This window comes from Papio anubis, chromosome 16 (genome assembly GCF_008728515.1).
Source record: "Papio anubis isolate 15944 chromosome 16, Panubis1.0, whole genome shotgun sequence".
In the NCBI taxonomy this organism is placed as follows: Eukaryota; Metazoa; Chordata; class Mammalia; order Primates; family Cercopithecidae; genus Papio; species Papio anubis.
In genome coordinates this window covers 61,610,146-61,730,979 of record NC_044991.1, presented here as the reverse complement: position 1 = coordinate 61,730,979, position 120,834 = coordinate 61,610,146, and the positions used below count along the sequence as shown (strand labels likewise).

At 45.1% G+C, this 120,834-nt stretch overlaps 2 protein-coding genes across 8 annotated transcripts; one reads left to right on the top strand and one right to left on the bottom strand.

The window, feature by feature from the left end:
- Positions 1-2,257: 2,257 nt before the first annotated feature.
- On the top strand, positions 2,258-112,679 carry PIGU (phosphatidylinositol glycan anchor biosynthesis class U). 4 transcript variants are annotated; one of them, XM_009216281.2, is made up of 12 exons: positions 2,258-2,582; positions 12,155-12,219; positions 24,428-24,487; positions 25,552-25,614; positions 33,425-33,534; positions 36,659-36,759; positions 55,352-55,449; positions 84,302-84,456; positions 87,629-87,772; positions 91,538-91,662; positions 97,970-98,112; positions 112,244-112,679. In XM_009216281.2, exons 1-12 carry the CDS (start codon positions 2,453-2,455, stop codon positions 112,355-112,357), a joined length of 1,308 nt encoding a protein of 435 aa, XP_009214545.2. In that variant the 5' UTR covers positions 2,258-2,452; the 3' UTR covers positions 112,358-112,679. The 4 variants fall into 4 exon arrangements, with proteins under 4 accessions (XP_009214545.2, XP_021776813.1, XP_021776812.1 ...); XM_021921121.2 differs by lacking the exon at positions 36,659-36,759 and adding an exon at positions 87,306-87,352 and having other exon boundaries at positions 2,311-2,582; XM_021921120.2 differs by lacking the exon at positions 55,352-55,449 and adding an exon at positions 87,306-87,352 and having other exon boundaries at positions 2,311-2,582.
- Positions 112,680-112,871: 192 nt separating this feature from the next.
- On the bottom strand, positions 112,872-115,157 carry MAP1LC3A (microtubule associated protein 1 light chain 3 alpha). Of its 4 annotated transcripts, none has more exons than XM_009216283.4 (5): positions 114,318-115,157; positions 113,932-113,987; positions 113,742-113,848; positions 113,303-113,472; positions 112,872-113,044 (listed from the first exon to the last, which is right to left on the bottom strand). In XM_009216283.4, the coding sequence occupies exons 1-4, from the start codon at positions 114,355-114,357 to the stop codon at positions 113,310-113,312; spliced, it is 366 nt and encodes a 121-aa protein (XP_009214547.1). In that variant the 5' UTR covers positions 114,358-115,157; the 3' UTR covers positions 112,872-113,044; positions 113,303-113,309. The 4 variants fall into 4 exon arrangements, with proteins under 4 accessions (XP_009214547.1, XP_009214546.1, XP_003904874.1 ...); XM_009216282.4 differs by having other exon boundaries at positions 114,297-114,526; XM_003904825.5 differs by having other exon boundaries at positions 112,872-113,472; positions 114,318-115,135.
- Positions 115,158-120,834: the final 5,677 nt, after the last annotated feature.

Below are 120,834 nucleotides of genomic sequence, written 5' to 3'. Positions count from 1 at the left end.
TGCTGCTTAATGCTTATTAATGGGCTCTCCAAACCCCAAACCCCTGATTTCTAGTGTTTGCTGATTCCTGTGGTGTAAACACTTGCATCAGGAGGGATTTTCAATCTATCAACCGGAGGAAACTGAACACCACCATTTGGGAAGAGAAAGATATAGTATTTGCCGTACTGATACAGTGGTGGTAAATAATCTCAAAAGCACATATAAAACAAAAGTGTGGTAAAAAAATTAGAAAGTGAAGTGTTGAATATGTATTCCCTTGTTTTCAATATAAGTTATTTAACTGTAGGTTTATATATGTTAATTTTCAAAAATGGTTGTGTTTAAAAGTGACTGGCAAAATTTCTAAGCCTTCTGGCCGGGCACAATAACACAAGCCTGTAATTCCAGCACTTTGGGAGGCCTAGGCAGGCGGATCGCCTGAAGTCGGGAGTTCGAGACCAGCCTGACCAACATGGAGAAACCCTATCTCTATTAAAATTACAAAAAATTAGCCAGGGGTGGTGGCGCTTGCCTGTAATCTCAGCTACTTGGGAGGCTGACGCAGGAGAATAGCTTGAACCTGGGAAGCGGAGGTTGCAGTGAGCTGAGATCGTGCCATTGCACTCTAACCTGGGCAACAAGAGTGAAACTCCGTTTCCAAAAAAAAAAAAAAGATTCTAAGCCTTCCTCAACCGTCCCTAGTGAGCCTACAATCAGCACCTTTTTCAGCACAGAAGGGTTAAGCGACTTGTTTTTTTTTCTTTTTTTTTTTTTTTTTTTTGAGACGGAGTCTTGCTCTGTGCCCCAGGCTGGAGTGCAGTGGCGCGATCTCGGCTCACTGCAAGCTCCGCCCCCCGGGGTTCACGCCATTCTCCTGCCTCAGCCTCCCAAGTAGCTGGGACTACAGGCGCCCACCACCTCGCCCGGCTAATTTTCTTGTATTTTTAGTAGAGACGGGGTTTCACCGTGTTAGCCAGGATGGTCTCGATCTCCTGACCTCGTGATCCGCCCGTCTCGGCCTCCCAAAGTGCTGGGATTACAGGCTTGAGCCACCGCGCCCGGCCGTGTTAAGCGACTTGTTGAAGGTTGCAGAGCTAATAAATCAGTCTACTACCCCCAAACGTATCTGTAGAACCTAACATAGTGCCTGGAAAATAGTTGGCATTTAACAAACAACTGCCAGGAAAAAAAAAAAAAATACACATTTAACACTCTTTAAAAACATAAAAAGTTACCAGCCTGGGCAACACGGCAAAACCCCGTCTCTACTAAGTAAAGTACAAAAACTTAGCCGAGCATGGTGGTGCATACCTGTGGTCCCAGCTACTCTGGAGCCTGGGAGGTCCAGGATGCAGTGAGCCGAGATTGAGCCACTGCACCCCAGCCTGGGCGACTGAGACCCTGTCTCAAAAGCAAAAAACCACCAAACATAAAAGATAAACATTTTGGGCCGGGCGCGGTGGCTCACGCCTGTAATCCCAGCATATTGGGAGGCCAAAACGGACAGATCATCTGAGGTCAGGAGTTCCAGACCAGCCTGGCCAACATGGTGAAACCCCACCTCTAGTAAAAATACAAAATAATAATAATAATAATAATAATAATAATAATAATAATAGGAAGAAGAAGAAGAAGTGGGGTTGGTGGTACATGCCTGTAGTCCCAGCTACTTGGGAGGCTGAGGAGGGAGGATCTCCTGAGCCCGAGAGGTCATGGCTGCAGTGAGCTGTGATCGTGGCACTCCAGCCTGACTGTCAGAGTGAGACCCTGTCTCTTAAAAAATAAAAAATAAAAAAAGAGAGAGAGAGGCCGGCGCGGTGGCTCACGCCTGTAATCCCAGCATTTTGGGAGGCCGAGGCGGGCAGATCCCCTGAGGTCAGGAGTTCGAGATCAGCCTGGCCAACATGATGAAACCCCATATCTACTCAAAAAAAAAAAAAAAAAAAAAAAAACTAGCCGCGCGTGGTGGTGGGCGCCTGTAATCCCAGCTATTTAGGAGGTGGAGGTTGCAGTGAGCCGAGATCACGCCACTGCACTCCAGCCTGGACAACAGAGCGAGACTCAGTCTCAAAAAAAATAAAAATAAAAATAAAAATTTTGGCATTGAAAACATACACGCAAGAGTGAAATTAACATCTGTTTAAAAGTCTCTCACAATCCCGGGAAGTCGACTACTTCCGCTTCTACTTTCAGCAGCGTTTCAGCCCCGCTACAGCGATGCCGTTTCACAACGCACCTGCGATCCGAGAAGGTTTCGCCCCACCCTCTGCACGCAGCTTGAGGCACCCGCTTTCCGTCGCTCCGGCCCGCCTCGCCGTAAGGCTTTCTGGGAGTTGTAGTCCCCACGTCTGGCCGCTCCGGCGGCAGCGGCGGCGCGCGGTCGCGCGCGGAACTACAGAGTGTGGCGCGCAGGTCGCGAGGCTTTTCCACCTCGCCTTCCCTCATCGCCCGCGCGCCCGCCCCAGTTATCATGGCGGCTCCCTTGGCCCTGGTGCTGGTGGTGGCTGTGACAGTGCGGGCGGCCTTGTTCCGCTCCAGTCTGGCCGAGTTCATTTCCGAGCGGGTGGAGGTGGTGTCCCCGCTGAGCTCTTGGAAGAGAGGTGAGGTCACTGGCTCGAGCAGAAGGTCAGGCCCCGCCTGCCCTCCCGCGGCCTCTGTGAATGGGAGGCGGGGGCAGTGACCGCCAGCGCGCGGTTCCTAGAGAACTGACCCTCTCGTGGGGTACTCGGGGAGGGCGGGGCCTGAGGGCGGGGCTGGTGAGGGGAGCGGGCGTGGAGATGGTGTCGTGAGGTTTGGGCCCTGGGGGCCGGACCACCTAGTGGTGGGGATCTGAGGGGGCGTGTCCCATTCAGTGCCCTGAGCCGACGGAGTGTGGTCTGTGGAAGGGTTGGAATAAGAGGAGGAGGTGCTTGTGCAGCGCGGTTTGCAGAAGAGTTTGGGATTTGGGGCGGGATCGCGAGGGGGTGCTCCCTGGGGTGAGAGGTGATGTGTGAGGGGGTCCGGGATGAGGGGACCAATTTTGCTTAAGCGAGGAGAGTGTGCATGTGCTTTAGACGTCTCTTCTCAGTCTGGGACTTGCAGGGCAGTTTTTGTTACTGTTCCTTACTAAGTTCCTCATCAAACATTGTTTTTTTTTTTTTTTTTTTTTTTTTTTTTTTTGAGACGGAGTCTCGCTCTGCCGCCCAGGCTGGAGTGCAGTGGCCTGATCTCAGCTCACTGCAAGCTCCGCCTCCCGGGTTCACGCCATTCTCCTGCCTCAGCCTCCCGAGTAGTTGGGACTACAGGCGCCCGCCACCGCGCCCGGCTATTTTTTTGTATTTTTTTTTTAGTAGAGACGGAGTTTCACCGTGTTAGCCAGGATGGTCTCGATCTCCTGACCTCGTGATCCGCCCGTCTCGGCCTCCCAAAGTGCTGGGATTACAGGCTTGAGCCACCGCGCCCGGCCCCAAACATTGTTTTATACTAACGCCTACAGCGAGAAACAGAAGTTGGGCTGAAATAACTGAACAGGCTAGTGAGGGAGACAAATCGTTATAATAATTTATGAAAAGTGTACTTTCTGTGTCCACCCAGTTCCTTCCTTAGTATTTTGACCCTGAATAAACTATCCCCTCTCTTTCCAGTTTTCCTAAGAATGTGGGATTTGAGCTGACTCTTGAAGGATGTAGGGTTTTGGAAGGGAGATTAGAGAAAAGGGTAGTTCCAGGTAGCAGAAAGTAAATGGGATGAAGAAACGTTCAAAGATGTGAAATGTCCAAAGTAGGGGAGTAATGGGGTGGAAGCTAGGTTTAGGCCAGAGTTTGATGAATTAAACAAAAAAAAATAAAATTTTATTTTAAACTGAAGTACAATATACATACAATACATATTAAGTGTAGAGTTCAATGAATTTTTACAAACTGTATTCACTCATGTAGCCAGCACCTACTTCAAGCAACAGTAGCAGCACCCCAGAAGTCCCCTTTGTGTCCTTTAAATGCTAAAGTTTTTTTTCGTTTTTGGTTTTGCTTTTTGTTTAGAGACAGGGTCTTGCTATGTCGCCCAGGCTGGTCTGGAACTCCTGGACTCAGGCAGTCTCACTTGGCCTCCCGGAGTGCTGAGATTTCAGGCGTGAGCAATGGCAGCTGGCCAAGGCTAAAGTTTTGATGTTATCCTATAGAAATGTTGGCATGGGGAATGGCATAATGAATGGGTGTTTTATGAATAGAGTTGAGGTTTCTAAAAAATGGTAACATTTTATATACCTTTTCTCATTTAGTCCTCACTTTTATTTCTATGTGATAGATGGTGTTATTTTCCCCCTTTTGCAGATGAGGGAACTGAAATTTAGAGAAGTTAATTTGCCCAGGTTTCCTACTTGGGGAATGGGAATAAAGATAGTAGTAATTCATGTCTGAGATTGTAAGACTTTGCATTTGTTACCTCTGCATATTATTTTTTTGTTGAACTAAATCGAAGCCATTTGGTTCCTGTTTTCTTCTGGGTAACTGAAGACCTGAGGCAGTATTAGGCCCTTCTTCCTCTACTCCCTATTAGGAGCATTTCTCATCTCATAATTACTTGTTTATATCCGGTTTTTCCACATTTTCTCTCTCTCTCTCTCTTTTTTTTTTTTTTTGAGACGGAGTTTCGCCCTTGTTGCCCTGGCTGGAGTGCAATGGCACGATCTCGGCTCACCATAACCTCTGCCTCCTGGGTTCAAGCGATTCTTCTGCCTCAGCCTCCTGGGCAGCTGGGATTACAGGCATGCACCACCATGCCCGGCTGATTTTGTATTTTTAGTAGAGATGGGGTTTCTCCGTGTTGGTCAGGCTGGTCTCGAACTCCCGACTTCAGGCGATCCGCCTACCTCTGCTTCCCAAAGTGCTGGGATTATAGGTGTGAGCTACCGCGCCCAGCCTCTCTCTCTCTCTCTCTCTCTTTTTTTTTTTTTTTTTTTTAAGAGACAGGGTCTCACTCTGACAGGCTGGAGTGCAGTGACCACGGCTCACTGCAGCCATGACCTCTTGGGCTCAGGAGATCCTCCCTCCTTAGCCTCCCAAGTAGCTGGTAGCTGGGACTACAGGCATGTACCACCAACCCCACTTATTACTGTTATTTTGTATTTTTTGAAGAGATGGGGTTTCACCTTGTTGCCTAGGCTGGTCTCAAACTCCTGGGCTTAAGTGATTCGCCCACCTTGGCCTCCCAAAGTGCTGGGATTATAGGCATAAGCTACCACACCTGGCCTTTTCCACTACCTTATGAGCTCCTTGAAGGACTCTGTTTTATTCATTCCTGAATTCTTTTATGTCTGGCATAGAGTAGGTGTGTAGTTACTGTTGAATAAATGGGGAAGAGAAGAAAGCATAGGATCTGGTTACTTACAGGAGGTTACTTACAGGATAGACAGGTGAAGGATTCAAAGATGAGACAATGTTGTTTGGTGATTAAGAGCACAGCGTCTGGAATGTCAGAAAAGGTTTGACTGTCTCTAGCTCTGCAAATTATAAGCTATATGAATTCTTTTTTTTTTTTTTTTTTTTTGAGACAGAATTTTGCTCTTGTTGCCGAGGCTAGAGTGCAATGGCACGATCTTGGCTCACTGCACCCTCCGCCTCCCAGGTTCAAGCGATTATCTTGTCTCAGCCTCCTGGGTAGCTGGGATTACAGGTGCTCACCACCATGCCCAGCTAATTTTTGTATTTTTAGTAGAGATGGGTTTCACCTTGTTGGCCAATCTGATCTTAAACTCCTGACCTCAGGTGAGCCGCCCGCCTTGGCCTCCCAAAGTGCTGGGATTACAGGTGTGAGCCACTACGCCCGGCTTTTTTTGTTGTTGTTTTTTTGAGATGGAGTCTTGGTCTCTTGCCCAGGCTGGAGTGTAGTGTGATCCTGGCTCACTGCAACCTCCGCATCCCAGGTTCAAGTGATTCTTCTGCCTCAGCCTCCCAAGTAGCTGGGACTACAGGCACGTGCCACCATGCCTGGCTAATTTTTGTGTTTTTAGTAGACACGGGGTTTCACCATATTGGCCAGGCTGGTCTCAATCTCCTGACCTCGTGATCCGCCCACCTTGGCCTCCCAAAGTGCTGGGATTACAGGCGTGAGCCACTGTGCCCGGCCAAGTTGTATGAATTCTAACATCAGTATTTCCATCTGTAAAATAGGAAATTATGTATCCCGTTCAATGAGATAATCCATGTTGAAGCTCAACACGATAATGAAAGCCAAAAAGGTGAATTCTAAGGTTTTGAGTTGAGATAATAGGAAAAATAGTGCTGACATGGGCTGAAATAGATGAATCAGAAAGGACATAGTAGTGTTTCATGTGTGTATAATGTGATAGTACAGTACTCACAGGTTTAGGTCTGGAGCTTGAGGCCAGTGTCAGGGCTAGAGAGAGAGAGAGAGAGAGATTTGTTAACCACTCATTATCTGGATCTGACTAAATCAGCATGATTATTTGTACCTTTTGGGAGGGAAGGTACAACATCTGTAAGCATTACTTTTCTTCAAAGTGTACCTTAAATGGGATATATATATATATATATATATATTTTTTTTTTGAGATGGGGTCTTGCCCTGTTGCCCAGGCTGGGGTGCAGTGGCATGATCTCGGCTCATGTTTTTTAAAGCAGCTGATTATATAAAGCCTAAAAGACAGGCATTTAAAAATAGTAAAGTAGGACCCCTTCTGGGGTCACTGCAACCTCCACCTCCCAGGTTCAAGCAATTCTCCTACCTCAACCTCCTGAGTAGCTGGGATTATAGGCGCCCACCACCACACCCGGCTAATTTTTTGTATTTTTAGTAGAGATGGGGTTTCACCACGTTGACCAGGCTGGTCTTGAACACTTGACCTCAGGTGATCCACCTGCCTGGGTCTCCCAAAGTGCTGGGATTACAGGCTTGAGCCACCACGCCCGGCCAACTTTTTAATATTGTAGTAAATAGTGGGGTTTTAAAAAATGTTTTTACCAGCCTGGGCAATACAGCAAGAGCCTGTTTCTACAACAAAAATTAAAAATTAGCTGGGTGTGGTGGCATGCACCTATAGTCCCAGTTACTCGGGAGGCTGGGGTGGGAGGATCACTTGAGCCTGGAAGGTTGAGGCTGCAATGAGCTATGATCACACCATTACACTCCAGCCCAGGCAACAGAGTGAGTCTCAAAAAAGAAAGACAAAAAATGTTTTACATGGTTTATGTAACCTGACCCTTTGCCCAGATCAGTTATCAATTAAGTAATGTGATGCCATACTTAATCATCAATTAGCAGAACCACACTCCAGGCATTTGCTAGAGAATACACTAACAAATCCACTGATATACAGTATCTAGCAAAAGCATATCTGAGATGAATTACGTTTTAGGCAATTGCCTAAAAGTTGTGCAGTCTGTCCTCTAGCTATGTACTCATAAATTTCCATCTGGATTAAACCAGACAAGTGGAGTGATGTGCCTGGACAGCCTCATACTGGTCCCCCGTAGAGTTGCTTTTTTACTGCTCTGTGGTAGGATGCCATTGGCTAAGAGTGACCTGATGAGTCATCTCCTTGGGTCTCCAGTAAAGCTGTTAGTGAAGGATTTAATAGCTGTTACACAGCAACCTCTTTATGCAGCTCCTTGAGGAGGTTTCCTTTTGGTTCCAGTATAAGGACCAGTTACAATGGTCTTGAGCAATATACTTTGTTTTATTTTATGGCCACCATGAATTATAAAATTGATTAGGTTTCCTTCTTTAGGGTAGTCCTATAAAGTTTAAAGTTGTAATTGCAGCCCACTCCTTACGAATATGTAGTGGTCTTTTTTCTTTTCTTTTCTCTCTGTTTTTGTAATTTGATACAGGGTTTCCCTCTGTCACCCAGACTGGAGTGCGGTAGCATGATCATGACTCGCTGCAGCTTTGACCTCCTGGGCTCAGTTGATCTTCCCACTTCAGCCTCCGAAGTAGCTGGGACCACAGGCACACATCACCATGCCCCAGCTAATTTTTGTTTTTTTGTAGAGACAAGGTCTCCTTATGTTGCCCAGGCTGATCTCGAACTCTTTGAACCCCTGCCTACCTATTTTTTAATAGGTAACTCAGTCACATGATTCAAAAATAGAAAGTAGCTGGGTGCAGTGGCGCATGCCTGTGGTCCCACCACTTTTGGAGGCCAAGGTGGGAAGACTGCTTGAGTCCAGGTGTTCAAGACCAGCCTGAGCAACATGGCAAGACACTGTCTCTACCAAAAAAAAATTTAGCTGGGTGTGGTGGCGTGGGCCTGTGTTCTCAGCTACTTGGGAGGCTGAGGTGGGATGATCGCTTGTACCCAGGAGGTTGAGGCTGCAGTAAACCTTGTTTGTACCCCTGTACTCCAGTCTGGATGACAGAGTGAGACCCTGTCTCCAAAACAAAAACAAAAACAAAAACTATTTCTTTTGAATAATTATAAAATAATACATCCTCATTGCTAAATATTTAGAAAAGGAAGATGAAAAAAAATCAAGCATCTTCTGTAATCATGTCACCTAGAAATGCCATTGTGAACATTTAAATATTTATTTTTCCAGGCATTTCTTATTGATTACATGTTCATTCTCTGTCTTTCAGATAATTAAATGAATGCTTATAAAAGTTTAAGATAAAACTCTACAAACCTATTAAAAACTATGCAATTTTGAGAAGCTGAGGCAGGCAGATCACTTGAGGTCAGGAGTTCGAGACTAGCCTGGTCAACATAGTAAAACACTGACTCCACTAAAAATATAAAAATTAACTGGTCTGGTGGCAGGCACCTGTAATCCTAGCTACTCAGTGGTTGAGTCAGGAGAATTGCTTGAACCCAGGAGGCAGAGGTTGCAGTGAGCCAAGATCACGCCACTGCACTCCAGCCTTGGTGACAGACTGAGACTCTCTCAAAAAAGAAAAAAAAAAAAAGCAAAGGGCTGGGCATGGTGGCTCACACCTGTAATTCCAGCACCACTGTAATTCCAGCACTTTGGGAGGCTGAGGCAGGAAGATTGCTTGAGCCCAGGAGTTTGAGACCAGCCCAAGTAACATGGCGAAACCCTGTCTCTACAAAAAATACAAAAATTAGCCAGGCATGGTGATGCACACCTGAAGTCCCAACTACTCGAGAGGCTGCGATGGGAGGATCTATTGAGCCTGAGAGGTCAAGGCTGCAGTGAGCCTGATCATGCCACTGTACTTCAACCTGGGCAATAGAGCCAGATCCTGTCTTGGAAAAACAGTTGGCGGGGGGCAAAGGACATGAACAGACACTTCTGAAAAGAAGACATACAAGTGGCCAACAAGCATATGAAAAAATGCTCAACATAATTAGTCATTAGAGAAATGCAAATCTAAAGCACAATGAGATACTATCTCTTTTTTTTTTTTGAGGCGGAGTCTCGCTCTGTCGCCTAGGCTGGAGTGCAGTGGCCGGATCTCAGCTCACTGCAAGCTCCGCCTCCCAGGTTCACGCCATTCTCCTGCCTCAGCCTCCCGAGTAGCTGGGACTACAGACGCCCGCCACCTCGCCCGGCTAGCTTTTTTTGTATTTTTTAGTAGAGATGGGGTTTCACTGTGTTAGCCAGGATGGTCTCGATCTCCTGACCTCGTGATCCACCCGTCTCCCAAAGTGCTGGGATTACAGGCTTGAGCCACCGCGCCCGGCCGAGATACTATCTCATACCAGTCAGAATGACCATTATTAAAAAGTCAAAAAATAATAGATGCTGGCAAGGCTGTGGAAAAAAGGAAACACTTATACACTGGTGGTGGGAATGTAAAGTAATTCAGCCACTGTGGAAAGCAGTTTGAAGGTTTCTCAAAGATCCTAAAACAGAACTGCCATTCGACCCGGCAATGCCATTACTAGGTATATACCTAAAGGAATAGAAATCATTCTACCCTAAAGATGCATGCATGTGTATGTTCATCACAGCAGTATTCACAATAGCAAAGACATGGAATTAACCTGAATGCCCATCAATGGTGGACTAGATAAAGAAAATGTGGTACATATACACCATGGAACACTATGCAGCATAAAAAAAGAAAGGAATGAGATCATGTCCTTTGAACCAACATGGATAGAGCTGGAGACATTATCCTAAGGAAATTAATGCAAGAACAGAAAACCAAATACAGCATATTCTCACTTATAAGTGGAAGCTGAACACTGAGTACACGTGGACACAAAGACAGTAACAGTAGATACCTGGGCCTACTTGAGGGTGGAGGGTGGGAGGAGGGTGAAGTGGAAAAGCTACCTATCAGGTACTGTGCTTATTACCTGGGCAATGAGATTATCTGCACTCCAAACCTCTATGACATGCAGTTTACCCGTGTAACAAACATGGACATGTACCCCCTCAACCCCCAAAAAATTTGAAAAGGAAAATAAATAAAAACCAAGAGAAATTGCTAAAATAGTCATTTGTAAAAAAATCACCAAAAAAACCTCTTATATTTTACATGCTGTGTTTTGACTTACTTTTCATTTAAGAATATTTTATGGACTGCTTTTCTTCAGTAAATATAGATCTCTAATATACTTTTGAATTTTAACTCTTAATTTTGAAATAATTTTAGATTTTCAAAAAAGTTGCAAGAATTGTAGATAGAGTTCCTGTTTACCTTTCATTCAGCTTCTAACGTTAACATTCTACATCACCATAGTGCAATGACCTAAACCAGAAAATTAACATTGATACGATGCTATTAACTAATTACAGGCCTTATTAGAATTTTATCACTTTGCCCCACTAATGTCCATTTCTAGTCCAATATCCAACCTGTGATTCCACTTTGCACTTAGTTGTTTTGTCGCCTTAGTCTCTTCTAATCTGGGATACTTCCTCAGACTTAACATTTAAAAAATTTTTAATTTAATTTTTGTTGGTACCTAGTAGGTATATATATTGGCTTAATATTTTTAAGAGTACTTGCCAGTTATTTTATGTCTCCATTTGGGTCTGCCTGATGTTTTCTCACAATTAGACTGAGGTTATGCTTTTTTTGTTTTTTTTTTTTTTTTGAGAAGGAGTGTCACTCCGTTGCCCAGGCTGGAGTGCAGTGGCACAATCTCGGCTCACTGCAACCTCCGCCTCCCAGGTTCAAGTGATTCTCCTGCCTCATCCTCCCAAGTAGCTGGGATTACAAGTGCATGCCACCATGCCTGGCTAATTTTTGTATTTTTAATGGAGACAGGATTTTGCCATGTTGGCCAGGCTGGTCTTGAACTGCTGACCTCACGTGATCCGCCTGCCTCAGTCTCCCAAAGTGCTGGGATTACAGGTGTGAGCCACCACCCATGTAAAATTATTTTTCCCCTTGCAAATATTCTATTTCTCATATTTTTGCCCACGAATTTTAGCATCCATTGATGATACTTGCCTTTTGTGATTATTACTATGCATGGAGTATGCCAAGTGGTGATTTTCTGTTTCATTGTTCTTTCTACATTTGATCCTTAGAATTCTCTGTAGAGAAAAGCTCTCCTTTCTCTTCCACTTATTTATTTATTATTTATAACATAGTATAATTTTAAGTATAAAGTATTCCATTATATAGAGATACATATTATATCATAATTCATTTAAATAAATCTTCATTAATGGGCATTCAGATTATTTCTAATTGTTCAGTACTCTGAGCACTGTAAGGAACATACCTTTTTGGACACTTGTCAAGTTATTTCCCTAGGATAAACTGCCCTAAGAAGTACCATATCTGGGTCAGAAGGCACACACTTAAAAAGCACCTATTGCCCTACTGAAAAGTTAATACAAATGTCACTCAAATGAGCAGCATATGAGAGTGACTGCCCATTTCCTCACACTATGGCAACATTTCTCACCAGCTTCTAATTTGTTATCTTATTGTGCTTTGGAATGGGGAAGATTATGCATAAATGAGACATTTTTGAGAGTGGGTGAGAGTTACAAAGAACTAGAAGGAAGCAGATAGTTTAACATAAACCTGTCTTATAATGAGTGCTGCCCACAATGCAAAAGGATGCTGTCCATGAAAGAGAGTTTCCCATCATTAGAAATGTTCAAGACTTAAAGCCACTTGCTGGAGATGAGGTAAAGGGGGTTAGATAAACTCAGTGAGGCCCTTTTTGGTTCTGGGGGTATCTAACAATTTGGTCTATAGCTGCCTGCTTAGTCTGAGTGAACTTGTATGTCTTATTTTTCAGTGGTTGAAGGCCTTTCACTGTTGGACTTGGGAGTATCTCCATATTCTGGAGCAGTATTTCATGAAGTAAGTGTTCTTATTTTCTTTTCTGGGTACCGAGAGTAGTTTACAGTCACAGATACCAAAGCCTAACCTCTGTTTTGTACAAACATTTAAAAAGATGTATTCTTGACAATCGTATTTAGAAACAGCCTGTTTTTAGATGTTCTCTGCATAAGAAACAGGTTTTGCAATTGGAATGGAAATGATCCAGATTAAGATTGTAACTGCAGATGAGGCTTCTGTAGAAGTTACCATTTGTAATGGCAAATAAGTTGCAAACAGTCCTTAGTCCACAAATAGGTTGTATGCTAATTAGCATGTAATTTGTTGTTTGGAATATGGTTTCCCATGAAAACTATGGCAGTAATGTTGTTTTCTTTTTTTTTTTTTTTTTGAGACGGAGTCTCACTTTGTCTCCCAGGCTGGAGTGCAGTGGTGCGATCTCGGCTCGCTGCAAGCTCTGCCTCCTGGGTTCGTGCCATTCTCCTACCTCAGCCTCCCAAGTAGCTGAGACTACAGGCACCCACCACCATGCCCAGCTAATTTTTTGTATTTTAGTAGAGAGCGGGGTTTCACCGTGTTTAGCTAGGATGGTCTCGATCTGCTGACCTTGTGATCCGCCCTCCTTAGCCTCCCAAAGTGCTGGGATTACAAGCGTGAGCCACCGTGCCTGGCAGTAATGTTGTTTTGTTAGAAAGCTCACAAAAGCTTACTTAACCCATAAAATTAGCTTTTTTTTTTTTGACAGGGTCTTACTCTGTCACCCAGGCTAGAGTGCAGTGACGATCACGGTTCACTGCAGTCTCGACCTCCTGGGCTCAAGCGATCCTCCTACTTGAGCCTCCTGAGTAGCAGGGACCACAAGTGTGCACCACCATGCTAATTTTAAATAAAATTAGCTCTTAAGAATAGTAAAAACAGGCCAGATGCAGTGGCTTACACCTCTAATCCCAGCACTTTGGGAGGCCGAAACAGGCAGATCACGAGGTCAGGAGTTCCAAGACCAGCTGGCAATGTAAAAAACCGGTTCTACTAAACATATAAAAGTCTGTTGGAGCCAAGTGCCTTTGGGGAGGCGTGGGATCCCGCGAGGTCGGGGAGATGAGACCATCCTGGCTAGCATGGTGAAACCCGTCTACTAAAAATGCAAAAGAATTGGCAGGGAGCCTTAGTCCCAGCGCTACCGGGGAGGCTGAGGCAGGAGAATGGCGTGAACCGGAGGCGGGCTTGCAGTGAGGCAGATGGCGCCCACAGCACTCCAGCCTGAGGCGTGAGCAAAACTCGTCTCAAAAAAGAAAAAGGAATAGTAAAAACACTCTTAATTAGGTCCAGATTATCTTGTTTACAGCAACAACTTCCTGTGGAACTGGTCGCTAATTTATATTTAGTTAAAGACATGTTTTGAAATGTGGTCTAACGTAGCTTCTTAGCAGCACCTTTGAATGTTCACCATTGACCTCAGGATAAAAGGGCGTAGAGGCATACCCTTGCCATTCTTTTTTTTTTTTTTTTTTTTTGAAGTTGAGTCTGGCTCTGTCGCTCAGGCTGGAGAGGGCGGTGGCGCGATCTCCGGCTCACTGCAAGCTCTACCCTCCAGGATTCCTGCCTCAACCTCCAGTAACTGAACCACGGTACTGCGTTATCTCCGGCTAATTTTTTTTGTAGTTTTAGTAGAGACGGGGTTTCACCGTGTTAGCCAGAATGGTCTCAATCTCCTGACGTCGTGATCCACCTGCATTGGCCTCCCAAGGTGCTGGGATTACAGGTGTGAGCCACCGTGCCTGGCTGCCCTTTCCATTCTTATTGGCCATATCATTTTAAAGAAGTTTTCTAATTTGACAGTGTACCTTCTAATTGTTTTTTAAAGACAGGGTCTTGCTCTGTCACCCAGGCTGGAATGTAGTGGCATGATCACGGCTCACTACAGCCTCAACCTCCTGGACTTAAGCAATCCTCTCACCTCAGCCTCCTGAGTAGCTGGGACTACAGATGTGCACCACCACAGCTGGCTAATTTTTAAAAATTTCTTTGTAGAGATGGGGTCTTGCTATGTTGCCCAGGCTGGTCTTGAACTCCTGCACTCAAGTCATCCTCCTGTCTTGGCCTCCGAAAGTGTTGGGATTACAGGCATGAGCCACTGTGCTTGGTCTTAATTTTTTTTTTTCTTTGAGACAGAGTCTCGTTCTGTCACCCAGGCTGGAGTGCAATGGTGCAATCTCGGCTCACTGCAACCTCCACCTCCCAGGTTCAAGCGACTCCTCTGCCTCAGCCTCCCGAGCAGCTGGGACCACAGGCACGCACCACCATGCCCAGCTAATTTTTGTATTTTTAGTAGAGACGGAGTTTCACCATATTGGCCAGGCTGGTCTCGAACTCCTGACCTTGTGATCTGCCTGCCTTGGCCTCCCAAAGTGCTGGGATTACAGGCGTGAGCCACCGCGCCCAGCTGGCCTTAATTTTTATAGTTATCTCTCTCATATGTACTTTGAGAACAGTTTTTTTTGTTTGTTTGTTTTTTGTTTCTTGGCTCTTCTATCTAATCTTTCAAAAGCATTCAACTTGGTCCTCATAGAAATAGCAACTGTCTTTTGCATTTCAATTTTTATCTCTGTGTTAATATCTAATCAAACTGCAATAACAAGAACTGGCAGAAACAGGTTAGGAACAACTTAAGAGACTTTTTAAAAAAAAAATTTTTTTTTTTTTGAGACAGAGTTTTATCCTTTTGCCTAGGTGGAGTGAAGTGGCTCCATCTCGGCTCATTGCAACCTCTGCAACCCCCCACCCCCCTACCCCACCCTGGATTCAAGTGATTCTCCTACCTCAGCATCCCAAGTAGCTGGAGTTATAGGCGTGTGCCACCATGCCCGGCTAATTTTTGTATTTTTAGTAGAGACAGGGTTTTGCCACCTTGGCCAGGTTGCTCTTGAACTCTTGACCTCAGGTGATCCACCTGCCTTGACCTCCCAAAGTGCTAGGATTACAGGCTTGAGCCACTGTGCCCGGCCAAGAGACTCTTAATAAGCACACAGGGCCAGGCGGCCGGGAGGCCGAGGCGGGCGGATCACAAGGTCGGGAGTTCAAGACCAGCCTGGCCAATATGGTAAAACCCCGTTTCTACTAAAAATACAAAAAATTAGCCAGGCGTGGTGGCAGGCGCCTGTAGTCCCAGCTATTCAGGAAGCTGAGGCAGGAGAATGGTGTGAACCTGGGAGGTGGAGCTTACAGTGAGCCGAGATCACGCCACTGCACTCCAGACTGGGCGACAGAGCGAGACTCCATCTCAAAAAAAAAAAAAAAAAAAAAGAAAGCTGTCTCTCATCACCTTAGTCTTCCAAAGAATCTTATGCTTATCCTTTTCCTGGCTCATGTCATACTCTTGACATTGCCTCTGTGTTTATTTTACTCATTATGATATATTGTCTTCATAACAGGTGCTGTCCCCTTCTTATCACTTATTCCTAGTGCCTACCTCTATCAGCATATGCATTACAATCCTTCCCTCCCTTCTCTCTTTCTTTTAGTAAAGATTTGTTAAATATTCACTAAGTGCCAGCTACTCTGCTAGGTATTAGGGATACAAAACAAGACACAGTCCCTGGTTTCATGGTGCTTATACTTCTGAGAGAAACAGACAATAAGTTAGTAAAAAAAGAAACAAATTTCAGAGCCAAGGGTATCACCAGGGATAAAATACATTTCATAGTGATAAAAAAAGATAGCGATCACAAATGTTTATGTACCAAATTACAGAGCTTCAAAATATATGAAGTAAAGACTGATAGAACTACAAGGAGAAATAGATCCACAATTACAGAGATTTCAATATACCTTTCTCAATGACTGGTAGTACAAGCAGACAGAAAATCAGCAAGTATATAAAAGACTTGAATAACAACCAACTTGGGCTGGACGTGGTGGCTCATGCCTGTAATCTTAGCACTTTGGGAGGCCAAGACGGGTGGATCACTTGAGGTCAGGAGTTTGAGACCAGCCTGACCAACATGATGAAACCCTGTCTCTGCTAAAAATACAAAAATTAGCTGGGTGTGGTGGTGTGCACCTGTAATCACAGCTACTTGGGAGGCTGAGGCAGGAGAATCGCTTGAACCTGGGAGGCGGAGGTTGCAGTGACCCGAGATAGTGCCACTGCGTTCCAGCCTGGGCAGCAAAGCTAGACTCCATCTCAAAAAAAAAAAAAAACAAAAACCCAACTTGACCTCGTTGTCATTTATAGAACACTCCATCCAACAAGAGCAAAACACATAATTCTTTCAAATGTACATGGAATATTTGCAAGATAGACCACATTCTGGTCTATAAAACAAGGTTCAATAAATTTAAAAGAATTCAAGTTAGACGAAATATATTCTGTGACCACAGTTGAAACAACTGAATTAAATAAGAAATAAAAGAAAGATATCTAGAGAATCCCCAAATATTTAGAAACCCAGTAACATATTCTTTTTTTTTTTTTTGAGACGGAATCTTGCTCTGTTGCCCAGGCTGGAGTGCAGTGGCGCAATCTCGGCTCACTGCAAGCTCCACCTACTGGGTTCACGCCATTCTCCTGCCTCAGCCTCCCGTGTAGCTGGGACTACAGGCACCCGCCACCGCACCCGGCTAATTTTTTGTAGTTTTAGTAGAGACGGGGTTTCACCATGTTAGCCAGGATGGTCTCGATCTCCTGACCTCATGATCCGCCCATCTCGGCCTCCCAAAGTGCTGGGATTATAGGCATGAGCCACTGCGCCTGGCCCCCCAGTAACATATTCTTTTGTTTTGTTTTGTTTTTTGAGACGGAATCTTGCTCTGTTGCCCAGGCTGGAGTGCAGTGGCCGGATCTCGGCTCACTGCAAGCTCTGCCTTCCGGGTTTATGCCATTCTCCTGCCTCAGCCTCCCGAGTAGGTGGGACTACAGGTGCCCGCCACCACGCCTGGCTAGTTTTTTGTATTTTTTAGTAGAGACGGGGTTTCACCGTGTTAGCCAGGATGGTCTCAATCTCCTGACCTCGTGATCCACCTGTCTCGGCCTCCCAAAGTGCTGGGATTACAGGCTTGAGCCACCGAGCCCGGCAACATATTCTTAATTAACCCATGGATCAAAGAAGAAATCAGAAAGGAAATTAGAAAGTATTTTGAAATGAATGAAAATGAAACACAACCCATCAAAATATGTGGGATGTCACTAAGTGGTTCTTAGGGAGAGATTTATAGCACCAAATGCTTATATTAGAAAAGAAGACCTCAAGTCAATGACCACAGCTTCTACCTTAAGAAACTAGGAAAAGATAAAATTATATTCAAAGTAAGCAGATTAAAAGAAATAGTAAAGATCTGAGTAGAAACAAAGGGTAGAAAACAAAACTAATAGTGAAAATCACTGAAACAAAGATGGTTCCTTGGGATGAGCATTAAAATTAATAAACTTGGGAATGATGGATATGTTCACTTTCTTGATTGTAATGGTTTTATGAATGTACACATAGGTCAAAATTTGTCAAATTGAGGCCAGGCACGGTGGCTCATGTCTGTAATCCTAGCACTTTGGGAGGACAAGGTGGGAGGATTGCTTGAGCCTAGGAGTTTAAGACAAGCCTGGGCAACATAGTGAGACTCTGTCTCTTCCCCCAGGAAAAAAAAAAAATAGCTGGTTGTGGTGGCATGTGCCTGTCGTTCTAGTTACTCAGGTCGCTGAGGTAGGAGGATCGCTTGATACTGGAAGGTCTAAGCTGCAGTGAGCCATGATTATACCTCTGCACCCCAGCCTGGGAAACAGAGTAAAACCATGACTCAAAAAACAAAAATAAAAACAAACCAAATCTGTGGGACTACAGATGCATGCTACCACTCCCAGCTAATTTTTTTTTTTTTCCATAGAGATGGGGGTCTCACTTTGTTGCCCAGGATGGTCTCAACCTCCTGGCCTCAAGTGATCCTCCCACCTCGGCCTCCTAAAGTGTTGTGATTGCAGGTGTGATCCACCGGAGCTGTCTGGAACCTGGATTTAAATGCGAATCTGACACCAGAGTCTTTGTTCTTTCTACCATGCTAACTTGTTCTCTCTAAAAAGCCTGTCAGTAACCTCTATAATGTTATCAGACACATTTGTGCATATGGTTTAGTGTTGGGAAGAGGTGCTCCTGAGTCATCAGCATGGGCTCACTAAAACCAAGTCATACACTTCCCTTCTGGTTCTGGTGGATTGGTGAATGGGTTTGCAGTAGCAGACCAACCTACCTTCCAAGAACAACTAGAAAAGCAGGATGACTATGAAAAAAAGAAAAAAACCACATCTGCTGGAAGGCATTGGAAAGTACCAAGATAGCCAGGACTCCAGGGAGTAAGATCCCAAAGGGGAAAGTACAAAAAGTAATATGAACAGTCTGAGCTGCTTTGTCCTTGAAGCATTTACCAATTTGTAAGTGACACAGGCAGAGAAGCAGAACAGAAATTGACTGGCTAGAGACCAAGAAGTTCAGCAGAGCTATTGGCAGTCTCAGGGTGCTGGGGAAATAAAAATTTGAGTGCAGGACCAGCCAAAATGGCAAGGCTTTGGTAAAGGGCTTGCCTTTAGGCTGGAACTTCTGAAGGACTACACTTTAGGAGTAAGGGTAGACCAATATAGACTAGTTTTACGAAGACCAAATCCAGCTTCAAATTAGCTCAATCCCTAAAGTGAAACAACTATATTGTAATTACCAGCTTAAAGAAATCTTTTCCAGAATAAAATACCCTCATCTGAGCTGCTGTAGTTTTTCATACACAATATCTGTCATTCAATAAAACATTACTAATCATTGACTGGGCATGGTGGCTCACACCTGTAATCCCAGTACTTTGGGAGGCCGAGGCTGGTGGATCACCTGAGGTCAGGAGTTCAAGACCAACCAGAGCAACGTAGTGAAACCCTGTCTCTACTAAAAGTACAAAAATTAGGCATGGTGGTGCATGCCTGTAATCCCAGCTACTTGGGAGGCTGAGGCAGGAGAATCACTTGAACCTGGGAGACAGGTTGCGGTGAGCTGAGTTCACGCCACTGCACTCCAGACTGGATGACAGAATGACTCCTTCTCAAAAAAAAAAAAGGAAAAACATTACCAAGCATAATAAGAGACAGAAAAAAAATAGACAATAAAAACAGATTTACAGGTGATTTAGATATTGAAGTTATCAAACTACTTGGACTTTAAAATAGCTGTGATCAGCCAGATGCAGTGGCTCACGCCTGTAATACCAGCACCTTTGGGAGGCCAAGGTGGGCAGATAACTTAAGGCCAGGAGTTCAAAACCAGTCTAGCCAACATGGTAAAACTCTGTTTCTACTAAAAATACAAAAATTAGTCAGACATGGTGGCATACGCCTGTAATCCTAGCTACTCAGGAGGCTGACGTGGGAGAATCACTTGAACCTGGGCGCTTGAACCTGGGAGGCGGAAGTTGCAGTGAGCCGAGATCGCGCCACTGCATTCCAACCTGGGTGACAGAGCAAGACTCCGTCTCAAAAAAAAAAAAAAAAAAAAAGAATGTATAGATGAATTTAGCAGCAGATTACACAAAGCTAAAGAGAAGATTAGTAATATGGAAGATAAAGTCTGTTGAAAATACCTAGATTGAAGCTTGAAGAGAAAAGGATAGAAAACAGAAGAAAAAAAAAAAAGTAAGAGATCTGAAACTCAGTAAAACAGCCCAACTTATACATCAGTGGAGTTCTAGAATGGGAGAAGAGACGGAATGGGGCAGAATCAGTATTTGAGGAGATTATGGGTGAAATTTTGTTCAAAATTTACTAAGATTTTTATTCAGAAAGCTCTACAAAACCAAGTAGGAGGAAGTCGAAGAAAAACATAGGTAATTTTGAACATAAGTTCAAAATAAAAATGCTCAGGCTGGGCACGGTGGCTCATGCCTGTAATCGTAGCACTTTGGGAGGCCAATCCAGGCAGATCACGAGGTCAGGAGTTTGAGACCATCCTGGCTAAGACAGTGAAACCCCATCTCTACTAAAAATACAAAAAATTAGCTGGGCGTGGTGGCACATGCCTGTAGTCCCAGCTACTCGGGAGGCTGAGAAAGGAGAATGGCGTGAACCTGGGAGGTGGAGGTTGCAGTGAGCTGAGATCGTGCCACTGCACTCCAGCCTGGGGATAGAGTGAGACTCCGTCTCTAAATCAATCAATCAATCAATCAGTCAATCAGTCACATCTTAGGTCAGGTGCAGTGGCTCATGCCTATAATCCTAAAACTTTGGGAGGCTGAGGCAGGCGGATTGCTTGAGCCCAGGAGTTCAAGACCAGCTTGGGCAACATGGTGAAACTCTGTCTCTACAAAAAATACAAAAATTATGTGGGTGTGGTGGCGCACATCTGTAGTCTCACCTACTCAGGAGGGTAAGGTAGGGGGGTCACCTGAGTCTGGGAGGTCAAGGCTTCAGTGAGTCATGATCATGCCACTGCACTCCTGCCTGGCCAACAGAGTGAGACTTTGTCTCAGAAAAAAAAAAAAAAAACCCAAAAACAAAAACAAAAAATTTTTCATATAAGGACACAGAAAGGTGGAAAGTAAAATGACAGAAAAAAACTGTATTATGCCAACAGCCCAAAGAGGCTGATGTAACTATACTATCAGATGAAGAATATTTTAAGACAAGAAACCTTACTAGAGATGAAGAGGATTATTTTATAATGATAAAAAGATCACTGCACCCAGAAGATATAGTAATTCTACATAGAACTGCATCTAAGAGAGAGGGTCAGGCCGGGCACGGTGGCTCAAGCCTGTAATCCCAGCACTTTGGGAGGCCGAGACGGGTGGATCACGAGGTCAGGAGATCGAGACCATCCTGGCTAACACGGTGAAACCCCGTCTCTACTAAAAAATACAAAAAACTAGCCAGGCGAGGTGGCGGGCGCCTGTAGTCCCAGCTACTCGGGAGGCTGAGGCAGGAGAATGGCGTAAACCTGGGAGGCGGAGCTTGCAGTGAGCTGAGATCCGGCCACTGCACTCCAGCCTGGGCGACAGAGCGAGACTCCATCTAAAAAATTTAAAAAATAAAAAAAAAAGAGACAGGGTCTCACTCTGTTGCCCAGGCTGGAATGCGGCGGCACAAACAGGCTCACTGCAGCCTCCACCTCTCTGGGCTCAAGCAATTCTCCCAACTCAGCCTCCCAAGAAGCTTGGATTACAGGTGCGTGCTAGCTCAGCCAGCTAATTTTTAAAATATTTTATAGAGGCACGGTTCCACTATGTTGTCCAGGCTGTTCTCAAATGCCTAGGCTTAGGTGATCCTCCCACCTTAGCCCCACAAAGTGCTGAGATTACAGGCATGAGCCACTGTGCCTGACTGGGTGATTTTTAACATCCCTCTTTCAGTCAGTGATAGAACAAACAGACCAAAAAAATTAATAAGGATATAGAAGATTTGAACAAATCATTAGCAAACTGAACCTACATGTCATATATAGAATGATGCAGCCATAGGTGTTAGTATGCATATTTGAATGTACCTGCAGTACTTATCAAAGTTGACCATATAATGGATCGTTAAGCAAGTCACAACACATTTTAAATGATTGCAATCATATAGTGTATTTTCTATTACCACAATAGAGTTAAGCCAGAAAGAAATTACAAAAATATAAAAAGAATGGGAGGCCAAGGCAGGTGGATCATGAGGTCAGGAGATCGAGACCAGCCTGGCCAACATAGTGAAACTCCATCTCTACTGAAAATACAAAAAAAGTTAGGCCGGGCGCAGTGGCTCACACCTGTAATCCCAGCACTTTGGGAGGCTGAGGCGGGTCAGGAGTTTGAGACCAGCCTGGCCAAGATGGTGAAACCCCGTCTCTACTAAAAATACAAAAATTAGCCAGGTGCGGTGGCACGCGGCTGTAATCCCAGCTACTTGGGAGGCTGGGGCAGGAGAATCACTTGAACCTGGGAGGTGGAGGTTGCAGTGAGCCGAGATTATGCCACTGCCCTCTAGCCTGGGCAACGGAGCAAGACTCCATCTCAAACAAACAAACAAACAAAAATGGCTGGGCACGATGGCTCACACCTGTAATCTCAGCACTATGGGAGGCTGAGGTGGGTGGATCCCCTGAGATCGGGAGTTCGAGACTAGCCTGACCAACATGGAGAAACCCTGTCTCTACTAAAAATACAAAATTTGGCAGGCGTGGTGGCTGAGGCAGGAGAATTGCTTGAACCCAGGAGGTGGAGGTTGCGGTGAGCTGAGATCGTGCCATTGCACTCCAACCTGAGCAACAACAGTGAAACCCCATCTCAAAATAAATATATAAATAATTTAAAAAATTAGCCAGGCGTGGTGACTGGCACCTGTAATCCTAGCTACTGGGGAGGCTGAGGCAGGAGAATCATTTGAACCGTGGAGGCAGAGGTTGCAACAAGCGAGATCATGCCACTGCACACCAGCCCTGGCAACAGTGCGAGACTCTGTCTCAAAAAAAAAAAAAGAAAAAAGAAAACTCCTAAGTATTTGGAAATTGAGCATGGTACATTTTAAAGTAGTCTCAAAGAAGAAATGTTACTGGCAATTAGAATATATTTTCAATTGAATGATATTGAAGAAAATGGCTGGGCGCAGTTGCTCCCACCTGTAATGCCAGCAGTTTGGGAGTCTGAGGCAGGTGGATCACTTGGGGTTAGGAGTTCCAGACCAGCCTGACCAACATGGTGAAACCCCGTCTCTACTAAAAATCCAAAAATTAGCTGGGCATGGTGGCAGGCGTCTGTAAGCCCAGCTACTTGGGAGGCTGAGGCAGGAGAATCACTTGAACCCAGGAGGCAGAGGTTGCAGTGAGCCAAGATCATGTCATTGCACTCCAGCCTGGGTGACAGAACAAGACTCCATCTCAAAAAAACCCAACATCAAAACTCGTGTGATGCAACTAAATCCGTACTCGTAGGAAAATGTATTGCCTTAAACAATAACAAATGAAATACTATGAACAATTTTGTCAGTAAGCTTGAAAATTTAGATGAAATGGACAAATTCCTAGAAAAACACAACTTACCTAAATTGACAAAGAAAAAACAGCAAATCTGAATGTTTTATCTGTGAAAGAAATTGAATCTATAATTTAAAGTCTTCTCTCAAAATCCAGGCAGAGATGGCTTCACAGTGAGTGCACTTTTCCAAATCTTTGAGGAAGAAATAACATTAGTCTTTTCTGAATTGTTCTCAAGAAAATAAATAAAAAATATTATACAAACTTATCAGAGAACAGAAGAAGCTCATTTTGTGAGTGAAATGAAGTCAGCAATCTTGTTCTGTTGTAGAATTCCCCTTGGCTATTATATATGTCTTAGAACTACAATTCACCTCTTACCTTTAGTATGTTGACTTTTTTTGTTTGAGACGGAGTCTTGCTCTGTCGCCCAGGCTGGAGGGCAGTGGCGTGACACCGGCTCACTGCAAGCTCTGCCTCCTGGATTCAGGCCATTCTCCTGCCTCAGCCTCCTGAGTAGCTGGGACTACAGGCACCCGCCACCATGCCCGGCTAATTTTTTTGTATTTTTAGTAGAGACGGGATTTCACCATGTTAGTTTCCATCTCCTGACTTCGTGATCTGCCCGCTTCGGCCTCCCAAAGTGCTGGGATTACAGGTGTGAGCCACCACGCCCGGCCAGTGCGTTGACTATTCTTTTTTTTTTTTTGAGACAGAGTCTCGCTCTGTCGCCCAGGCTGGAGTGCAGTGGCCGGATCTCAGCTCACTGCAAGCTCCGCCTCCTGGGTTCACGCCATTCTCCCGCCTCAGCCTCCCAAGTAGCTGGGACCACAGGCGCCCGCCACCTCGCCCGGCTAATTTTTTGTATTTTTTAGTAGAGACGGGGTTTCACCGTGTTAGCCAGCATGGTCTCGATCTCCTGACCTCGTGATCCGCCCGTCTCGGCCTCCCAAAGTGCTGGGATTACAGGTTTGAGCCACCGCGCCCGGCCGACTATTCTTTAATGGATATTTAACACATCAGACTTTATTTCCTTTACTCAATTCAACAGATAGTCCCAGCAGCACAAAATGGTCCAGTGATACGAAATTATTCTCCACCATATGCACACTGGCCAGCTGGCATAGAACAGTATTCCAGGAAGGAGAATACTGGCATAATAGTTTGCTGACATAATAGTTTTCTCCCCACTCCCTACTCTGGAAACTGGTAATAGTAAGGTTTAACTTATTTTTTTTACATGTCTGTTTTTTTTTCTGCAGACTCCATTGATAATATACCTCTTTCATTTCCTAATTGACTATGCTGAATTGGTGTTTATGGTAAGTAACCTTCCATATAAAATTGGTATGTATATATTTTTAAATTTTATGGTTTATTGTCTCTCTCTCTCTCTCTCTTTTTTTTTTTTTTCTTTTCTGAGATGCGGTCTCACTGTGTTGCCCAGGCTGGTCTTAAACTCCTGGACTTAAGTGGTCCTCCCATTTCAGCCTCTTCAGCTGCTGGGACTATGGGCACATGCCACAGTGCCCAGCTTGTCATCTTTTTTTTTTTAAGAAAAAAAAAAAATCTATCTTAGGAACACAGGAGTTTCTCAGAAAATAAAAGCAAAAATTTATGTCTTTACTTTGAATTCATGGAACTGTGGCAGTATTATGGAAGTGTGAGGAATAGTTTCTGATGTGTAACCAGTTCCAAATACTTACTCTTTTTAGAATTTGGTTTCTGGGCTATATATAGTCTTGCATTTTCTAGCTCCAAGATTCTGTGATCGGCTTTCATTGTGATGCCAGTGTGGAGGGCATTCTGAATTTCCTAAGCATTTTGCCAAGAGATTCTGTGAGTCATTATGGAAGAAGAGGACACAGGCTTGAGGCTTTCAGGGGCGAGAAGCTTCAGAATTGAGATGACAGGTCTATGTTTTGAGAGCATAGCAATGTGAAACTGTTGTCTGGCATTGAAAATTTGAGTCAAGAAATACCCAGGAAGCCCACTGAGGTCTTCCTTAGTAATTATAACGAATGCTATTTATTGAGGACCTATTGTGTATGCTAGGCACTTGACATACATCAGGCCTGCAAAGCAGTGGGTATTATTTCCATTTTACAAGAAGCGTAAGTAACTTGCAATTTTAGAGCAGATGTGGGCCACTAAACTGAAGTGAACCTAGATGGGTCCTGATCCTCAGGGATTTCTAGTTCACTCTCCCTGAATGGGCCGAGTAGCTAGGTAGTCAAAGTGAGGGTTGAAGTTCTGCCTGATTGTAACAGAGTCCAGTACTGGGTAGTCCATCACTATCTCAAAACTCCAAGCCCTGGTAGCACTCTAGTACTCTTACACTTACTAACTGTGTTCTGTTTCCTATTATTTGTCTTTCTTTTGACAGATAACTGATGCACTCACTGCCATTGCCCTGTATTTTGCAATCCAGGACTTCAATAAAGTTGTGGTAAGTAGTTTGTGGGTGGGACAACGCTGGTGGAATTTGGTAACCTTCTGGTCTTTGTTATTACAAAGAATCAAAGATCTTATACTTAAGGATCTGGCTGCTTTAAAGTGCTAGGAAGTGATGGTGAGAATTCTGGCCTGTTGAGCCAACCGTGGAATGATCAACCCCAAACCCACAAGACAGCTTTACTAACAGATAAAGAAGGGTCAGCTTCATCTAATCTATGTAGCTTATTTATTTATTTATTTATTTTTTTGAGACAGAGTCTCGCTGTGTCACCCAGGCTGGAGTGCAGTGGCCTTGATCTCAGCTCCTGCAAGCTCCATGGGGTTCAACCATTCTGCCATTCTCCTGCCTCAGCCTCAGTGGCTGGGACTGGCTCCAGCCACCCTCGCCCAGCTAGTTTTTTTGTATTTTTAGTAGAGGCAGGGGTTTCACCATCTGTAGGATGGTCTCGATCTCCTGACCTCGTGATCCACCATACTCTGACCTCCCAAGTGCTGGGATTACAGGCTTGAGCCACCTGGCCATCTATGTAGCTTCTTTTTTTTTTTTTTTTTTTTTTTTTGAGGCCAGGTCTGGCTCTGTCGCCGGGCTGGAGTGCAGTGGCCGGATCTCAGCTCACTGCAAGCTCCGCCCCCCGAGTTTACGCCATTCTCCTGCCTCAGCCTCCCGAGTAGCTGGGACTACAGGCGCCCGCCGCCTCGCCCGGCTAGTTTTTTGTATTTTTTTAGTAGAGACGGGGTTTCACCGTGTTCTCCAGGATGGTCTCGATCTCCTGACCTCGTGATCCGCCCGTCTCGGCCTCCCAAAGTGCTGGGATTACAGGCTTGAGCCACCGCGCCCGGCCTATGTAGCTTCTTAATAACTATTAATATCCACATACCTGTGCAAGTTCAGACTTCTGGAGTAGCGCTGAACAACAGTTATATTATCTGTCATTAATGAGGACCCTTAAAAATCTTCCAGTCCTTTCACCAGTCTTTTTTTTTTTTTTCTTGCAAAGGAAGAGAAATACAGCTTTTAAGTCACTGTTACGCCTATCTGAGGTAAAATTGGATTCTCTGTCATTTCTGTCTCCCTGCAGAAAGTAATCTTAATTGGAAAATTTAGCATGTATGAAATGCCTGAGATAAACTTCAGTCTTAATCCATATGTAACAGCCAAGGGGAATTGCATAGTGGGACCATTCTTCTTTTCCTGGGATCTGAGAAAGTTAACAGATTAATCTTCTGTACCACCCATGTAGTTTTATGGCTACAATACTCCTTGATTGGCTGGGAGCCACTGAGAGAGAAGATTTAGGCTGGGGTGAAATAAGGCTGCATCTCATTGGCATTGAATGTTTGTGGTTCATTTTAGCTTTTGTTACTAATAAAACCAGAAATAGCAGTCTGCTTTTCTGTGTCACTGGTCATCAGTGACAGTTGAAGCTGGTGAATTCTAGAATTTTAGACCTCAGAGAGATTTTCAAAAATATCTAGACTGAGGGTTCTTAACTTGGGGTTCATTTATAGCCTTAATGGGCCTATGAAACCATGGAAATGGTATGAAGAATTATATGTGTATGTGCGTATGTCATTGTTACTGAGAGTTCATAACTGTTATTAGTGTGCAGTCTTTGATTCTTCCTGTAAAATTAAGAACTATATTTTAGAGACTTAGTATCACCAAGACCAGGGAGTACATATCTTTTGTTTTGTTTTGTTTTGTTTTTTTTGGAGATGGAGTCTCGCTCTGTGGCCCAGGCTGGAGTGCAGTGGCCGGATCTCAGCTCACTGCAAGCTCCGCCTCCCGGGTTCACGCCATTCTCCTGCCTCAGCCTCCCGAGTAGCTAGGACTACAGGTGCCCGCCACCTCGCCCGGCTAGTTTTTTGTATTTTTTAGTAGAGACGGGGTTTCCCCGTGTTAGCCAGGATGGTCTCGATCTCCTGACCTCGTGATCCACCCATCTCGGCCTCCCAAAGTGCTGGGATTACAGGCTTGAGCCACCGTGCCCGGCCGGGAGTACATATCTTAAACTAATGGAGCATATCTTGAAAACTTTAGGGGCTGAGATGAAATGCTTTAATAGGATTCTCTTGAGGGCCATAGATGAAATAATTGGGCATGGGATTCATAAGCTGAGGAATTCAGAGATAAATTAGCAGTGACTTTCTTCTTCTCTGAGATAGGTTGGGTAGGGAGACAGTCTCTACCAATAATACAAAGATTAGCTGAATGTGATGGCGTGCACCTGTAATCCCAGCTACTTGGGAGGCTGAGGCATGAGAATCATTTGAACCAGGGAGGTGGAGATTGCAGTGAGCCAGGATCCCGCCGCTGTCTGTATCTCAAAAAAAATAAAAATAAAAAAAATAAAAGAGTAGGGAAAAAATAAACCGGTGTGTGTGCATATATATATATGTGAGATATGTATGTGTGTGTGCACGTATATATATGTGAGAGATATATATGTGTGTGTATGATATAGATACGAATATCTGAAGGAGGATTTGTAGCTTTCATCTAAGATCACAATTACCCAGATCTTAATAACCAAAATATAAAACAAAATGTTTTAATGGAAGTTGATTAGATGCTAATACCATATGTATTTTTTTTCCCTGCTCAGTTCTCATAAAAAAAACTTCCCACGCTCCCCAATTAAAACAGTTTTTTGCTGAAGACCAGCCTGGGCAACATAGTGGGACCCTGTCTCTACAAAAATTTTTTTTAAAAATTAGCCAGGAGTGGTGGTATGTGCCTGAGGTCCCAGCTACTCTGGAGGCTGAGACAGGAGGATGGCTTGAGCAAGGGAGGTCACAGCTGCAGTGAGCTGTGGTCGTGCCACTGCACTCCCGCCTGAGTGACAGAGTGAAACACTGTCTCAAAACAATTTTTAATGGTAGAGGTGGTTTATGAGGAAGCAATGAAACTAGGTTTCAGTTAATTGCCTAACAAAGTCAGGTTTCAATGTCAATAGGAGAGATGCCTTTAATTTAGAGCACCAATAATTTTAATTCATTTGTTATTTCTGAGTTTATTTGGAAATATATAGAGATTTTTGGGTTTTTTTCCTTGCATGATTTAAAGAGGGAGAGAGAAAGCCAAATGATCTTGTCAATACCCTGGTTTTTAGTGCACCAAGATATTCTGGTATCACCAAGACTGAAGTAAAATTTGGAGTGTTTTTGTTTTTCCACTTTTAGAGTTCAGACTATTAGAACATTAGGTTTCTTCATCAGAATAGGAGTTTTATGTGTTCTGTGTCAAAAATTAACTCATTCTAAATGGCAGATTTTGATGATACTAACATACTACTGTTGATTTAGATTGGATAGCAGCATGTCTTCCTCTAAATCTTCTCCCCTTTGTCAGAAGGGTTCATATCACATAGTCTGGGAAGTATTTAAATCTTGGTGGGATTTGAGTCTTTTTATCCTTGGTAATGAAACTGTGTCTACACACAGATGCATCCGGGAGAACTATAGGGCAGAGACGGGACTGCACCCCCACCTCCTCTCCAGCTGTTAGCCTGCGGGCTGAATGCCGATGGTGACCAGTTGGTTATCATGACATTTTACATCTATCTCACTTGACAAAAACAATGTTAGTCTAGTCTGTCCTTTGCTGAGATGATGCTTCTTGTTTGGAACTCAGAATTTGTGTTAAGAGAGCTGCAGGTGGTTTGATAATGGGTGATAAAAACCTGTGTCCCCTTAATATGCTTAGCCGGTTGTAAATTTGGAGGCTAGGCTCCTAAATTTGGAATGTGCTGAGGCTAACAGTTGGAGAGGAGTAGGGGCAGGGATGGAGTGTTTCCTCTCCCCCACCCCACCATAGTTTTGGGGAATGCAAATGAAAGTAGATGCAAGGCCGGGCGCGGTGGCTCAAGCCTGTAATCCCAGCACTTTGGGAGGCCGAGACGGGCGGATCACGAGGTCAGGAGATCGAGACCATCCTGGCTAGCACGGTGAAACCCCGTCTCTACTAAAAAATACAAAAAAAACTAGCCGGGCGAGGTGGCGGGCGCCTGTAGTCCCAGCTACTCGGAAGGCTGAGGCAGGAGAATGGCATAAACCTGGGAGGCGGAGCTTGCAGTGAGCTGAGATTCGGCCACTGCACTCCAGCCTGGGCGACAGAGCGAGACTCCGTCTCAAAAAAAAAAAAAAAAGAAAGTAGATGCAGCTTCAATGATTAGAAAAAGCCCTTTATAGCCGGGCGCTGTGGCTCACGCCTGTAATCCGAACACTTTGGGAGGCTGAGGCGGGCAGATCACAAGGTCAGGAGTTCAAGACCAACCTGACCAACATGGTGAAACCCCATCTCTACTAAAAGTACAAAAATTAGCCAGGTGTGGTGGCAGGTGCCTGTTAATCCCAGCTACTCAGGAGGCTGAGACAGGAAAATCGCTTGAACCTGGGAGGCGGAGGTTGCAGTGAGCTGAGATCCCAACACTGCACTCCAGCCTGGCGACAGAGCAAGACTTGTCTCCCAAGGGAAAAAAAAAGAAAATGCCCTTTATTTGAAATAGGGGAATTATGTCCTTGTAAAACCTACGTTTCAAGGGAAAAGGAAAGGGCTGTATAGAGGAGTGGGTGGAAAGAAAGGAAGACTTCACCCTGGATATTTTTTTAAATTAAAACATTTTAATTTTTTCATATAACATACATATGGAAAAGCATACCATCTGTCTACAAGCTGATTAGTGATCACAAAGGTAAGATATCCAGGTCACTACCCTTCACATCACTTTTAATCTCTCCTGTCATTGTTTTTAATCTTATCATTGTCAAGACTAATGAATGTATCTGGAAATATTGATCTTCAGATTTTAATGTGTACTCTAACTTCATTTTATATTTTATTGAGGGGTGTGCGTGTGTGTGTGTGCGCATGCACACGTGTGTATAATTTTAAAAATTTCCATTGATTTTAGCCACTTTCCTGTCTCTAGCTGGATGCAATAGGGATTTTTAAAAGGGATTTTGTCTACACTTAGGGGAGCTGATATTGGGCCTATGAGGAGAGCCGTAACAGTGCCTGTACTGGTGAAATTGAGGGAGACAAGAAAGCTGAGCATGTGGGGATTGTTGATCTCTGTGCCTTCCCACCTGGAGACTCCTTTCAGATCTTTCTGTTTTAAAGTATTTGAGAAGATTGTGGTTATAAGGAAGTACTTATCTTCCATTGCTGGCACAGTGTCACCTTTGCCCAGGATGTACACATCCCTGGTAGCTGCTTCGTTCTCTCAGTGCAGCCCTGCTGGCTGGCTTCCAGCCTGGGGAATGGGTCTGCATTCCCACCTGTCTCTCTGGTTGCCCCTGGATGAACTCCATTCCTTTCTCACAGCCTTCTTTGTGGATCTCACCCATTCCAGGTGGCCTTGTTTTTGCTGTAGAACTCTCGACCTCTTAGCTAGTGAGGCCTCCTTCCTGCTACCACGGCTGCAGCTGTCCTCACTAAGCACTTGATTGCTGAGCCAGCCCCCTTCTTTGTGATAAAAGCACCTTGGTTTGTATTTTGTCCTTTTAATTAAACAACCCCAGCTGTGAATGGCACCATAAATCTTACTGGTAATTCCCACCACTTAACTTGGACTCTGCCAACTGTGAGAAGAACAGAGATGATCAAAGGGAGGTTTTTGAAGTTTGTTTCAGGTTTTTAGATTAAGCCTTTACCTAAACCTATGCAAGAAATCTATTCCTGTGATGACTTCTTGATTTTCTTTTGAACTGAAAGATGGTCTTCTAAAAATATTTTTTGGTTAATTTTTTTTTTAATTTTGAAAGACCTAAGACATGCAAAAATAAATAAAGCGTAGTATATACTTTTGAACCTATTTTCAGGCTGAAAAAAATTTACTCCTACAGCTTTCTCTCTCTCATACTTTCATCTCCCTATTTCCCCTCCTACCCAGTACCACTGTTCTGAATCTAGTGGTTATCATCCACACACATAGCCTTGACTTTTACTATATATGTTACTAAATAACACATAGTATTATTTTATGTGCTTTTAACTTTGTGTAAATGGCACAATGCAGTATATATTCTAGTGCGATTTGCTTTTTACATCATTAAATTTTTATTTTATTTTTATTTAAAAAAAAATTTTTTTATTTTATTTTATTTTTTTTTATTTTTTTTATTTTTTGAGACGGAGTCTCGCTCTGTCGCCCAGGCTGGAGTGCAGTGGCCGGATCTCAGCTCACTGCAAGCTCCGCCTCCCGGGTTCACGCCATTCTCCGGCCTCAGCCTCCCGAGTAGCTGGGACTATAGGCGCCCGCCACTTCGCCCGGCTAATTTTTTGTGTTTTTTTAGTAGAGATGGGGTTTCACCGTGTTAGCCAGGATGGTCTCGATCTCCTGACCCCGTGATCCGCCCGTCTCGGCCTCCCAAAGTGCTGGGATTACAGGCTTGAGCCACCGCGCCCGGCCAAAAAAATTTTTTTTTTGATTTTTTTGTTTGTTTGTTTGTTTGTTTTGTTTTTGAGAAGGAGTCTCACTTTGTCTCCCAGGCTGGAGTGCGGTGGCGCGATCTCAGCTCACTGCAAGCTCCGCCTCCCGGGTTCATGCCATTCTCCTGCCTCAGCCTCTCAGTAGCTGGGACTACAGGCGCCCGCCACCACGCCCGGCTAATTTTTTGTATTTTTAGTAGAGACGGGGTTTCACCGTGTTAGCCAGGATGGTCTCGATCTCCTGACCTCGTGATCCGCCCGCCTCGGCCTCCCAAAGTGTTGGGATTACAGGCGTGAGCCACCTCGCCCAGCCACATCATTAAATTTTTAATCATTCATAGTTAAGCACTAGCTATCTTGGCTCCTCTTAAATACTCTGTTTTCTAATAGATGGCAGCATTGATTTTATATTGTCTAAATGACATTCTTTGATCATTAAATCAACAGGGCCACCAGTTTTGGGTTGAGAGGCTTTCTCATCTATATTCTGACCCATGTTTGCTTATAAGGTTGCCTACCTTTTTTTCATTCTGGAACACACCCATGAACTTGTTGGGACCCACCAGCGGAAGGCAAGAGCTTTCCACCCCCATCCCGCTCCCTATTAACTATCCAGCTGCCCACCCACACCCAGCTTTCCTCCTCTTGATCATCATGGCCATTCTACACCTCCTCCGTGGAAGTAAAACATAACCCAAGATACTGTGACATTTGGGATCATTCTACCTTGCTTGAAAATACTTCTTCTTGGATGGAACTTTGGAGTCTTTAGGCCACTGATGATAACTCTTCAAATGGCTAAGAACTTTGCTTTGCCAGCAAGTCATTCATTTGGCCATTCAACAGACATTTATTGTTTGTCCACTGTGCCAGGTGTTAGTCATACATGGTAAGCAAATAAACATGGTCCTTGCCCTCATGGAACTCTTAGTGTAGTGAGGGAGACAGACATTAGTCAATCATATAAATAAGTGAAAAAGTTATTAACTGTGAACAATGCTATGAAAAAACATATATAATAGGGGGATTTTACCTGGGTGTGGGGTGGTGAGGGAAAGTGTGCCTTCCTAAGGAAATGATGATTTAACTGAGATCTAAGGACCATGTGGGAGTTAACTAGGGAAAGAGAAGAATAAATTATTCCAGGTCAATGCAAAGGTCTGGGAACAGGAGGGACACAGCATGTTCATGGTGCTGGCACCCAGAAAGGGGAAGGGGAGGGGCAAGTGTGAGACGAGCCTGGGGAGGTAGGGCCAGACCAGGCAGGGCCATGTGGGCCATGGAAAGCACTTTTGTCTTCAGCATAAAAACAATGGGAAGTGAATTGTTTCCTGTGTTTTATCTTTTCCTTTTTTTTTTTTTTTTCTAGTTTAAAAAGCAGAAACTCCTCCTAGAACTGGACCAGTATGCCCCAGATGTGGCTGAACTCATCCGAACCCCTATGGAAATGCGTTACATCCCTCTGAAAGTGGCCCTGTTGTAAGTATTCCCTGACAAAACAAGGCTTAGTGCCAACAAATGCGAGGAAAATCTGATGAGACTTTCCCATGTCGTTTGTTGTATTTTTGGAGATTTGCAATCTTAGTCATCAAGTATTTGCTGTAGTTCTGTTGCACAACTGGGTTCTGTTGTTCTGGCCAGCAAAAGAGACAGAGCCATTCTGTCTCTCTTGGGACAAAGACTCACACAGGGCTGTGTACAATCAAACCCTTCACAAATGCTTTTTGACTCCGTGCTGATCTGGGTTCCAGCCTACTTATAACCAGTGTTTCTAAAGAAAAAGTTTTTCAATTGTGATGTATAGATTGAATAAAAGTTTGGTTTTTATTTGACTGCCATTTCAAGCAGCTCTTATGTTTCACGTACAGTATAGTTCCCCATTTGTAGCTCATAAAACTGAAGTGCCAAACAGATGCATTCCAGCTGGGTGACCCATGTGGAAGGCTGGAACTTATTGAGGCTCTGTGAAAGAATTCTCCAGGGAGTACCCAGTGCTACCGTTAAGTTGTACTCTTTTGGGTTATTCCCATTTATCTTCCTGAGATAGGCAAATGTGAATAATTATTATAATTATTCAATCCACTAACAGTCATTGAATATTAATAATATACCAGTTTCTAGGGATATACAGTAAACAAGACAAACAAGTTTCCTCGTGGAAAAACACGCCCTTAGAACTTCAGAATTAGAAGGGGCCTTGTGAGACTCGTTTACTCAACCTTCTGCCTTGTGTGTGGATTTCCTATTCCCTGTTAGATGTCTACGCAGCTGCTGCTTGAATGTCACCTGCTATTTAGAAATGGCTTTTTTTTCTTCCCACCAAATAGTTTTAGACTATCAGTTCTAATCTATGTATTTCAGAAATCTTGGTGGGATCTACCTTAATAGAACCAGAAATTTAGCAACTTTATGAATCCCTTATGGACTTATATGTGTCCTGGGGGTAGTTTTGTAATAGCAGCAGCTGTTTCTTTAAAGATTAAGTAACAAGCCTGTCTGTAATTGCTGAAAAAAACCACCAGCAATTTCTAGGCCTTTGGCTGTAGGACTGCTAATCTCACAGTCGTGGGAGGTATTGGATTTAAGGTCTTTATTTGTGAATAATAATCATCATCTCTTCCTGAGACACTGGCATGTTTCTTCCTATCTGATAACCAGAATTATGTAACTAGTCTATCTTTTCACTTTGTCTGCCAGGAAACTCAGAGCCGAATTTGAAGGTGATTACTATAGTGCTGTAGAATACCCATTTGGTGGTCCTTCCATTGCCTTTACTGTCTTGTTTTATTTATGTTTTCCTTGCTCTTGATTATTTACTCATTTATTTATTTTGAGATGGAGTCTCGCTCTGTTGCCCAGGCTGGAGTGCAGTGGCATAATCTCGGCTCACTGCAGCCTCCACCTCCCGGGTTCAAGCGATTCTCCTGCCTCAGCCTCGTGAGTAGCTGGGATTACAGGTACCCCCCACCACGCCTGGCTGTTTTTTGTACTTTTAGCAGAGATGGGCTTTCACCATGTTGACCAGGCTGGTCTTGAACTCCTGACCTCAAATGATCCACCCACCTCAGCCTCCCAAAGTGCTGGGATTACAGGCGTGAGTTATTGTGCCCAGCCGATTCTTTATTTCTATTTGTACTTTGCTATTATTTTTTATTATCTGTTCTTAGTTTTTTTGAGATGGAGTCTCACTCTGTCATTCAGGCTGGAGTACAGTGGTATAGTCACAGCTCACTGCAGCCTCCACCTCCTGGACTCAAGTGATTATCCAACTTCAGCCTCCCAAGTATCTGGGACTACAGGTGTGGTTTTTATGTATTTTTTTTTTAGTAGAGACAGTCTCACCATGTTGGCTAGGCTGGTCTCGAACTTGAGCTCAAGTGGTCCACCCACCTTGGCCTCCCAAAGTTCTGGGATTACAGGTGTGAGCCACCATGCCCAGCCTATTTTTTATTATCTGTTCTCTCTTTTTTTTTTTCTGAGACTGAGTTTCACTCTTGTTGCCCGGGCTGGAGTGTAATGGCTCCATCTCAGTTCACTGCAACCTCTGCCTCCTGGATTCAAGTGATTCTCTTGCCTCAGCCTCCCGAGTAGCTGGGATTACAGGCATGTGCCATCACGCCTGGCTAATTTTGTAGTTTTAGTAGAGACAGGGTTTCTCCATGTTGGTCAGGCTGGTCTCAAACTCCCGACCTCAGGTGCTCTGCCTGTGTTGACCTCCCAAAGTGCTGGGATTACAGGTATGAGCCACCGCGTCTGGCTTGTTCTCATTTTAGCTGCCTCAAATCCTTTGTGGAAGCAGGATAGAAATAAATACAAACAATTTGCTATGACTATCTAAGATTTCTGTACTCACAAGCATTTCGAATTCATTCTCTCAGTTCATTCCTTCCCACCTCAGGAAAACACTAGGTGTTTCAGCTTGACTCCTTCCTAGTGAGGGTCTAAATGTCCTTTGAAGTTCTGTGACGCCTGACTTGTTGAGCTCAGTAGATACTTACTCTGTCCTTGGGGTCTGGCTCAGTGGATTCTGCTTAACTGCCAAGAAGGCTGCGTCTAAGCTGCTTCAACTCTTGGATTGGCATGACCTGTGTCAGGGCTCAGGAACCTGACTGAGGAAAATGTACTTTCCTGGTTCTCAGAGGTAAATGGAGCTATTAAGATATGTGGCTCTGTGGGAATTGGTAGAATTTTATCATTTTTTGAAATCTAAAATAGTAAAAACATTTATAGAGCTAGAAAGACCTGATTTTGAATAGATTTATTTTATTAGTTTGTGAGAATTTGGGCAAGTCCTTTTACCACTGAGTCTCAGTTTCCTCATCTGCAAAACTGGAATGATGTTATTGCGAGTTACAGAATCTCTGTGATTAAATACAGCAGTTTTGTATGTACCCCACAGCACAGAATAGGCAGTCTGTGTTCAGTACCTTTTACTTACCAGCCCCAACCCCCACCCTATTCTCTTCTACTTGGGGGAACTCATTTCTAAGAAGCTGCCTTCCTTTGCATAAGCTTTTAGTAAATCTCTTGGAACTTGCTGGCTGTAATGGCGAGGGTTCCTTGGTCAGGATTACTAATGCCAAATATGTTTGTTCTTCCCCAGCTATCTCTTAAATCCTTACACGATTTTGTCTTGTGTTGCCAAGTCTACCTGTGCCATCAACAACACCCTCATTGCTTTCTTCATTTTGACTACGATAAAAGGTAAGGCCCTGAAGGGAGAGTACAAAGCTCGATCCCTGATTTATGCAAGACTTTGCAACACTTATGCTGTGGTTTTTTTTGTTTTTGTTTTTGTTTTTTAATGCAACACTTAAAAACATTTTTAAAAATTACACAAGTATTACAAGCTTATTTAGAAAATGTAGACAAGGCAGGAGAAAAAAAATTAAAACATCTTAAAAACTTAACTGCTCAGAGAGTCACTGTTAACATAGTTTTAAAAAAAAGTTCTAGGCCAGGTGTGGTGGCTCATACCTGTAATCTCAGCACTTTGGGAAGCTGAGGCAGGAAGATCATTTGTGCCCAGCCTGGGGAGCATAGCAAGACTTTGTCTCTGCAAAACATAACAAATTAGCCCGGCACAGTGGCATGTACCTGTAGTCCCAACTACTCAAGAGGCTGGGGCAGGAGGATTGCTTGAGCTTTCATGTTTGAGGCTGCAGTGAGCTGTGATCATGCCACTACACTCCAGCCTCGTTGACAGGGTGAGACCTTATCTCTTAAAAAAAATCTAAAAAGGTTCTAAAAGGCTTATGATTAGAATAGCAGCCTTCCTCTTTCTTCCTAACCCTAGTTCAGCTTCTTTGAAGCAACTGCTTTCTGGCTTTTGCTAGTATTCCATATTTCTAAATAAGACCTTATATTGTATTTCCTGAATTACAAATTTTAGACATTATTTATTGCACTCCCATCATGGACAGTAATAAAGATTTAGCTCTTTGGGGCCAAGTACGGTGGCTCACGCCTGTAATCCCAGCACTTGGAGGCCAAGGCAGGCGGATTGCCTGAGGTCGCGAGTGCGTTACCAGTCTGACCAACATGGTGAAACCCCGTCTCTACTAAAAATACAAAAAAAATTAGCTGGGCCTGGTGGTGTGTGCCTGTAATCCCAGCTACTCAGGAGGCCGAGGCAGGAGAATTGTTTGAGCCAGGCAGGTGGAGGGTGCAGTGAGCCGAGATCATGCCATTGCATTCCAGCCTGGGTGACAGAGCAAGACTCCATCAAAAAAAAAAAAATTAGCTCTTTGGTACCAATATCCCCTTTTATCCTTTGCCTGATTTTGCTATAGTAGTTACACCATAGTTTCTTGTTTGTTTGTTTTGTCTTGTTTTGTTTTTGAGACAGGGTCTCACTGTCACTCAGGCTGGAGTGCAGTGGCACAGTCATGGCTCACAGAAGCCTTGACCTCCCCAGCTCGGGTGATCCTCCCACTTCAGCCTCCTGAGTAGCTAGGACTACAAGCGCCCGCCATCATGCCTGGCTAATTTTTGTATTTTTTGTAGAGATGGGATTTTGCCATGTTGCCCAGGCTGCTGTCGAACTCCTGGACTTAAGCGATCCACCCTCCTTGGCCTCCTGAAGTGTCAGGATTACAGGCATGAACCACCGCACCTGGTCGACATCATAGTTTTTATTGAATCAATATCATCACCTATATTTTATGACACTGTATGTGTTATTCCACTGCTGGGCATAGTAGTAACTATGACTACTTTTTTCTTCCATGTACTACCTTTTATTTTTCCTGGGATTAGTAATTGTCTTTTATTGCTTGTTTGGTTTTTTGCTTAGTTTTTGGGTGCCAATCACTGTTTTTGTTCCCTAGTTGCTCCATTAGATCTGTCAAGTACCTAACAATGTTTTTTTTTTTTTCTTTTAACACTTAAACACATCAAATAGTTTATAGGTTTTATTGTTTTTCTGGAGATTTTTCTCACACATCTTTCATCCTACCCCAGTCTGTCCTGATTGTTCTCTCGGCCTGGTATAAAGCTGTCATACTGGCACTTACCTTCATAAATCTCCTGTTCTGTATCCCTCCTCTCCTGGATTCCTTCTCCTTTTTATTGATTTTTTTCTGTTTTTCTGAAGTACTTTCTCAGTAGTTGTCTAAGAAAGGGTGTATGAAGGCTGGGCACAGTGGCTCACACCTGTAATCCCAGCACTTTGGGAGGCCCAGGCAGGTAGATCACGAGGTCAGGAGTTTAAGACCAACCTGGCCAAGATTGTGAACTCTCATCTCTACTAAAAACACAAAAAATTAGCCAGGCGTGGTGGTGGGCATCTGTAATCCCAGCTACTTGGGAGGCTGAAGCAGAGAACTGCTTGAACCTGGGAGGCGGAGGTTGCAGTGAGCCAAAATCACGCTACTGCACTCCAGTCTGGGTGACAGAGTGAGACTCCGTCTCAAAAAAACAAAAAAAAAGGTTGTATGAGATATATATTTTGAGTCATTCCATGTCTAAAAAATATCTTTCTTCTGGTTTAGCACCAAATTAATAGTTGGGTAGGATTGAGAATTCTAGACTCGAATAACTTCTGCTTTAGAATTTTGAAAGCATTGCTTCATTGTCTTCTAGTATCTTGGTAGCTATTGAGCCGTTTTATGGTCATGGATATAACCCAGTTTTTTTTTTTCCTGAAATATTTAATATCTTCTGGCCAGGCACAGTGGCTCAAGCCTGTAATCCTAGCACTTTGGGAGGCTGAGGCAAGAGGATCTCTTAAGCCTAGGAGTTTAAAACCAGCCTGGGCAACATAGTAAGACCTCATCTTTACAAAAAATGAACAAAATTAGCTGGGTATGGTGACATGCGCCTGTAGTCCTAGCTACTTGGGTGGCTGAGGCAGGAGGGTCACTTGAGCCCATGAGGTTAAGACTACATTGAGCCAAGATAGTGACACTGCACTCTAGCCTGGGTGACAGAGCAAGACCCTGCCTCAAAAAAAGGAGAAGAAAAATTAAGCGTCTTCTTTTTATCCTGAATGTTTTGAAATTTTATGATGCTATGTCTGGACATGGATCTTTTTAAATTCATTATGTGGAGCACTTGGTAGGCCCTTTCAGTATGGAAACTAGTGTCTTTAATTCTAGAGGGTGTTCCTGAACAACTTTTCCAAATTCCACCTCTGTTTTCTCTATCCTCTTGTTTTGGATGTTTATTGGATGTTGGATTTTCTTGATTGATCAAGTATGCATATTTTATTTTCTATTGTTTTTCCCATCATTTTTACTTACTTTCTCTTACTTTTTCTGGGACCTTTCCTTGTTTTTATCTTCCAGCTCCTCTATTGACTTTTTAATTTTATTTATTACATTTTTCTACATTTACACCTGGTCTCTAGTTGTTTCTTTGAGGCATCCTATTTTTATTTTATCACCACAGTATCCTCTGTTATATCTCTGATTATACATACATCTTTTCAGTTTCTATTTGTTCCAAGCATAGTCTCTTTGTTTTCCTGGTATTTTTTTTTTAACTGTTTGTTTTGGGAGGATTTCTTCCATATGATTTTCTTATATGTATGGCAGTCCTGGCTATCTGTTTCTCTTTAAGAGTGAGACATGGCCTGGCACAATGACTCACACCTATAATCCCAGCATTTTGGGAGGCTGAGGTGGGAGGATTGCTTGAGGCCAGGAGTTCAAGACCAGCCTGGACAACATAGTGAGACCTCGTCTCTCCAAAAAAAAGAAATTAGTCTGGTGTGATGGTACTTGCCTATAGTCCCAGCTACTCAGGAGGCTGAGGCAGAAGGATCGCTCGAGCCTAGGAGTTTGAGGCTGCAGTGAGCTATGATTGTGCCACTATACTCCAGCTTGGGTGACAGCCATCTGTAAAAAAATAATAATAAAAATTTTTAAATGAGACACTAACATATTGACTGGAGAGTCCGTGAATGGGCAGGGATTGTTGGTGGATCATTTTCACTGTAGCGGGGATCAGGCAGTGGGCTGGCCTCTTTCTTTGGGTCAGGGGCATTTACAAATGTCATCATCTGCATGTTTTATTTTGCTTTGAAACTATTCAGTTTTCCCAAAGAGGAATCCTCTAAAGTCCTGTCTGGGGTGGCAGAGTTAGGGCTTTTTTGGGGGGTGGAGAGTGCATAAGACTAGCTGCTGGAGTTGTGAGAGCAGCAACAGGGAAGGTGGCTGGTTTCAGTCTGGAGACTTTATTTCACCTCATTGCTTTTCAGCCCACACCTCTCCTTAGCCCATTACTGTGCAAAGTAGTTCCTAGACTTGTGCCCTTTCTCCAGTTAGCTTTCTCCAGAACTGAGGTCTTCTGCGGGTAGAGTAGAAAGTTAGAGGGATGGGTTATGCGGCAATGGCCATTTGGCTGCACATGGTTGGGATAACACCTGTTGTTCTGAGTGGTCTGTATATAAACTTTCAACTTGATTTTTTTTCTCTATGCCTTACCCCCACCTCCCATAGCACCTGATGCACTCTAGTGCTGAATTTCTCAGTAGTTCTGTGGGGTGAGTTGGCTGATTTTTATTAGTAGTTCTCTTTGTAGGCCACTGTGCTGTAATTTCTTCCACATCACCAAGTGATTTATTCTTCTCTCACCTGCTTTATATTTTTTCACTATTGTATTAAAGTTGGTTTTGCTATAATCTCCTTTTATTTTCTTTGTGGTTTAATATGGTTTTAATCTTTTGTTTTCATTTTAGTGACATTGTTGACGGGAGAGATGATAAACACATGTGATCAATCTGTTATTTTTAACTAAAAGTTCCTCTGTAAGCATTTGGGTTATATATTTCCAGATTTTTCCTACATTTTTCCCTCCAGACTTTTAAATGTTGTATCAATTAGCTAGTACCACAAAAATGTTAATAAACCACTCCAGAATTCAGTAGCTTAAAACAACAACAAGTGTTTACTTAGCTCATCTGTAAGTCAGCAAGGAGTCAGCTGATCTAGGTTGGACATGGCTCGTCAGTTGGCTGGTTACATGGGCTTCATTTATGCATCAGTGACTGGCTGGAGTTGGCTAATCTAGGTTGGGCTCTGCTCCACATGGCTGTCATCCTCTTGGGCCAAGGGATAGACCTAGGTATGTTCTTTTCATAGCATTGGCAGAAGCACAATGGTGAGCAAGCCTAGTCACGCATGTGCTTTTTAAGTTCCTGGTTGCATCACATGTGCTGATATCCCATTGATCAAAACGTAACACATGGCCCGGTGTGGTGGCTCACACCTGTAATCCCAGCACTTTAGGAGGCTGAGGCGGGTGGATCATGAGGTCAGGGGTTCAAGACCAGCTTAGCCAAGATGGTGAAGCCTCGTCTCTACTAAAAATACAAAAATTAGCCAGGCATAGTGACAGGCACCTGTAATCCCAGCTACTCAGGAGGCTGAGGCAGGGATTGCTTGAACCCAGGAGGCGGAGGTTTCAGTGAGCCGGGACTGCGCCACTGCACTCCAGCCTGGGCAACAGAACGATAGTCCATCTCAAAAAAAAAAAAAAAAAAAAGTTACACGTGGCTGAGCCCAGGGGTGGAGATTTCCATCCTGTTCACAACAGGAAGGCACTGCAAAGTTGTATAGCGAAGGGCCTGGACATGGTGGGGCTGGGGAGAAATTGGGGCCAATAATACAACCTACTGCATATAACATATATCAATAAATGTCTAATTTATTTATTTGTTTTTTTTTTTGAGACAGTCTTGCTCTGTCTCCCAGGCTGGAGTGCAGTGGCATGATCTCAGTTCATTGTAACCTCTGCCTCCTGAGTTCAAGTGATTCTTGTGCCTCAGCCTCTCAAGTAGCTGGGATTACAGGCACACACCACCATGCCCGGCTAGTTTTTGTATTTTTAGCAGAGACAAGGTTTCACCATGTTGGTCAGGCTGGTCTCGAACTCCTGACCTCAAGTGATCCTCCTGCTTTGGCCTCCCAAAGTGGTGGGATTACAGGTGTGAGCCACTGCGCCCAGTTCTAGTCTATCATTTTTAATGGCTGCATATTCATTTTATGAATATAGAAATTCTTTAATCAATGTATATATCATTAAATATTTAGGTGATTTTCCAATTTTTAGCTGTTTAAATATTACAGTTAACTTTCTAATGTACAGCAATTTTTGCACTCATGTTTAGTTATTTTCTTATAATGTCCTAGAAATAGAAATATTTGCCACTTTTTAACAATTTCTGGAATGAATTTATTGATTTTTTTCCTTTTTGTGGATGATGGGGTCTCACTGTGTTGCCCAGGCTGGTCTCGAACTCCTGGGCTCAAGCTGCCCTCCCACCTCTACCTCCTTAAGTGCTGAGATTACAGGCGTGAGCCACCACACCCAGTTGGATTTCTGAAATTTATTGCCACATTTACACTCCCATAAAAGAGAGCGATGCAAGAGTCCTTTGTATTTATTTTTGGTTTTTTTTTTTTTTTTTTTGAGATGGAGTCTGGCTCTGTCGCCCGGGCTGGAGTGCAGTGGCGCAATCTCGGCTCACTGCAAGCTCCGCCTCCCGGGTTCCGTATTCTCCTGCCTCAGCCTCCCGGTAGCTGGGACTACAGAAGAGCCGTTACTGCACGCCCGGCTAGTTTTTTGTATTTTTTTTTGAGATGGAGGTCGCTCTATGCGCCAGACTGGAGTGCAGTGGCGGATCTCCAGCTCACTGCAAGCTCCGCCTCGGGTTTCGCCATTCTCCGCCCCTCAGCCTCCCGAGTAGCTGGGACTACAGAGGCGCCCGCCACCTCGCCCGGCTAGTTTTTGTATTTTTAGTAGAGGCGGGGGTTTCACCCGTGTGCCAGGATGGTCTCGATCTCCTGACCTGCGTGATCCGCAGTCTGGCCTCCCAAAGTGCTGGGATTACAGGCGAGCCACGGCGCCCGGCCTTTTTGTATTTTTAGTAGAGGCGGGGGTTTCACCGTGTTAACCAGGATAGTCTCGATCCTCCTCACCTCGTGATCCGCCCGTCTAAGCCTCCCCAAAGTGCTGGGATTACAGGCTTGAGCCACCCAGCCCGAGCCTGTACAGTATTGTTAAATGGTTAGGTATTAACAAGGGAAGTAAAAGGTAAAGTTTTACAGAACCTTTTACTTAGAGTTTGCTTACCTTTTCTGGGGTGGCACACGAGGATGCCTTAGGTCTTTATAAGAGATTGTTTCTCTTGGAATGCTTATGAGTGGTCTTTCTGTAGGCCTATTAGTTTAATTTATTATTGGGTTACTTAAAATGGTTTGATATTGCATAGCCTGAATTGTCTTGTTCTGAAGATTGTGGTCATTTTTGTCAGAAACAACTCTTAACAGTAAATACTCTGCTGTCTGTGAATACTCCCTGCCTCAATCCCTGTTTCCAGAGTGTCAGGTTCAGATAAGTTGTCATTTATCAAGGTGTCTGGTGTCCGTAAAAATAAAGAATATACGCAGCAGTCTGGCAGAAGGGACCAAGTACTGGCCTTTGGAAATGTCACCTTTAAAATAGCCGAGTGCAAAGATAGAGAAACTGAAGACATGCCCTCAGAAGGTGCATGTTTATTTGTTTCCCTAGGAGTCGCACATAAAAATGTAAAGTATACCGTTAAAAAAATATATTTTATGCCCTGTAAGTCAATGATAAGGTTTTTGTTTGGGGAAGAAAAACATGTAAGTTTTATGTATCTCTTTCACAGCCATGTTTTTTTTTTTTGTTTCACAGAGCAAAAAAATGTTTTATATCACTCTAGATTTTTGTTTAATGAATTTATAGACATTTTCATAATGTTATATACATAATTTTGTTTTACTTTTATCACTTATTAAAAAATTCAGACCTACAAATTGAAAAGTAAGTCTTTCATCACCCTGCCCCACCTCCACTTCAGTTCCTCTTGCGTATTTGTTATGAGGTTCCAGTCCTTCTCTTTTGTTGAACATTTGTTTTCCATTATATGCTACTGTAAATAACTCACCAACAACATTTCTAATCTGTTAAAATATTTGAAGAGTTCTATTTTAGCTAGGTCTCTGAACCACTCTGGCTCTTTGAGTGTTTTAGTAATCTCTGCTAACAGTATATATAATAAAGTTAGTTCAGTTATAAATTCTGCAAGTTATATTTCTACAGTTCACATTTTACTGCATATTAATAAAATTATTTAATAAAATTAATGTAGGAATAATTGTATTTTAAAAAAGAAAATATTTGTGAAAATTCACAAGAAAAGGAGTATAAATCACGGAAAATTATGGAAAAATATTCAACTCCATGGATAATTAATAAAGAAAAGCCAATTGAAATTTTAAAACTTTTGAACACTTTTTTTTTTGCCTTGGAAATTGGTAAAGATTTTAGAAGCTAATTCTCAGTTCTGGCAAAGGTTCTATCAAATAAGTATTTTCCCACATGGAAGTTGGCAGATAAATTTGTACAACCATGGGCAGTCTTAAAATGTTTGGAGTTTTTAAAAATTTTATTTATTTATTTTTCTAACACTATCCACCTGAGGATAAAATGTTTGTAGTTTTGATTTTTTATTCTACTTTTGAGAACCTATCCTAAACTAATGCAGAAATATAGACACAAAGCTTTATGGTGCAAAGTTATTAATTGCAGAATTATTTACAATCACTGGAAAAATTAGAAAATACTTTAGAGGGGAGTGGTTAGGTAAAATACGGTTTACCCATGTAGTAGGATATTATGCACATGATATTTAAATATAATTTTAAACTATGTGAAAATGTTTTTTTTTTTTTTTTTTTTTTTTTTGAGACAGAGTCTTGCTCTGTCGCCCAGGCTGGAGTGCAGTGGCGCGATCTCGGCTCACTGCAAGCTCCGCCTCCCGGGTTCACGCCATTCTCCTGCCTCAGCCTCCCGAGTAGCTGGGACTACAGGCGCCCACAACCGCGCCCGGCTAATTTTTTGTATTTTTAGTAGAGACGGGGTTTCACCGTGGTCTCGATCTCCTGACCTTGTGATCCGCCCGCCTCGGCCTCCCAAAGTGCTGGGATTACAGGCGTGAGCCACCGCGCCCGGCCGAAAATGTTTTTTTTTTAAACAATGTAAAATTTTATCTATCTATCTATATATCTATATATATATATTTTAATATAATTTTATTTTTTGGAGACAGGGTCTTACTTTGTCACCCAGGTCACCTAGGCTGAAGTGCAGTGGCACAGTCACAGCTCACGGTAATTTCACACTTCTACGCTCAAGTGATCTTCCCACCCCAGCCTCCCATGTAGCTGAGATGAGGGGCATGCACCACCATGCCTGGTTGATTTTTTTTTTCTTTCTTTTTTTTTCTTTTTTTTTTTTTTTGAGACAGAGTCTTGTTCTGTTGCCCAGGCTGGAGTGCAGTGGTGTAATCTCAGAATTTTTTATGTTTTTTGTAAAGACCAGATCTTACTCTGTTGTCCAGGTGGTCTTGAACTCTAGGCCTCAAGCAATCCACCTGCCTCAGCCTTCCAAAGTGCTGGGCTTACAGGTGTGAACACCCATGCCCAGCATTTTAATGAATCTCAACTATGTAAAAGCAACAAAAATAGTTAGAAAATAGATCCCAAAAGGATAATACGTGTTCCTGTAGAATAAGTTCATGGGTGAGTTTATTTCTTTTCATATAGATATTGATATAGTTTTTTTTTTTTTGAGATGGAGTTTCGCTCTTGTTGCCCAGGCTGGAGTGCAATGGCGCGATCCCGGCTCACCGCAACCTCTGCCTCCCGGGTTCAGGTGATTCACCTGCCTCAGTCTCCTGACTAGCTGAGATTATAGGCATGTACCACCACATCCAGCTAATTTTGTATTTTTAGTAGAGACAGGGTTTCTCCATGCTGGTCAGGCTGGTCTCGAACTCCCGACCTCAGGTTATCCACCCGCCTTGGCCTCCCAAAGTGCTGTGATTACAGGCGTGAGCCACCACGCCCAGCCTCATATGTTTTTTTCCAAATTTCTTCAGTGAGTACATAATTAAAAACTAAATTAAATTAACTTGATTGATAAGAAGATAGGGGCAGTGGAAGTAAACTTGGCAGTGCTCCCCAGACTTCCATGGAGCAGATACATCACAAAAGGGAGTGACCTTGTTTGCTCTGTCCCCTTGACTCTTGCTGCTTGCTTTCCCCTGGCTTCCTTTGTGGCAGCCCAGGGTTGCCTGGGACACTCTGAGAGACACAGGCCAGGACAAGGTCTGGGCCATTGTATTGTGATGTTCTTATTGGAGTGTTGGCTGGGAAACACAGATCTTTGGGCAGGGTTGATATTAGTTTAGTAGAGCAGCTTAAGTTTCACTTTGAAGGCTGTTGCTTGGGCAAAGTGTACTCTGCCTTTCAGTGAGCTAATTAAAAACTCCCTCACTGGGAAGTAGTCTTCATTAGGCTTTAAAAAGGAAAACAAACAAACAGATGCTAATAGGTGGTCCTGCCTTTTCACTGTTGGTGTTTGTCAACAGTGAGATATTCCCAACTAGAAATTCTTGAAATTTGCCACCTAAGCGTTCTTCCAGCTTTCCTTATGCCACCAAAAAAGGCCATGTGACAGGACTTGCTTGCCAAGGAGAAAGAAGGATCAATGCTATCAGAAGGTATTCAAGCATGGGCCGGGCGCGGTGGCTCAAGCCTGTAATCCCAGCACTTTGGGAGGCCGAGGCGGGTGGATCACGAGGTCAGGAGATCGAAACCATCCTGGCTAACATGGTGAAACCCCGTCTCTACTAAAAATACAAAAAACTAGCCGGGCGTGGTGGCGGGCGCCTGTAGTCCCAGCTACTCGGAGGCTGAGGCAGGAGAATGGCGTGAACCTGGGAGGCGGAGCTTGCAGTGAGCCGAGATCGCGCCACTGCACTCCAGCCTGGGGGACACAGCACAAGACACTGTGTCCAAAAAAAAAAAAAAAAAAAAAAAAGGTATTCAAGCATGATTAAGAGTCCAGGCTGCTCTCGTGTTAGACTGATCTGGTGGCTAATCCCAGCTCCACTGTTTCCTGGCTCTGTCACCTTGGGCAAGTCACTTAACAGTTCTAAGCCTCAGTTTCCTTATGTGTAGCATGGGGATGAAAGAGTGTCTGCCTTATAGAGTGAATGTAAAGAATGAATGGTATGGCAAATGGTATGGAGGCATGTAGTAACTGCTCAGGTGGTAGTGGTTGCTATTCTTAATAGTATCCTCCCTTTCAAAAGATCCTTCTGAGCTCTGACCATGTCACTGATCCAGTGAGCTCTGACCACATCACAGCACTCCAATCTGCACAACAGAGCGAGACTATGTCTGTAAAAAAAACTTAAAAAATAAAAGAGACCTCATGATTGTTAGCATCCTTATAGGCCTTATAGGGAGGCCTGGGAGGTTTCAATGAGGTTCTCTTCCTGGAGCCTAGCCTTAGAGGAACAATGGAAGAGTGATGATCCTGAGGCCTGGTGATCCCATCACTTCCAGTTGAGGTTCCTGTGGGCCAAAGCCCTGCCAATGGAAGGAGTCATAGAGGACTCAAGGACCCAGTTTTTGTCAGGTCAACCCAACTTCAAAGCCTGCTTATTCTAATTACCAGCTCTTTAGCCTTGAGCAAATCATGCAGCCTCAAGAGCCTCAATTTGATCCCAGAATATCTACCTTCTAGAGATAGCGGAGGAATAAATAAGAAATATAAAATGCTTAGCATGCTTCCTTAGCAGAATCCACTCAATAACTAGTTGCTCTGCCTATTGTTATTTTTATGGTGCAGACAGATTGAGATCAAGAGGGTGGCACAGTGATGCAGTCAGAACATGGAGTCTGAAGTAAAACCATTTGCTTTAAATCCTGTTGCTCTCATTCACTAGTTTCGTGACCCCAGGCAAATAACTTATCTGTCTTTCAGTTTCATTATCTGTAAAATGGGGACAGTAATTGTATCCACTGCATGGAATTATTGAAAGGACTAAATGACTTAAGGCAAGTAAAGTGCTTACAGTCATGGCTGGAACAGAGTAAGTGCTCAATAAATTATCATCGTTATCACTGATATGTACTCAGCTCTGAGAGAGGCTGCCTTGTTAAAAGAGCACACTTGGCAAGGAATGTAATACATTGGCCCTGCCCCCAGGAATGCCTCCTCCTCCTGGGCAGTCTCACTTGTTGCCCCAGACCCTGGTGCAGCTTCCTCTTCTGATAGTCCTGTGGGACCTGAGCCCTTTTGACTACATTCCAGTGTGTCTCTGCCTGTCTTGGTACAGGTCATCATCTGTGACCCAATCTCTTTGTTCTCTGATTACTCCACTTGAAGTCCCTGTCCTGAACCAGTCCCCATGGCCCCACCTCATTACATTCCTGCTCAGTCCTGTAGCTGTGCCGCCCACCCAGGCCCAGATCACTGTAAGGTGCAGTCCCTGGAGGCAAAGTATTCCCCAGGTCTTGCTGAGGCTTGTTTTGGCCCCCACCCTGACACAAATAGAGAGTTAGAAGACATAACATATTCAAAGCTAGATTGAGTAGGTAATGAAATTTCCTGATACTACAGCCAATGTACATACACATTTGACCAATTTACTCTAATATCCCTAGGATAAAGCTAAATATCAAGGTTTGTATAGAAAGCCTAGTGCCTGTGCATCTGGGCTGCCCTAGAAAATGGTAGATTATATCATTTTGGGGTAAAACTCTTAGTCTTCTTGGCACAGTTCCTTTTGGTTAGGCGAGCGTGATGCCCTAGCTCTTGCCCACATGAGGCTGCCATTGCAGACATGATTTCAGGTATCCTGTCTGGGCCTGTAGGTAGATGTTTTTGGATGACTGTGCAAGCTAAGCCTTCCGTGATCTGACTCCTACCTGCTTGCTGAGACTTTTTGGATTGTAACTTTTTAAATTTTTTTAGACGGAGTCTCACTCTGTTGCCCAGGCTGGAGTGCAGTGGCATGATCTCGGCTCACTGCGACCTCCACCTCCCAGGTTCAAGTGATTCTCCTGCCTCAGCCTCCTGAGTAGCTGGGACTACAGGCGCCCGCCACCATGCCCAGCTAATTTTTGTATTTTTAGTGGAGATGGTGTTTCACCATATTGGCCAGGCTGGTCTTGAACTCCTGACCTTATGATCCACCTGCCTCGGCCTCCAAAGTGCTGGGATTACAGGCGTGAGCCACCACACCCGGCTGGATTGTAACTTTTTATTGAAGTATGACATATATACAGAAAAATATATAACTCATTAGTGTACAGATACATGAATTTTCACAAAACGTTGAATAACCAGCACCCAGATTAAGAAACAGTGGTACTAGCATCCACGAACTCCTTTTGTGTTCTCTTTCCAGTCACTCCTCCCAGCTCTTGCCCTGTTTTGGCTATATTGAGCTAATTACAGTACCCACCCCCTACCCCAGCACACCGTTCTCTCTTGCCCTCCTGCCCGTGCACAGCCTTGGACTGCCTGGCCTCACCTACTCATTGTTCAAAACTCAGGTGTCAGCCTCCCTTGATGGGCTAGGTCTGCTTCCTTTGTACTTTCCTCCTCTATTTTGTAATTGTTTACTGGCAGCTGCCTGAGGATGGAGACTATCTGAGTCACCAGGTTTCCTGGCACCCAGCACACTCTTCGTATAGAGCAAACTCCAGAAATGTTTGCTTATTGCACAGTTTGTTTAAAATATTTGAAGTCACTTCTCACTTTCCTTGATCTTCTCTGACTCTGCCCCAAGCACATATCATTCCTCTTCTGCCTTCCTAACTCCTTTTTACCCCTTCTAGCTTTTTTCAAAACACATAGCACTTTCTGGGTCTCCTGCCTGCCTCCATACTCACCCTCACTTTTGCTCAGGCTGTGCGTATGCCCCGTCCACACCTGTCCCAGCATCCCACACCCAGATTTCCCACACACCAACCTACTGACTGTTGCAGCACCGTGTTTCTGCCCCCAGACTGCGGGCCTCAGCCATGCAATAGTTCACAGAGAGCATTCTCTGGGCCAGCTCCCTGCCGCAACAAACCTTCAATCGCTATTCTGCAGGCTCTGCTTTATTTGAGTCAGATTTATTTTGTGTTTTGCCCATGTTCATGACTGTGTATTACACTTCATAAGTTTTTCTTCCTCAAGAACATTGGTTTCCTTTAATATTCTTGTATTTTTAAAAAAGATTTCATATGTATTGCTGAATGATATTCATTCATTCATTTCTTCATTTGTTCATTTATCACATGTGCCAGGAACTGTGCTAGGTGCTGGAGAGCCAAAGTTAAGATAAATGTATTGCCCTTGAGAAACTCACAGAGAAGTGGGGAGAGAGAGAGAAACATATGCAGATTATTATAAGATAGCATTGGTATTGAATGAGATAGGCTTATTAACACAGGGATTAAGAGTGGGTACCGGAGTCAGCTATGTGGTTTTGGTCACATTACTGAAGCTTTCTGTTTCTGTGTCTTGGTTTCTTGACCTGTAAAATGGGTAGAATGTGTGGTTTTTATCTCAGTAAAGCTGTTATAAGGAGCAGGAATAGAGCTTTCACAGGGCTATTGTGATGTTTCCTGAGGACCTTTTTGAGTCAGAAACTGTTCTCGATGCAGAGGATACAGTACAGTGCCTGGCACCTAGGAAGTGATCCATAAATGTCAGCTATAATCACGGTTTACGTTACCACCTTTGCTTGGGCTCATAGACAAAGTGACCTTTCACCTGGCTATCGAAGGAATGGTTTCTACTAGAAAAAGGGCAGAGAAGGATGGCTTAGGCAGAAGGAATAGCCTAAGAACAGACACAGAAGAATGAAACAGCATGATGTTTTCAGAAATTGGGAATAGTCCAGTGTAGCTGGAGGACAGGGTGTGTGTGGAAGAGTGGTGAGAGGTGAAACTGGAGAAATGAGACCCAGTGGTGAAGGGTCTTGTTTGCTGTTGGAGTTTAGACTTAACCTGATAGATGAAATGGAACCATCAGAAGCCTTTAAAGACTGGCTTGCCACAATCTGAACTGCTTTAGAAGGCTCCTTTGGTGCTTCTGTGGATGGACTTGGTTGAGAGGCAATTGGGAGACCGCTAAGGAGGAGAGGGAAAGGCTGCTGGAGAGAAATGAGAGCAAGAACTGAAGGGACAAATTCTCCAGAGGTGGATCCACAGGGCTTGGTGACTGGTGGAGGAAAGAACATGGGAGCTGGAGGGTGAAGGGTTGCCAGGGTATCTGGCTAGTTGTTGATGCCGGTTACCGACAAAGAATAGCAGGAGGAACAGATTTTTCCTTCCCAAAGACTACTTCAGTCTATGGAAGGAAGACTGCTTCTTCCTGATCCTAGGAGAAAGTATTCTAAAACTCACAAGTCCATTCGACTAGGCTGTGAGCCTCTTCTTCTCTCTTGGGCCTTATAAACAGTCAGTTTCAGACAAGCAATTATTAACCTCAGGCAATTAGGGCAAGAGATGGCTGTGTTTATTTCACTCCTTGTGTCTCCTCGGGGAGAGAGAGGAGAAAGTCATGTGTTTGTTTTCACCATACTGTGCGAATGGATGGAGTTGGAGCATTAGCCTCCATCCTCTGGTAACAGACACATGGACCTCTTCTATTGCCTACTCCCAATCCATAGAGAACCATGTTAAGTTAAAAAGTTCTTTTCAGTGTTTTCCCTCTCTTGGCCAGTTTCCCACCAAAACATTCAGATTTTTGACCCAATGAAAGAATCAATCCCTAGCTCACTCTAGCTGTTGGGCTCCAGAACAGCACCTTTCCCACTACTGCCACCTCCCTATCCCAGAGTGACCTGGTTCTGAGTCTAAAGTCTGTGGCTCAGCAGATGTGTGCATGCCACTGCTGGTGTCACAACTTAGCTGAGCATGATCCTGTTCCTACACAGTCGTAATTATGAGTACCCTGGATACAGGACATCATGACTGTCACTGTCAATATGGCGAGACATCCCCCCTCTCCATAGAATTCTGTCCTGTTACTTCTAGCTTCTTTCTTTCTCTGCCTCCCTTCTACTTTCTGTCAGCTAGGGTTTTTCTAGCTGATGAGTTTCTTTGGTTTGAAGAATAAAGCACACAGAGTTCTTTTCTCTCCACTCCCTTGTCTGTGAAGTTGTCGTGTTTATAACCCTTTGTCTTCCAAGGTAGTTTTTAGATGTTTCAAGTATACAGACCACTTTGGTGGCAAAAGATCTCGTCAATTATCTCTTCCTGTTTGTCTCTAGAGCTGGATTAGCAGAGAGGTAAAACTCCTTGGACTGGAGTGACTGGTTCCTCCTTTTATGAAACACCATTAAGAGGATGTGTTATTTTTATTTTTTTATTGAAACAGGGACTTACTCTGTCACCCAGGCCGGAGTGCAATGGTTCAGTCTTAGCTTACTGTGGCCTTAACCTCTAGGGCTTAAATGATCCTACCACCTCAGCCTCCTAAGTAGTTGGGACCACAGGTGTGTGACACCGCAACCAGCTTATTTTTTTTATTTTTATTTTTGTAGAGATGGGGTTTCACTATGTTGCCCAAACTAGTCTCTAACTCCTGGGTTCAAGCAGTCCTCCCACCTTGGCCTTTCAAAGTGCTGGGATTACATGTGTGAACCACCATGCCCAGCCTGTTATTTTCAGTAAATAGTTGACCCCACACTAATGAAAGTGAGCATGGATATTGTCATTTTAGAAAACATCATTACAAGACACCTGTTGGGCTTTATACCTTGGACCATCAATTGCACCCTACTGATTTCTGGGCCACTTGGAAACTCCTGTTGTAAACTAGGGCTCTCTATCCTTAGTTTTAGAGTATCCTGTTGTCTTAAGGGAATAGCTATTTTTTCAAAGAAGTTAGCTTTTTTCTAATGATAAAAACAAAGCATGTTCATTTTAGAAAGTTTAGAAAATGCAGTGAAGCAAAAATGAAAAATTGTTCATAATTTCACTACCCAGAGATAACCACTATGAACTTTGTGGCCTTGGCTTTTAGTCTTCTATTTATTTACTTATTTTTGGTAGTCTGAGACTGGGCAATTTACGAAAGAAAGAGGTTTAATTGGACTCATAGTTCCACATGGCTGGGGAAGGTCTCACAATCGTGGCGGAGGGCAAAAAGCACTTCTTACATGGCGGTGGCAAGAGAGAATGAGGAAGAAGCAAAAGCGGAAACTTCTGATAAACCATTAGATCTTGGGAGACTCATTCACTATTACGAGAATAGCATGGGAAAGACCAGCTCCCATGATTCAATTACCTTTCCCTGGGTCCCTCCCATAACACATGGGAATTCTGGGAGATACAATTCAAGTTGAGATTTAGGTGGGGACACAGCCAAACCATATCATTCTGCCTCAGCCCCTCCAAATCTCATGTCCTTACATTTCAAAACCAATCATGCCCTCCCAACAGTCCCCCAAAGTCTTAACTCATTTCAGTGTTAGCCCAAAAGTCCACAGCTTAAAGTCTCATCTGACACAAGGCAAGTCCCTTCTGCCTATGAACCTGTAAAATCAAAAGCAAATTAGTTACTTCCTAGATACAATGGGGGTATAGGCATTGGGTAAATACAACCATTACAAATAGAAATTGGCCAAACCAAAGGGGCTACAGGCCTCATGCAAGTTGGAAATCCAGCAGGGCATGATCTTCTTTGACTTCATGTCTCACATCTGGGTCATGCTGATGTAAGAGGGGGCTTCCCACGGTCTTGGACAGCTCCACCCTGTGGCTTTGCAGGGTATAGCCTCCCTCTCAGCTGCTTTCACAAGCTGGTGTTGAGTGGCTGTGGCTTTTCCAGGCCCACAGTGCAAGCTGTTGGTGGATCTACCATTCTGGGATCTGGAGGACGGTGGCTGTTTTCTCAGCTCCACTAGGTGGTGCCCCAGTAGGGACACTGTGTGGGGGCTCCGACCTCACATTTCCCTTCCACACTGCCCTAGCAGAGGTTCTCCATGAGGGCCCCGCCCCTACTGCAAACTTTTGCCTGGGCACCCAGGCTGGAGTGCTGTGGCACAATCTTGGCTCACTGCAACCTCTGCCTCCCAGGTTCAAGCAATTCTCCTGCCTCAGCCTCCCGAGTAGCTGGGATTATAGGTGCCCACCACTACCCCTGGCTAATGTTTATTTTTAGTAGAGACGAGGTTTTACCATGTTGGCCAGGCTGGTCACGAACTCCTGGTCTTGATCTGCCTGCCTCGGCCTCACAAAGTGCTGGGATTACAGACTTGAGTTACTTTGCCTGCTGGCTTTTAGTCTTCTAAAAAATGTTTGTGCATGTTTTTTAATAAAAGAAATGATAATATATGTCTCTTTTATAAACTTCATTTAATAGGATATTATAAACACCTTTCTGTGTCATTGCATATTCTTAATAGCATCATGTTTAATGATTTCATAGTAGTCCATTTTACATAGGAAATGAGGACATTACTAATAAAATTAATATACTTTTGTTTGAAAAATAAAACATGAATTCTCATGAATGTAGCAGGTAAGGAAGGGCTGTTGTAAAGAGTGATAAGTGTTGCAACAGTCAAAGGGATGGGTTTCCAGCTCTGAATAACATAAGCAATAAGTGTAGGCTTAGTAAATTGGTACATTAGATAGGACATGGATGTTAATAGACTTGATCCTTTATACATCTTTGGGTTGAAATTTTGTAAAATCGTTCTAGGTCTCAAAATTTCACAAGATTTATGCCTGTAGTGTCTCAGGTTGCCAAAGGTAGATGGTTTTGACTTTCTTGGTTTTCTTTCATTGGAAATCAAGCCAAGAAGCTCTGACTGTGTGAATTTGCATAGCACCTTGTGTACCAGGAGGCACTTGGCAGGTGATTATTTGAGCAGTTATGGAAGGTTTTGTGTTGACAGGGACTCACTGAGTCTAATCATGATTGATGAGGCTGGATTATTCCATACATTTCTTTCTTTTTACAGGCAGTGCTTTCCTCAGTGCTATTTTTCTTGCCTTAGCGACATACCAGTCTCTGTACCCCCTTACCTTGTTTGTCCCAGGACTCCTCTATCTCCTCCAGGTAAGCGCTTGCTGGTCAGAAGCCAGCACCCAAGTGACATTTAATACATGGCCTGGTCCCTGCTCGGGGGAAGTAAGGGCATGGGTTAGTAAAGGCAGCAGGAAACTTGCTCCTAGTTGAAAATACAAACACATAGAAACTTGACTAACTGTAAACAAAGTAGACTTAGTGATCATTAAGTCCCAACTACAGTTGACCTCCCCATATCTGCAGGGGATATGTTCTAAAGCCCCTAACGGAGGCCTGAAACTGCATTTGGTACCGAACCCTACATATACTATGTTTTTTCTATCTAATAACTAAGATAACTACTAAGTGACTAACAGGCAGGGATACACTAGACAAAGGGGCGATTCATGTCTCGAGTGGGACAGAGCAGGACAGTGTGAGATTTCATCACACTACTCAGAATGGCATGCAATTTAAAACTTATGAATTGTTTGTTTCTGGAATTTTCCATTTTAGTACCGCAGTTGACAACAGGTAACTGAAACCATGGAGAGTGAAACCTCAGATAAGGGAGGCAATACTGTATGCATATCCTTGCGAATGTATAAGTGCATTTTATTTTAGATATTTGCAAATGCAACTATCTTGCATTTTTCTTTTCTCAACTAATGATCCCCTCTGAGCTCATTTCTTTAACTTTTCTTTGTAATAACACTTTGTAACATTCTTACAGGACTTAAATGGAGTATGTGCATCTGATATAATGCTTGGAACATTGTGGGTGATCAATAAACATTAATTGAAGAATACAAATAGCTGACATTTACTGAGAATGGATTACACGTCAGGCACCATGCTAAGCACTCTGTAGGCATCATCTCATTTTAACCTTATAAGAACTTTATGGAGTAGGTCATATTATTAGCCATGTATTAGTCTAGTATTAGCCATATTAGACACATGAATTGAAACTGGAATGTTGGGAGGTTAAGTCACTTAAGGTCACAGGACCAGCGAGTGACATTGCTGATATATGAACTGTGGCCATCTGATGCCAGAGCTTGCTCTCTAATCATCTTTTTCTACTCAAATGAGAATAGTACATGTTTCTTCAAGAGGAAGTAACTGCATGTAGGCCCCACATTGTCCAAATCTTTTCTTACAAGAGAAATGTTTCTTGAAAGTGTACAGGTGACAGTGCCAGGACTTAGACCCAGAAATGTCTGATTTCGGAGTCTTTCTTAATCTCAAGCACTGCTAAAGCTGAGTGTGTATTCCATTTATTGAAATAGGCCATATGCATGTTATTTTAAATGATTTCATAATATTGTGTTGATGCAGACAATGATTCATGGTTTGCTTGATCTTTTTCTTATTTGGGGAATTTGAGATATGTCTTTATTTATGTTTGAGATATGTCATTTATATTAATTGTCACTAATATAAATAATGTAGAATTTTTTTTTGTTTTTTTTTTTTTTGAGAGCTGGGCCTTGCTCTGTCACCCAGGCTGGAGTGCAGTGGCACAATCTCAGCTCACTGCAGCCTCCATCTCCCAGGCTCAATCAATCCTCTCACCTTAGCTGCCTGAGTAACTGGGACTACAGGCGTGTGCCACCACACCCAGCTAATTTTTTGTAGAGATGGGGTTTCGCCATGTTGCCCAGACTGGCCTTGAATTCCTGGGCTCAAGCAATCCACCCACACACCTTGGTCTCCCAAAGTGCTAGGTTTATAGGAATGAGCCACTTGACCCAGCCAGAAATTTGTTTTTATTTGTTTTCTCTTTCTTTTTCTTATTTTTGAGACAAGGGTCTCACTTTGTTGTCCAGGATGGGATGTGCAGTGCAGCAATCACGGTTCACTGCAGCCTCAACCTCCCGGCCTCAAGCAATCCTCTCACCCCACCCTCCCTAGTAACTGGGACTATGGGCATGCACCACCACACCCAGCTAATTTTTGTATTTTTTTGTAGAGATGGGGTTTTGCCATGTTGCCCAGGCTGGTCTCAAACTCCTGGGTTCAAGTGATCCTTCCCCCTTGGCCTCCCAAAGTGCTAGGATTACAGGTGTGAGCCACCGTGCCCAGCTTGAAATTATTTTCTTCAAGTATGTTCCTTTAGCTAAATCATTGGAACCAAGGCGAAAAGTTGTATTGTTCTTATTAGGCAATTATACCAGATTGTTCACCAGAAAGCCTGAACCAGTTTGCAGTGCCACCATCAGTATCTAAAGAGAAGTGGACCACTTGCCTCCCCATCTGCCAGCACTGACTTTTCAAGTTTGATTTATGATTGCCAGTTCAGTAGATGTGTCACCATACTGTGAAGTTATTTTGCTTTGATGTTCTCTCTGTATTCTTGCTGAGTTGAAGCATCTTTCCACATGACAATGTGCTGCTTGTATTTTCTTTTTTATTTCCTATTTATGGCTTATTCTTTAGAAAGTCTAAGCACTAAGAATATATATAGCCAGACTTTTTATACAACTATGTATCAGATAAATAATATAGTATATTTATTCATACACATGAATGGACCAGAAATTTAAAAATGGTTTCTGAGCTTGTCCAACCTGCAAAAAATGAATAAGTAAATAAAAGAAGATAAAAATGGTTTCTTAAGCCAATCTCTATGCACCACTTTATATAAAACAACTTCTGTTTAAAACTAAAGGAAATTTCCTCCTGACACTAGTGGACAGTACAACTGACTCATGAAGTCAAGCAGCTCCTCTACCAATATTGACTAAGTACCTATAATGTGCTAGATACTATGCCAGACTGCAGACATAAAGCAATTGAAGGATGCTGAGCAGGTGAGTGCTCCTGGAAGATTGTTTTGGCAGCAGCCTGTGGGGTAGATGGGAGTAGGAAGAACTGAAGTTGGGAAAGCTTAGAACATTGTACTAGATCAAGTCAGAGGGGTAAATTTGGGGCCCAAACCAGTGTCAGAGGAGATAGAGAGATGAGAGACTAGATGCAGGGGAATTCTAGGAGGTAGAATCAACTGTGCTTGGCAACTGTCTGTATATGGGGACAGGAGTGGAAGAGTTTGAGATGAACTTCAGGATCCCATTTATGCAGAAATTAAAACTCCATCTCCCACTATATTTGTATATATATTTTTATAAGTATATGAAGTAGCCTGGTGTATTAGTCCATTCTTATGCTGCTTTAAAGAACTGCCCGAGCCAGGCATGGTAGCTCACACCTGTAATCTCAGCACTTTGGGAGGCTGAGGCGAGTGTATCACTTGAGGTCAGGAGTTTGAGACCAGCCTGGCCAACATGACGAAACCTCATCTCTACTAAAACTACAAAAATTAGCCAGACATGGGGGAGCGTGCCTGTAATTCCAGCTACTTGGGAGGCTGAGGCAGGAACATTGCTTGAACCCGGGAGACAGAGGTTGCAGAGAGCCTAGATCACACCACTGTACTCCAGCCTGGGTGATGAAGTGACACTCTGTCTCAAAAAAAAAAAAAAAAGAAAAGAAAAAGAACTACCGAGACTTGGTTATTTATTTATTTATTTTTGCTGGTGGTACATGAAATACTTTTTTTTAATTTTTTTAAAAATTTTACTTTAAGTTCTAGAATACACGTGCTGAACATGCAGGTTTGTTACATAGGTATACATGTGCCATGGTGGTTTGCTGTACCAATCAACCCATCATCTAGGTTTTAAGCCCCACATGCATTAGGTATTTGTCCTAACGTTCTCCCTCCTTTTGTCCCCCACCCCGTGACAGGCCCTGGTGTATGATGTTTCCCTCCCTGTGTCCATGGGTTCCCATTGTTCAACTCCCACTTATGAGTGAGAACATGTGGTGTTTGGTTTTCAGTTCCTAGGTTAGTTTGCTAAGGATGATGGTTTCCAGCTTCATCCATGTCCCTGCAAAGGACGTGAACTCTTTTTTATGGCTGCATAATATTCCATGGTGTATATATGCCACATTTTCTTTATCCAGTCTATCATTGCTGGGCATTTGCATTTGTTCCAAGTCTTTGCTATTGTAAGTAGTGCTGTAATAAACATACGTGTGCTTGTGTTTTATAGTAGAATGCTTTATAATCCTTTGGGTATATACCCAGTAATGGGATTGCTGGGTCAAATGGTATTTCTGGTTCTAGATCCTTGAGGAATCACCACACTTCCACGATGGTTGAACTAATTTACACTCCCACCAACAGTATAAAAGCATTCCTATTTCTCTGCATCCTTGCCAGCATCTGTTTTTTCCAGACTTTTTAATGATTGCCATTCTAACTGGTATGAGATGGTATCTCATTGTGGTTTTGATTTGCATTTCTCTAATGACTAGTAATGATGAGCTTTTTTCATGTTTCTTGGCCACATAAATGTCTTCTTTTGAGAAGTGTCTGTTCATATCCTTTGCCCACTTTTTGATTTTTTTTTTTTTTTTTTTTTTTTTCCTGAGACGGAGTTTTCCTGTGTCACCCAGGCTGGAGTGCAGTGGCATGATCTCGGCTCACTGCAACCTCCGCCTCCCGGGTTCGAGCGATTCTCCTGCCTCAGTCTCCCAAGTAGCTGGGACTGCAGGCACGTGCCACCATGCCTGGTTACTTTTTTGTATTTTTAGTAGAGACGGGGTTTCACCATGTTAGCCAGGATGGTCTCAATCTCCTGACCTCATGGTCTGCCCACCTCAGCCTCCCAAAGTGCTGGGATTATAGGCATGAACCACTGCGCCTGGCCTGTTTTTTTCTTGTAAATTTGTTTAAGTTCCTTGTAGATTCTGGATATTAGACTTTTGTCAGATGGATAGATTGTAAAAATTTTCTCCCATTCTGTAGGTTGCCTGTTCACTCTGATGATAGTTTCTTTTCTTTTTTTTTTTTTTTTTTTTTGAGACAGAGTCTCACTCTGTTGCCCAGGCTAGAGTACAGTGGATCCCGGCTCACTGCAAGCTCTGCCTCCTGGGTTCACATCATTCTCCTGCCTCACCTTCCGGAGTAGCTGGGACTACAGGCGCCCGCCACCACGCCCAGTTAATGTTTTGTATTTTTAGTCGAGACGGGGTTTCACCTTGTTAGCCAGGCTGGTCTCGATCTCCTGACCTCGTGATCCGTCTGCCTCGGCCTCCCAAAGTGCTGGGATTACAGGTGTGAGCTACCGCTCCCGGCCATGATAGTTTCTTTTGCTGAGCAGGAGCTCTTTAGTTTAATTAGATCCCATTTGTCAATTCTGGCTTTTGTTGCAATTGCTTTTGGTGTTTTAGTCATGAAGTCTTTGCCCATGCCTGTGTCCTGAATGGTACTGCCTAGGTTTTCTCCTACGGTTTTTGTGGTTTTAGGTTTTACGTTTCAGTCTTTAATCCATCTTGAGTTAATTTTTGTATAAGGTGTAAGGAAGAAGTCCAGTTTCTGTTTTCTGCATATGACTAGCCAGTTTCCCCAGCACCATTTATTAAATAGGGAATCCTTTCCCCATTGTTTGTTTTTGTCAGGTTTGTCAAAGATCAGATGGTTGTAGATGTATGATGTTACTTCTGAGGCCTCTGTTCTGTTCCATTGGTCTATATATCTGTTTTGGAACCAGTACTATGCTGTTTTGAGTACTGTAGCCTTGCAGTGTAGTTTGAAGTCTGGTAGCATGTTGCCTCCAGCTTTGTTCTTTTTGCTTAGGATTGTCTTGGCTATACGGACTCTTTTGGGGTTCCATATGAAATTTAAAGTAGTTTTTTCTAGTTCTGTGAAGAAAGTCAATGGTAGCTTGATGGGACTAGCATTGAATCTACAAATTACTTTGGGCAGTATGACCATTTTCATAATATTGATTCTTCCTATCCATGAGCAAGGAATTTTTTTCCATTTGTTTTGTCCTCTCTTATTTCCTTGAGCAGTGGTTTGTAGTTCTCAAAGAGGTCCTTCACATCACTTGTAAGTTGTATTCTTAGGTATTTTATTCTCATTGTAGCAATTGTGAATGGACGTTCACTCATGATTTGGCTCTCTGCTTGTCTATAATTGGTGTATAAGAATGCTTGTGATTTTTGCACATTGATTTTGTATCCTGAGACTTTGCTGAACTTGTTTATCAGCTTGAGGAGTTTTTGGGCTGAGACGATGGGGTTTTCTAAATATACAATCATGTCATCTGCAAACAGAGACAATTAGACTTCCTCTTTTCCTGTCTGAATACCCTTTATTTCTTTCTCTTGCCTGATTGCTCTGGCCAGAACTAATGCTATGTTGAATAGGAGTGGTAAGAGAGGGCATCCTTGTCTTGTACCAGTTTTCAAAGGGAATGTTTCCAGTTTTTGCCCATTCAGTATGATATTGAGACTTGGTCATTTATAAAGGAAAGAGGTTTAATTGACTCACAGTTCCACATGACTGGGGAGGCCTCAGGAAACTTACAATTATAGTGGAAGGGGAAGCAAACATGTCCGCCTTCACATGATGGCAGGAAGGAGAGGTGCCAAGCAAAGAGGGAAAAGACCCTTATAAAACCATCAGATCCTATCAGGAGAAGAGCAGCATGGGGGTAACCATCTCCATGATTCAGTTACCTCCCACCAGGTCCATTCCATGACATGAGGGGACTATGGGAACAACAATTCAAGATGAGATTTGAATGGGGACACAGCCAAATTGTATCACCTGGGCCTTGTGGGTCATAGTCGGGTATTTTAAAATCAGTGTAGTCACATCCAGGAAACAAAACCACCTGTTTAAATATGAAGGAGGGGTCAGGCATGGTGGCTCACGTCTATAATCCCAGCACTTTGGGAGACCAAGGTGGGTGGATCACCTGAGGTTAGGAGTTCAAGACAAGCCTGGCCAACATAGCAAAACCCCGTCTCTACTAAAAATACAGAAATTAGCTGGGCATGGTGACTGGTGCCTGCAATCCCAGCTACTCGGGAGGCTGAGGCAAGAGAATTGCTTGAATGCAGAAGGCGGAGGTTGCAGTGAGCTGAGATTGCGCCACTGCACTCCAGCTTGAGTGACAGAGTGAGACTCTGTCTCAAAAAAAAAAAAAAAAAAAAGTGAAAAAAAATGTGAACATGGAAACAGAAGAGGAAATATTCTTTTTTGTTTTGTAACAGGGTCTTACTCTGTCACCCAGGTTGGAGTGCAGTGCCGTGAACATGGCTCACTGCAGCCTAGACCTCCTGGGTTCAGGCAGTCCCCTTGCCTCAGCCTCCTGAGTAGCTGGGACCACAGGCATGTGCCACCATGGCTGGCTTATTTTTTGGTTTGTTTGTTTGTTTTTAGAGACGGGGTCTCACTTTGTTGCCCGGGCTGGTCTTGAATTTCTGAGCTAAAGCAGTCCTCTTGCCTCAGCCTCCCAAAGTGCTAGGATTACAGGCACGAGCCACCACAACCAGCCTCAAATTATTCTTTAGGGCTGAGTTTCTGCCAGACTACTAAATGGATCCTTTGAAGTTGAGTTTCACAGGGATCCATAGGCTCCAAGGAGAGAAGCTAGAACAAATGGTTGATTGGTACAAGAAGCTTAGTATAAGGTAGTTCTGTGACAGAATGAGATGTCCTAAGTGAGGTGAGTTCCCTGTGAATCATGGTGTTTAGGCCACAGGCTGAATGGCCACTTGTTGGGGAGTTGTAGCAAAGCTGTGAGTACCAGAGTGAGTGGCTGGACCCTGATCGGCTTCAGAATGCTTTCTACTTCTGAATCAAAATGGATTTGATATCCTCTTTGAGCTGACACATCTGCTCTTGACATTCTCTTTTTCTCCAAGTTTTTTTCGAGCCCTACGTAGGCATAGACCTCTAGGAAAGGTGGTGTAATGTAGTATGTAAGGGCACAGCTTGACTGGGACATCTTGTTATGACAGAAAGCAAAGTAGTCCTCAAAGTCTAACAGGACTAAGTCAGAAAAACACTGGTACCAGCTGTAAGGGGCTTATACCACCCCAATTTGGGAATTTCTGAGCATCAAAAGAATGACAACCAGTAATTATAAAACACTGGATAAAAATCCATGTGTTTGGCTGGGCACGGTGGCTCACGCCTATATTCCCAGCACTTTGGGAGGCCAAGGCAGGCGGATCACTTGAAGTCAGTAGGTCAGACCAGCCTGGACAACATGGTGAAACTCCTTCTCTACTGAAAATACAAAATGAGCCAGGCATGGTGGTGGGTGCCTGTAATCCCAGCTACTCAGGAGGCTGAGGCACGAGAATCGCTTAAACCCAGGAGGCAGAGGTTGCAGTGAGCCGAGATCGCACCACTGCACTCCAGCCTGGGCCACAGTGCAAGACTCTTGTCTCAAAAAAAAAAAACCAAAAAAAATTCATGTGTCCATAGTGGTGCTCACTAAAAGGGCAAGAAGAGAAAAAAATATATAGACCATCATCAGATGTGGCTATTTTACCAGTTTCTCACTCTGAAAGTAAATAATTAAAAGCAAAGAACTGAGCAATTACTCTGCCTTTTAAAAAGGAACCATAGCTGGGTGCAGTGGCTCGTAGTGGGTGCAGTGTTGGGAGTCCCAGCACTTTGGGAGGCTGAGGCAGGAGGATCACTTGATCCCAGGAGTTTAAGACCAGTCTGGGTACAACCCAGAAGCACAACTCTGTGCAGTCCCGTGGCACAGACTCTGCACAACTCTGTGCAGTCCCACAGCAATGTCTAGGGGGGTACTTATGACCCCTGGAGCTGCAGAAGGTGTTTGTTACATTGTGCTCTTTTAGCTTTGCCATCCTCTGATGGCTTAAGCATTCCACATCTCAGTATGACAGCCCTCTGTATCCCAACCTCTTGTTTGGCGTCCAGGAAGTATCAGGTTGCACAAATCAATTGGAGATGGTAAATGCAGGGGATTTTATTGCTGATGAAAGTAGCTGTCAATGGGATGGAGATCTGGAAAGGGGATTCAGTGGGAAGGTGGTCTTCCCCTGAGTTCGGTCATTCCTGGCTGAACCCTTCTCTAAGGTCCCACCATCAAGGCATCCCTCTGAAATCAAGCTGCTTCTCTCCAACATCTGGCTGCTACTTCTCTCTCCTTCTCTGCCACTCCGCTGCCAGTGGAGCCTGGGGTTTTTATGAGTACAGGATGGGGGGCAGGGCAGGCCAGGGTGGTTTTTGAAAAGGCAACAGGGATGTGAAGTTCTCCCTTTAGGTCAGGGGTCCAGGCTTGAGGGTGGGGCCCTCACCAGGAACTGCCTTTTTCTACCCAGTATTTCCCTGCCTCCTGTCTGTATCACATGGATGCTAAAATCACTGGGTGAATGGTTTTTAGAGAACAGTGTATTTGCATTTGCATTGTGTCAAAACATTATTGCCTAGTCCCCACCCTCTAGATTCTTTGCTAATAGCAAAGGGAAAATACATATTTATGGCCGGGCATGGTGGCTCATGCCTATAATCGCAACACTTTCGGAGGCTGAGGCGGGTGGATCACGAGGTCAGGAGTTCAAAACCAGCCTGGTCAAGGTGGTGAAACCCTGTCTCTACTAATAATACAAAAATTAGCCGGGCTTGGTGGCGGGTGCCTGTAATCCCAGCTACTCAGGAGGCTGAGGCAGAGAATTGCTTGAACCCGGGAGGCGAAGGTTGCAGTGAGCTGAGATCATACCACTGCACTGCAGCCTGGGTGACAGAGCGAGACTCTGTCTCAAAAACAAAACAAAACAAATAGACAAACAAAAATCTTTACGAAGGCATATTCTGGTAGTCACCACCTTAGCTAAGTAATCCAACTCTTATCACTTACAGTGGAACAACTTGATATGATATACTGCTTGGCATCATGCACTATAAAGTACACATTATCAACTCTGAAGTATTCTTACCCAAAAAGTTACCCTTAATGAAGCCTTAAGATCTGACTTTTGGTTTTTAGGAAATAAAAGAGCAGAGAAACGAGTTAAATGACACCACAAGGAAGCAGTAAGACAAACCAGAATGTACTATGGTGTTTTAAGAAAGCTGGTCTGAGTCTGTTCAAAATGTCAATGTCATGAAAAAGAAAAAGTGGAGAAACCGTTCTGGACTAAAGAGACACAATAACTGAATGGAATAAGAGAGTCTTGATTGGATTTTGGGTTAAAAAAAAACAACTATAAAGGATGTTTTGGGGGACAACTAGAAAATTTTGAAGATAGATTAGATTCTAGATTATGTTAGGGAATTTTTTTTTTTTTTTTTTGAGATGGAGTCTCACACTGTCGCCTAGGCTGGAGTGCAGTGGCACGATCTCGGCTCACTGCAGCCTCCGCCTCCCGGGTTCAAGCAGTTCTCCTGCCTCAGCCTCCCAAGTAACTGGTACTGCAGGCACCCGCCACCACACCTGGCTAATTTTTTGCATTTTTAGTAGAGACGGAGTTTCACCATGTTAGCCAGGATGGTCTTGATCTCCTGACCTTGTGATCTGCCTGCCTCAGCCTCCCAAAGTGCTGAGATTACAGGCGTGAGCCACCACGCCGGCCGGGAATTGTTAATTACCTGGATGTGATGATAGTATTATGGTATGTAGGAGAATGTCCTTATTTTGGGCAACTGCATACAGAAGTGTTTTGGGGAGAAGTGTCATGATGTGTTCAACTTTTACATGGTTCAGCAAAAATATATGCATGGAGAAAGATAAAATAAGGCAAGGTATTAATGTTTAATCTAGACAGATATATGGTTGCTTATTGTATTCTTCCAACTTTTCTGCATGTTTGAAAAAATTTATAATAAAAAAGAGGGAAATAGAGTACAGACTCTGATGTCTTGGTTTGGGCACTTATTAACTCTGTGACCCCGAGCAAATGACTATTTAACTTCTCTCTGCCTCTGCAGGGATAATATAATAGTCCCTACTGCAAAGGATTAATACACGTCAAGTGGGCCGGGTGCGGTGGCTCAAGCCTGTAATCCCAGCACTTTGGGAGGCCGAGACGGGCGGATCACGAGGTCAGGAGATCAAGACCATCCTGGCTAACACAGTGAAACCCCGTCTCTACTAAAAAATACAAAAAACTAGCCGGGCGAGGTGGCGGGTGCCTGTAGTCCCAGCTACTCGGGAGGCTGAGGCAGGAGAATGGCGTAAACCCGGGAGGCAGAGCTTGCAGTGAGCTGAGATCCGGCCACTGCACTCCAGCCTGGGCGACAGAGCGAGACTCCGTCTCAAAAAAAAAAAAAAAAAATGTCAAGTGTTTAGAACAGAGTCTGATAAGGGCTCAGTAGGTATTAGCTATGATTATTAGTATTCAAATGTTCATGAAAGGACATGATCACCAGTATGTGGGGCGATGAGGGGAAAAGAAAATAGTTCATCTTTTGAAGTCAGAGGAACTGTAAAAGTTAGTTTGTACTTACTCCTTTGACACTATAAACGTTCCTCCATTCTGCTGATGAAATTTCTAGAGAGTCCTGGTATCTGATCGGTGCCAGAGGTGAAACTATTCTTCCTTTCCTTCATGAGACACAAGATCAAAGGAAGGAGAGGCTGCATCTGGCTCCCTGGTGAGTCACTTATGAGAATGGTAGTTTGAGCCCATCTTGTTCCCTCTGGCAACTCAACTCTTCCTCTGACCTTGGCTTAGAGCCTAGTTTCCAAATCAGAGAGAGGTTTAAAATGTTATGATTTGATAGCATGCGGAAAAAAATAGAGAGCCCTAACATGCTCAGGGGCAGGAGCCTCCAGTGAAGGAAAGCTGAGTGCATAGTACCGAGAAGCTAAAGCTGTATGGCTTCGAGGGAGACCAGGGGAGGCTTACTGAGATGCTCATGGCGCAGTCTGGGAAGATTCTAGTTCCCGCCTTCCTTTTGCTTGGGATTCCTGGAGCCTTGGATTCCCTTGGATGGTTTGAGGCCTTTATTTTCTTTCAAAGACAATAGCAGACACTAGGGGAAATTACCCTGTGAGTGCTCTTTTGGTTTTGCTTTAAATCCAATCTGACCGTTTCTTATCTTTGAACTAAAAACGTTAATCCTGTGATTTTTTTTTATCCTTTCTAGAGCTTGTGTCAGGTCATGTGATGGTAGCTTACATCAGAGGAGCCAAACTCAGTTAGTTATTTCTTTTTTTTTTTTTTTGAGATGGAGTCTCGCTCTGTGTCACCCAGGCTGGAGTGCAGTGGCGCGATCTCCGCTCACTGCAAGCTCCGCCTCCCAGGTTCACGCCATTCTCCTGCCTCAGCCTCCGAGTAGCTGGGACTACAGGCGCCCGCAACCACGCCCGGCTAGTTTTTTGTATTTTTAGTAGAGACGGGGTTTCACCATGTTAGCCAGGATGGTCTCGATCTCCTGACCTCGTGATCCACCCGCCTCGGCCTCCCAAAGTGCTGGGATTACAGGCTTGAGCCACCGCGCCCGGCCCAGTTAGTTATTTCTTGATAACAGGTCCTTCCCCAAGCCTTCTCTGGGGCCATATTTAGAGTTTTCACACCTTATTTTTTCTTCCTCCAGTCACTTTCTGTTATTTCTGCTTTGTCCAGTTGGGTGCTAGGGCGGAGGTGGCAGTGCCATTAGCTTTGCTTCTTTTTGGAACGGGTAAAAATGAAGGTAAGAGCTTGATCAAGCATTTTCAATAAAGTTTTCTACCAGTTTTGTTGCCTCTAATATATCTGTCATGCAAAGTATATCTCCTGGATCTCTTCTTGTGATTCCAAGAACTTAGATGTAAAAACTTTGTTAGGTTAACTCCCTTTAAGAGTTTATTCGGATAACTGGCTTTTTCCCTTTCACACCATGTCTGAGAAAGGAAATGGTTTCTGTACAGAAAATGCTTTTCTCCCTAGTGCTGTAGAGACTTGGGGAGAGGAAGATAATATAGTTGGGCTTTTTCTGAAGCAGTCTGAGAATTCTTTATTTCCCTAAATATTTTTTATGTGTTAGCAACAATGTGACTTCCGGGATCCTGTAACTGCGAGTCGACGTTTTCAGGTTGAGGGTGCACGTAACCCTTGGGTCACATCTGGCCCACAGATGTGGTTCATTTGACCCTGGTGTTTGACTTTTTTGAAATTAGTAGTCAGCATTTTAAAAATTCATGTGGAAATTTTGTATTTCTGGCTCCTTTTGAGGAATTGTAAGATCTGTCCCCTTTAGGCGGAGCATACCCTGTTCAGATTGCCACAGTACCTGTTTCATTTCTCTCACCTTCACTTGTTTGCTACCTGCCTGGTCCCCTGTAGGGGTGGTGTGTGTGTGTGTCCACTAAAAGGTCTAGAAACAATGACCAACCCAGTATGAATGAACATTCTTAGTGCCCAAATTATGATCTTGAAATACCATTTACCCATTTAGAGAAACTGGAGTTTCTTAGGGAAATGGCTAATTCTAGGTTTTAGGGCAGGAAATGTATAGGATGATCCTAGAATATTGTGATAACAGATAACATGAAAGTTTATCAAAGTCTACTGGAGTCATCTTGAAAGGACTTAGGATCTAACTTGAAGAGGCTCCCACTGACCAAAGAGGGATAATTTGAGTTTCAACAGGGTAAGACTTGCAATAGATTAAAACTCATAAATACATTTAAATCCAGGCATTCATAATGTTACTAAAAAGGAAACCTACTTGGCTAAATTAGGAGAATTGATAAGAAATCAGTTCATTGTATTGAAAACTAAAAAAATAAGTATTGGCCGGGCGCGGTGGCTCAAGCCTGTAATCCCAGCACTTTGGGAGGCCGAGACGGGCGGATCACAAGGTCAGGAGATCGAGACCATCCTGGCTAACATGGTGAAACCCCGTCTCTACTAAAAATACAAAAAACTAGCCGGGCGAGGTGGCGGGCGCCTGTAGTCCCAGCTACTCGGGAGGCTGAGGCAGGAGAATGGCGTAAACCCGGGAGGCGGAGCTTGCAGTGAGCTGAGATCCGGCCACTGCACTCCAGCCTGGGCAACAGAGCGAGACTCCGTCTCAAAAAAAAAAAAAAAAATAAGTATTTGTCCTGCCTTTCCTGTACCACTAGATAACCATATAGTAGGTGACAGAAATATATCTGCATAAAATTATTCCAACTTACAAATAATAACAAAATGATAGGATAGCATCATTTTACAACCTGTTATGGTCTAGGTACTGAGCATCAATAACTACTAACATCAGAAACAAACAAAACCGAGCCTCCTGACAAAAGAACATTACCCACCACCAAGTTTTGCCAAAAGGATGAAATCCAAAATCGATCAAGCCTCTGGATATAGCTGCAATTTGCAAGAAATACTGAAAACCAGGTATATAATTAGAAAATCCGTATTATGAGATGTTATATGGGTTAAATGTTCCAGATTCTGTAACATATGAATTGTAAGAAGAAAAAAAAAAGATATGGGCAGGAGTAGGCTGGAGTGGAGGAGCTATGAATTCAGAGACTTAACAATTGTATCAAAAATTTTAAAGCAGGCAAGACCTAAACTATAGAAAGGGACGCACATGTAAGTGAAAAACTGTGAAGAAATGCAAGGAAGTGATTATTAAAGCCAGCGTAGTGGTTACTTTGGAGGGAGGAGGGGATTGTGGTCGGATCAGGAAACATGGGGGAACTTGGCGAATGCCTGAAAAGTTCTTTCTATTGACCTGGGTAGTGGTTACAAGGATGTTCACCTTATAATCATTCACTAAGCTTTATATTTGTTCTATGTGATTTCCTGCATTTTGTGTTTGTAATAAAATGGTTTTAAAAATTGATAGATTTTTTTTAGGGCATCATTCTTCCAACCCTTCTACTTATATACATACATACATTTTATTTTTTTGTTGTTTTTTAAGATCGAGCCTTGCTCTGTTGCCCAGGCTGGAGTGCAGTGGCACAATCTCAGCTTACTGCAACCTCCACCTCCCAGGTTAAAGCGATTTTCCTGCCTTAGTTTCCCGAGTAGCTGGAATTACAGGCACCTGCCACCACGCCTGGCTAACTTTGGTATTTTTAGTAGAGACAGGATTTCACTATGTTGGCCAGGCTGGTCTCAAACTCCTGACCTCAAGTGATCTGCCCGCCTTGGCCTCCCAAAGTGCTAGGATTACAGATGTGAGCCACCACACTCGGCCATACATATATTTTATTTCATTTCATTTCATTTCATTTTTCATTTCATTTCATTTCATTTTTCATTTCATTTCATTTCGTTTCATTTCGTTTCATTTCATGACGGAGTCTTGCTCTGCTGCCCAGGCTGGAGTGCAATGGCACAATCTTGACTCCTGCAACCTCTGCCTCCCAGGTTCAAGTAGTTCTCCCACCTGAGCCTCCCGAGTAGCTGGGATTACAGGCACCCACCACCACACCCGGCTAATTTTTGTATTTTTAGTAGAGACAGGGTTTCACCATGTTGTCCAGACTGGTCTTAAATTCCTGACCTCAGGTGACCTGCCCGCCTTGGCCTTCCAAAGTGCTGGGATTATAGGCGTGAGCCACTGCTCCCAGCCCATACATACATTTTACATACTTAGGTTTTAAGTCAGCATTTGCTGTGGAGCAAAAGAGGTAAGATGAAAGCTCACCTGTTCACTGGGAAATTTGCAGTGTGAACCTTGTCAAAGCCAAATAAAATACAGAGACAAATCTCTAATGTTTTATTTGGGAAGCAAGAATTGCAATTTGAGGCATACACACAGACTGGGTAGCCTTTGGTATGGCCAAAGAACAAACAGAAGGTTAGGAGTTTTATTAGAAAAAGAAATAGTATATATTGCTTTGAAAGAAAGCTCATTGACCCTAGTCAAGTTTTTGGGAGCTGGAAATCTCTGATTGGTGAGTGACAGTGGTAGGTCAAAGTAGTCTTAGAGTCACAGCAGGCCGTTTCAGCAGCTGGGCTTGTGGAAAATCTAATTGTTGGAGCAGGTGCTGTGTGCCCTGAGTGCTCTTTCCCCTGGCCCTGATTTAGTTGGACATGGCAAGAATGACCCAATTTATACAATCCACTTTTACAACCTCGAGATTAAGTTTGGCTGTAGTATTTATAAATAACAAGCCATCAGAGGATTGCTGGAGTTTCTTTTTTAGGAATTTGAGGTGTGTCTCACTGTGTAACTGGAGTAGTCCTGCAAGATTAAGTGCAAGTTCAGTTTTTATAAATAAATGCAGTACATACTTCAAATTACTTTATCGTTTTAGGGCCCTGTTCCCCAGAGCAAACCTTGACCCCAAGACCATGTCTTCAAAACAGAATTATACATAAAATTTATTGCACATCTTGTAATCACAAGTTTGCCAAGAAAAAAAAATCATTTTCCAGTCTAACATTGACAGCACTTTAGGTTGAATAAAACACTGAGAAAAATGATAGCCAACAGAAACTTGGGGGCCACTAATGGGATTTGCAAAGAGTGAAACCTCATCTCCTGAGTGTTTAGGGCTCGCCTAAGAGAACTGCTTTTTTTTTTTTTTTTTTTGAGACAGAGTTTTACTCTTGTTGCCCAGGCTGGAGTGCAATGGCATCATCTTGGCTCACTGCAACCTCCGCCTCCTGGGTTCAAGCAATTTTCCTGCCTCAGCCTCCCGAGTAGCTGGGATTATAGGCATGTGCCACCACGCCCAGCTAATTTTGTATTTTTAGTAGAGACGGCATTTCTCCATGTTTGTCAGGCTGGTCTCAAACTCCCAACCTCAGGTGATCTACCCGCCTCAGCCTCCCAAAGTGTTGGGATTATAGGTGTGAGCCACCGCGCCTGGCCGAGAACTGCTTTTAACAGCCCACTTGATTCAATTCTTCATGGCCTTGTTGTTTATTCCCTGGCACACTTCTTTTTAAATATCAGTAGGGCGGAATGAGAAGATAAAACAATATTTTTACTTGTGAGGGCATTTTTTTTCTCTCCTGGGCTGTTTTCTTCCTCTTTTTTCTTCCTCCCTTCTTCTTTGCTAAATGGCAGTCTTTTTCAGAAGGAAGATCAGATGATCAAGGAATTAACTGAGAACCTAAATACCTTCTTCATTGAATTTGTCTATAGATGCCTTCTCTTTGTTGAATTCTTTTCTCTTTTCTTTCTCTTCTTTTCTCTCCTCTTCTCTTCTCTCTTTTCTCTTCTCTTTTTTCTTTTTTTGAGACAGAATCTCTCTCTGTCACCCAGGCTGGAGTGCAATGGCATGATCTCGGCTCACTGCAACCTCTACCTCCCAGGTTCAAGCATCTCTCCTGCCTCAGCCTCCTGAATAGCTAGGATTACAGATGCCTACCACCAACTCCAGCTAATTTTTGTATTTTTAGTAGAGACAGGGTTTTGCCATGTTGGCCAGGCTGGTCTCAAACTTCTGACCTCAAGTGATCTGCCCACCTCAGCCTCCCAAAGTGCTGGAATTACAGGCCTGAGCCACCACATCCAGTCTTGAACTATTTTCCATCCCCAGAAATTCATCATTCTCTTAAAACTTCTTTCTAGTTCAGTGGTATCAGTAGAACTTTTTGTGACCATGGAAATTTTCTGTGTCTATATTGTCAATGCAGAAGACACAAGCCACATGTGGCCATCAGGCACTTAAAATGTGCTAGTGGGACTGAGGAACTGAATTTTTAATTTTAGTTAATTTATCCTTTAGATTAGAATAGCCACATTTGGCTAGGGGACAGTACAGTTGCAAGGAGAAGTCAGAGTAGAGCTATGTAGATAAAGCTTAGAGAGGGGACCATGATGTTGATCAGATTCCTCTCACCTAAGATCTGTTAACAGTAATGCCGTCTCCAGCTTAAAACTCTTCGCCGACTTCCATCATCCTTAAAGTCTTTATTATGGAGTTATGATGTCTGTAATTTGTTTAAAAATACTTCTTCATGGACCATCTGATAGTATATATTTGCTAGTTAGTTTCAGCCTCAACTTCAGGGGGATGTGAAGTACATTAATGAAGCATCCACACTCCATGATGGTCACCTAACTTTACATCTGCAAGGGTGCACTCTCCAGGGGCTGCCATCAGTGCAGCACTCTCTATAGTTTGATCAACACCTTTACTAATTAGCATAGTGACTGTCAGAAGCAGCTTGGATTTTTTTTTTTTTTTTTTTTTTTTGAGATGGGGGGCTCACTCTGTTGCCCAGGCTGGAGTGTAATGGTGCAGTCTCAGCTCACTGCAAGCTCCGCCTCCCAGGTTTAAGCAATCCTCCTGTGTCGGCCTCCCGAGTAGCTGGGACTACAGGCATGTGCCACCATGTCTTGCTAATTTTTGTGTTTTTTGTAGAGACAGGGTTTTGCCGTGTTGTCCAGGCTGGTCTCAAACTCCTGAACTCAAGTGATCTACCTACCTTGGCCTCCCAAAGTGCTGGGATTATGGGCATGGCCCACTGCACCTGGCCAATTTTTACTGGTGAGATTAGTGTCTTACTAATTAACAAAATAAGTATTAGAAGTAGGCGCTCACTGGTGAAACTGAAGTAGTCAAAAGCAGAATTGGGTCGGATGTGGTGGTTTATGAGCAACAGAGCAAGACCCTCTCTCTGCAAAAAATGAAAAAATTAGCCAGGCATGGTAGCATGTGCCTGTAGTTCCAGCTACTTGGGAGTCTGAGGTAGGAGGATTATTTGAGCCCAGGAGTTAGGGACTGCAGTGAACTATGATCCTGTCACTGTACCAGCCTGGGTGACAGAGCGAGACCCTGAAATAATCCTATGCTTGCATGAAGAAGGAATATGAATCTAGCAGGGCCTGTAACTTTGTCCCTTGGAGATGGTGCCTGAGGAGTAATTCCTTAATAATCCTTTGGCCTTTGGTTAGGATTTCTGGTTGCCTGATGTGACTCCAAGGGCAACAGAACCCTGCCTCTGGGATATTGTCAGTTCTATCGTGAGTGAACCTTTTTCATAAGTAGTAGTTGGAACAATTAGAGGTAGAAAGAGCTGGGACTGAATGGAGCTTCTAGAATAGTTTGTGTGAATTGCTTTGGGCCTGGCTCACTAAGGAATATCTGTTTAATAGATGTCTTTAGGTGTGCTAGAATTTGGTCTGGAACTTGCTTTCTTTGCCACAAGATCGTAGAAGAGGCATTAAGACTCACCCACCTGAATCTTTTCTCTCAACTGTTAAAGAGTCTATGAGGTGTATATGACCAAAATGGCTTAACTCCTGCTTGACTTGGCTGCTCTCTACCTCTCTGTGCTTATCTTATACCACTTACCACTCACTCCTAAATCTCAAACCACACAGACCTTCTCTGTTCCTCCAGTGCGGCAAGTTCCGTCCCACCTCAGGTCCCAAACCCATGATGTCCCATCTGCCTTGAATGCGCTTCTGCTTTATAATACTTGCATACTTTAAAAGATAATAAAGACACACTGTGTTCCACTACCCTGCTTAAGTAATGTAACATTTCTAGTCCTTTGGAAGCCCTGTGAGTTCTCCTTCTACACTGCACTTCTTCCCACTACCTCAGAGGTTATGACTACCCTGAATTAGTTATTATTTGTATATTTTTAAAAATATATAGTGACGGGGTTTCACCATGTTGCCCAGGCTGGTCTCAAGCTCCTGGGCTCAGACAATCCACCCACCTCAGCCTCCCAAATTGCTGGGATTACAGGCATGAGACACCATGCCCAGCCTACCCTGAATTTTTTATTAATCATTCTTTGGCTTTTCTAGAAAGTGTTACCACATATGTTTGGCTTGCTAAACAGTGTATTAAATCTTACATTTTCCCAACATTTTGTAATGAAAAATTTCAAAGAAAAAACAAATATGAGCACTCATATACCTACAACGTACGCTCTTCCATTAATATTTCGCCATACTTGCTTTATCACATATACATCTACCCATCGGTCAGTCTTATTTTTGATACATTTTGAAGTAAATTGCAGATGTCATACATATCCTTGTAAATAATTCAGCATAAGCATCAACTGGAGTTCATTACTTATGCTCTTTTTCATTTTAGCTAGAATTTACATACCATGAAGTGCACAAATCTTAATACAAACATCTGTGTAACCCCAACTCTTCTCAAAATACACAAAGTTCCATGGCCGGGCGCGGTGGCTCAAGCCTGTAATCCCAGCACTTTGGGAGGCCGAGATGGGCGGATCACGAGGTCAGGAGATCGAGACCATCTTGGCTAACACGGAGAAACCCCGTCTCTACTAAAAAATACAAAAAAACTAGCCGGGCGAGGCGGCGGGCGCCTGTAGTCCCAGCTACTCGGGAGGCTGAGGCAGGAGAATGGCGTAAACCCGGGAGGCGGAGCTTGCAGTGAGCCGAGATCCAGCCACTGCACTCCAGCCTGGGCAACAGAGCAAGACTCCATCTCAAAAAAAAAAAAAAAAAAAAATACAGAAAGTTCCCTCGGGCCCTTTCCCCATCAATTCCCACTCCTATTCCCTTGGACACAACTGTTCTGAATATTGTTTTAATCATAGCTTAGTTTGGCGTATTCTAAAACATCATATAAATGGAATGAAATAATAGGATTATTTTGTATAAGGCTTCCTTCAACCAGCTTGTTTTTGAGAGTTATCCATGTTGTTGCATGCATTCCTTTTATTGCTGGGTGGTGTTTTTGTGTGTGCAACATTTGGTTTACCCATTCTCCTATTGATGGAAACTTGGCCCATTTCCAGTTTTTGTCTGATATAAATAGACTACTATGAACATTCTGGTATAAGTCTTTTTGTGGACTTACGTTTTTGTTTCTCTTGAGCAGTACCTAGCAGCAGAATTACTGGGACATTAGGCAAGTGTATGTTTTGCTTTGCTAGAATCTACTAGACAGGTTTTCGAAGTTTTTGCACCATTTTACACCCCCCCAACCAAATATGAGATTCTAGTTGCCACACATCTTCACCACCATTTGATGGTATCTGTCTTTTTCATGTTGGCAGTTCTAGCAGTATATCATTGTGAAGTTCTGCTTGTTATTTATTTTGCTTTGTTTTTGAGAATTCAAATTTGTATTTGACTAATGAGATATCTTTAAAACTTAGAACATAAAAATTGACACACCTAGAAGAAATTGATACATCAACCATCGTAATTAGTTTTAACAAATCTCTCAAAGTAAGATTAAACAGCCAAAATATTTAATAATTATATAAATGATTTGAACATCACAATAACAAGCTTGATTTAATGAAGATTAGAGGCAAAGGGCTGATTTTTTTTTTAAACTGGACTTGTAAAACACTCTAATTTTTAAAATTGCATGTTTATTTTTTTAACCAACCGTGTAACAGATGGTTTTATCTCCATTTTTAAAAGCTTTTTATTTTGAATTAATTTTAGACCTACAGAAAAGTTGCAAAAATAGTAGTTTCTTATATCCCTCACTCCACTTCTGCTAATGTTAACATTTTACGTAACCATACTACAGTTATCAAGAACAAAAAATTAACGTTTATGCAACATTATTAACTAAACAACAGACCTTATTAGAATTTTGCTTTTTCTACTGAGGCAATTTTTGTTTGTTTCAGGATCATATTTAGGTCCCACATTGCATTTGGTGGTTTTATCTCCTTAGTCTCTTGTAGTCTGAGACAGTTCCTCAGTCTTCGCTTGTCATTCATGACTTGTGAAGTTATTTTCGTCAAATGTACCTCACTTTAGATTGTCATCGTTTTCTCATGACTGGTCTGAAGTTACATGTTTTTGGCAAAAATGCATATTGTGTCCTCAGTGCACTGTACCGAGGGGTTCATGATATTGCCATATCTTCTGAATGGTAATGTTTACCTTGATCACTTGGTGACATTAGTGTCTGCCAGGCTTCTCCACTGTAAAGTTTTTTTTGGTTTTGTTTTGTTTTGTTTTTGAGACAGGGTCTCGCTCCGTCGTGCGACTGGGCTCAGGCAGTCCTCTTGCCTCAGCCTGCCAAGTAGTTTAGATTACAGGCAAGCACTACCACGCCCAGCTAATTTTTGTATTTTTAGTTGGCCAGGCTGGTATTGAACTCTTGACTTCAAGTGATCCACCCACCTTGGCCTCCCAAAGTGCTGGGATTAAGGTATGAGCCACTGTGCCTGGCCTGTTTTTCATTATTACTTAGATTAGTTCTTTTCTTATGCCATGTAACCCTTCAGTGTGGTTGTGTTATTAATTTGTAATATAGTTAGGTTCATTTGTTAGTATTTATATTCATTTTGGATTCTCCCCACATATTGGTTGATTTTAATTGTTTATTTGGGGAGAGGGTAAGTGAAGGGAATGTAAAATATTACTGTGGTTCTAAGAGTCAGCTGTACAAAAAGACAGAGCATTATTATTCTGTCATCATTCCTGCTATCCTGTTCTTCTAGTCCTTCCCCTGTCACCCTAGGTAATTACAGTCTTCCCTTGGTATTTGTAGTGGATTGATTCCAGGACCTCCTGCGGGTACCAAAATCTCAGGATGTTCAAGTCCCTCATACAAAATGGTACAGTATTTGCATAAAACCTAGGCACATCCTCTCCTATGCTTTAAGTCATCTCCAGATTACTTGTAATAATACAATGTAAATAGTTCTTATACTATATTGTTCAGGGAATAATGACAAGAAAAACATCTCTACATGTTCAGTACAGACACAATTTTTTTTGGAACATTTCCTATCCTTAGTTGATTGAACACGTAGATGTGGAACCCATGGATATGGAGGGCTGTCTTCTCTTTAGTTTCTGGCTTATCTTTCCTGTACTCCTTTCATACCAGTGAATAGATACATGTATACATGTATATTTTCTTATGTCCCTTTATGTATTTATTTATTTATTTAGAGACGGAGTTTCGCTTTTGTCACTCAGGCTGGAGTGCAGTGGCATGATCTTGGCTCACTGCAACCTCTACCTCCTGGGTTCAAGTGATTCTCCTGCCCCAGCCTCCCGAGTAGCTGGGATTACAGGCGCCCGCCACCACGCCAGTTAATTTTGGTATTTTTAGTAGAGATGGAGTTTCAACATGTTGGTCAGGCAGGTCTCGAACTGCTGACATCAGCTAATTTGCCTGCCTCTTATATGCCTTTCTTATATGAAGGGTAGCATACTGTAGATACCCTTTTGTGCTTTCCTTTTTCTCACTTAACATTATTTCCTGGAATTTCCTCCGTATCAGTATAGATAGAATAGAGATTATCCTCATTCTTTTTTACAGCTGTGTAGTACTCCATTGTGTGAATATACCACAGTTTATTCAGCCTCTCTCCAGTGTATGGGAATTTAGATTGCTTACAATATTTTGCAATTACAAGTAATGTTTCAGTGAGTAACCTTGTCTATGCATATTTTCATTTTGTTGGAGGTATATTTTCAACATAGATTTCTAGAAAGTGGAATTATTGAAGTATGTATGTAGTTTTGTTTTGTTTTGATTTTTTGAGACATGGTCTCACTCTGCAGCCCAGGCTGGAGTGCAGTGGCATGATCACGGCTCACTGAAGCCTCAACCTCCTGGGCTCAAGTGATCTTCTCACTTCAGCCTCCCTGGTAGCTGGGACTATAGGTGTGCACCACCACATGTGGCCAATTTTTGTATTTTTTGTTGAGACAGGGTTTTGCCATGTTGCCCAGGCTGGTCTCGAACTCCTGGACTCAAGTGATCCACCTGCCTCAGCCTCCCAAAGTGCTGGGATAACAGGCATGAGCCACCATACCTGGTGTTTTTTGTTTGTTTGAGACAGGGTCTCTCGCTCAGTCCCCCAGGCTGGAGTGCAGTGGCACAATCACGGTTGAGCTTTTTTCTACATCAAAGTTAAAGACAAGTTCACCATGTTTTTTTCTAGTACAGTGCTTTATCATTTCATTTAAAATATATATTTGGATCCCTAAGCTATTTGGAGTTTATTCTTGTGAATGGTGTGAGAGATAGGTCTAATTTAACCTTTTCCAAATGGTTACCTAGTTGTCCTAGCATCATTGATTAAAAAGTCAATTTTTATCATAGTGATATGCCACCACTGTCATATACTAAATTGCCGTATGTATTTGGACTTCCTGTTTTATTCTACTAGTCTTCTCTATTAATGAGTCAATATTGTGCTGTTTTAATTATAGAGGTTTTATATTTCAGTGTCTGATAAGGCTAGTCCCCCTTCGTGATTTTTTTTATCAATGTTTTCTTAGCTATTCTTGCATGTTTGTTTTTCCACATGAACTTTTTATCCACATGAAGTGGCTTGGTGGCTTTTTATTTTTTTTTTTTTTCTTTAAGACAGAGTCTCTTGCCCAGGCTGGAGTGCAGTGGCACAATTTTGGCTGCAACCTCCACTTCCTGGGTTCAAGCTATCCTCCCACTTCAGCCTCTGGAGTAGCTGGGACTACAGACATGTGCCACCATGCACTACTAATTTTTGTATTTTTTGTAGAGATGGGGTTTTGCCATGTTGCTCAGGCTGGTCTTGAACTCCTGAGCTCAAGTTATCCACCCTCCTCTGATTCCCAAAGTGCCGGGATTATAGACATGAGCCATCGCACCTGGGCCAATTTTCTATTTTCTTGTGAATTAGTTTTTTCTAATTTTTTATTTCATGGCTTCAGAAAAATTGAATGAGTACTATAATAAATACCTTTTTAAAGATTCTTCAGTTATCATTTTGCCATATTATGTATATCTATGTAAATATATTGATTTTTCTTTTTTCACCTGAATTACTTGCTTAGAAATTACAGACAAGATGCATCAACCCTAATTCAGCAGGTAACTCTTAAGAACTAGGCATTCTCTGTATAACCATGATACTGTTATCACCGCTAGGAATTTTTTTTTTTTTTTTTTTTTTTTTGAGATGGAGTCTCGCTCTGTCGCCCAGGCTGGAGTGCAGTGGCCGGATCTCAGCTCACTGCAAGCTCCGCCTCCCGGGTTCACGCCATTCTCCTGCCTCAGCCTCCCGAGTAGCTGGGACTACAGGCGCCCGCCACCTCGCCCAGCTAGTTTTTTTGTATTTTTTAGTAGAGACGGGGTTTCACCATGTTAGCCAGGATGGTCTCGATCTCCTGACCTTGTGATCCGCCCGTCTCGGCCTCCCAAAGTGCTGGGATTACAGGCTTGAGCCACCACGCCCAGCCACACCGCTAGAAATTTAACCTTGATAGAATAATATTATCCAATATATTCTCTCCAAATTTAAATTCCCCAATTTATATGTGACCTTTATAGGATTTGGGGGAAGGAATGGGATTCAGGATGTTTTACATTTCATTGTCATGTCCTTTGATCTCCACCTCTTTTTAGTTACACAGGCATTTTTAATAAATCACTTAAATTATTTATAGTTTTCATAGAATGTTTCCATTTCACCTTTTTTAAAAATACATTGGCATAAGTTTTAAAATATTTTCTTCTCCCTGATAGAACTATAGTTATGCCCTCTTTTACATTCCTAATGTTGTTTATTTGCTCATCTCTCTTTTTTTCTTAATTATTCTTATTAGAAACCCATCAACATGAGTCATTTCTAAGAACTAGATTTGGTCTTGTGGATTCCTTATATTGTATCTTTATTTTCTATTTTAACAAATTCTGCTCTTACCCTTATTATTTTCTTACTTCTTTTGGGGTCTATTCTGTTGTTATAATATCTTAAAATGGGTGTTTAGCTTATTTATTTTCAATTTTTCTTCTATTCCAAAGTAAATTTCTAAGGATGTACTTTTCCCTGAGAGTATTGTTTTATCTATATTACACAAATAGTGATGTGGGGTATTTTCTGACATAATCGTTTCTTTTTGACTCCTAGGTTATTTGGATAAGTGTTTTAATTTTCTATAATACAATTCAAGAGATTTATTGTACAACATGGTGACTATAGTTAACAATATATTGTATACTTGAAAATTACTAAGAAAATAGATGTTAAGTGTTCTTACAACAAATAGGTGATACGTATGTGAGGTCAGCAAGTTTTTTTCTAATTTAGGTTATCTTTTCATTAATAATTTCTATTAATTGTATTATGGTCAGAGATTGGAGTCTGTATGATAAAGATTCCTTGAAGTCAATATGGGTTTATGGCCTGATTTAAGTATGTGATGTTTTTATCAATACCCCCAAAATGCTGGAAATGAATGTGAATTACTTAGTTATTAGGTGCCCTATTCTATGTAAGTATGATTTATAAGATCTTATGAGATTAAACTTATGAAATGTGCTTCATTTTTTTTACTTGATTACTGATTTGTCTGCTTGATCTATCAGTTATGCATTGATGATGGATTTGTTTATTTTTCCTTTGTAGCTTAATCCACTTTTGTTTTATATATTTTGAGACTGTTACATTCAAATTTAGAACTGTTATTTATTTATTTTTATTTTTATTTTTATTTTTATTTTTATTTTTTTTTTTTGAGACGGAGTCTCGCTCTGTCGCCCAGGCTGGAGTGCAGTGGCCAGATCTCAGCTCACTGCAACCTCCGACTCCCGGGTTCACGCCATTCTCCTGCCTCAGCCTCCCGAGTAGCTGGGACTACAGGCGCCGGCCACCTCGCCCGGCTAGTTTTTTGTATTTTTTAGTAGAGACGGGGTTTCCCCGTGTTAGCCAGGATGGTCTCGATCTTCTGACCTCGGGATCCGCCCGTCTTGGCCTCCCAAAGTGCTGGGATTACAGGCTTGAGCCACCGCGCCCGGCCCAAATTTAGAACTGTTATATTTTTCCAGTGAATGGAACCTTTTATCGTTATTGGACTATTTTTATCTCTGCAATACTTTATTCCCCCCCCCTCTTTTTCTCTTTTTTTGGAGACAGAGTCTCGCTCTGTCGCCCAGGCTGAAGTGCAGTGGCACGATCTCGGCTCACTGCAGGCTCCACCTCCTGGGTTCACGCCATTCTTCTGCCTCAGCCTCCTGAGTAGCTGGGACTACAGGCGCCCGCCACCACACCCAGCTAATTTTTGTATTTTTAGTAGAGACGGGGTTTCACCGTGTTAGCCAGGATGGTCTTGATCTGACCTTATGATCTGCCTACCTCAGCCTCCTAAAGTGCTGGGATTACAGGCGTGAGCCACCGTACCCGGCCTCTGTGTCTTATATTTTAAGGTATAGCTCTTGTAAATAGCATGTAGCTGCATAACTGATTTTTTTCCTAACAACATGATTTTTTAATTTTATTTTATTTTATTTTAGAGACAGAGTCTCGCTCTGTTGTCCTGTTGTCCAGGCTGGAGTGCAGTGGTGCGATCTTGGCTCACTACAGCCTCTGCATCCTGGGTTCAAGCGATTCTCATGCCTTAGTCTCCTGAGTAGCTGGGACTACAGGCGGACACCACCACACCCAGCTAATTTTTGTACTTTCATTAGAGACGGGGTTTTGATATGTTGGCCAGACTGGTCTTGAGCTCCTGGCTTCAGGTGATCTTCCCACCTTGGCCTCCCAAAGTGCTGGGGTTACAGGTATGAGCCACCGTGCCCAGTCCCTGATAACATGATTTTTAGTTATACGGATTTTTCATTTGAATTGATTGTGATTTGTTTAAATTCATTTCTGTTGTCTCACATACTGGGGTGGTTTTTTTGTTTTTTGGTAATTCTTATTTTCCTTTTTCTTATAACAAGTCCTGAATTATTTCTCTTCCCCCAGCATCCTTTTTTTTTTTTTTTTTTTTTGAGGAAAACATTTTTAAGAGAGGAAAAATGGAACAATATAGAAAATGTATAATAATAGCCATATGTCTACTGCCCAAACTAAACAGATACTAAGATTTTTGCTATATTGTTTCGTATTTGCTGTTGTCATACTTAATAAAGTATGTGAGGCCAGGCGCAGTGGCCCATGCCTGTAATCCCAACACTTTGGGAGGCCAAGGCAGGTAGATCACCTGAGTTCAGGAGTTCGAGACCAGCCTGGCCAATATGGTAAAACTCCATCTCTACTAAAACTACAAAAATTAGCTGGGTGTGGTGGTGGGTGCCTGTAGTCCCAGCTACTCGGGAGGCTGAGGCAGGAGAATCACTTGAACCTGGGAGGTGGAGGCTGCAGTGAGCCAAGATCGCACCGTTGCATTCCAGCCAGGGCAACAAGAGCAAAACTCCATCTCAAAAAAAAAAAGGCTAGGTGCAGTGGCTCACGCCTGTAATCCCAGCACTTTGGGAGGCTAAGGTGGGCGGATCACGAGGTCAAGAGATGGAGACCATCCTGGCCAACATGTTGAAACCTCGTCTCTACTAAAAATACAAAAATTAACTGGGCATGGTGGCGCGCACCTGTAGTCCCAGCTTCTCGGGAGGCTAAGGCAGGAGAATCGCTTGAACCTGGAGGCGGAGGTTGCAGTGAGCTGAGATCATGCCACTGTACTCCACCTTGGCAACAGAGCGAGACTCTGTCTCCAAAAAAAAAAAAAGCAGATAAAGTTGAAGTTTTTTTGTTTTTTTTAACCTAAATTTGGGGTTCTTTTTAAGTCTTTTTTTACTTGTTTATTTATTTTCACTTTGCATATGAATGCCAGGTTATATGAAGTTTCTTAGGTTCCAATTATATTTTCCTCTCTCCTTCCCAGGAGGCTAATGCTATCACCACTTTAGTGTATGTCCTTCTAATCTGTGTTTTATGAAACTTTTACAGGGGTGTGTGTGTGTGTGTGTGCGTGCGTGTGTGTAAATAATAGTGTTATTTGGTATAATCTCAGAACACATAAGTATTTTCATATAATATGGCTTGTTTAGCAATTTTCTATTATAACCTCATATCTTTTAGATCTAGTCATGTTGACATTTATAGATACAATGTATTCATTTAACCTTGTAAATAGTATACCATGTGTCAATATACCACAATTTATTTGTTCCTCTATTGAAGGATTTTTTTTAAAGTTCCAAACAATGGTGGAATAAATATTCCTCCATTTGTATCTTCTGCAACGTGGCTCCAGGATACATACCTAGAAATGGTGTTACTAGGTCTGATATCAGAGGATGCACCCATAATACCTTTTTTAACACTTACATCCTTCTTATTTAATTAAAGACCAAAGAAAAATTATAAACCTGTGTATCATAGCATGGTTTTGCAGGAGGGATCTTTAAGTATAAGCTAATAGCTGCCCTCTGTTGTTTATATCCCTAAGTTTATATCACTTTGCCTTCTCTCCTAGCGGCAGTACATACCTGTGAAAATGAAGAGCAAGGCCTTCTGGATCTTTTCTTGGGAGTATGCCATGATGTATGTGGGAAGCCTAGTGGTAATCGTTTGCCTCTCCTTCTTCCTTCTCAGCTCTTGGGATTTCATCCCCGCAGTCTATGGCTTTATGTAAGTAATGACCACATTAGAAAATTCTAGAAGCTGTGGGGAAAAGGGAACCCTTGTATACCATTGTCGGGAATGTAAATTAGTACAGCTATTATGGAAAACTGTATCAGCATTCCTCAAACAACTAAAAATAGAATTACCATTTGATCCAGCAGTCCCACTTCTGGCTACTTAAAGGATTTTTTTTTTTTTTTTTTTTTTTTTGAGACGGAGTCTCGCTCTGTCGCCCAGGCTGGAGTGCAGTGGCCGGATCTCAGCTCACTGCAAGCTCCGCCTCCCGGGTTTAAGCCATTCTCCTGCCTCAGCCTCCCGAGTAGCTGGGACTACAGGCGCCCGCCACCTCACCCGGCTAGGTTTTTTTTGTATTTTTTAGTAGAGACGGGGTTTCACCGTTTTAGCCAGGATGGTCTCGATCTCCTGACCTCGTGATCCGCCTGTCTCGGCCTCCCAAAGTGCTGGGATTACAGGCTTGAGCCACCGCGCCCGGCCTGATTTTTTTTCTTTTTTTTGAGACGGGGTGTCACTCTGTCGCCCAGGCTGGAGTACAGTGGGGCCATCTCCGCTCGCTGCAGCCTCTACTTCCTGGTTTCAAGTGATTCTTCTGCCTCAGCTCCCCGAGTAGCTGGGACTACAGGCATGCACCACCACGCTCGGCTAATTTTTGTATTTTTAGTACAGACAGGGTTTCACCATGTTAGCCAGGCTGGTCTCAATGATCCACCTGCCTTAGCCTCCCAAAGTGCTGGGATTACAGGCAACTCAAAATTTTTGAAATCAGTTTGTTGAAGACTTGTCTGCACTCCCATGTTCATTGCAGCATTATTAATAATAGCCAAGTTATGGAATCAATCTAAATGTCCATCAACAAACAAATGGATAAAGAAAATTTGGTATATATACACAGGGGAATACTATTCAGTCTTTAAAAAGGAAATTCTGTCATTTATGACAGTAGTAGGGATGGAATTGGAGAATATTATGCTAAGTGGAATGAGCTAGGCACAGAAAGAGAAATACCACATGTGTTCTCACTTATATGTGGACTCTAAAACAATTACACTCATAGAGGCAGAGAGTAGAAGGGTGGTTACAGATGCCGGGGGTGGGAGAATGGGGAGATAATAGTCAAAGGGGTACAAAATCTCAGGGGGAATATGTTTTTTTTTTTCTTTTCTTGAGTTCTACCACAGCATGGTGAATATAGTTAATAATACAGTATTGTACATACCAAAATTGCTAAGAGAGTAAATTTCAATTGTTCCCATCACAATGTTTAATATTTGAGGTGATAGAAATGTTAACTAGCTAGATTTAATTATTCTACATTGTATTCAGAAATCATATCACGTAAAATCACCCATAAATTAGTACAACTATATATCGTCAGGTAAAACCGCCCCACAAAACTCTGGAAGCTAATTTGGTTTTCATAGCTCTAGCTGGACTCGGGGGGTGAGTGACCACAGGAAGCCTTTGTATTAAATAGCAGCGGTTCTCAAACCTTAAGGTGCATCAGAATCACCTGCAGGACTTGTTAAAACCCAGATTGCTGGGCCCACCCTCAGAGGTTCTGATTAAGTAGATGTTGGGGAGGGATCAAGAATTTGCATTTCTCCAGTTTCCAGGTGATGCCGATGCTGTTGGCCTGCTGGTTTAGGGAACACACTTTGAGAACCTGTACTCCAAAGCACACCTTTGATACAGTGGGATTAACCCAGTATGCCTAGTGTTCCATTATTGGAACGCTAAGCTTGTGGGAATTATTTACATCCTGCTGCTCAAGGTCATCGCCAAGGTCTGATTTTTCACACACAAAAAAATTTGCAACCTCCAACTTAAGTGTTAAAGAGCACTCCCTGGGAACATCTAAAGCAAATACCAGTCTCTAACTGGGAGGTTTGGGCTCAATTCCAAACAGAAATGGGTGTGTTCCTCTACTGCAAGAGGGCCTCTGACGGTTTCAAAATAATGCCACCTGCCACACGTCAAACCTTGAGAGAAAACTCAAATGGGCTTGAGTATTGCAGGCTTGCCTGAGTGTATATTCATGAATTCTATAAACATTTCCGAATGCCCTGTGTGTGCCAGGCTCTGCGTGGGTGTCGAAGACTTGGTTGCTCCTAAGCTTTGAGGAGCTCACAGCCCAATGGGTGACAGACTCTTAAACCTGTGCAGGTGGGGAAGGGATCTGGAGCGGCAGAACTCCCGTTTGGGATTCTGGACTGCTTGTTTGTGTTAAATCCTGGCTGAGCATAACCATGACTTGGTAACTTCAGCTCTTCATGCTCTGCCTTAGATAGGAGTTGCGATGCCAGGTGAAGAGCTCTTTCTGCTGGCCACGGAGTGCTCTTTACCTCATTTCACGGAAAAGGAGGTCTAGTTACAGCAAGAGGAAAAACTTAACCTGGGCGGAGGCCTCAGTCAGGGAAATCTGACCAAGAGCCATCGCCCGTCTCTCCCTCTGTGTGCCCTATTTGTTGTCTTTTTTAAATTGTGTATTGAGATCGGTTTCAACTTCATATTTTTTTAAATCAAAAATGTAAACTTTAGAAGAGCCAGAATTGCAGTAAAATATTTGTCTGATTTAACTGGACAAAATGTTTTCCAGTTAAACCCTAATTTCTCAGTTAAGACTGGGACCCCGGGGATCTTAGCCAGAACCCACCGATTGTTCCTAAAGCCCCTAGAAGTCTCACGGCGGTCTCAGGCACTCAGTTTTCTGGCTCCTGCTGTGGGGTGTGGAGTAAGAATGGGGAGGAGCCGGATCTTTGAGCGTGGTCCTCTAGGCAGGTCTTTAGAATGCCCAAAATAGATACTGTGTTTTAAAACTCATTCCTCCTTTGTTTCAGTGCTGGGTATCTCCTGATTTTAAACTGTCTTGCGCAGTAAAAGAGGGGTGAGTTTCTTTATTCCTAGGATGAATCCCTGCCTCATTTCAGATTTGTTTGGCTTAGCTAATGTTTGTTATGGGTTATCATTATATGTCTCTGCTCGTTTTTGTTAATTACCTGTATCCAGAGTACGTAGAGAGCCCTTCCCATCCTGATCTCTCTAGGGAGAAAGTCATCCTTGGCTGCCCAGCAGTGACCAAGGATTTCAGGAGAAATCAAGGTCAAAGCAGACAATTTATAACTTTTGTCTTTTTTCTCTCCCTTTGTTTTCTTAATTCCAGACTTTCTGTTCCAGATCTCACTCCAAACATTGGTCTTTTCTGGTACTTCTTTGCAGAGATGTTTGAGCACTTCAGCCTCTTCTTTGTATGTGTGTTTCAGATCAACGTCTTCTTCTACACCATCCCCTTAGCCATAAAGCTAAAGTAAGTGGCTGGACCTGTTGCTGCTGTGTCCACAGAGCTGTCCGAGAAGCCCCTGCCCCTAGTAGCCTTGGGGGTGGCCTTCAAATGTGGAACACCTGCTGTCAGGTTTAGAGCATCTCACCTAAGGAAACTGCCTTCAGTTGCTGCAGTTGCCAGCGCTATAGCAGGCAATAGAGTCAGTCACACGGGTGCAGGCTGCAGTGTGGGCTTTGGAGCCCCAGCATTTTCCCTGGCCTCACTCTGAGGTGCTCAAGCCCACATTGCTGCTGAGCCTACTCACTGTTTTGGACTAGAGCCAGGCGGTAGCCAGGCATGGTGGTTCACACCTGTAATCCCAGTACTTCAGGAGGCTGAGCCAGGAGGGTCACTTGAGGCCAGGACTTTGAGACCAGCCTGGACAACATAGCAAGATCCTATATCTAAAAAAATTTTTAAATTAGCCAGGTGGCAGACTGGGTGCAGTGGCTCACGCATGTAATCCCAGCACTTTGGGAGGCCAAGGCGGGTGGATCACCTGAGGTCAGGCGTTCGAGACCAGCCTGACCAATATGGTGAAACCCCATCTCTACTAAAAATACAAAAATTTGCCAGGTGTAGTGGCAGGTACCTATAGTCCCAGCTACTTGGGAAGCTGAGACAGGAGAATTGCTTGAACCCAGGAGACAGAGGTCGCAGTGAGCCGAGATTGTGCCACTGCACTCCAGCCTGGGCAACAGAGCAAGACTCCGTCTCAACAACAACAACAACAACAACATTAGCCAGGTGTAGTGGTGTGCCCCTGTAGTCCCAGCTGCTTGGGAGGCTGAGGCAGGAGGATTACTTGAGCCCAGGAGTTTGAGTCTTCAGTGAGCTGCTTGTGCCACTGCACTTACACCCGGATGACAGGCAGAAGTGCATGTCTAAAAAAAAAAAAAAAAAAAACAGGGGTTGTGGAGGGGAGTGTGTTTGGAAAAAGTGTATCTGATGGGATGTCTCCATCAACAGCCCGGTGACAGGTTGTCCACAGGGACTCTGGATGGTCTAATTGGGAGGCTGGCCACCTGCAACTGTTTAATCTCCTGATCTGTTTCCCTCCAAAAGGTTTGTGGAGTTCTCTTCTGCAGTCTAAGAGAGCTGACAGATGTTAGGCCTGCTCCGTGCCAGGCACCTTTCTAGACCCTCTGAAACATAATCATACCTAACCTAGCAACTCCTGGAGGTAGGCGTTAGATTCTTATCACTCTTAGTTTATAGTTGAGGAAATTGATGCTCAGAGAGGTGGGATGATTTTCCCAGAGTCACGCAGCTAGTAAGCAGTGGAACTGGGATTCAGACTCAGGTTTGTCTGGCTCCAGAATCTATGCTTATCCCCCTGCACCATGCCAAGCTCCTGAGAGATTGCTTGTAATAGTCTCCGGAAATGGTTCTATTATCCTAGCTTCAGAAAAGGGAAAACAGGCACAGACAGCTACAGATACGCCTAGATGGTCCAGGGAACCTGAAAGAGAGTTTGATTTAGATTTCAAGAGCTCGAGTTCTCTGTCCTAACCTTGCTGCCATTCTCCATGGTCCGTGCACCAGTGCACATGGTTCTCATTCTGTAAAACCTCAAACGCTGATGCTTCCTTCCCATGACACAGCCTTGGCCTGGCATCTGACAGGACACCCTCCTTCCATGGCCTGGCAGGCTCCGGAACTCTGGCAGCCTTGCCCGGCTGAGCTCTCCAGCTGTCTGTGGTCCACCTTCCCTGTCCTTGTTCTGGTTAGGCCCAGCCACTGGGTGAAGAGCAGCAGAGAGCCCAGGGCACCTTTCCTCACTGGCCGTGCAGCCAGCTCTCCGGCAGCTTTTATTGTCTGCATGCAAGGCCACACATTGCTCCTGGGTAGGCAATAATGTCACCATTTTATGACCTGAGCCAGGCCCACACAGTTGTGGGGACAGAAAATATGAAGAGACCTGCTCTCCCTGCTGTCTCCTCTTCTGCCTGGGTATGAAGCTCCACCTAAGCTCTCCTGCCCCCTGCAAGATTTGTTTCCAGTGTCAGCTTTGCAGGAACAGGGCCCTTCAGGCCACCCGAGTCCCTGTGCAGTGCTGCAGGAGGCTCTAGTCTGGTTTTTTGTCATTGTGTTTTCACCGGCCTTTTCATAGAAATGTTGCCGTTGTTACCAGCTACCTGAAAAGCCCGAAGCCAGTGATTTGGATTGTGTTTAGGAAGATGTTCACACTGAGCTGTATAGCTGGACGCTTGTTAGAGGCTACAGGGCTGCACACCTTTGCCAAGCTGCGTTTCTGAGGCATTTGCTGCACAGCAGCCCTGGAGTGTTCTGGGTGTGGACATGTTTGTCTGCACATCTCAGATTCAGATTCACACCCATTGAGTCACCCTGACCTTTGACCTGCAAGACAAAAAGGTCATTAATCTCTGAAGAAAACTTCATGGGCTAGGCATCCAGGTACTGTGCAGAAGTAGACCACGCGCATGTGGTTGAAGCGTAGCAGAGGAGGGTATAGATCCAGCCTCTTCCTCTGTTGGCTTCCCTTTAGCACTTGGTCCGCTCTTGGAGGGGCACTGAGATTGAGCTCTGTCCCCCCATCCTCTCCTGACCAGAGCTTTGGAGTGTGATCAGCACTCAGGAGAACAGTATTGGGCGTGATTAAGAGCTCTGGAGACAGACAACTCCATCGCTTACTAACCTACTCAGTCAATGCACTTCTCTGAATCTGTTTCCTCATCTGTGAAGTACAGGTGAGAGGATTGCCTACTTTTTTTTTCTTTTTGAGATAAGGTCTCACACTGTGTCATCCAGGCTGGAGTGCAGTGGTTGATCACGGCTCACTGCAGCCTCAACCTCTTGGTGCCAGCAACCCACCTCAGCCTCCTGAATAGCTGAGATTACAGCCATGCGCCACTGCACCCGGCTAATTTTTTAATTTTTTGTAGAGATGGGGTTTCACTATGTTGCCTAGGCTGGTCTCAAACTCCTGGGCTCAAGCCATCCTCCCGCCTCAGCCTCCTAGGCCTCCCGAAGCGCTGGGATTACAGATGTGAGTCACTGCACCCGGCCCAGGATTGCCTGCCTTGAGGGGCAGTTGAGGTGTGGTGAGGATCATGTAAGAGGATGCAGGAAAAGGGCCTCACACAGAGGGAGTTCAGGAGAGGATACCCATTGCTATCACTTATTATTAGGTTAAAATAATCATTGAAACTGCTATTAGTTTAAGTTAACAAGAATAGTCCCAGCCCTTAAGAACTGAAAAGCTCTCTGCAGTTCGCAGTTCTCTTCCTGGAAAGAAGTTCATTGCACTGTGGGTCTGTAGACCCTGCTGACCATGTTGTCAGAGAAAAAAGGCATCAGCAAGGAGGCACTTCCTGCCTTGCGTCCAGTTGTCAGAGGGGCCTCTGGCAAGGGAGGCTGCCTAATTACCCTGCCAAGCAGTCATTTAAGCCCAGTCATAAAGAATGCTGACTTCATTTGTTTTCTTCCTCCGTGGCTCCTGGGGGAAGGCCCAGAGCTGGTAGAGGCAGAGGGGGGCTGTTGATGGGAAATGTCTCTGTGGGCTGTTTCCCTAGTGGTTGCCAGGCCCTTCTCACCATCTCTGGGTATTTCTAGGTCCCTGTAGTTTTCTGCTCTGCTGCTGGGGCCTGGCCCATGTCTTGTGGATTGCAGAGCTAGCTCCTTCCTGAAGTCCCCTGAGGATTATTTTTGGTTCAAAGGATGGAGTCAGGAGTCTCTAGGGTAGGTCCCTGACTTACCTCTCTCTCTGTTTCCCCTGCCCTGCCCCAGGGAGCACCCCATCTTCTTCATGTTTATCCAGATCGCTATCATCGCCATCTTTAAGTCCTACCCAACAGTGGGGGACGTGGCGCTCTACATGGCCTTCTTCCCCGTGTGGAACCATCTCTACAGATGTGAGTACTCCCGCCTCTGCCAGAGATTTGTGTCAGCCTGGGCCTGGGTGAGACTGCTGCGGGGAAAAGGAATTCATAGGCATTTACCAGGCACCTGTGGTGCTGGCAGCACTAGGAGAGGAGCAGAGGCATGAGGCACAATATCTGCTTCTAGGTGCTGCGGACTTGTGATGATAAAAATAATTGCCATTTATTGAGCACTTACTGTGTCCTGGCCACTGGGGCTCTCACAGTGTTACATGCATTAATTAGCTCATTTGATCTTCACACCAGTCTTTGAGGTAAGTATCCACATTTTGCAGATGAGAAAACTGAGGTACAGAAAGATAGAGCCAGTCATTCAAAGTCATGTGACTTCTAATTAGAAGAGCTGGGATTGGAATCCAGATCTGTGAACCCCTACCCAGTGCTGTCCAGCAGGGCTTTATGATGATGGAAATGTCCTCTGTCTGCACAGTTCAATAGGGCAGCCACTTCTATGCCTGAGAACCTGAATTTTTAATTTAAATTTCAGAAACCACATGTAGCTAGGCTACCATACTAGACAGCAGAACTCTATACCCTGGGCTTCGAACCATTCCCCAGTGCTGCACCCAAAGGTTACTACAAGGCAGAGGGGCAATGTTAGACTTCCCTGCCCACTGTGACAACCCCTCTAAGCTCTAATCATCGCCTCCTCAGAGGTGGCTTAGTGGTGACCTGTCTGTGCTGCCTAGGCCTCCAGTGCTCTTAACCCCCTATCGTGGGTTCTTTTCAGTGTTTGGGGGCTCCCTCAGGGTAGATATCACAACTCATTCACTTTGTATCTGCAGCACTCAGGACTGAAGCTGACACACAGAAGACCTTGCAAACATTTGTGGAGTGGGTTTTAAACCTCCCCAGTAAAAAGGCGGTATCAGTGGCCCAGCACCACCTGATTCTCTAAATGAGGCATGGAAGGGAGCTGTTGAACTTTCCTTCCTGCTGTGGGTGTCCAGTAAGGTGTCAAGAATGAACTAGGGAGTGCAGGCTTCAGAGGAAGTGAGTCTTTCTTGTTGTTTTGGGTGTTAACCAGGAAGTGAAACTGACCAGCTGTGGGAAGCAGCCTGCCTGTAGGAGTGTGCCTCTGAGTGAAGGTAAACAGTGGTGTGGGCAGCTGAGCCAGGGCTGCTCCTGCAGGTGATGGCCTGGTGGGGCCATGACCCATCTGGCCTGACTGGGAGGAGGAAGCAGTGTCTTCTGCAGTGACATCGTCTCTCCTCAGACAAGAGTCACCCAGTCCAGCAGGTTGAGAGTCAGCTTGGGGCCCCTGGGCAGAGTGACCAGTGACAAATCATGAGACCACCAAAACATGTGGACACGCCTCAGTTTGTGACAGTGGATTTCAAGAATGTAGAATGGATTTTTGTGGTTGCCCATCCCACACTGGGCACATTCTCTCCCTCAGTGACTGTCTTTCTTCCCATTTGCTGAGCAGTCTGGAGACTCACTTGACTCTGAATCCTGCCATTCGCATTACGAACCCCACGTGTTCTCAGGCACATCATTTAACCTTCCTGAGCCTCTGATTTTTCCATCAATCAAAGAGAATAACTTTCATGAGTGTGTTAAGTTTGAGAAGGAATATCTGTAAATAGCACTGCAGTTAGTATCGTGAGTATTAATTATGCAGGGGAGTCTCTCACATAGTTCCGTGATCGGAGCTTTGGGCTTGGTAGTCAGAGTCATTAGAATAAACATATTTTTCAAGACTCGAATAAACTATTTTATGCCCTCTGGGGTAAGGAGGCACAAAGAAGAAGGATGGGGTTTCCAGAAACCTGAATGATCTAATAGTTGCTTTTGCTGGCCGGCTGGGCACACAGTCTGCAGGTTCAGGTTGGCTGAAGATCCTGCAAAGAACAGGAGCTGTCTGCCTTTGCTTCACTGCTCCTGCAGCAGAGAATACACGTGTTTGGAGAACCTGCTTGGGGCTTGACAACTGTGAAGCATTAGCCAGGAGCAGCATCAGCCCTGGTCCTTGGGACCTATGAGTGGGATGTATGTGTTGAGATGTGTTTAAGCCTATGTTGAATATATTTAATGTCGCTAGGAATCCCATTTAAACATTAGTTGTCAGCGCTAACATGCGTGCTCCCACATTCACCTTTCTGTTTTCCTGTACAGTAGAGAGGAGAAAAGGAATGTGGCCCCTCCCTGAGTGTAGGCCCCAGACACTGGGTTCTCTGGAGCTTGGATGAGTCATACAGACGCACAATTGTGGTGTTAGGGAACAGCCTGCTGGCAGAGCCCATGCCAGCCTGCACAGTCCAGCAGAAGGAGCCAGTTACCAAGGGGCTGGATTTGTGTGTTTGTTTTGTTTTTATTACTATTGTATAGTGATGAAAGAATGTTGATAGATATAAAGAATCATGATAAAATATATTCCCACGTGTTTTGGCACCTCGTTTAAGAAAGGGAATATCACCATGGCCTTTGAAGTCCCCATCCCCTCCATTCCCCTTCTCATGGGACTGGATTTTTCAGGTGAGATTTTCTTTCTGAATGCCTGAGGCTCAGAAGGGAAAGTGGCTTGCCTGAAGTTCCAGTTCATCAGTCATGGTGCCAGAGATTGGATAAGCCACCCTGTGAATGTGGTGGGGCACCTGATTCCATCTGGCCTCGCAAGTCTGATGAAGGTGGACCCTTTCACCTTGTTAGGCCCTGGTCACCTCTGACGCTTTCTGGTGCCTGGAACAAGCTGTCCCGTACCCCAGGTCTCCAGCTCTATCTGCTCTGGCATATATAGCTTTAATCTTCTGGCCTGTCAGCCAGCAAGAGTGAATAGCAGCTCCCCGTTCCTGCAGAGGTCACCACAGGTCAGAAGCCAACTGCATGCTAGTGACGGTTCTCTAGCCGCATGGGAATGTATCTTTGCAGCTCTTCGAGATAGCACCCAGAGGCTGCCAGTGAGCCTCTCTCATCTCTTTGCACTTGGTTTCCTTCCTGTCACCCTGTCTGAAATCTGTGTCACTGGCTGGAGGCACAGAACAAGAACCACCTGGTCTGGCAGGCCGCAAGCATTTTATTTTTTGGAATAGTCTATATTCTTTTCAGCAAAATAATTTCCAGGGGATCAGAAAGAACCACTGAGAAATGTACATATTGATGTTGGGTTAGAGGAGTGGGAAGCATTTGTTCTCCTTTCTTGAGGTAGTAACATGGTTTAATAATAATAGTAATTCTCAGTGAAAATGTCCCTTTGCAAGACTCCTTGTTCCTGGGAGGTCTCAGGAGGCTTGAGTCAGGGTTTTGACATCTCATCTTTGAAGATCCAGAATTGCAGAAACTTCAGATTAGAAAAGAGGATCTTGCAAGCCCTCCAGGCCAGTGTCCAAATTGTGGGATTTCTCAGACCACTAATGTTTCAATAAACACAGGTGACAGACTTGCCAGCTTTTTATTTTGCTGAAGACATTAAAACAATCAACTATCAGCCATTCTTCCCAATGTTATAAAATAAAGGACTTTTTAATGACAACAAAATGATACCTATCATTTCTCAATAAAGAGTGAACTATAACTTGAAAACATTCACCTTTACAAAGAACTGTGAACAACCGTGTCCTGATTATTCTCCCTTTGACACAGTTCAGTGGCATCTCTGCTGCAGACTGTTAAGGGGCTGCAGCTGTAATCCAGTGGTTCGCAGCCTCGACTGCATGTTGGAATTACGTGGGAAGCTTTTAAAACCTCATATGGATGCCCGAACCCCACCCTAGAGACTTTGACTTAGTCTGAGGGCTCCCCATGTGATTTCATTTTGTTTTGTTTGTTGTTTGTTTGTTTTGAGACAGAGTCTTGCTGTGTTGCTCAGGCTGGAGTGTGGTGGTGCAATCTCGGCTCACTGCATCCTCTGCCTCTCCAGTTCCAGCGATTCTCGTGCCTCAGCCTCCTGAGTAGCTGGGATTATAGGCGCCCGCCACCATGCCTGGCTAATTTTTGTATTTTTAGTAGAGACGGGGTTTTGCCACGTCTGGTGGCCAGGCTGGCAAACCAGGCTGGTTTCGAATTCCTGACCTCAGGTAATCCACCCACCTCGGCCTCCCAAAGTGTTGGGATTACAGGCGAGAGCCACCGTGCCCAGCCGTGATTTTGTTTTGTAGCGGGAGTTGAGAATCATCTGTATCATCCAGGCCCCTTCCAATGCATGAGCCCCCAGTATAGCATCTCTACTAAGTTGTTGTACAACTAAGACAAGTGGCCTAAATGTTTGGGAGTTTCTCCACCCTGTAAGTCTTCCAAAACTCTCACTTGGGAGAAGGGATTTCCTGAAGGTCAATATCAGAGGAGAGAAGGGAACTTCCATTCAGTGTCCGCTGGGAAGCAGGCACAGCGCTAAGTTCTTTTCAAAAAGGTATTCTTTTAATTATTTTAAATAATATTTATTAGTTTTAAAAAATATGATTAAAGTATAAAGAAAGAAAAGTAATAGACAATCCTGCTGTCTGATAACCCCTAGAGAGTTGAAACGGGGGGAAAAAGTACAGTGCGGTAAGCAGAGTAGTAGCCCTCCCCTCACAAAGATGTCCACGTTGTAATCCCCAGAACCTGTGAATACATCGCCTTACATGGCAAAGGGACTTTAAGACCTTGGAAGGGGAGATTATCCTGGACAATCCATGTGGCCCCAGTGTAATCACAAGTGTCCCTCAAAGTGGAAGAGGTGGAGGCAGGGGGAATATGGGAAAGCTCTGTACTTTCTGCCCAATTTTGCTGTGAAACTAAAACTGCCCTAAAAAATAAAGTCTACTGGGCATGTTTGTGCACGTCTGTAGTCCCTGCTACTCAGGAGGCTGAGACAGGAGGATCCTTAGAGCCCAGGAATTCGAAGCTTCAATGAGATATGATCCAGCCACTCCACTCTAGCCTGGGCAATGTAGTGAGATCCCATCTCAAATAGTCTATTTAAAAAAAGATGGAAGAGGGAGGCAGAAGAGAAGGTCTGAGTGATATAATGTGAGAAGGCCTCAATCTACCATTGCTGGATTTGAAGCTGGAAGGGGGTCATGAGCCAAGGAATGCAGGGGCCTCTGGGTACTAGAGAAGGCAAGCAGGGGATTGTCCTCTAGAGATTTTAGCCTGTGAGACCTATTTTGGAACTTCTGGCCTCCAGAACTGTTTAATAATAAAGAATATTATTTAGATCACTAAGTTTGTGGGAATTTGCTACAGTAGCAATGGAAAACTAATATAGCCAGTGATATATCTGTGTCATTTTTCACATGTCATCTTGCTTAATCCAAATGAAGTGTGCATTTTAGCCCCATTTTATTTTTATTTTTAAACATTTTTTATTTTTAAATTTTTAAATTTTTTTTTAGAGATGGGGTCTCACTATGTTGCCCAGGCTGGTTTCGAACTCCTGGACTCAAGCAGTCTTCCTACTTCAGCCTCCCAAAGTGCTGGGGTTACAGGCATAAGCCACCATGCCCACCCTAATTTTTAATTTTTATGAGTACATACTAGGTATATAGTCTCATTTTACAGATGAGGAAGCTGAGGTCTAGAGAAACTTGCTAATAAATGGCAGAGCGGGATTTTAACCAAGATCTGTACCCGGCTGCCATGCTACGCTCCCATTTGGCTGAAGCCAGCCAGCCTGCCTGCCTGCCTCTGGACCACCCTTGAGTAGCAGGGCCTTCCTGAGACTTCAGGGAGAGCTTTCTTCCTGGTGGGATTCGGTATTCCCTTAGGGGCAAGGAGTGAGAGACAGTGTCAAAAAGAGGTCTTTTATCACCTAAGGGAGAGTTGGGAATGTTTGAAGAGCAAGGCGGGGGTCCTAAGACACCAGTTAAGGATAATGGAGAACGTGTTTCTAAGACCCAGGGCTGTGGCACCATGGAGACCCACGGTGCGGCTCTGTTCATCACGGTTCATGCTGGGGTTCCCACCCCTCATCCCACATGGCCAGATGGCGCCCTGCTTGGGGAGAGGGATACTCTTGGACCCTCCAAGATTAGGAGGTGAGGGGAATGTCTTCCTGAAATGCCCTGTTTGGTACCCTGAGGCACTCATGGCATTTCTAACTATAGCTGGTCTTCAGCAAGCCAAGCCCACAGTGGGAGGAAATAATCCAAATCCAGGAGCTACCACCAGCTGTGGGCATGGGGAGCCATTGACTTGGGAGTCTGGGGTTTGCTTCCCGGCACTCTAGTACCTCTGGCAGTGCTCTGCCTTTGAGCTACATGAGGCTCACCCTGGGCCTCTCCATTCCGGCGGCCATCGCAGCAGGGAAAGGGTGCCAGAGAGAGCGCGTCAGGCTAACTGTGACCCTCTGTCTTTGCAGTCCTGAGAAACATCTTTGTCCTCACCTGTATCATCATCGTCTGTTCCCTGCTCTTCCCTGTCCTGTGGCACCTCTGGATTTATGCAGGAAGTGCCAACTCTAATTTCTTTTATGCCATCACACTGACCTTCAACGTTGGGCAGGTAAGAGGGACAGCATGGGGGTCAGCTTGGGGACAGAAATTCATTTTGCAGCCTCAAGCATTCAACCATGGCCTTGGATTCTGCATACCGGGGGTGTAGATGTGAAGGAGGGACAGTTACTCCCCTCAAGTAGCCCCCAGTTAGAGAGGAAGTAAGAGCAGTGTAAGACTGAACCTGGCAGATAGGTACTGGGCACCACACTGAGCCATAGCCACGCTGAATTCTCAGCAAGCCTGGGAGACAGGGCGTGTTATCCCTACTTTACAAATGAGGGACAGAGGCTTGCAGAGGTCATCTCTTGTCAAAGGTCATTGGAGGAGCCAAGAACAAAATTCACATAAGGCTTGATTTCTGAGGCACCCCTTTCTGTAATGATGCCTGTGGTTCCAGCACCCATAGGGAGTACACAGAGTGAGGGGGAGAGGGCAAGGCAAGGGGAGGAGAGACTCTATGGACTCTCGGGACAGCAGGAACTAAGGCAGGCAGATGAGAGGGGGGCGGTCTGGCTGTTGAGGAGTTGAGCATAAATTGTGTGGCTGGAAGCGGTGGAGAGGAGGCTGCGGTCACAGGCTGAGGAGTACCAGCAAGGTACTTCCCTGAGCTGGGAAGCCTGTCCCTCTGTTCCACAGAGCAGGATTCTCAATCAGAATCCTCAGAGGGGGCTTGTTAAAAATACAGATTCCCTGTTAACAGGCTTTAAACCCTGCAATTGTGTTGCAACCGTCCCACGTACATGACTCTGATTGTTTTAAAATGCCAAGTTCTCTGATCCCACTCCCAGAAATGTTGATTCAATGTGGAATACAGAGTCAGGAATTTACATTTTTAATAAGCTCTGCAGAGGTTCTGTGGCAGCGGGTCTAGCAAACTCCAGGTGGACTCACCCACCCTTCTTGGAAGTTCCCTCCTCCACGTGCTGCCTTCTCTTAGGTCAGGCTCTGGCCTCGTAGTGGAAGTCTTATGAGAATCACTTGTACCATTTACCATTTCAATTGCCATTGGCACAGCCAGGCATTTCCTATGTGTAATAGCCTGGATGGGAAGCAGGCTGGCTGGAAAGACTAATGATGCCAGTGAATAATCCCCAGGGTAATTCTTGCCTCCAAGGTTAGCTGCGGGAAAAGAAAGGAGTTAGGGCTTTCTCAGTGAGTGATGGGAATGGTGTTTCCTGCATGGACATTTCTGGAGGATTAATGTCCAGCCCAGCCAGTTGTCTTGGTTCGTGAACAGAAGAAAGAGAGATGGAGGGCCCTGTAGCCTGGGTGGGGCCCAGCCGGACGGCCTGTTCTGCCTCTCACACTGTAGGGATGGTAGATGCACAGCCCCTCTTACTTTTGACCCACGCAGGCAGAATTGTGCAGGGCTCAACTGCATATCCTGAAGGAATCCAGAAGGTTGCTCTGGCTCTCCTACCTTTCTGGAATCTCCTTCCTTTTCCTTACCTCCCAGTGGTGACTGGCATGGGAGGGCATTGGGCCTGCCCTGGGCCTCTAGGGAGGTTGGCAAGCTCCACAGAAATAGTCCACAGCCTGTTGTCTTGTCATGAGTCTTGTCAGGCTCCATGGAGCTTGCCAGATAACAGCTTTCATCTCTGTGGCCGCCTTTCTGAGAGAAGGGACTCTAAAGCAGCACAGCGGGGTGTCTGCAAGTGATCAGGTGCCATTGAAGGCAGGAGAAACTGAATTATTGGAAAGAGGGATTGGGGTTAGGGATGGAAACCAAAGGCAGGTGGATCAAGTGTGTTCATAGCTGAAAGAAACCAGCTGGACTCTTGGCATGATCTCTTACCTTTTTTTTTCTTAATCTCTTTTTAAAATGTATTTTAAATCACCAAGTAATGCATGAATTCATTATTGCTGGGGGAAAGAAGTCAAACAAAATAGAAGAATATGGAATGGGCTGAGTGTGGTGGCTCATGCATGTAATCCCAGCTCTTTGAGAGACTGAGGTAGAAGGATTACTTGAGGCCAGGAGTTCAAGAACAGCCTGGGCAACATAGCAAGACCCCATCTCTACCAAAAAAAAAAAAAAAAAAAAGACTATGGAATGAAAAGAAAAGAAAAGAAAAGATCTGCCTGAGCCCCCATCATGTTCTGCCCCTCTGCAGACGTGGCCATTGGGATCAGTTTGGTATGTCTTTGCAGACTTTCCTCTGTGCATTTATAGACAGCTATATACACAGATACATAAAGAGAGGTGTTTTTTTTTGTTTATGTAGGTAAATGGCATTCTCCTTTAAGTAGCATTCTTTGGCTTGCTGTTTTTCACTTAATGATTTTGTCTTGAGATAATTTTTTAATGGCTCTGTAATATCCAATGGTTTGGACTAGGTACAGCCCTGCTGACGGGCATTGAGGTTGCCCTTGGTTATTTTGGCACTTTATTTTATTTATATATTTATTTTTTGAGACGGAGTCTCACTCTGTCGCCCAGGCTGGAGTGCAATGGCGTGATCTCAGCTCACTGCAACCTCCACCTCCCGGGTTCAAGCAGTTCTGTCACTTCAGCCTCCCAAGTAGCCAGGATTATAGGCGTGCACTACCACGCCTGCCTAATTTTTGTATTTTTGGTAGAGAGTAGAGATGGAGTTTCACCACATTGGCTAGGCTGGTCTTGAACTCCTGACCTTAAGTGATGTGCCCGCCTCGACCTCCCAAAGTGCTGGGATTACAGGTGTGAGCCACTGTACCTGGCCTATTTTGTCACTTTAAATGTAAGAGCCTTGCAGCCAGGTGTGGTGGCTCATGCCTGTAATCCCAGCACTTTGGGAGGCTGAGATGGGAGGATCACTTGAGGTCAGGAGTTTGAGACCAGCCTGGTCAATAGTAATAAATAATAGATAGTAATAATAAATAAATAATAAATAGTAACTAATAAATAAATAAAATGGAAGAGCCTTGCATATCCCTCCACATATTGTTGTACACACATGCTGGTATTTTGTAGATTCCAAGTGGTGGGATTTGCTGGGTCAAGGGGCATATGCATTTTGCGCCTTTGGCAGGTATTTCCAAGTTGCCCTTCAGGCAGGCTGTATCAACCTATAGGCCTTCCAGCAGGGGGTCCAAGTACTTCCTGGGGCTGCTGGCTTTGGACTTTGTTACTGCTGCTGCCAGATCACTAACAGGATGCGTCAGATGGGGCCACTTGCTCACTGAGGCAGTCACTCGAGGCATATCCTTGTCCCAGAGCACTGACCGAGGTAAGAGAGCCTCTCTTCATGAAAATTATGCCATCCTTGCCTTTGGACCTGTTGGCAGCCTCAGAGTGCAAAATGAGACATTTCGAATTTTACTAAGAGTCCAGTGTCACCTCCTCATAGAGACCCTTCATGAGGTCCCCTTGTCCCACTTTCTCAGCCCTGCATGTCATGCACAGCCCAAACTCAGCCCCTGCTTCTGTGTCTTCCATCGAGACATATGGCATTTAGGGACATGTTATCAGTTCCATATCCTGCTGTGAGCTAGGAAGGTGCTGGTATTCACCTGCCTCATTTTCTTCTCCTTGGGCAAGACAGAGCAGAGCTCTTCTAGGAACCAGATGAGTACAGATTTCAAGGAAGTATCTAGAACCTTGATATCATTGCTGAAATCAAGAGCTGAATATAGAGAACATCTTGGCTTATGGATTGCTTTTTAAATCCTGCTCTGTTTGAGTTGTTCAGTGCCATACCCTATTACAGAACAAATTATGTGTGGATTATTAGTTATACCGGCAGGTAAACTAGTGACTAAGGCCCCATCCTTTACCCTGGGAGCTATTATTTTTCTGCCTGTGGCATGGTGCATTTGCTAATTATGGTTGTTCCTCAGAGTCAGTAACAGGAAATGACAACAGTAAACCATCCATGGTGGGGGGTGCGCCTGAGTGTGAGAGAAGGAAGGAGGGATTGAGACCAGTGGATTGCTTGAGGGCCTCCCCACTTCCTAAAGTGATTTAACTTCTCTAGGTTGCAGTTTCCTTATCTCAAAAACCGGGATGATGACCCATAGCTTCCAGGGTGTTGAGAGTCCTGTTGCCATTACTCATGTGTGTTGACATGGGAAATAGCAAGAGCAACATGCTCTTCAAATACCCAGAACAGATTCCTGGAGAAACAGTCCATGAACCAAGGGAAGCAGTTTTTTTTTAACCCTTTTGTTTTGTGAGTCGGTGACCAGCAGATGGAAAATACTAATCAAGGATTACATATAAATGAAAAGGAACTTGTTTAAATTTAGCTTTTTTAAAAGAGGAGGGCAAAGTGTCACACTTACCTTCATTCTGTTTAGAAACAGAGAACGTAAGAAAATCTTTTCCTAAAATCATAATTAATAGTGGCTCATGGGGCCAGGCACAGTGGCTCACACCTGTAGTCCCAGCACTTTGGGATCATGAGGTCAGGAGATCGAGACCATCCTGGCTAACATGGTGAAACCCCATCTCTATTAAAAATACAAAAATTAGCTGGATGTGGTGGCACACACCTATAGTCTCAGCTATTCGGGAGGCTGAGGTAGGAGAATCACTTGAACCTGGGAGGTAGAGCTCGCAGTGAGCCGAGATCATGCCACTGCACTCTAGCCTGGGCGACAGAGCGAGACTCTGTCTCAAAAAAATAAAATATAAAAATAAAAAATGGTGGCTCCTGTTTCAGGAGAGCTTACTAGGGGCTGGCCCCACGTGATCCCTATAATCTTCTGATCATGTGCTCAGATGGCCTTCGGAAGCATTCTCTGTACATTTACATAAACTCACAGGCTCATGGAGAAAGAGGCTTATTTGTGTGTGGGTATGTGTGTTTTATTATTGACATGATGATGAAAGTGGGACTTTTTTCCCTTTTAGTAAAATGTCCTGGTGATGTTTGCTCATATGTGAGAGAGGAACCTCCTATTTGAGTCTTGCATATGGGAACTCACCACACTTTACATAACTACTCTACTGACAGCCCTTTACGTTGTTTTCCTTTTTTTCTTATAAGAAATTTACTCTTCCTAACAGCTCTTTGAAGGAAGTAGTATTATTATCTCATGATACAAATGAGGAAACTGAGGCTTGGAAGGGTTAGAGGCTTACCCAAACTCACAAAGCTGTGAAGGGGTGTATTTATCCACAGTCTTGTTTGTCAGATCCTCTTAGTAGACTGTGGGTTCCATTAGGGTGAGCCCTGGGTCTGTCTTCTTCATGGCTGTATCCCTAGCACCAAAAAGAATATTCAATGAGTAATTATTGATGACAAATTGAATCAGAAACCACATCTTATGACCAATGCTCTAACACAATTCTGTACACCCTAACCTCCCCGTGCCAATCCCTGTTTTGGTCAGATTTGGGCCTGTGGCTGGTCTACTGGATCCCTAGGGAGTCAGAGCCAGAGCCCCCTTCCCCTTGTATCCCGGTAGCTGGCCTGAGAGCCCCACTCCTGCCCTGTGTGTGCATCCAAAACAGACTTCTCGTCTGCCTGCCCTTCCTTTTTTTAGTAGGCCGGTTGCAGTAGCTCACGCCTATAATCCCAGCAATTTGGGAGGCTGAGGCCGGCAGATTGCTTGAGCTCAGGAGTTTGAGACCAGCCTGGGCAACGTGGCAAAACCCCATCTCTACAAAAAATACAAAAGTTAGCCAGGTGCAGTGGCATGCTACCTGTAATCCCAGCCACTCAGGAGGCTGAGGTAGGAGAACTGCTTGAGCCCGGTAGGCGAAAGTTGCAGTGAGCCAAGATCACACCACTGCACTCCATCCTGGGTGACAGGAGTGAAAATGCTGTCTCAAAAAAAGATTTTTTTAAATTTTACTTCATTTTTTTTTCTTTTTGAGACAGGGTCTTGCTCTGTTGCCCAGGCTGGAGTGCAGTGGCACAGTCACAGCTCACTGCAGCCTCAACCTCCTAGGCTCAAGAGATCCTCCCACCTCAGCCTCCCAAGTAGCTGGAACTATAGGCACACCCCCACACCTGGCTACTTTTTAAATTTTTGGTAGAGATAGGGTCTTGCTATGTTGTTACGAGCTCGAACTCCTGAGCTCAAGCCAAACTCCTGCCTCAGCCTCCCAAAGTGCTAGGATTACAGGTGTCAGCTGCCGTACCCAGCCAACCACCCACCCACCCTTCCAAGCAGGATCGGGATCATCTGGAACTCTACTCCTCAAGCCACTGCCTGTTTGCTATGAGGGGCCAGCCCTGACCCCTCCCTGTACTGCAGACCCTCAGATACTGGGCTGGCCCTGCATTGGCCATTCTGCTTTCTGTTTCGAGTGAGGCCTGAAGCCCGAGGTCTGACACCAACCTCCTGCATGCTGCCTCCTGCCTGGGACTCACCGTTCACTGCAACACAGATGAAACCACAATCCTGTCTCCTGGAGTTGCCTCTTAGTTGGCCTGGTGTGTCATTCTGGGAAATGGGACCTATGAGGAAACGCTTGGAGACATGTTGGGTGGGTCATTAGTGGCTGAGTGGTGTGTAGTCCCCATTCGGGGATGGCTCAAGACCCACTTCAGGTTTCTTCCGGCAGGTTGTGTGTGGCCTGGGCTGTGCAAGATCCTAGGTCTGTGTGTGGGAAGGCTCGTTCCTCCTGACGTACAGTGACTGTGGCCAGGCTGGAGCCCTTGTCCTCATCCAGCTGGATGTGCGTGTTTACTTTGCTTTTCCCAACTAGTGGCATTCTGTCAAGGTCTTAGTTCATTCCTTTGTCCCTCCAGTGCTGAGCATCCCAAGCTTGTCCCTCACAGGCCCTTCCTAGCCTCTTCTCCTCCCCATAACCAGAGTGACAGGAAGAGCCTAGGCTGCATACAGCAGGACAAAGGCCACAGACGGCCAGGGCTCTGGAAGCCCACATTCTATAGCAACTCCAGCCCTATCTGTCCTGGCTTGCTGGCCTCAGGCACATCCCGTAACTCCTGGGAAGCTGATTTATTTATCTGCAAATATTAATTAGATACCTACTATTCACCAGGCACTCTGCAAGGGGTGAGTGAGACAGAGGTGTGCTTCCAAGGAGCCCTCAGTCTGTGGAGAGAAAGGAAAAGACATGGGCAGGACAGGGCAGCCTGACCTGCTGGGAGCCCACAGCTGGGCTGTTAAGGAGGCTTCTTGGGGGAGGTGGCCTCTAAGTGGGATCCTGAGGGATGGGTAGGATCTAACTGGGTTCTGTGGTTTTAGATAGCAAGACCTGGGTGGGGGTGAAGGAGGAAGAGAGAGAGAGAGAGAGAGAGAGGAGGAGGAAGAGGAAGGAGGGAGCGAGGGAGAACACCGTGCTGCTGAGAGCTCAGTGGGACGGGCTGTACCGCTTGAGAGGGAATGAGGCCAATTCAGACAGCAGTGGTCAGACCACATGGCCTTCAAGGGCCTCTTATGCAGAGGTCCAGACTGCGCCTTTGGCTTTAAGCTGAGGACAAATGTGATCAGCTCCTTGCTCTGAAAACCTCACTCTGCTGGGAAGAGCAGAGGTAAGAGGTGAGAGCCTGGCATCCGGAGCACCAGGGAGGAGGCCACTGAAATCTGGGGGAGGTGGTAGTGGCCTCACTTTCCTCAAACTGGGAAGGTGGTTGTGAGGACTGAATGTGGGGAAGTTTTTGTGAATTGAAAAGTGCCATGTAACGGACAGTTACTTGTAGCCCCATCCTCAGTCTCACCTTATGACCTTGCAGCCCCTGAGACTGAGGTCCAGAGATTTCACTTGTTACTTTGCATCTTCAGAGCTAGAGGGTGGAGCTTTCTCCTCCACCATTTCCTCCCACATAATGTCTGCTCTGGCCTGTGGGTTGCCAGGTTATGCCAAAGCGCTGTCCAGCTCCACAGTCGGCCGCCAGCCTCCTCTGCCTCCCAGCTTCCTGGATCCCAGGCAGGTGGGCAGAGGCTGCTGCACCTTGCCAACTGTGACGGCCACATGCATCCTCCCCAGCGCGGGCTGGCTGTCAAATGTCAGGGTCCCCAACAGCAGCAGGAGGCCTGGGGAACCAGGACATGCCTGGGTGGTAGCACCTGCTTCTCTAGGAATCTGCAGCCCTGGTGGTGGCCAAGGCTGCTGTCTGAGCCTAGCAGTTTCACAACACACTGGATTAACAACCTCTACTGGCTTTTCAAAAAAAAAGTCAATCTCTTTCTCTCTCCACTGAGTGACAGAGCTGTGAACTGGGGAGAGCAGCCTCCGCAGGGTGTAAATGTACCTGAGGTGTCAGCACAGGCCTGGTATGGAGCAGGACTCAGTTCTGAGCAGGACTCAGTTCATGTGGGTGCAGACCCTAGGGGGTTGTGGAAGAACTCAGGGTTGGGCCTCTGACAGGACTGGCCCCTAACTCTTCACTTCCTACCATGCGACCTTTTGCAGGGCCCATAACCCCTGAGTTTCCCTTCTCTAAGTGGGCATTGTCAGCCCTACCCTGGGATGTTGGAAAGGGACAATATTGTTTTTCTGTTAAAGGGCCTGGCCCAGGGCAGACACTCAGAAGATGTTCATTTCCTGTCTCTCTGTCCTGCCCTGCACTGGAGCATGTTCTGAGGGTTTCATTCTACTTCTGATTCCTGTCTGTCCCTGGTCACCCCTTTATCAGCTAGCTGCACCATGAGCTCTTCATCATGGTCCCAGAGCGAGGCGGCTCTGGAGCCCTCATGGCTGCCATAGAGAGGAATGTGGACCGAGCTGTCCTTGGGGGCAGCGCTGAGAAGGTAGAGACCAGCAGACAACTCAGAGAGAGCTGGCCCTGTGCAGGGTCTGGGGTCATAGAACTGGAGCAAATGCAGCCCCATTTCGTTGGGAGGCCAGTGGGCAGTGACTTAACTTCAGGGTCCATGTAACAATGCGGGGTTAGAGAAGACTCTTGGCAGATGAGCCTCTGAGGAATAGGTGGGAGCTGCAGCGCTGCTGGGCAGGGCAGGGGGAGCCAGGGAACTTCTGAGCAGGTGAGCGTGTGTGTATGTGTGTGCATCAGTGTGTGTGAGTGCAGTGTGAGCCTGTGTGAGTAGTCCGAGCTTGCGTGTGTGCGCACCTGTATGTGTGCGAGCATGTGTGTCTAAGCATTGCAAGTGTGCATGTGTGCACCTGTGTGTGTGCGCACCTGTGTGAGTGCAGTGTGAGCCTGTCTGAGCAGTGCAAGCATGCATGTATGTGTGTGCACCTGTGTGTGTGCGAGCATGTATGAGCAGTGTGAGCATGTGTGTGCACCTGTGTGAGCATGTACGTGTCACCTGTGTGAGCACGTACGTGTCACCTGTGTGTGCAGTGCAAGCCTGTGTGAACAGTGCAAGCATGCATGTGTGTGCACCTGTGTGTGTGTGAGCAGTGCAAGCATGCATGTATGTGTGTGCACCTGTGTGTGTGTGAGCGTGTGTCTGAGCAGTGCAAGCATGCATGTGTGTGCACCTGTGTATGTGTGAGCAGTGTGAGCATGCGTGTGTGTGCATCTGTGTGTGTGTGTGAGTGCGTGTGTGTGTCCAGAGAGGATGAGGGGGGCCTCCCAGCAGGAGGTGGCTGTGGAAGGAGAAGAGGGCAAGTCTGAGAAGGGGATTGGCAAAGCAGCATTTCAGCCACGTTGGGTGGGATCCAGAGACCTGAGGACACAGAGGGACAGACATGTTCTGGGGTCCTAACTCTGGCACAAAGACTAGAGGAGCCCGGCTGGGCATGGTGACTCACACCTGTAATCCCAGCACTTTGGGAGGCCAAGGTGGGCGGATCATAAGGTCAGGAGATCGAGACCATCCTGGCTAACACGGTGAAACCCGTCTCTACTAAAAATACAAACAAAAAACGAAAAACAAAACAAAAAAAAACGGGCGTGGTGGCACGCACCTGTAGTCCTAGCTTCTTGGGAGGCTGAGGCAGGAGAATCGCTTGAACCCGGGAGGCGGAGGTTGCAGTGAGCTATCACACCATTGCACTCAAAAAAAAAAAAAAAAAAAACTAGAGGAGCCCAGCATTGTTGGTAACAAGCTAGAGCCTATTACTGTCATTTTCCAGATGAGGAAAACGCAGCCTAGGGGACAGGAAGAGACTTAACATCACACAGCCACTGACTTGCCCATGCAAATTCCACAGCCCCTTGCCCAACTTGCCTCTGTCCAGACAGGGCAAAGGGGCTCTGGGTCTGCAGCTGCTGTGTTGGCTGCATCCTAGGGCTTCTGGGAAATCCCTGCTACCCTCACGGCCCAAATGGAAAGCCCCAAGGTCAGAAGAGGTTGTCCTGGCTACAGGCTTCCCTCTGAAAGGACCAGGCCTCTGGGCCAGCCTGGTGTCCTCTCCCTAGGGGCAGGGTGCCCACTCAGGACTTATGACGCCCAGGGCTGTGTGCCCAAGCCGCTCACAGGGCTCTTCCCGCCGCCCCCTTTATCCTGCAGATTTCCACACACACCACACAGTTGACAGCTTTAGCACTGGACACCCATATACATACCCACCAGCGGGAGTCCACCGTTGACATCTTCCTGTACTTCTCCCATCATCCCTCAGTCCATCTTACTTTTTTAATGTATTTCAAATTGAAATGCAGACATCAGTACATTTCCTGCTAAATATTTCAGCATGTGTATCATTAACTAGACTTCACTATTTATTTACATTTTTCTTATGTAAAATTTATTATACAGGGAAAAGTGCAAATCTTATGTGTATATTTGCCAAAGCCCTCTTTCACTCAGCAAAATATTTTGAGTTTGTTACATATAACAGTAGGTCATTGCTGTTAATTTTTTTCCTGTTTGAAGAGCTGGGGTTTTGCTCTGACACCCAGGTTGACCTCCTGGGCTTAAGTGATCCCTTTGCCTTGGCTTCCCGAGTAGCTAGAATTACAGGCACAAGCCACCATTCCCGGCTAGTTCATTTATTTTTTAAATAAACTTTTTATTTTAGAATCACTTTAGATTTATAGGAAAGTTGGAGAGATAGAACAGAGTTCCTGTAAGCCCCCACCTAGTTGCCTAGGTTGTTAACATTTTATATGTTACCATGATCTGTTTGTCAAAACTAAGACACCCTGATATATTACTATTAGTCTGAAACACTATAATGGATTTGGATTTCCTATTTTTGCAGTCACATCCTCTTTCTCTGCCAGGACCCCATTGAAGGGTCCACGTTACATTTAAGGTCACACCTCCTCAGTGTCTTCTGCTTTTGTTTTTAGTCTTTCCTGACTTGTCATGACCTTGACAGGTGAGGACCACCAGCCAGGCATCTCGTAGAATGTCACCCAATTTAGGTTTGTCCCCCAGTTTAGGTTTGTCTGATGCTTTTCTTAGGATTATCCTGTGGTTGTGGGTTTTTAGAAGGAATCACATCTACTGGGGGTACATGCTAGCCATGTGATTTCAAGCTGATGTTAACCTCCACCACGTGGTTAAGATAGTGTTGGCCAGGTTTCTCCACTGTGAAGTTACTCTTTTCCCTTTCCCTGATCCTCAGCAGGAAGTGAGTAACCGAGTCTAGACCACCCGAGGCTTAGGGGATGCAGAGTGAACAAGAATTAAGCTCCTTCTGTGGGAGGGGGTATAACTACCTACATTGTTTGGAATTCTTCTGGAAGGAAGATTTATCTCCTCCCCGCATTGATGTATTGATTCATTGATGTATTGGCTGATTTAATTGAAGTTTTATTTTTTATTTTAGAGACGGAGTTTCGCTCTTATTGCCCAGGCTGGAGTGCAGTGGCACATCTCCGCCTCCCGGGTTCAAACGATTCTCCTGCCTCAGCCTCCTGAGTAGCTGGGATTACAGGCATGCGCCACCACGCCGAGCTAATTTTGTATTTTTAGTAGAGATGGGGTTTCTCCATGTTGGTCAGGCTGGTCTCGAACTCCCTACCTCAGGTGATCCGCCCGCCTTGGCCTCTGAAACTGGTGGGATTACAGGCGTGAGCCACTGCGCCTGGCCAAAGTTTTATTTTTGTCAGTGGAATACATGTATGTAGTTTGCAGAGTTCAGGTTTATAGGGGAAAAGAATAGCTACCTAAATTCTTCCTGTTATTTCTGCTGGTGTTTCTAAATAATATGCCTACTCTTCTGTGTGTCCTTTTTCCGTTTTGTATTAGGTTGGATCGTATGAAATTGCCCGTATTCAACCATTTTTTTATCTGCAAAAATGGCAGTTTCATCTGGTCCAATCTAATAACCTCATCTTTTTCTTCCTCCTGCTTGTCCAGATGATTATTGTGTGACATGGAGTTGCTTCGTTTTGATTGTTGGGGATTGTGACTGCACCTGCCCCTCATCTGACCTGGTTCAGGGATCAGCCTCTGAGCTCAGTCCCTGCTTTGGGCTCCTCCTGCCCAGATGGCATCTCAGGCCTGGGTGAGAAAGGGCTGCAGGGTATGAGGTCAGCCTTTGCTGTGATCACTGCCCCCCAATGGGCCAGCCTGGAGCTGCCAGCTGGGCAGCTGGGGGCCGAGCCTCAGGGGCTGCCTGAGCTCTGTCTGCTTTTCTGACACTGACCAATCTGGTGCTCCTCAGGGATCTGGGCCCCAGGCAGACCACCTTTCTGGGTCCATGGCCATTAGTCCAGTGCTCCAGGTGCAGCCTTAGGCCAACCATTGGACGCTTTGAGTCTCAGTTTGCCCATCTGTTGAAGATGAGGATTGTTAAACCTTCCAGATGGGCTTCTGTGGTGATAGAATGGCAGGTACTTGTCCTGAGGCCATTAGAGCTGCTGGTGACAGGATACCTTCCTGAACTCCAGGCGCCTCTGATCTGTCTTTAGCTGCTGTTGTGTTACCTTCAGGTGAGTGAGAAGCTGCCCAGGACAGGGTCTGGAGGTCTAGATCCCAGGCTTAGCTCAACCTGTCTTGCCCCAAGACCATAGCCAAGTGCTCTGTGCCTTAGTCTCCCCATCTGTGCCATGTGGTTGGTGCCAATCCTCTGAGGCCTCCAGGTGCCTGAGAGCTGCAGTGTCTGCAGTGTGAGCCCATCCGCTCATCCTTCTCTGAGGCTGGGCCCTGCCCAACCTGCTCCAGGGACCAGTGGTCTTGGGAAGCTTGGGCTGACCGAGACCGCAGACTCTGGGTCTGGTGTACAGGGCCCTCGGCAAATCCCTGTTCCTTTCTGGGCCTCCTTGAAGAGACAGTGGGCTGAGCTTCTAGGCCCCCTTTGATTCTGCGTGTGGCCCAGAATGGGACAGACAGACTGAGCTGGGCACAGAGATACCATAGTGACAGAACCATTCGAAGACCCTGCCCTGATGGAGGCCCCGGGCCAGGGGAGGAGGCACAATCAGGCTGTCAGCTGAAGGAAAAATTGTGCTTTGGATGAGTCTGTTATTGAGTAGAGATTAGTGGGGCCAAGACCTAATCTGGGGGGCAAGTGATCCTGAGACCTGAAGCGTAAGCAGCTGTCGACTAGATGAACGGGGAGAGAACATTCCATGCAGAAGAAACAGTAAGGATCCTGCAGTGGGGTGAGGTGGAGCCAGGAGAGGGTGGGCAGGGACCCTAGCAAGGTCTCAGAGCACCAGGGAGTTCGAGCTTCCCCCTAAGGCATGGGAAGCCTTTGGAGGATTTGAAGACTGGAAGTAACACCATCAGATGTAGGTTTTGAAAAGCTCCCTCTGGCTGCCAGGAAGAATGGGGTGGGCGTGGGTTTGAGAGCAGGGAGCCCAGGGACCAAGCTTTGCTGTTGTTTAGGAGATGACAGTGGCTCTGTCCAGAGTAGTGACTGTGGGGCTGGATCGAAAGGGTGGATTTGAGTTTAAGGGATAGAATTGACAGGTCATGGTGGCTTGATGTATGAGAGAAGTGTCAGGGCAATTTTGTGGCCTGGGCACTTGGCTGGAAGATGGGGGCATGGGTGCCCAGTGGGAGAAGTGTATTTGACAGAGGGAAGGTGAGGAGTTTGATGTGGACCTGGCTGGGGTGGAAGTGGCTGTGGGAAGAGGGGGCAGAGGCCTCTGGCTGCACAGGCACCAGGCTGGCATTTTGAGACCAAAGCCTGTGATGGAGGTGTAGACCATGGGTGGGGGCCGGGGAAGTCTGGACAGCTTCTGAGAGGCCAACAGACCTTGCAGGGTCAAGTTTGGGCCCTGAGGTGGGGGCCCTGGGCAGGGCCTCTCCAGTGATTGTGATCCAGAGCCAGGCAGGGGCTCTCCTGTCTTCCAACACATGCTAGCAGTTCAGGGATCCTGGGCTCACGGGGAGATACCCTGCAGCACCTCATATCCTCTCTCTCCCCCCAGATCCTGCTCATCTCTGATTACTTCTATGCCTTCCTGCGGCGGGAGTACTACCTCACACACGGCCTCTACTTGACCGCCAAGGACGGCACAGAGGCCATGCTTGTGCTCAAGTAGGCCTGGCTGGCACAGGGCTTTGTGGACCTCAGGGGGCCGAGGGGCCAGAAGCTGGGCCAAGCCCTCCAGTCAGAGTTGCCAGCAGGCGAGTGCTCGGGCAGAAGAGGTTCGAGTCCAGGGTCACAAGTCTCTGGTACCAAAAGAGACCCATGGCTGATAGTAAGGCCTGTGGGGAAGAACTGGAAGCTCCCCAACTTGGACCCCCCCACTTCGTGGCTCTGCACACCAAGGAGCCCCCTCCCAGGCAGGAAGGAGAAGAGGCAGGTGAGCAGGGCTTGTTAGGTTGTAGCTACTTAATAAATGTTTTTTGTTATGAAGTCTACCCTGAGACCACATCTGCATTGCACTCCTAGAGGGGTGGCCCCTAATGTTCTGGAACACTACACACAGGTGTGGGTTTCCAGAGCAAGCACTGAGGCCACAGAACACAAGTCTGTGCGCCAGAGCCCGGGGATGGTGCAGACAGCCCTACCAGCACCCTTCCCACTCCCAAGCAAGCAGCTGGAGGCACGGGGCCAGGCAGGCCTGAGCAATCTTTATTCTGCAGAGGGACAATGACCACAGATCCATACACCATGTGGAGACCGAGGGGCGGGGAGCCAGGGGCCAGTCTTTCAGGGATGGGCAGGTCCAGGCGTGGGCAGAGCCTCGGGTGGGTGAGGGGCAGATGGGCAGACAGGCAGGGGCCTAAAAAAAAGATGAACCACACAGCGGGGTGCTGGGGGCTGCTCCCAACCCTCCCCCATCCCAGCCAGCACCCAGAGGGACAACCCTAACACAACCGGCCCAGGATCCACCCAGGGGCAGAGTAGGTGGGTTGCCCTCTGACTAGGGGGGCACATGCCTGCCCAGCCCACCACGGCAGAGGCAGCTCAGTTCAGGAACCAGGAGCTCTCTGGGCAGGGCCTGACCGGGCCCCCCCCACTCCCAGGCCGACCCCCCTACTGCTGTCTCAGAAGCCGAAGGTTTCCTGGGAGGCGTAGACCATGTAGAGGAAGCCGTCCTCGTCTTTCTCCTGCTCGTAGATGTCCGCGATGGGCGTGGACACGCTCACCATGCTGTGCTGGTTCACCAGCAGGAAGAAGGCCTGCGTGGGGTTCAGCTGCAGGCGGCGCCTGAGGCAGGCGGGAGAGTATGTGGCTGTAAGGGGCTTGGCTGCGGGGCAACGTAGCCTTGACCCCCAGAATGATTCCCAGCCTTTCACACCCATCCTCACCCCACCTGTCACCTCTGACCCGGCACCGACTGCAGCCCCGACCTTGACCTTTCCAGCCGCCCCAGAACAGGGGTCCACCACCGGTCCCATCACCCCTGACCCCTTCTCGGCGGGAACCCGTCTCCCTTCCCGACCCAAGCCACCACCTGGCAGCGGCTGCCCACGCACCGGATGATCTTGACCAACTCGCTCATGTTGACATGGTCCGGGACCAGAAACTTGGTCTTGTCCAGGACGGGCAGCTGCTTCTCACCCTTGTAGCGCTCGATGATCACCTGGGAGCAGGGCGGGCGGGCAGGGGGTTGTGTCGGGGACGCGCGAGGCGGGGCCGGGGCAGGGCTGGGGGCGCAGGACTTACCGGGATTTTGCTGGGGTGCTGGTCGCGGATCTGCTGTACCTCCTTACAGCGGTCGGCTGCGGACAGCGGCCAGACCGTGAGGCCAGGTCGGCCCGGCCCAGGTCCTCCCCACGTCTCCGCCTGCCTGTCCCCAAGGGGCGGCCCCCGGCCACGCCCCAGCTCCAGCCCCCGCCCCCGGGGCCGTCAGGCCCCACAGCCCCTGGCACCTATCGTGGTGGGGAAGCAGGCAGCCCCTGCCCAGGCCGGAGCCAGCCTCCCAGCCCGAGGGTCCAGCCGAAGCCTGACGTCACGGGGCTGACGTCACCTGCGGCAGTCTGGGTCGGCCGGGCACCCCCCCCTCCCCGGCACCCCTACCCCGAGCTCACAGCTCGCCTGCCGGGCCTCACCGAAGCTCCGCCGCTGCTTGAAAGGCCGGTCGGAGGGCATCGCGCGGGCCCGGCTGGGCGCGCAGGCCGGGGCTCTGGGGCGCGGAGATGTGGCTGCGGTTTGGGGGCTCCGGGGGCTCCGTGCCTCGCGCTCAAGGGCTCCGGGGCGCTCGCGCTGAGCACGGCGGCGGCGGCTGCGGGAGGTAACTCGCCCGGTGACGTCAGGTCACAACATTCCTTAAAGGGGAGGCCGGCGCGCAGCTCCCATTGGGCCGACGCACAACCCGCCCGCCCGGACCCGTGACGTCACGGCGCAGAGAGCCTGGGTCCCCGGCCCGGGACACGAGGGGCGGGGCTCCTGGGCGCGTCACAGTCCCGTGACGTCATGAGCAGCGCGGGAGCCTCTCCCGTGGCCCCCACTCTGGTGAGGCCCGGAGGGCGGTGGGGCCGCCCTGGGCTGATGGAGCGGGCGGGCCAGGCTGCAGCCCCGTGGCACCACTTCCTGCCCTCACCGAGTCTGTCAGGACTGACCCGCGGTTCTGGGCACCGTGGGAAACAGCGGGAGCCAAAGGCCCGGCGCCTTCAAGGGGGCTTAGGGCAAGAGAAGGGAGAAGGTGCGGGAGGCACAGTCAGACACAGGATAGAGCAAGACGCTAGAAATGAACGCCCAGGTTTGAAAAAGAATAATATAATTGAAGAGTAGAGCTATCGAAATTCAGGTCTCAGAGGATGTGGCAAGAAGGCAGAGCAGGACAACAGAAGAGAAATCGTGGACCTGGAGGCTGATAGCAAGCAGCTTACCAGAGGACAGGTGATGGAGAATTAAAAGGAAAAGGCCACGGATGGCAACGCCAGGAGAACTCGCAGGCCGGAGCAGAGCTCCAGAGGCGAGCACTGACAGACCTGCAGAGGCAGTTCCTGAATGAGAGCTGCCAGAAATGATGCTTAAAATCCAGAGCAGAAGGCACAGACCGAAGATCAACATCTTTTTTTTTTTTTTTTTTTTTGAAATGGAGTCTCGTTCTTTCGCCAGGCTAGAGTGGTGTGATCTCAGCTCACTGCAACCTCCGCCTCCCTGGTTCAAGCGATTCTCCTGCCTCAGTCAGCCTCCTAAGGAGCTGGGATTATTAGGCTCCTGCCACCACGCCTAGCTACTTTTTATGTTTTTAGTAGAGATGGGGTTTCACCATGTTGGCCAGGATGGTCTCGATCTCCTGACCTCGTGATCCGCCCGCCTCAGCCTCCCAAAGTGCTGGGATTACAGGCGTGAGCCACTGCACCCAGCCGCCAAAATAATTTTTAAAGAATGTACTTCAGTATCAAAGACATGGAACCCAAAAGGAAGAAATTAGATGGAAAAATGGTGAGCAAATTAGTAAACATGTCAGTAAATCTAAACAAGTATTTAATATGCAACATGAATAATGGATAATCTGTGGGCCACAGAAACAAGATGCATGAGACAGAAGAACATGGGAGACTGAGAGGGCAATCAGAGTTAAGGTGTTTTAGGAAGTTCGATTTGAGAGGGGGATAAAGAGACTAAGCATTGTCCGGCTTTGTAAAGTCAGGTGTGTATTTCAGATATTTAAGAGGGATCATCAAAAGAATACAAACTATAATGGACGCCAGAAAAGGAGAAAAAGGAAGCAAAGTAAAAGGGATGGTAAATATATAGTACAAAACCAGAGGTAGAAAATGTGGTTTACATTCACCTCTGAAAACACAGATGACCAGATTGGCCAAGAAAAAATAAAATGCAGCTCTATGCTATTTACAAGAGGACATTTAAAATCTAAGGGCACCAAAAGTAAAATGATGGAAAAAGGTGTACTAGAGAAAAACTAACCAAAATATGTACCTATAGAAATTCACTCAGACAAAATAGGCCTTCAGGCAGAAGACACTGGGGACAAAGGATCACCATGAAATGATGCGAGGAGCTCTGTGAAGAGAGGAAAGTTCTGAACTTCTATGTTCCAGGGTGTTTAAGGCTGAAAATAGGGTGGGTGCAGTGGCTCATGCCAGTAATCCCAGCACTTTGGGAGGCCTAGGTGGGTGGATCACTTGAGGCCAGGAATTCAAGACCAGCCTGGCCAACGTGGCAAACTCTATCTCTACTAAAAATACAAAAATTAGCCGGGCGTGGTGGTGCACGCCTGTCATCCCAACTACTCAGGTGGCTGAGGCACAAGAATTGCTTGAACCTGCTAGGCGGAGGTTGCAGTGAGCCGAGATTGCGCCACTGCCCTCCAGCCTGGGCGACAAAGCAAGACTCTGTCTATATATAGACTCTGTCTGTGTTGCTCTCTGTCTCTCTCTCTATATATATGAATACAAGGAGAAATTGCCAAGTCCTCCATCATAGTGGGAGACATAAGACCTATTTGAGTAACTAATAAACGGAACAACCAAAAAAACTAAGGACATAGAGTATGTTAATACAGTTGCTAATCCTGATCAGTGAAGCCCAATAGAATCCTGAACTTGACACGTTAATTTTTTAAGTTTTAAAATTTAAATTTCAGACCCGTGTGGGACCAACACATTACTTTCAATCACGGAAGGAACATTTACAAAAATGACCCAACTACTAGGGTGCACGACAAATCTCAACAGATATCAAATCAGTTTCAACCATATTCTTTGGCCACAGGCGAAAACCACGTAAGCTCCAACTGTGTGGAAATTGAAACCTGTTCTAAATATGAACTCATATATAAGTAAAAATTATTTAGATAAAAAAATGAGGATACATATATTAAGAAAACTTGGGAGGGGGGCCCATAGCAGGCTGGATGTAGTGGTTCAAACCTGTAATCCCAGCACTTTGGGAGGCCCAGACTGGAAAATTGCTTGAGCCCAAGAGTTCAAGGCAGCAGTGAGCTGTGATTGCACCTCTGCATTCCAGCCTTGGTGACAAAATAAGACCCATTTCTTAAAAAAAAAAAATAATTCAGATTTATAGCCTTATTAGATGTATTACTTAGATAATAATTACAGAGAATCAATGAGCAGAGTGTCAAAGAAATTTAAAAAGGAGTAATAGTGTAATCCCAGCACTTTGGGAGGCCCAGGTTGGAGAATCACTTGAGCCCAGAAGTTTGAGACCAGCCTGGGCCACATAGTGAGACCCGGTTTCTACAAAAATGAGAAAATTAGGCCAGGCGCAGTGACTCATGCCGTAATCCCAACCCTTTGGGAGGCTGAAGTGGGCAGATCATTTGAGGCCAGGAGTTCAAGACCAGCCTGATCAACATGGCAAAACCCTGTCTCTATTAAAAATACAGAAGTTAGCTAGGTGTGGTGGCACATCCTGTAATCTCAGCTACTCAGGTGGCTGAGGCACAAGAATTGCTTGAATCCAGGAGGCAGAGGTTTCAGTGAGCCGAGATTGCGCCACTGCACTGCAGCCTGTGTGACAAGAGTGCGACTGTCTCAAAAAAAAGAAAAGAAAAAAGTAGCTGGCTTTGGTGGCACACAGCTATAGTCCCAACTATTCAGGAAGCTGAAGTGGGAGGATCGTTTGAGTGACAGAGGCCCTGTCTCAGAAAAACAACAAAAAATACTGAAAACAGGCCAGGCACGGTGGCTCACACCTGTAATCCCAGCACTTTGGGAGGTCGAGGTGGGTGGATCACCTGAGGTCAGGAGTTCGAGACCAGCCTGGCTAACCTCGTGAAACCCCACCTGTACTAAAAATACAATATTAGCTGGGCATAGTGGCAGACGCCTGTAATCCCAGCCACTTGGGAGGCTGAGGCAGGAGAATCGCTTGAACCCGGGAGGTGGAGGTTGCAGTGAGCCGAGACTGCCATTGCACACCAGCCTGGGCAAAAAGAGCGAAACTCCGTCTTAAAAAAAAAAAAAAAAAAAAACTGAAAACAAAACAACAACAACAACAACAAAAAATAGGCCAGGTGTGGTGGCCCACACCTGTAATCACAGCACTTTGGGAGGCCAAGGCAGGCAGATCACTTGAGCCCAGGAGTTGTAGACCAGCCTGGGCACTATGGTGAAACCCCATCTCTACAAAAAAATACAAAAAAATTAGCTGGGTGTGGTGGCACGCACCTGTAATCCCAGCTACTTGGGAAGCTGAGGCATGAGAATCGCTTGAACCAGGGAGGTGGAGGTTACAGTGAGCCAAGATTGTGTCACTATACTCCAGCCTGGCGACAGAGCGAGACCCCATCTCAAAAAACAAAAACAGGCCGGGCACGGTGGCTCATGCCTGTAATCCCAGCACTTTGGGAGGCCGAGGCAGGCGGATCATGAGGTCAAGAGATTAAGATCATCCTGGCCAACATGGTGAAACCCCGTCTCTACTAAAAATACAAAAATTAGCTAGGCATGGTAGTGCATGCCTGTAGTCCCAGCTACTCGGGAGACTGAGGCAGGAGAATTGCTTGAACCCTGGAGGTGGAGGTTGCAGTGAGCTGAGATCGCGCCACTGCACTCCAGCCTCGGTGACAGAGCGAGAGTCTGTGTCAAAAAAAACAAAACAAAACAAAATCCCAACCTACAGTAAACATGTACTCAAAGGTAAAACACCATACTATGTGGTGAAACATGAAATATTCCCTTAAAAGTCAGGAACAAATGGCCAGTGAACACAATTCAGTATTGTACGGGGGTCCAGAGCACCAAAACAACAAAAGGAGTAAACCTGTCACTCACAGCCAGGAAATCAGAGAGAATCTACACACAGTGAAAGACTGGTAATACTGAAGGCTGAGGACACTTACTAGGAACGTAAAGATGCGCTCTTTCCGCCGCTGCTGGGAGTGTAAGTGACCTCAGCTACGCTGGAGAGCAGTTTGGCAAAATCGACCCAAACTGAAGATGCCCATGTCTTTCCTACAGACCAGGAATTCCAGTGTGTGCACCCAGGAGCCCAGGGAAACAAGGGTAAGAGCGTTTATTGTAACATTTTCATAATAGCAAAAAGTTGGGAACCACCTAATGTCTTATTCAATAGCTTGCCGTGTGTTCCCATAACAGAACCACACACTGTTTAATGAAAGATGGAGAGTAGTCGGCAAACGTTTCCCTTAAAGGGCCAAACAGTAAATATTTTAGGCTTTACAGGCCACATGGTCTCTGGCAGCCACGTGGTTCTGCTGTAGTGGCCTTAGACAGCCCGAATGGGTTTGGCTGGATCTGGATAAAACTTTATTTGCTAAAACAGACAGACTTGGCTGAGGGCCTTAGTTTGCCGACTCTTGATCCAGAGCTGTGTGTCAAACTGGACAAACCTCACACACACAGTGCCACAGAAGATTCAGTGTGACCAAGGCCATTGAGAGCAGCCAAAGAACTGGGTCAGCCATGGCCTTGGGAAGTGATGACACCTGTCTTTTGTCAGACTCAGTCCTGAGCCGAGGCCAGGGTGGAGGAGGGCCCCAAGTCCCAAGCTCTGAGCTCTGCCCCTGCCTGACAGTCAGCAGGGCTGACTCGCCCTCCAGTCCCTCCCCTGCCCCATCGCCCCTGAATCCAGTGGCCTGGCCTCTACTTCCTGTGTCTACTCGAATGTCTAACAGACATCTATCTCAAACTTGACCTCTGCACAACAAACCCATGATCTTCCCCTAAAATGTGCTCCAGTTGTAATCTTTTGTCTCCCTTTTTCAGGCCAAAATCCTTTATGTATTTAATTTATTTATGAGATGGAGTTTCGCTCTTGTCACCTAGGCAGGGAGTGCACTGGAGCAATCTCGGCTTACCACAACCTCCACCTCCCTCCTTCAAGTGATTCTCCTGCCTCAGCCACCCAAGTAGCTGGGATGGCACCTATCATCATGCCCGACTAACTTTTGTATTTTTAGTAGAGATGGGGTTTCACCATGTTGGCCAGGCTAGTCTCAAACTCCTGGCCTCAGGCGATCCATCCGCCTTGGGCTCCCAAAGTGCTGGGATTAGAGGTGTGAGCCACCGTGCCCGACCTCCTCAGAGTCATTCTCAACTCCTTCCTTTCCTTTACCACCCCCTTCCACACCCAATCCATCCTCAAATTCTGTCAGTTCCACCTTCAAGATTCTCCAGAATCTGACCATGGCTCAGCACTGCCACCAGGGCCAGAGTCCCCACCACATCTTGTGGAATGCTGCCATTATCTCCTTGCTGGTTTTCCTGCCCTGGCCTTGCCTCCTTCAGTCCGTTCTCAGGACAGTGACCACAGCTGTCCTGTCCCCACATACTCCTCTTAGAGTAAGAGCCAAGGGCTGATGGTGGCCCAGGAGGCCGTGGGATCTGCCTCACAGCTACTCTGGCCTCCTGGCTACTCCAGGAACCCCTGCCAGGCTCATGCCCCAGGGCCTTTGCCTGGAACATCCTTCCCCAGGATCTCTGTCCCTCACACCCTCACATCGAGTTTTGCTTCAAGTGTCCCCTCAGGGAAGCCTTCCCATATGCTATATAATTTCTCTGGGCATTATGAAAGCATTGCAACACTTGAAATAATGGTAGTGGTCCCCTTACACCTGCCATTAACAGTTGGCTCAGCCGGCCCCAGTGGCTCACGCCTATAATCCAAGCA

What these genes read in the sequence shown, in the direction of transcription:
- PIGU (XM_009216281.2), top strand. Translation starts at nt 2,453, where the DNA reads ATGGCGGCTCCCTTGGCCCTGGTGCTGGTGGTGGCTGTGACAGTGCGG. An exon ending in GCTGAGCTCTTGGAAGAGAG is followed by an intron (nt 2,583 to 12,154) that starts GTGAGGTCACTG and finishes CTTATTTTTCAG; the next exon opens with TGGTTGAAGGCCTTTCACTG. An exon ending in GACTCCTCTATCTCCTCCAG is followed by an intron (nt 55,450 to 84,301) that starts GTAAGCGCTTGC and finishes CTTCTCTCCTAG; the next exon opens with CGGCAGTACATACCTGTGAA.
- MAP1LC3A (XM_009216282.4), bottom strand. Translation starts at nt 114,357, where the DNA reads ATGCCCTCCGACCGGCCTTTCAAGCAGCGGCGGAGCTTCGGTGAGGCC. An exon ending in AGCACCCCAGCAAAATCCCG is followed by an intron (nt 113,849 to 113,931) that starts GTAAGTCCTGCG and finishes CCCTGCTCCCAG; the next exon opens with GTGATCATCGAGCGCTACAA. An exon ending in GAGTTGGTCAAGATCATCCG is followed by an intron (nt 113,473 to 113,741) that starts GTGCGTGGGCAG and finishes CGCCTGCCTCAG; the next exon opens with GCGCCGCCTGCAGCTGAACC.